This window comes from Puntigrus tetrazona, chromosome 2 (assembly GCF_018831695.1).
Source record: "Puntigrus tetrazona isolate hp1 chromosome 2, ASM1883169v1, whole genome shotgun sequence".
Lineage (NCBI taxonomy): Eukaryota > Metazoa > Chordata > Actinopteri > Cypriniformes > Cyprinidae > Puntigrus > Puntigrus tetrazona.
In genome coordinates, this window is record NC_056700.1 from 11,373,851 (window position 1) to 11,517,621 (window position 143,771).

Below are 143,771 nucleotides of genomic sequence, written 5' to 3' on the forward strand. Positions count from 1 at the left end.
TAATTATGCTTTAGAGAGATGGTGAGCTGCACACCTGTGGTAACTTGAAAAGAGTGAATAAATAATTCAAGAGCTGAAAATCAAGCTAGCAAGCTTTATACAGCCTCACAGGTGCATGTTGATGGGACAGCTATTCAAGAATAAAGAAAAAAAGGTCCCAAAAGGGTGAATATTTATATATATATATATATATATATATATATATATATATATATATATATATATATATATATATATATATAAACACATTTTTATGCATATAATTTTACAACTTTCATCTTTAAAATAAACATATCATCTGAGCATACAGCTGTCACAAAAGCTCATCTGATTTGTGACAGCCACAATCACATAAAAAACATCGCCATCGGTATGATTTGACAACAAGATAAAAAAAAAGTACTGTGACAAGTCTACGTTTCGCAGTTTCACATTGACTGCAATCCATTCTAAAAAGGTCTATCATTTTGTGGTAAATAATTGAAGCTTTATGTAACTTACCGTAACGCAACAGCCACTGGGCTTTTCCTTGTTCGCCTTAGTCCCGCTTTTCTGAGCTTGACAGTTTTCTGTCAAGTGTTGTTTAGTGTTTGAGTTTATCCATTTGATGTGAATACCTGTGACAGCTGCTGCTCATGGTGATTTGTGAGAAAGACCTAGGCCTGAAACTCTAAACCCGATCCAGCCCGTTGCTACTGACACAATCAGTCTTATTGGTTCTTTAGTAGGTCGAAAGTTAAGGTACACAGGAAGCTGAGTTAATGATTGTTAGTGTCCCAAAGTGCTTTAAAGCCATAGTCTTAGTCTGATTTCACTTGTTTTTGTTTCAATTTTAAAGTGACAGTGTAAAATAAAAAATATAATTTGTAAAAGTAAAGTTAGATTTTAGTCAAACTGTTGTCATTTCATAATAATAATAATAATAATAATAATAATAATAATAAAAATATATTTTAATTGCTGTCCTTTGCAGTGAAATTTTGATCAAAATCACTAATTCTCATCTTGATGTGGCTTAGTTTTCCTTTCAGATATTGACACCGTTCCTTCTTCTCCAGAAAGTATGGGTCCTTGAGGAAGCACATAAGAAGTTAAAATAAACAAAATGTTTATTTAAAAAAACAAACATCTCTTGTATAAAGTTGGTTCAAAAGGTGACTTACGTTCTTTTTTTGATTGTATTTTTCAAGTAATCCACGGATTCTCTTACTCTCCTAAATAAAATGACCAAAAACAATTGACACAACTGGTTCGAATAGTCTAATAAAAAGTAATACTGAGGAAATGTAAATGACTCCAATATCACTCCTCACCGCAGGGTTTCTCCTGTTATTCATGAGTTGGCTCATCATGCTGTCTAATTCCTGAAACTTCATTAAAGTGGCTGTGATGTCTCTGTGCAGGTCCTTGTACTCCTGGTATTGGTCATTAAAAACTGCTTTGTATTGCTCTCTGTCCTCTACTGAATGAATTTCAGGATATTTTCTGCAAAAAATAAATAAATAAAACCTTTTAATACTGTCCCATTGAATATTTTTTCTTCAGTATTCACACCTATTCTATTTGTATTAATCCTAACCTAATTTTATTTCTCAAGCCCATATTATGTTCATCCCATTTTGAACTAATTACCATCCATTTTTTGGTATGTCCTATAGATCTACTGTATGGTTCTTTTCTAATTTGTATCTGCTGTTTTCATGAAAAGATGGTCAAGGATTGAGATAATAATGGATTTTTCGCACCAGTGAGATTGTCTACACGTGGAGTCACCTAATAATCATTAAAGATGAAAAAAGAGCCACTCTACATCCTTCAATGGGGTTTAATGGGTTAATACTACATTTGTTAGACCAGGAATAAACCATAAAGTATACTAACAAAATATAATCAGCGATGACTGTGGGAATGTGTTTAGTTTAGGAATGTGTCCTGTTGGAATAGCTCCAGTTAAAATCTTTCGTTCTTCAGTTCTCTCTGAGACATAAGCCAGCCTGCTCTTATTCACAGAGCTTTGATCCATTTCGTCTCTGAATGAAATTTTCTTGGATCTACTCGAGGAGCTGCCCATATTGGATGTGGATTTCAGAGTTTGCTGCTGTACCTGAAAGATAACAGTCATTACAATTAACACAGCTTTTGTGGAAACTAGGAATTTAATTAGTGTTGTTCATAGTTAAAAGTGAAGGAAAAACCGTGTGATCACTATTATAATTTTTTTATGAAGAACCATTCATATTCAAGACATTCATATTCTAATGAATCAAATACACACTGCATTTCAAATATAATATTGTTATTATAACATATTGATATTACGTTATTATAACATCTATTTTAAATGGTTCCTATGATGGTTTCAGTATGTTGATTTGGTGCTCAAGAAATAGTTTGCCTTATCAATGTTGAAAATAGTTACGCTGCATAATATTTTTGTGGAAACTGTGATACTTTTAGTTAAAAAGCATTAATTTCTTAAAAATAGGTAATGTAAAAAGCACATTTACCTGGCTGTTAAGCTGGCTTGTCCTGGCCTCTTTCTCACGACGGGCAGCTTCATGCCTCCACATTTTAAGACACACTAGGAAGCTTATCAAGTACATGACCATGTTAATGAATATAAACGCAGTCCCAGCCATCTGACCGCCCTCGACACGACAGAGACTAGACAGGACTGGGTTGATGCCGACCGTCATAAAGCAAAGCCCACCGCGATTCAGATCATTCAAGTAGACGATACCCGCTGCCATATACAGCAATGAAATGACCAGATTGGTTACAGCCTCAGTAAGAGGCCACCATTTCGAATCCAACAGGATTGTTCTGTAATACATTGTTAATCCCAAAACCAGCAGGATAACGGTCAGTAACCATGAGAGTCCAACAATGACCAACACAAAGGCTGTCAAGGGACCACTGTAACGGTATCCTTGCGCACCAGCCAACCCATAATTTGGCCTGTAATAGTTGGACCACTCACTGTCTCTTTGAATATATGCACATACACAGGCGAAAACCATCCCACCGAAGACCAGTTGAAGGCCAGCAAGCAGTCGTAAAAGGCCAGGCCAAGACTTCAGGTAGGAGTATTTTAACTTGTATACCTCTAACTTCTCAGCGTAGTACTCTGCCGGATGGATACTGGTCAGTTCAGATTCAAGCGTGTCATATTTGTATCCCACTGAACCTGGGGGGAAGTTTGCCTTGAGGTCACCTGTAAGCGCATCCCAATGTTTTCTGTCCAACAATGGAGAAACAGGCGGACTACATCTTGTGCCGTTGGGAAGTATTTTAATTTCTCCCGATGATGTGGAAAGCGTTTCCGAATCAGTTTTCTTCCACTTCTTAAACACACCAGTCCAAGATTTCAGCAAGGCACTTTTTTCCATCTTCTCCGCTTCCTTGTCCGAATGGCTCTGCTCACACGAGGAGTATCTTGAGTCCTCAGGATTGTCACCGATTTCTGAAGAAACCTCGTCTGCATGTGCTCTGTTGAAATCTTCACTTTGTGAGGATGAGATGTCATCCGAATACGGTCTGCCAAGGTCTGTCATTTTGCTGTAGCTGGTGGGAAAATCAAGGTCTTGTACTGTTTTGGAAGCTGGTTATTCAGCAAGATGTCATTAGTTTAGCAGCTAACTAAATCTGGTATGGATTTTCAACGGTATTGTTAAAAGTGGTATTCGTTTTAAAGCTTCATCGTGTACAGTCATTAACATACTCATATACAACGTTTCCGATCATTAACTAAAAGGAAGCTGAACTTTCCGTTTGTAAGCGTTTGTTCTATAAACACATCATAATCATTAGCCCTGAATGTAGCACCGTGACAAACATAAACATACTTACGTTCTTGTCAGAATAGACTGGTTTGCTATTAGTGAGTATGGCTGCGCTAAAATGGCTTCACAAAGTAAAAACAAGACTGTTAAAAGCGAGCGAGAGGGGCTGCAGCAGGAAGCCGGAGCAGAGATTAAACATTAAACCTCCAGAGGCTGGTGAGTCTGGTGACAGGCACGGGCTGGCATTCAACATTTCCCCACAGAAACTGTGCTTGATGACATCCCTGAAACCCTTAAAACGGAAAGGACCCCAAACTGCTCATTTTACTTCACTGCTATCATGTAACGGCTTCAGAATTAATTAACCAAAATCCTTTATTTTTTGTCACTTCCAACAGTGCCTCGTTTTGTTACTCATCACCTAATCGCTAGAGGGCAGTAGAGGAGTATTGCCTAGACTAGCTTCTCGTGAAACGATTACCAATTCAAGTGGACTTTGTTGTATAATAATTTCAATCCTTTCTTATAAAGAAATGTTTAAGCCACAGTTTGATAGTCAGCGGGAAATATAGGACGTATTATAGCACAGTTACATTTTCATGTAAACAGAAGCAGACGCTTTCATTTAGTATTTGCATCTAGTAAAAAAAAAAATTCTATGGAGATCAAATGATTCACCGTTTTTTTTAGCAGAAGAGATCATGAGGACAGTGAACCCAAAGGTCATAATAAAGTGGACAAACACCTCATTTGAATAGAGGAGTTATGATTTATCTAGTTAAAAAAAGGGAGAGAAATGCTTGCGTTAATTAATAATAAAAAGAAGTATGTATACACTGAAAACTATGTAAGTTTTCACATCTCCACACCGACAAAATCTTGTGGAGCACATCTAGTCTAATTTAGGGTCCCTTGGGGTACATAGTAGTTTAGGCCAGTTAATATTAATTGGGACCAATAAAGTGTCTCAAGTCTTCTTGGAACTTACGGACACCTGTCTTTTTTTTTTTGAAAGAGTGTTCTGCCTGTGTAGCAATCTGAGGAACCGCAAATTACCATAATGGTATTTAGCTCTGATTACACAAATCTACGATAAAGCTCAACGGTCATTGTCTGTCTGTGCTCTATCATTTGATTTGTGTCTGAATTCACCTTGGAAAATGTCCTACGGCCTGTTTTTGTCCCAAGATAGCTGCCTGTGGTTTATCTTCATTGCTCTTCAATTAAATGTTTATGAGGTCCGCTCCACTGTTAATGGGCATATGTCTTACTCGCACATGCTATCATTACCATGCAGCTTGATGTGGCCCATTTTCTTCACTCTTCTGGGACTGCCTCAGAGATGTCCCTCTGCAACGTTCTCACTCTTAAGGATCTAGGTCTGCCTCCTTCGACAGCACATCAAACAAATGAAGAATATGTATTTATTTTTTAAAAAGGACTGATGGAAGCATTGTATGTTGACGTGGTTCCTAGAACGAGACGTTCACACATTTGTCCCAGTTAACTATACGTATTGTACTAGAAGTGTTTTAATATCACAGACGGAGACTCGCATGTATTCATCCTCATTTAAACACATGCTTATCCAACATCACAATGCCACAGTGTATTCTCAAGAATTTGATATTTATTATCTGAAACATGGGCAGATTTTGTCCACACCGTAGCTTCTTGGGCTATCTCTATGTAAACAAAATAAGAGGATCTCAACATACGAGACCATGATAACCCATGCCTTTATGTACAGTCAACCTGGGAGGATACAAAATGCAAGTTCATCTCTCTGTTTGATCATTCACAGGTATTTCACAAAGAAAGGCAATTAGGAAAAAAATATGAAAGAAAATAAAATCATGTAGTCCAATAAAATACGTTCTAGTGATTTGGTGTCCCATCTACTCGTGTATGCAGTTTGACATCAGAAGGCATCTGAGTCTTACATTATAATTGGCACATTACAACATTTAGACTGTGTTGACAGTGAAAGCGAGAGAAAGGCATGAACAAGGGTCATGGTCATGTTGTTAAAACCATGCAATTGTACATCCAATTATTTTTAACCAGGATCTAAATTGCACTTGATTTTGGTCATCAACAGCAGCTTGAATAGTAAAGCGGCCTGTCCTTCTATTTTTGTCTACATTAGGATGTTGAATTGAATGTTACGACCGGCTTTCTCAGTTCGTCTTTGATCTGTTTTATCAAAATGTGCTAAAAGTGTCAAGTATATATCAACAATGAAAGCTGTGAGAATTCTCTATTTTTTTAAGTTTAAATGGAGTTGTTGTTTGGCAAGGTTGCTAATTTTAGGCATCGTTTGTACACAAGAACAGAGGACTGGAAATACATAAGACCTAAACACAGTTTTGACAAGACTAAAACAACTTGGATAGGAGTTGTGATCAAGCCCAAATTATGGAAATCTTTTTCTCATTTAATAATAAATTAACAAATGCTTTACTTGCAAATCAGAAAAGCAAACATGCATTATTAAAAGTGTTTTGGGGGGGAATTTGGCTACGATCTCACACGAAATGAGTGCAGTTTAATTTGCTTGATAAGTTGATAAATGTATAGGCTTTGGTTAAGGATCCAATGTCTTGCAAAATAAAAGGCAAAAAAATCAAATCATTTATAAATTTTAAATCAAGCACAAATAACTGCTATCCCATATTTTGCCTGATCTCATCTAGGTTTTTTTTTTAAATCTAAAGTCAAATTAATAAAAATAAAACTATAAATAAAACTTGGGTCGTAGCCATTAGCTTTAAATCTGTGACAATTACACCATCAAACACATAACATTGTCAGTTGCTTTAAAGTTATGTGATTATTAAAAACCATAGATGTCCGAAAAATACAAGTGAACAGGAGAGACAGATTTGAGCTCTAAGCTGCCTTAACGGTATGTTCTGAAAAGTGCAAATGTGAGCCACAATGTCTTCCATAAGCATCTCCATCTCCATCCCCATTAGATATATTCTCTCGGAGAAGGTCTTCTCGTGATTACAGAATGATTTGTTATGTATTACTCCTACTCTTCACTGATTCGTCAATCTCTTGGTCGAGGAATTCATTTATAGGTAGAACAAGGAATGCATTAAACATACATTACCACATTACTGCACCGCTATATTTGCAACTCTAAAAATACTATCCAACGTTTTAAAAAGGAATCTCTGTGTAAAAAATAAATGAAATAAAACAAAAAATAAAGAGCACACACACATACGTTTGAAAAACCATCCATAATCCATTCGTCACAATTGCACTGAAACATGCAAGGTTTAAATCTTAGTCCTGTCATACATTTGTGCCTACCACAGCATTTAGCACTCTGTGCTGTCATTTCAGATTCAAAAACGCAGCCTCTCGGTAATGTGAAGACTTCTGGAAGCTCAGATTTCGTTAAAATGAAAGTGTTACCAGTTTGAGTAGAAACTATGCCTTCTTTTATTTCTTCTTTCCTATATTTTCTTTCTTTCCTACCTTCTTTGCCTAACTGGTGGAAGTATTGAGAGGCTTTGGAAAATAAGAGAAGACTGCGACAGAGTTAATGGTTTTTGTTAAGACAGACGAGTTAAATGTCTTCAAGAGGAATGTATCTGAAAAAGGAATGCAATGCTCGTGTTAACATTGTACAAAAACTCGCTCCAAAATTTTGTAAATGGACAACCCTCCACAATCTATACATTCAGGCACTGAAAAAAATAACATGCCAATATGTAACTAAAAAAGGTTAGTTGCACCCAATTTCCCTTAAAGGAGCAAGGGAACTGAATCCTTAAGGTTGGCATTCCTGCATTATTCTACTCAGTAGTAAGGTCATGTGCTCCTGCGTCTCCAGCCGAATGCTGAAGCGCTCGCAGAGCACCCAGACGCGTTCTCGGTGCTCATCCTGGCACAGATGTCTTACAGGACCAGTGAATCGCTTCTATGTGGGTGCGTCGCTCCTTTATGGTCTGCGTTGGTTCACTCTGGCAGGCATCGCTCGGGCCCACCTTCCCGCGGACCCCGTGATCTCGCAGTTTGACGGACCAGTTTCCTGGACTCACTCCAGCTTCCTGAACTCAGTCTTGTAAATATATGAGGGCTTTACAAAAAAGCTAACTTGAACAGCCATACAATGGCTAAACATAAACCATATATCTACTATTTTGATAACTCTTCTCTACTTATTAACACGAGTCCTCAATCTCGGCTTGATCATCTTACGTGAATAAGTCTGAGACCTTTGGAAGCGGCGAGCAGGTCCGGGCCCACGTTAGCCGCTGTCGGAGGAAGTGTGCGGGGCGGTGGAGGGCGAACGCCGCCGTCTGGATGGGGTCCAGGAGCGTTCTGAGCCCAGCGAAGCAGGGCAGAAGCGGTGCACGAAGCCGTCCAGGAGGTCCTGTTGCTGCTGAGTTATGGCTTGGGAGATCAGACAGGGCAGAGCCTGCAGGCTGCCGGTGACTGCGTCCAGCTTGTCCTCCAACGTGCCAATACGCTTGTCCAGCTCCTCACTGCGTTCCTGCAGCTCTGACACCAGGTCGTACATCACATTCTGAGTCTAGAACAAAGCATAGAAAAACATTCATTTTAATTGAATGAAATCAATAAATCCATCTATACATTAATTCATGCATCATACATTGTTAAAGAACCATATTTTTTCATTTATTTTTAGTTAATCATCATTATCGGTCAAATTGTCAATTAAGCTATTATTGAATGTTTTTTAATTTGAAGGCAACCAGCTTTAGCAGATTTTTTTTTTTCTCTTAACTGAAAAAAAACTACCATAACTGGAAAAAAATGTAACTAAAAAAACACCTTTTCATTACACTAAATAAAAAAAGATTAAACTATTCCAAACATATTTCAATAATTCCAGTTAGCACATATTATTGTATCAAGAATACTAAAACAAAAATGTAAAAAAACTAAAACTCAAAACAAGATTTTTTTTTTTACCTGAAATAGGAACGATTTAAAAATTCAAAACCATACACTGTCAGAAAAAATGATAGTACAACAGTTTGTCACTGGAGCAGTGCCCTCAAAGGGACACCTTTGTACCTTCTTAACCCCTAAAATGTTGCATTATCTTAGAGTAGTGGAACAAAAAGGAAGGAACAAGGGTGTCCATTTGAAAGCACTGCCCAAGTGACAAGTTGTTGTACCCTTAATTACTTATAAAAAAAAATTCTGAGTGGGTAATAACATCCCATCAAATCTAAAATATTTCAACAGCAATTGGTTAATTTCCCAATTCCGCTGAAATGACTCTGTAGTTGGTGTAGATGTTGTACATGCGCAGTATGAAGCCTTTAACGTACCTTCGCCAAGTCCACCAAAGTGTTGGCCTGGTCATTGAGTTTCCTCTGCTCCATTTTCACACTGCGGAGCCTGTGAGGAGGCAGGGTTATGGAGGGATGGGGGGTTGGGAGGAGGGGGACGTTAGGGAAGAGTAACAGATTCCTGTCAGGAAGACTTGATAAGGATGAGGGATAGAGAGAGAGTGGCCTGCATGCAAGCATTCACAGTCCTGTTTGCCATACCAGACATGCAAACCCAATCTATGAAATGTAAAGAAGAGAAAACTCTTAACTTAACGTTCAAACATGACACATCTCCTTTTGCCCCTGCAGGCACGCGTCAACCATTCACAAAAAAAGCCATCCGAGAGCCTCGTTTGTGGATGAGGTCAAAGGAAGTGGCAAACAGCTGAGGTAGAGGTATATGTGACACCGCTGAAAATGCTTGTGAGAATGGCATTGCTTGCTGTGGGCTTGGTTCTGAACAAAATTTTAAAAGAATGTGTTAATGAATTTTTTTTTATTTGTGCCATAGCAACTATGAAAGAGTACAGGGATGACTCTGACCATGAGGAGACATTGTAAGAAAGGCTGCCTTAATATCCTGCCAGTTAAGTGTCGTAATTAAAAGAATGCGAGTCCTTCGCTCCGATTTGTCATTGATTTTTGAAAAATGTAGCATTTTTCTTTTTCTTTTCAAGCTTAACGGATTGATTTTGGAGTACCCAAAAATAAAAATCTGGAGATGCAGGACATGGTCAGCATTCTTTCTAATGCAAAAACTCCATATCATCTTGCATCAAAGCCCTGGATGACCCTAAATGTCGAAGGGAGCACGGCATCCGCTGAATGCATGTTTTAATAGAGGTTAATTGCAAGACTATTTATACTTTAAAGCCGAGTCTGTTTATGAATGTCCTGAACATCTTGTCCAACAGCTTATTTCTCCTCTGGACACACAAGGTGGGGCTATCAATGCAAGTTAATACAGAGATTTACTTTTGAATAATGGATTCGGTGCAAATGAACAAATCAACAGTTCCAAAGATGCTTCTCCTTCAGAAGGTTACATAAAACCATACAGCATTAAGTAGTGTTGCATCTTTTTCATTCTAGACTTAGAATGGAGAGAAGCAATATAGATAACCAAAATCGGCATTCAGCTTCCAACTCCATGCATATGAAACAGAGACAGGGGGATGTGGGGAGAAGAACACAGAGGACAAAACTTACTTCTGAGCTCTGCAGTGATAGAGCAGAACGAAGACAAAACACAGTTCAAGTTTAGAAACCACAACATATACACAACATGTGAGCCATTACACTGCACTAACCATAACCACAAGGTAAGGGTTTGGGAAGGAGAGGGGAGAAGGACAATCATCACATTACAAAGAATAACATGCTGACTGATTCAGAACTCGTTGCTGCTAATTTCTTTGACACTTGATTGACAAGGACTCTGTGATTTTGGGAATTGGATTATCAAATACCTGCCCCTTCTAATTCACAATATAACACAGTTCCTTAAAAAAAGAGACAAAACCAATGCGTTCAGACATGTAACAGGAGTTTCTTGAATTAACGAAAACAAACAAAACACACAGTTGAACACCCACTGAAAATTAGTATTCACAAAATAACCACATTTTAACTGTTAATCATAATCTTTTGATTTTGATGTGTTTACTGATCTGATCGCAACTGCAGTTTATTTCTTTCAATAAATAAGCAAAAGCGCTGAAGTGTGGAAACGTTGTGCTTACTGGTGAATGGCCTGCAAGAACTTGCGCTGATGTTTGCGCACTTTGGCATGATCTATCTTCTTCACTAACTTGGTGTGTTTGTAGATGAGCCATGTTTCCCTGAGTACATTGGCAGCTGTGTTCTTTACCTGGGAGAAAAGCATGAAAATGAAACAATACTTAGAGGTGAAAATAACGAAACATTCAGGTAAAAGAACAACCCAAACACAAAGCTCCTTCCCAAATTTGCAAAAATAATGTTCAGTCACTTACTCGTTTACAAAGTTGGGTGTCCATCATGAAATTGTGGACGTGTTTCTCGGCTTTTGTCAATTCTAACTTTCTGGCTACCACTGCAACTACAAGTGCAGTGCAGCCAGCCCCCTACAAGAAGAGATGGTGAATTTGATCTATTTTCAACATAAATATTAACATCCAAATGTGAAAATCACATTTCACAAATGTAAACTACAGTCTGTTTCAAATAGTACTTCCATTTCAAAAAGACATACCATGATTCCTGTGAGCAGACAGACCCCTTTCCCACAGTATGTATGAGGGACCATATCTCCATAGCCAATTGATAGGAAAGTTATGGAAATTAGCCACATAGCCCCAAGAAAGTTACTAGTGACTTCCTGTTTGTCATGATACCTAGAATACGAAGAACAGAATAGGCAGAGAATCTTGATCAGGCTGTGGAAAACAAAGCTTAAATCGTGAACATTTGGCCCAAATGACAAAACAATTCCAAACATTTCTGGTGAAATATATGTAAAATATATCTAGAAGTAAATCAATGTCTCAACATCAGGTCTTCGAATATAGTCTTTACAAAAAAAAAAAAAAAAAAAAAACAGTGACAGCAAAACTTACCAAATCAGTAAAACAATATTTCGATTTTGTGTTTCTTTTCTATTTACATACTAACGTATTTTGACCATACAAATTATTTTGTACTTTCCCAGACACGAAACAAACTTGAAAATGTATAAAATGGTAAATATATTTGAGATCTTTTAAAATATTTATTACTACGTATTAGTACTAGTACTATGTATAGAAGAAATTTATTAACCATCACAAGCGGTCAAATAAAGTATCTAATATATCTGTTTCACTTTATCAATCTCAATACAATACATGACTGTGAAATCCAGTCCACAAGCTTAAAACTAAAAAAAAAACTCCTTAGAGACAAATGACCTAAAACATGGTCCCCAGACTATAGACTATTGCTAGCAGCTCATTCACATATCTGCAGGAGGTTGACCTTTTCAGCAGCCTGTCAAGGAAGAGCTAAGCACAGGTCAGAAGACATTTATCTGCATTTAATACAATATTGGAACACTTCAGATGAGGAATATCAGAAAAAGACCCAGGCTTTTTAACAGTCATACTGAGCAGCCGGACTGAACGCAAATGATTCACAATGTTAATTCGGTTTCACAACTGAATAGTTTCTAATCAAACATTTATATTGCATTAAATGTTCCTAAAGTCCCTTCTAAGACAGCATACTCAAAACACAAGAGAGGTCATGCTACTATCAATTGCGCCTGTCTATAGCACAATTCAACTCTGCAGTCATGCTCTAAGAGCAGGAGCGTTGGAATTGATTTTTTAGTAATTCTTGTAATGGGAGAGCCCCATTTTCACATGCGAAAAAGCATAGTTACCATGCAGGCATTTTTAAGAAGAAATCCATATCCTGCATGCTGTATAAGCCAGTATATTGAGAGCAAGGATACAAACCCTATAATAAAATTGACCAACATATTGAATGAGGATAAAAATATCAGCTTTTAGTTTACGCTTTATCGTTTTTTAAATTCAAGCATATGAAAGTTTGTTCTAGTGAGGGATGATTCTCTTAAAATTAAGATATTTGCCCATGTGCTACATCACCATTGTGAAACAGCGCACAGTGCTGGCACAAACCATTCTGATATAGGTTCAGTCATTTTCAACTGATCTTTTTTGAAGCTGGTGTCAGATCTCAGAGGCAGAACGAGTCCTCGGTTTACCAGATTTTACTCTTGAAGAACTCTGGTAAAGACCCTTTTACATCAGACTTGAACTCTACAGTTATCCCAACCATACACTCCGTTGCATACAAGCCTGTTAAACTCTAATAATTCACATGACACAATTTATGGAAGAGGTCGCATCCTGCGAGGTCTTTCTGTTTGCACTCATGAACATGAATATGCATTGCAGGTCTGATCATGACTACGCACACTGTCTTCATCATTAGCTTGCCTTTGCTTTGACAGTGCAGAAGTGCATTAACATTTCCCTCAATGCTGGTAATCAAAAGAAAAAACAAAAAAACGACATACTGGCCTTCTAAAGCTCTCAATATACTGTATGCGATACTGGCATAAAATGGAGAAGAGCTGGCACCACCTTCAACTTAGATCAAGAAGTTTATTTGAAAAAATGTATTTCCCCACATACCCCAGTCATATCCCAATTTCCCATAAAATGTCTGCAGATGGTTGTTTAGTAGCAAAACCCAGAACCCAGCAATCTCATTCCTTTAATGACTCAAACCCTGACAGCATGGTTAGAGGATGCAATGATGGAGCAAATATTAGACATTTAACCTCATTTACCCATGTTAAGGGATGCACAAAGTTCTAGCCATTTCAGATAAGCAAAAAATTTGGTTTGTGTTATGGCCAATAAAAACTTTATTTGAAAGAATGAAATACATTTTTTTTACTATTTTTGTTGAAAAAGTAAAATGTAAAATGTTTGTTTGGTTGGATGGATTGATTCCCGTAGGTTGGACAGATTTTGTTCTTACAAAAACAATTAAATGAAATTATTTAAGCATTACATGATAGAAACCTCAAAATTAAAAGAGGGGAAATTAGTGTGCACAATGAAATATTCAATATTCAATCATAAAAGCAAAAAAATTAAGCATTAACATTGGTTGATTAATGATATGGCACTGATACATTGTGCAAAATCTAAAAATATAAATAAAGCAAATGAGTATGAACAACTAAATATTTGATATAATCTTATGCAAATAAATTAAAAAAGCACTAATATCGGCTAATAACGATTTGGTACTAGTATATTGTGCAAAATCTAAAAATACAAATAGGGGAGATGAGCATGTACAATTAAATATTTAATATAGCCTGATACAAATAAATAAATAAAAAAAACACTAATATTGGTTAATAAAACATATGGTACAGATACAAATCTGAACAATTAAATGTTTAAAAAAGCCTGATATCAATCAATTAAAAAAATGATATCAGTTAATAACCTTTATGGTACTGCAAAATCGAAACGTATAAATAAGTGAAGTACGCACAATTAAATAATCAATATAGCCTGATACAAATACAATTTAAAAAGCACTAACATTGGTGGATAGCCAATATAGTAGTGATATATTGTGCATCCCTAATGTTAACTAAAAGTGTCGCACAGTGGCAATGCCTCCACATATATTCCCATATTTTAGCCCCCCAGTCCCTTACATAGTTGACTTTATTTTCAGCTCACACTGCATGCTAGAGGCTTCAGTGTGACAATAAAACCAGACAAGGTTCAGACACAATATTCCAGATCTCTGGAAGAAGGTAACATGCCTTGGGCACAAGTAAAACACAATCATCAGGACATGTTTTATAGAAACAGTCCTTTTAGCAGGTCTTTAACTGAGCATATGCTGTTAGCGAACTGGTGTTTATTCATCTTCTGATATCCATTCTTAAAACACTCCAGTAACTGTGTGCACCAAAGACAGCATAGATGGAGATACTGTAAAGCATCTTGACGAAATGGAAGGTATTGTACCTTAACGTACCTTCTCGAATAGCCTACAAACGCTCTATTCCTATCTAATCATAACTTGCTTTTCTGTTATCAGACGTTCAGCTACATGAAAACGTGTCTGAGAAGGAGATATAAAGATGCAATGATGCATGGAATCATACGTACATTTGGGGAAAGGGCCTAAGAGAAGGAAACTGCCTGAGTCATGCAAAATATTCAGGGAAAAGTGGGCAGGGAGGGGGCCGAAACAGGACCAAGAGATGTGAAGCGATGAACAGGAGGTACATGAACTCAAGTGTGAATGATAAGCCAACGTTGCAAATAGCAGCAATGTTCCTCCAATGTCCCAGCCCTTCCTTCATTTTCCCATCCCTCCCATTCCAGACGGACTCCGTGCTCGTCCAGTCTCACACCGTTCTGCCCTTTGGGCTGGCCAGTGTGCTTAGAGAAAAGAAAATAGTGCAGTAAAAGGCCCAATTTAGCAGCACTTTGAAGAAACGAGCGCCTCTTTTGAATGACGACAAAGCAGTAAACATGAAGACTACCATGCTGTTTCATAGTTTACCAGAAGTGGGCACCCGGTAATCTAGCATCCTAAAACCTTGCTTTCTCTCGTCTCAGAGGAGACTGTGCTAGAATGGGCAGCAACGTTCCACCTTTGTGTTCTCGATTGCCATCTACAACGGGGCCAAGTGTTGTTCAACTGCTTTTTCTGTGGGGCAACCGACAAGTTTAGGTTAAACAAACACACAAACAAACACATGACCGTGACTGCTACGCCAGCCTACATTTGAATACTACAAAGACGCAAAGAAAGCACATGTATCAGGTAAAATATAAAGGTTTGTTTCACAGGTATTTCTGTAGCTCTCTTTTGTGCTGAGGCGTATTACAGTTCAATAACAGCTGCTGAAGGAATAATCGGGAAAAAAAAGAGTTGCCCTCAGGCCTGTTTGTAAAGGTGATTTGAAGGAGCTGCTCCATTTTAACACAAACTCCCTCCTCCTCCTCCTCCCTCCTACTCCTGAGCACTTTAGAAAGAGACGCTTGATTCACAGTGCTGCACAAATCATAGCTTTCGAAACCATTAGTGCATTTGCTATCAACAAACTCCTCTTTTGCGGATGGTGCCACATTCACACATGGTTTTTTTTTTCCCTTGTTTTTACCAATAAATTAATCTATTGGAGTTTTTATTTTTCGCTCAGAGCTGCCAAATCCCACCCCTCCCCCCTCTTAGAGCAGCAGTGGCACCAGCTCAATGAACAATGATAGGTTTTCCACGGCTAGAGAACGAGGACTCACATGGCATCCCTATGGAGCAGCATAGAGGGGAAATAGAAAGTACAACAGTGAATTATAGTCACACACACGCACTCGAAACCTCCTCCCATACATTCATACAGGCACGCATACGCAACGCAAATTACTCACGCAAGAAAAAACCAGAGTGTGGGCAGCATCGTGTCGTGCATTGCAGCCGATGAGACTGGGGTGCAGAGTGCTGGGTAGTGGTATGGTGTAACATCAAAACCTTCACCGCATTTACCACTCCAAACTCCTCATTATTGCCTGTTCAGTCTCTTATAAACCCACAAAAGTGAAGTATTGCCAGAGACTGCTGCTTTTGTCAACAACTTTTCTGAAGTTAACGTCTTTCTGCCACAGAAATGAGAGTTACTGACACCTCTTCTTGTCATATCTTTTCTTTGGCAAAGCATTTCTTTTGTTTGCCTTACACTCTTAAAAACAAAGGTTGTTTACTGGAAATGACTGTTCTATCTAGAACGTTTAACATCCATTGAACCTTTCCATTGCCGGTGGAAAAAGGTCTTCAGATTAGTCAAATATTACTAAACGATGACAGAATTAACATTTTTGAGTGAACTATTCCTTTAAGAACTGTTCACAGAAATGGTTCTTCTATGGCATCACTACCTTTATTTTTAAGAGTATAGGAAAGAGACAAATGTTATATATTAGGGCTAGATGTTAATACATATTTCCCAATTAGATTTAGATTTTGGATTGTTTTTTAATTTTCAGTCTGTTCATATCAATATAATTATAGGTAACACTTTATTTTAAGGTGTTCTCATTATCCAGGACACATTTTCTTACTATTATAATAACAATAAATTATGCCTAATTACATGCGAGTAAGCCTAAGCCAAAAAACATAATCCTAACCATATAGTAAGTTAATTAATATTACTCAGTACTTACATGTATAATTACACTGTAACAATGACACCTTAAAATAAAGTGTAACCTAATTATAAAATGAACATGAATGTATCTGTAAGCTAAGTGTATTATGAAAAAAAGCCATTTGTCCGTAAATCCAATTATACTAGTTATACTGTTTTTGTTTAACCAAAAAAGGTAATTTGTCTGTGAATTGGTTTACACTTTTTGTGCTTTAGATTGCTGCAGTTCAATTCATGGTACACAACTTTTTAACGTATTCTATAAACTTCCTCAAAATATGACTTCCTTTGTTGTAGCATCAATCTATCAAGAATTTTTAAGAATTTGTTCAAATGAGAATCGCAATTAATCTAAAAATAGCTACTCTTTGCTTAGCCCTATTATATATATTTACTAAATTTCTATTCCCCCATTCACACTGACCGCATTTAGGCTACTGTTCGTCACTAATATTCGCCGTGTCATATTATTGGTGGCCTGCAATATTGGCCTTAGCTTTTAAAAATCTCACGACAAATACAGCCAGTAACAATCTCTGTTTTTGTAACTGCAGCAGTTCATAAATGCATCATACAATGAACAAGACAAACAGCTATCAGTGTATGAATCAAACTGCTCATGGTAACATTAACATCTTGCCTACAGTATCTCACAGGAGATGAATCAAGTGAAACTCTGCTAAATGTTGCCGCATTGCATCACCTCCTTCGTGTTTGTATAGATTAACGCTCCTAAATGTGGTCGTATCACTGGAGACTGGCAACTCTCACTGAAAACGATTAACTTGTGGCTGGTTTGTCATTGGGAGTTGCTGACAGCGTGAATGGGGCTTGAAGTTTCCGGATAGCGCTGTTTATGCAGACATGTTTAACTGTGGTTAAATTGATTCTGATATAAGGCATGTGTTGGAGAGGTAAAGGTAAGGAGAAGCAGGTAACGCAGGCAGGAATGGCAAACACAGAGTACAGATAAAAACAGCTAATGATCACTGTCTTTTATATCTAACCCATTCATCACAGTGCTGCTTTAGCCCAACAAGGCTGTGTATGTCCATTTCCTAATGTGCCTTAATATGTCGAAATCTACTCTGCCTCATGGGATGAGATCATGATGATGCAGTTTTTGAAGTGGGAATCCTTGGGGCTCCTCAAGATTACCAAAACAAACCATTCCGAAAACAAACAATTAGGCAGTCATGAATTATTTAACAATTGCTAATACAGCTTACAAAACATGGACTGGGATTTGTGGTGCAATCGCAGAGCTGATGGGAGAAAAGCTCTTCATACAGGCAGCGTGAGGCTGTTGGAGATGCTCCTGGAGGGAATGAGTGAGTGGGAGATGCAGAGAGAAGAAGAGCGAAAGACAGAAGAAGAGAGCGATAGAGAGAGAGAGAACGAGTGGAGGGGAGGGGTATAGCTGTGTAGCTCGGGGTCACAGTCGCTGTGGTGCCATACCTCTCACAGACCCGGACGGTCCAGGCCGCGATGATCCACGAGGAGATGCTGAAGACCAGCAGCACGGTGCCGGGGCAGATGGTCATGAGGGTCTTCATGACGAAGCGCGTGTTGAAGTTGATCTTGTTGAGGGCACCTATACTGCGCGAGGATGCGTCGGTGAAGAGCTTGCTGTGAAGGAGCATGACCCGGCCAATCAGGTAGAGGCGGAGGAACATGGGGATGGAAAGGATGATGTCTACGTCGGCGTCGGCCACGGAGGGCACGTAGGTGAAAGCCAGCCGGGCCGTCCACGTGAACACGTACTGGCCCGGGATTGGGTGAATGGCACACACCAGCAGCTCCAGGACAATGAAGAAGATGCGCTCATACGTCATGGCTATCCTCCAGTCATCCGCCCCATTGTCCACCATGAACAGCTGTGAGAACAGGGTGCATTTAACAGAGCAGTTTATTTTTAAGTATTTTGCAGAAACCATTTAAAACACCTCTACAGAGCGCATGCATACATTGCGTGAAAAGTGTGTTCTTCCACTGCATGATTCAGTCTAATTAAATGCCTTTAAATTAATCACAAACTCAAGACATGGGGACAGAAAATCTAAACATCATGATTACAAATGTAATATTGAATTTTTACAAGTTAATTTGTGCTATTTCGACAACAAAAAATAATTCCAAACACAATGACAGCGTTATTTTGCATCTCTGAGCAACGTGACAGTGATTAATTTCCAAATTAATCAACCATTTAATGATTCGGTTAAGTCACAATGACTCACTTATTTACAGCGACTTACTGTAATTACAGTGACTTACTCTTTTAATTTCATATTCAGAATATCTTGTACTATTTAAATCATTTCAAATACCAGTATTCAAAAAACAATGGACACAATGAACAATGGAAAAAATGTCTTTATAAAGGTAAAAATGTAAAAATCTGTTAAAACTTTTTTTTGGAAAAGATTCATTTTTATCAGTATGAACTGAGTCCACAGCAGTCCTTAGAATAAAATATCGTCTAATTATCATTATCACTAAAATCACAGAAAATTCACCCCTACATGAAATACATTAAACCTTATCTAAAAAAATGTAATGTAAAAACTTGAACATATTTGATTTCTGCTAATTGCTAAAAGTTACTAAAACTAAAATAAACTTATATATACCACTAAACTGAAAACTAAAAATATAGCCTAAAAATACTTATTAATATTCACACCATTTCAGTAATTGTAAAATAACATTCATCAAGACATTTAAGGTTTAACTAAAGTTAAATTAGCAATATAATTAATCTATTCTTACACATAGTTTATATTCATATTTATTATAAATAATTTTCATTGTTCATTTAAGCAAGGATATGTGAGTATAAGTTTTCTATATATTTAGTTTTTTAAAAGTGTTTCTAATGCTCATCAAGGCTGCAGTTGCTGTGAAATATTATTTCAATTTAAAATTATTTATTTTTATTTTATTAATTATATGTAAATATATTTTAAAATGAAGTATATTCATATATAACATTCAAATATAACATTATATTGTAATAACGATTTGCAGATTTTTTGAATGCATTTTGATTAAATAAATGCAGTCTCGATGAGCATTAGATCCTAAAAAAACATTACAAACCTTTGAGCGGTAGTATATTACTTTTATAAATGCATAAGCACACAGATTGCAGCACTTCACATGAACCTCAACAATGACAAAATAATCAACAACAACAGCATAAAAACCATCAGCAAACAGTGAAACGATAATTCCATAAACAGTCATGCTGCATTGCATGCTGGGAATGGGCAAACCCTCAACAAATCAGCAATGTTAATTAAAATGTAACCGTTATAGTGGGAGTGCTTAGAAAAAGGTTTTCTGTTCATTGACATTTATGGCCTGTGTGCTGCACATTTCACTACATTTCATACATATTAATAGATTATTCGAATGCAAAACAATCAACTTTATAATCATGAACTAACCTGTATTTCCCGAGCGTGGTACATTATTATAAGACCAAGCAAAATAACAGTGGAAAGGCTGATAAGGCATTTCAGTGCAAATGAATATGAAGATTCCTGCAACGGGAGAGACGAAACGCACCGTTAGTACGAAAACGCACGCACCACACAGTCTTGCAGCTTCGGCTGAAGTTATAAAATCACGCTTACTAAATGAAACATTTTCGTATGAATAGAGGCTGTCTAAACCATCTGCGTCACAATACACTGCAGTGCTTCACCCTGGAGGAGTTAATCCCCACTGTGTCAGGAAAAAAAAATTCACTTTCCATAATATTCCCCATGGCAACAAATGAACCTCTCATACTGGGGAGCCAAACATCTGATTATGTTTGATATTAGCTTTACTCTGTATAAACTCCCTGTGACATACATGCACAATCACGCTATGTGGGTGTCTTTGATGATGTGAATACTTGAACGTTTTTTCGGCACTGTCCTGTCATCTCAGCTCAAATGTGTTGGTGGGAGTGAGGGACTTGTTGGTTGAAATGTTAGCGTTGTACAAAAGAAAAAGGATTACAGATCAGCATGTTTCATACAGACTTGAGGGAGAGGTACTAAACGATAAGGTAAATGTACTTCAGGGAATTGAATGCCCGTTTAAGCCATCGTTCAATAGTCTGTAACCCTGTATTCAATTAATTTTTTCATTTGGTTTGGTTTTTTTATCCTTGCTTTTTTTTCACTGCGAGCACAAAAAAGCTGTGTTTTTCTGTAAAACATCTGTCGCGTCGAAGTAATTATATTCTAGATATACCAAAATCGTGATTGAAATGGCTTTCTGGAAGAAACAATCCATATGCAAAGATTCCCAAATCAAAATTTCATGTTCTGCCAGTATGAGAAACTGAGCAAAGCGTGCATAATTTATATAACCACAGAAAAGCAATTAAAAGATTTAATTTTAACAGTGAAATTAGACTCCCTTCTCCCTTACCCCTTCTAATTTAACCCCAGGTCCCAATGGTCCCGCTACGAAAAATTAGGTCTGAAATTGTTATAAATTTCCCGTGTGACAAATTACATAGTAAACTAATTAATGTACCTGTTGGTCACCGGGAGGGTTTTTTTAAAGGTCAGATTCCTAACAAACACATCTGGAGCGCCTTTCTTTCCTGCTGACATTCACATGCCATTGTTCCTCGCTTCTCTTTTTTTTCTATTTTCCGTGCAAGATCAAGCCATGTGATAATTCGGTTAATTCAGCTGAATGTGACAGTAGCGGTGTAGCAGTTCTCTCCCACAGGGCTAGAAATAGCACAACCATTACAAAATCCACATCTCAAGGGAACTGAGTGGTCACGGTAACAAACACCTCATTTTGTGGACCCCGCATTAAGAATTGCTCTGGGAGTTTTCTGTAACACGGGCATACCTCAAAGTTTAAGTATTTAAACTCTCCAGGACCACCAGTATTGCTTGCGAAAACAACTACAACACAGTGAGGAGATGAGAGGAGCCAGATCGAGGCAGTTAAAAGGACAAACATGAATGTGATTAAGATTTATTTATTATAAATATAATCAGAAATATAATCGTGAAATTGAGGTTTTTCTGTTTGTCCCTTTTGCTTTTCGACAGATTTTTTGTTTTTCATTTACGCACGTAATACAAATAGTGCAGACAATTAATCGCTTTGGAATGATAAAGTTCTATCTAGTTATCATGCACATATTCTTATTCTATGACAACATTTACACAACAGATCATGTGATGTTTCTTTTGTAAGCTGTGCACATTTTGGACCTTTTTTTCAACAGGGTTCTATCTACAGAAGTCTAAGGAATGCAAAAACCTCGTTACTCAGTATCTCAAAACTAGATAGCAGGTAGAACCTTACAGTTCCAAGGAGAAATAACTTAATTGCTTTTATATTGTAACATTAAATTTTTTTGTTTTTTTAAATTTAAATGTGATTTTTTATTTACAGTGGTATTTTTGCTTCTAGTAATAAGACTAAATAATGCATGATCACACTTAGAGCTGGGTAGGGTAACGCTTATATTTGAAGGTGTCCTAGTTACACATGTTATATGTACTTACTATTATATTAACAATAAATTATGCATAATTACAGTATATGCACGTAACCATAAACCAAACCCTAATCCTAACCTTACACATACAGTAACACGTTAGTTGTTATTACTTGATATAAACTCGACCTTGACCTTCCAGTTTTGTGGACATACCAGTCATTAGTTCAGATGGCAACACATTAAAATGCACAAATTCAGGAATACACAAAATCACAACTCTTTTGTCATCAGATTTTAACTCTGCCTAATACATTTACGTGAATTATTGTACTTTGACATTCTCTATGGACACATGCAGGTAAACTAATTATTGACTTTTTTGGATTGATTTTAAAATGATTTATTTTAATTTCACTTTTTTATTTAATTAATTATTAGCTTTTCATTAAACTCGTATGCTTTCATTAAACCCCCCTCCACCTTGACGCAACATAATGTTCAAGTCGTTAATAACAACAAAAAGAATATATTTTCTTGTATTTTGACTTGTATTTTTATGCCAGTATGGTAAAATGTTATATATATATAAACAGGTTATTTCATTAGTAATCTAAAAGTAGTCTGATTTATATTATATCTAAAATGTGTATTGTATTGGATTACGTTACAATTTTTGTCAAAAACGTAGTGTAATTTGGAATTAGTTTTACAAATGAATTACAAATTGTAATCGTAACTATCACTAAACCTAATATTTAACATATTGTGGTTCATTAATATTATTCAGTACTTAATTGTATAAGTACACTGCAACAAGGACACTTTCAAATAATAAAATAAAAATAATATTAAATTAACAACGCGTAAGGTTAAGAATGGGGCTTGGTTTTCAGTTATTGCATTGAATTATGCATAATGTACTATAACAAGCAGACGTGACGTGTAACAAGGGCACTTTATGAAATAAATTAAATAGATTTTAATCGTGAATATCACTGTGCTTTTAAACTTTTGGATCGCACTTCGTATCTCGAGCCTTTTTTGTGTATTATATGAAAAACGCAAAAAAGTAAGCACCTACCTTAGTGTAAACCCCCCAGGACAGTTCAGTCTCTGTTACCATGACAACGATCCCAAACATACCGAATATGAGGGCATAGTCACTAAGCCGCTTGCGCTTCTCAAAAAGTGCCCTCCTGTGGCCCAACTTGTAGCCAATATCTTTATTTTTTTTCTGTGGTGCGTTGCCACTCTCTCGGACCAGGCTCTCATTGGACGCCTTGCTGGGGTCCTCGCCGCCACCCTTAGAGACGACCACTTCCAGGCCGGAGCTGTGAAGAGTCTGGAGTGGCTGGGTCTCAGAGTCATGCTCTGCTAGGTTGCGTCGTGACGCCGCCAGGCTGCCCAGTGGTCTTACCACTCCTCCATTGTACTTGCAGCTGTTCATGGCTATCTGAGGGAGTGAGTGACTGCTCTCGGAGAGGGAGGGCTTGGATCCAGCATGGCTCAGCTTTGTTCGCTCAGCATGTGCCTGTCAGCAAAAATCAAATACAGACAAACAGGTGTCAGCAGCATATACACAGAAACCCAGCATTAATCTACTCTGTTGGCCCTGCTCCATGACCAGAGTGACCCAAAGGCACATTTCATCAGAAAACCTACTGTGGCCTCTTCACGCCACAGTTTAGCGATGACTGAATCCTGATTGTACAATAAACAATCAACTGAATAAACAAAGCATATATTTATACATATAGTATTATACTAACCATCTACTTTTTTAATGAGCAAAATTCAGCTAAAAAATCATGTGAAAAAAACAAACACTCTAGTAAAAAAAGAATAGGATTTCGGTTTATTTTAAGGTATCCTTGTTACACACTACACTTAATTATGCATAACTACATGCAAGTAACCCTAAGCCAAACCCTAAGTACACACATGTAGTTTATTATTATTAATCAGTACTTTAATGTATAATTACACTGTAACAGGGACACCTTAAAATAAAGTGTAACCAGTTTTTTTTCTTTTTTAGTTCACTACTCTGAAAGAATGCGATGGCAAAAATTACCCACACAAAGCAGATGTGCTGCAATCGTGATGGTTTGGGGCTAATATCCCGATGTGGGGAGGTATAATGAGGTTTTGGATGTTACACTGGTTGCCTGGAGTTAGGAGTGGGCTTTCTGAAAGTTGTGCCACTGGTGTTCTGAATCAGGGTCTCTCAGGTGAGCAATTAGCAGACAATGAAAATCCCAGAGTGAAACTAAAATGTTTGTCTGATAAGATCACAAAAATTATATTTAGGCTACCTGGAATCATATATAAACACCATATACATAGAATCATATAATTAAAAAGGTTGGTAAGAATTACTTGTAATATATATATATATATATATATATATATATATATATATATATATATATATATATATATATATGTTTTATATATATTTTTACCTTTTTTATTTATTATTATTTTTTTATTATATTATTTTTTTTTTTTTGGTTTAATGTTAATCTTCTTAGCCCTCTTTGTATTCAAACTGTAGCCTTTCAAAACTATATAAATAACATTTTTTACAGTCTCCACAGAAATAAAATAAATAACCCATCTCCTCACATTAAAAACTGTACGGACAAAAAAAGGTTTAGCTTTATGCAGATTATTGCATTTCTTTACATGCATAAAAATCCCTGAAAAATGATCACAATCTAAAATAAGTGTGCAGATGATAATAACAGCAAAAGGCCTTTTTAGTAAGCAATATCAAGGTTGCACTGATATAAAACTCTGACCAATACTTTAAATTGTTTTACTATTATGTAATAGTTTTACTGTAATATAAAGCTGAAACTTCTGTGCTATTTCTTATAAATGTAAAAAAATAAAATAAAATACTGAAATGCAATACATAATTGTAGGCATTCAAATATTATTTACAGGAAGTACATTAATATTTTGACATTTTTAAAGCTAAATCTCATTTGAGTGTTAGATAATGGCAAGGTAATCTAAAAGTTAAAATAGAGGAAATGGGTATGTGCAATTAAATATGCAATTTTGGTTGATACTGGTAATCAATAATAAATAACAAATTCAATTTGAAAAGCTTATGTACTGAGTATTAGTGACAGGTAATCATCACAGATATTAGGTGTTACAGAACATAGTACCGTAATCCTTTTATTGCATGATTTTGGATGTGCCTGCATTGTTTAATAAAAGTGTAAAACGGCAAAACCGTCCTTTAGCAGATGTTTTATTACAAATGACTGACTATACGTCAAATGTGCATGTGTTAGCTGTCAGTCACACATCATATTTACATGGGGTAATCACAACCCAATCTATTTCAGCAGAAGCTATTTATTAGCACTAATTTACTTTTGGTTTAAATGGCTTTTGAGAACATTCAATGCTGCACATTCAAAACCCGATCCACACTAAAACCATGTCGTACGAAATTCTGATCAAATAAGCAGAATCCGAACGCACATATTGCGATTAAACCCGATTAAACTGATGAAGAACAGTTACAGTGCCTAGACACAGTGGTTTTCGAGTTTAAAAACTTGGTTTTACATACAACTGCCGCTTCACATCACTTCTTTCCTAAATGTTCTGAACTTAATACAACACCATATTCCAAACAGCCCATCAGCTAATGCAAGTTTGAGTGTGTCAAATTTTTAATGTCAGTACTATTAATAGTAGGCTCTGAACACAGAAGAGGCCACTTTGAAATTGATGGTATTAAAATCACTGCAACCGCCGCAGCGCTGGTGACAGGAGAATATGCCAACAGAATCATCTACCTTCGTATGAAAGATATAATGCAAAAACACATCACTAGTAGACGCGTCTTCAAAAAGGATACATTTTGTACCGCGGGATGAGGAGAGGGTACTTGCGGTGCATTATACAAATTCACACCATTCTCTGTGCTTAGATGTGTTACGCAACCTTTCAGTGTTTCCTTCTGAAGCAACTAGGACTGGCCTGGCAAGGTCACGTTCAAAAATGTTGATGCAAATCTTGATGCAATTTGTGACATTCAGGTTTAATCACTTCTGTATGTGCTTTTCAAGACATCTCCTTATGTTGAGATTTGCATATTTAAGTGGGTGTTTACACCATTTTCAACAAATAACAAAAAAAAATGACCATTCCTTTAAACAACAACGGCATTTTGGGGTATAAGCAGGCGAAGCTTTGAAAACGGGATTCAAAGCGCAAGTTTTTGAAAATAATATTGTTATCATCGCCGTGTTAAAATACAAAAACGCAAATTTCGCAAAAACGGTGACGGCATGCAGATTACGTGTTTAGTCCCAGGCATATGTGACATCGCCACCTACTGGCCTGGCATGCATGATACAGCACTATTCTTTAATCGTTTTCACAGATCAATGCGAACGGGGTCTTTTTTTTGCCAACATTGTCATAATTTTTTTTCTGTTTTCAGTACAATGCTGTCGTTTAACTTAATCTAAAAAAAGCTACTTTCTCACCTAAAACAACTTTTTCATTTTCTCACACATAACCTGTTATCGCACAGTCATTTTGACCATTAGGTATCAGCAGAGAATGAAAAGTAATAACTCTGTTTTCACCAGGCTCGTTCGTATGTTTTTATGCAATCGCCCTGTGGGGTCAGCTGAGATGAAACTACACATTTCCTGACAGGATTCTGTGATGCTGGACATTATTATATCGCACAAAGAAACAAAACGCGGAGAATGTGGCCACTGGCCAAAGACACTGGACTCCTTTGTGATTATTTTCTGTACGATGGGCTGTTGTGGCTGAATGTCCTTCGTGAAACCTTTAGAGCAAACTTATCCCATTTAAATGGACCTTTTAGTCTGGGAGGAAATGAGGTGGCTCGGAAGATAAAGGAAGAAAGAAAGACTTTAAAAGAAGATGGGACCTTTAAAGGGTTAAAGATAGCCCTTTCCTCGTCTTCCTTCTTATAAACGTCTTCCTGAAGCAGTCTTTTCTGACTTTTTGAACAACAACATTAAACCCCCGAGGTGGCATGACCCTTAATAAACAGGAGAACCTCTTCGAGCATTGCTGCAGCTCTCTAATATATCAAAGACACACGCTGCTATAATGAGATTATTCATTAAAATTTGGTTCTAATATCGCTCTCTCTTTTTTTTATACATACACTAAAGATGTCACAAATAACGCAGAGAGCCGCGCGACTGTTTTCTTTTGACAAAGAGAAGCCATGGCAGCAATACAGGTTTAGACATTGGTGCTCAATCATATCAAACGCCGCTTCTAGACTTCAGTTTGATATCAGCAACACTGTGTTAATGCGGAGATAGGGCTGATATGACACTAAATTGCTGGTTGTTTTCTTTCAAGTCTTTAATTTTTCATCATATAATCTATTAATTAATTATATTAGAGAGGTTTATCAGACGTTTCGCATGACATTGCTTCAACACCGGAGCAAGGATCACTGAGCAAGCAAAGAGAGGCCAGCCAAAAGGAAACTCTAAACACTGACTGGAAGGATAAATTAAAAAAAAAAGCATTTACAACCGAAGCGCAAAGGCATATATGCCAAGCCTTTCAGAGCACAACGTCTGCGCTTGTGAAATTGTCGATCACACAGGCCACAGTAGTAAACTACTATTGAGTTTCAGTTTGTGTCACACGATATTGTAACTGATCGGTCCCTTTCATACAAAATAGTTTTTGTTTAAGCCATTAGCCAGAACAGAGTGGTTGAACAAAATGTTACAAATGCACTGGTAAGGAAATCTGCCTCCACGAGCAAAAAGCCTTTCTAAAAAGCACCACGGGACAGCGATCAAAATGCTACGCGCGTTGATTGACAAAGTTGTGTTAAGTCATGAGGAAAACAACTCGAAAAGAACTGTAGGTGATGTCTTCCCTCTTTTTTTCTTTGGGAGAGCTGCCGTTTGCGTCTGCGGAGTACAGCTGGACGCATCTTGAGAGGAGCGATCGTGATCTAAGGATCAAAGCTTCATTTAATGATACGGTTAAACGGAATGGAGCATAAATAAACGACCGCGTGGGACAGATATTGAAGGTTATTTGTTGCAGTTCCTCAGACGAAATGTGATGTATGGTTCATGTATTCCAAAAGCCATATTGTTTGCCTTCCCGGAGCAACATGTCTTCCATTAACAGAGCTTGTGCACAATAGAGCAGTGTTCAGAAGTACTAAAGGTCTCTGACTCCACCCTGACCACTGTATTGTGCCCAACTGATAAGACTCTGTGTCTAAATGAATTTCCTTTGACTGTATACTCTCATTAGTATCCTTACTTTCAATTATCTAGCATCAGATATCAAGAGGGGTTTTTTTTCTTTGAAAAGGTCAGTTTATTTTTCTTCCTTTGTTAGCTTTCTTCCTGCCGTACCGGTGCTGTGCTTGGAAAGTCTGGAAACAACTGTGCGTTCGGGATGATTGGCGGACCATGAAACATTTCAGCGAAAGGTGCAGCGTGCAAACTCGTTTTGACTTTTATTTTCAAGCACTTTTCAGTGTTATTTTTATATTTAAAAAACAAAAATCAATTTGGTGACACCGGTGCACAAATGACACTGTTTAAGGTTAACCGCTACGTAAAAAAGAGAATCTAAACAAGGAACGGTGATTTGCATTAGAGAAAACTGTGATACGGTGTCTTTTACTGAAGGGACGTTGTTTCCTGATAAAGAACAATGATAAAGACTACTGGAGGAAATGGATTTGTGCTGATTTTGATCTGCACATTATTTGTCTATATTTTCTTCACGCATAAAGTCTTACTCTGTGGGACTTGGCTACTACCCCCCGAGGAGATAAGCCACTGTGATCGACTGAATAAAAGGTATTTCAGGACCTGAGAGAGAGCAAGAGAATGGAGACATGAATGGAGCCTCGGTGAGTGGCATCAGATAACAGGGTCAAAAAAATAAATGGAGCCCTGGGAGCTGTTCGAGTCTTTTGAATGATCCGCAGATGAAGGCACTGGCAACAAATAATGAGGGCATCGTTTGGGCACACTGTAAAAGTGGCACAGAGTCATGCAGCACAGTTATCTGCAGCACACTTTAAAAGATTGCTGGAGTACCTTTTATAAGAAAATTCTCTTTCTAAGTAGAAAAGTCTTTCTACTTTAAAATATCATCTTCATTTTCATGTCTTGCTGTGTCTTTAATTAACTTACTAGCAATTTCTGAGTGATTTTCTGTTAGTTTCACTTAAATAAAAAAAGATTCAAGTGTGTTTTTATTTTTTCATACAAATGCAAATATAAAGTAACTTAGTTACGAGTGAAACTGGATCTCATTTCACTCTGTGTTCTGTCCTGTGCCAGACTAACGCTGCGAGGAAAGGAAGAGTGAAATTTGATATGAAATCCATCAAAATTCAATCCAAAACCTTTGAGCCTTTTTCTACAATTTCAGTACTGGATTACCCACAGCATCTTATTGCCTTCGTATGTCTGCGAGGATTCTTTTAAATGATTTCTTTTGAAAGGATTTAATTTAGCTGACGCTCATACACCAAATTGTTGAATTTTCATCCAGCGACAATGATGCCCAACCTCTGAATCTTTCGCTTAAATCTGCGTTGCTTAATGCACATTTGGGCGCTGCAATAAGAATGCAAATATCAAGTTTTCGTATACCCCTACGTTGTCAGATTAACCGTCTGTGTGTTTGTTTGCGCGCGCGTGAGAGAGATGCGAAAAGCACGGTGGCTTTTTATGTCCGCGTGAGCGTATGCATGAGATGCGGTGTGCTTGATGTCATCGTGTTGACGGGCTGCTTTCGAACGCATGTTTTTAGCGAATCAAATTAGCTTGACGTGACGACTAAGCTGTTCGTTTCACAGAAAGAAAAAAAAACGGCAACATACGACAGGCGTGGCCGCGTATAACGCAGAGTGTATTTTTCTATACGAGCGGCGTACCGAAAGCCGCGCTGGTGGCCATACATAAATAACCTACCTTGTGTTTGCCTGCGCGATTTTTCCTGTCCTCCTTGTCGTGGGGCTCTGGCCACAGTTGACTGCTGGAGCCGTACGGGGGGCTGCTGTTTTCACTGCTCGACACGGACGAGTTCCTCTCCAGCGCTCGCTCGCATCGATACGGCTGACAGAGTGCGCTTTTCCCCTCCTGGTATCTGCCGCTGCCGCCGCCGCCGCCGCTGCTGCTGTCTCTGTCACTCCGCGGATGCTGATGCTGCAACAGCGGCGCCTGCTTGTTTCTGCACACCTGCCCCGATCCGCCGATGCAGTAGTTGACGGGCAAGCTGCTGCCCAACAGTAACTGAGCCTGAGGCTCAATTAATTGCCTCTCCTTCTCGGCTTCCTCGCGTGCATTTATCTGTCCTTGACCGGAGTTTGGCAAGAGTGGCTCAAAGGAGGGGTCCCTTTGTTGATTATAAGAGGGTTGCTGCAGCAACTGGTTTTGGTCTCGACGCCCCCCCTCCCCGACGCGACGCTGTACGATGTCTTGTTTGTAATTAGCGATCTTTTGGCGCGTATCCCGCGTATTAGAAATGCGCGAAGGCAGAGGCGGCGGCGGCAGTTCGGATGGGGAGGGCTGCGGGGAAACGGAAGATCCGCGCTGCTGAGGAGAATGGCTGCTCGGCGAGAGCCCCTCCGAACGACACCGAGAGGCAGACGAGGCCCCTGCGAACGGAGGCGGCTGACGGTCACCGTGGCCGGTCAAAGGCGGGCACTCGCCGTTCCTGGCGCCGCGGTCCGGACAGGACTGTGCATTTCGGCTGTGATGCGAGGAGGTGGTTCGCTCCTTTATCGATGGCGGTGGGGGCGGCAGACTAAAGAGCGGGGCGACTGGACGAGGTGCTTCCTTCTGACCGTCACGAGCGTCCGCGTCGTTGCTGTGCTGCAGCTGGTGGACAGCTCCCGCGTGCCGATGCCGCATCCCCTCAATATCCGCGTCTTGTTGTGGTCGCTCCTTTGCCTTGTAAAGCACCGACACCCATTCATTGCGATGTGCCCCAAAAGAACCGAGCCGCCTCGTCTCATTGGTGGGCTCGAGCGAGACCTGCCTCGTGACGTCATCGCCGAGATGAACGCCGCCCTCGTGCGAAAAGCGCTTTATGTTTACAGTTGATAAGATTAAACCCGAGATGCGAATGGGGTATTAGCAAGGTCACGCGCGCGGCGAAAACACGGACGTCTTGGCGGGATCGACTTTTTCATGCCCGCGCCGCCGAACCGCGACGTTAAAAAGAGCGCGCGTCAAACACTCCAGGGGACAGGTGCACCTCTTTGAAAGGTTGCTTTATGTCAGCTGTTGTTATAGCTAGCGTAACGTGCGTCCAGACCTGCGAGTAACCGAGTGTTAAGCGGAGGGCAACGGTTAAGCAATGGGTATATCACACGAGCGTATTTATATGCTTTGCATCATCACGTTTTAACGGACGAGGATGAAAACAAGCGAATCATTCAGGTATCATCTGTGAATCAGGTTGGCCAAGCGTTTACAAAATTACTCACGAAGATCATTAGCAAGAAGGGAAGGCTATTGGCCAACAAAGATATCCGTTTAATGGAATAATAGTAAGCTATAGCCTATTCATTACAGAAACGCTTTTTTCATTACTTGTGGGTTTTTATTAATTTAGCCGATGATTCACAGTCCCTGCATACTTTGATTTTTCCAGGTTTAACATGACCGTGGGAACTTACGGTTCTAACACTTACTTTTTAGACAAAAATTCTACTGCCGCAACACTGAAATCTAGAATGCCATGAAAACAGAAAAGAAGATTGATATACAACGGCGCTATTCAAAATCAATAAAATCCGCAACCGGAACCGACTGTTGTATAATGTGGAATAAATCACAGATGAAAAACACAAGGACGACTAATGAAGAATGGATCTTACATTTAAACACAAGGTGCTCTGTCCTTGACTGACAGAAACACTTCAGTGCTTCATTCTAGAATGCATTTATTATGCTTTCCTCGAGTAGTTAGTTTTGCATAAAACATAAGACAATGCATATTCCAATACCAAAAGTGTACAGTTGGATACCGGAAAGATTATGAAGAGGTTTTTTGTCATATCCCACAGAAACATATTCGGCGAGAATCATTTATGCAGCGTGCGATTGTTAACTATCTCAACAAGTGCAGACAAACAGTGCTTAAAATAAATAAAAATAAAAAAAAAACTCAAATTATTTCTGAATAAATTCTCCACCTACGCAGAACACTCCGGCTTGTGCAACAAGAGGTCTCGGTATCATTTTCAATCTACAATAGAATGCCAATTCAATTTCTGTGTGATAAAAGTACATTTTACATGCTAGAGATGAAAGACTTCGAGCATTTGTGAACGCACAGATATAAATAACTTTCCTCATTAATATCAATGATAGTTTACTGAGGACATCCTATTATGCTGGATGATAATGAGAATGGAGATGAGTGTTGGAAAGAATGAGGATAAAGATGCTCTCTTTGGTCCTGAAATAACCACAACCTCGAGAGCTGCGGATCAGGTATGGCTCGCGTTGTGAAGACTAAATTGCCAGAAGGACAGTGAAACCTGAAATCGCCTACAATCCTGGGACTAACTGTCAGAACTTAAAAAAAACAGCTTAATGAAACAATATAAGGAATAACTTCAAGTTAAATACGGAAGGATTTGTGTGCTTTTTAGATTAATGAAACAGAATTAGCAGTAAAAAAAAAAAACAGATGCCGTAGAAAGGCCAAAAAACAGGTTAAAAAAAGTGCTTTATGCCTTTACAGACCAAATTACTTATTTTACCAGCCTAATTATTATAACTGTGGACAATTAAATTGATGGCTGAATGCATAATAACAGAAAACGAATTTCTGGCATGCAGGTATTTGACCTCATTAAAAACCATTTGTTCCTATACGAGTAGGCTCTTACAAGCTAAACTCGTACAGTCTGCTCATTTATTAATACAATACCGCAACTAAATATTGCTAATATCCAAAAAAAAAAAAAAAAAAACTGAATATTTTAACAGTTGTAATATTTTACTATAATACCCTAATGTCTATAACATTCAAAGATTTTGACTAAAAACTACATTTTCAAAACCCATTGTTCATATTGGTCGAGATACACACAGTAAATGTCAGGGCATTTTGCAATGCTGTGTATAATATTTTAGATTGGCTGTATAACATGCGGTGTTATACACACTGCTATCAGACTCGTCAGTGAAAAACAGCTGTAAAGTATTTTATTTTTTCTCATATATGGATATTTGTCAGCGAGGGTCCATTTACTGTAGTGCATCCCAAAATGAAGCAAGAGAGCCTGCTTGCATGAAAACGTAAACCGAACCTTTCTCACACACACACACACACACGGACGCACACATATGTAATGCTTCAAATGCCTCTAATTTAAATAAGAATCAGGCAGACATTGCTGTCAGAGTTTGCAATGGACGGCATGCACAATTCAATATGCAGCATACAGTCCCTCACGTCTGAGTGACAGCGAGACATTACCTCCGAAACACGCATCACAGGGCAATACAATCTATGGGATGTAATGAGAAAGATACAACAGATCGGCCCTTTCACATACAAGGAACATTTTAGGGGGAAATGAAGGAGCTGAACCGAGCTGACAGCAGTCGTGATCCACAAAGATTATTATAAATGCCTAGTGGGAGAGGACGAGGACCAGACTTAATACGCCACACATGTTTGCTTCTCAAAACAGAAATTACATTGAATTTTGCTCAAGCACGTATTAGAATTGAACAGTGTATGCCAATAAATGTGAAGTTGAAAGATTTGTTTGCTAAAAACAGGCAGCCTCGACATGTTTGCATTGTAGCTTGAATCATGTAAGACCCTTTCGGATCTATCACTCGTACCGGTTAAGGAATTATCTTTTTTTATTTTAATGATCCATTTACCAATTAACTGCTTTCTGCTGCTTTATTAGCGCGGAAGTTGTCGAGAACGAAGAGGAGAGAATATTTTCATACCGAGCAGCTTGTGCATTACTGAGATTTAGTTACTGATGCCACAACAGTTAACGTAAAAAATAAAATAAGGCCACAACTTAAAAGGAGATGAAAGCACAAATGAAATAAATGCGAGGTGTGAGGGGGAAAACCCTCGCAAACAAACGTGCTAAAAGGCACTTGGATGTATGGAGGGGTGGAGGGTGTCACATATTTTTCATCTTCCCTGACAAAGGTTGTCTGTATAAATGAAAGGGCAACATTAAGATAGGTCAGAATAAATCATCACAAAGATATGCTTCAAAGGCCTTGAGAAACCTTCTTTCATCACCTCTGGTCTGCCATTTTAAGGCTAATACTGACAGAGGGAACCACATGAAAATACCAAACGTGAGGCGGCCAGCTGTGGCATTAAAACTTAAATGTTCAGCAAGTTACAGAATCTCCACTTTCTTACCTTACACTTCACACATCTTCATTCAGGTCCCTTTGAACGCTCTTGACAATGGCATGAGCACGGCAAACGAGACAATATAAAACGTGTACGTGTACAAACGGGGATCAAAACATCGCGCGGACGCAGTTTTCCCGAATAAAAAAGGCAGTCCACGCCGACGCAATCCCTCGTTGTCCTGTGTGGAGAGATTCTCGGTCTAGTGACGGGCATGCCCTCCGGCGCGTGAATATGCATGCGACCGATGGCGCGAGCGCTCTCCGTGTCTCCCCTTCACTTTCATCTCCAGAAATTGAACGTTTGCCTCTTGAAAGGTACCGTATCTCGAAACCGAGAATAATAGAAAACACTTCCTCCGCAGTTAATTGGGCTACACACGTCGTGACTAATTGAAGAAAGAAAGAAAAAAGCAGAAATCCCCGCGAACGTGTGTTTCACGTGCTGCGACTAGGACCTTGGTCGCGAGATCCACGCTGGTCCGTCACGCTGTATTGATCGAGGATCGTGAGAGGAGGGTTATATGACCTTGTGACGTGTTGTAAATTGATGGGGGGATCCCTGTTCTATTTTTAGATCTTGGTTGTTGAGAGACTAGCGGGGGTGGATGAATAGGGTGGGGGCTCGGGGGTTCCCGCGCGCGCACGAACCGCAGCAAAATCGATCACAAATGATGCTCGCGCAGCTTTCGGAATAAAAATGATTCTGCATATGGATGCACCATTGATAGAGACACCATTTTGCTGTTCTCCGATAAGGACTATTGTTGCCTTTACGTCCTCGTGGTTTTTATAAATGCATGGAGCTAATTATATAACAAATACATTCTTGTGGCACGTGGACAAACATGTTTCCGCCTGTTTGAATGCTTTTTAACAAAGCAACGGTGTTTGCATTCAACACCGGCTTATCGTGTTAGTTTTATTGCCCACGGTGTGCTTACATTTTAATTCCTGTCACATTCTTGAGAATCACTAGGAGTCATTATAATGTGAATCTTTGCTGATGCATCACATCCTTTGTAGATTTATACACACTGCTGCTGGAGGAGTATGTATGGTGTGCTAGCGCATATGCGCAGTGCAGGAGAGTGTGTTGTGTGTCTCAGAACGACAGACATTTTGCGTTTTGTGCAGTCTGACAGTATATTTAATCTGGCAGACTATTTCAATACATCTGTTCAATGGCATGGGAACTGTTTTACCGGAAACTGTCAAGTCAAGTACAGGCCCAGTCATCACAGTATTTTGTCTGCCGAGTATCTATCAGCCATTTCAGCTGACATGAATTTGTAGGTTTACTAGAATGCATTTCAGCCCAATATTACACAACACGACTGTAGCCTATACAGCTGGGCAAGGTGCATCAGAGTCGAGAGTAAAGCATGACTATTTTTTCAATTATCTTTAAGAGGATTAGGAACGTTTGCGCTTGAGGTTTGCCCAGGGGCCATTTTTTGACGTACGAGCAGCCTGTCACTTAAAACAGAATTCAACGGGATTCAATTGTTTGTGTTAATCAACCTCAAAGTGACTTTATTAACGAAAAGGATGCAAATATTTTGAAGGGGAAACAGCAGGGTGTCACGGTCTGATGAGACTGAGAGTAAAACCGGAGTCAGCCGTTAACATGATTGCATCAAAAGATAGGCAGGAGTGAAAGAGACTGAACTGAATGTTCTGATTTCTTATTTGATAACAATGCCGTATCTGATTAAAAGCCATCTGATTTCACCGTCCCGCAGATGCAGTCTCCTTTTACTGAAGACGTACCGTGGTAAGGATACGGTGACTTATATGTATGTCTAGCCTTGATTATCTGCAGTGCATAGTGAGACAGAGAAAGACCTTATGCATGACTTTGACACAGAGTTGGGCAGGTTATTTCCAGTGTCATGGTCGGTGTTCATTTCTTGTTAGAATTATACTCTCATTCTCCTCACATAAAGCCTCGGCATCAGTAATGCTCTCATTTTTGGAGTGAAATCTGCTTTCACACAAGATTATGTGAATGTACTCTGCAGGAATTTATGATGTCCTAATTAAGCCCTCTCCATGACTTTCACAGCTGCGCACCTGAAGGAGAATGAGAGTCAATCATCTTAAAATTCACGGTGAAAGCCATTCAAGAACATATCTGATATCATTCAATGTCTTTTCATGAGCTATTGACAGACATCCTGGTTTACTTTTGTGTAAAACCAAGGCCGCTTGGCTTCAGGATGTCAAGATATAACCAAGATAGTTAAAAGGACAGTTCAACAAATAATAATTTCAATTCATCTCAGTCTTTAGGACTTATAGGAATATGTACTGTTTTGCATTTTTTCAATACAATGAAAGTTAATGAGGACCAAAAAACAGAGCTGTTGAACTATTTTCAGAGGAAAGAATGAGAACAAGTGCATTTTAACAATAAAATCGATATAATAAAATCTTTTCGCTTTCAATATACACATGTATTCTATAAACCTCTCAGTTCGGCATAATGACTTTACGATACTTGTTCAGTAATTTTGATCCACTAGAAAAGCTGTGTTAAATTCATTGGTCTAATACTGGCTGCGCAAAGATTTATGATAAAGTCAGCTGCGTGAGGTTTATTTTTCCTTTTATTTAACAGAAAAACATGTATCCCTGGCAGCGGTTCGAAGAGTCATAGGTTATAGCCGATGAAACGATATGCAGCACTGTACCGCAGTAGCTTACTGCACTAATCTATAACATATGCATGCAAGACAGCATCCAATTAATATTAATGGATTGTGTTCACTTGATTGCTGAGAGGGACCACACGTGGTGATCAAGTCTCAGTAGTGAAGCGGAGCCTATTAAGAGATCTCCTGTGAGGACATCCCTCACAGTGTGTGCACTATATAATTGCAAGTAGTACTTGTCAGGATGTAAGGCAGCGAGCCCGTTTGTGTATACAATCAAAATCTTTGTTGAATTCGGCGAGCTGCATTTTCTACGTTAAACAGCAACAGGCTCGGCGCAGTTAATCTGAGCACAGCGCTCGCTCGCCGGGCAGGCTGCTGAGGGAATACGCGTGTGAAACGGGGATCTCTGTCGCTCTGGTGTTGAACACGGTCACTCGTGAGGCATGAACGTTGCAGCGGCCTGTAATGGCGTTGCAGCTCAGCACCACTGCAGTACACCTCCACTGCAGCCTTAATTATGCATGGCAGCTGTAGTGAGAACACCCACTCACTCACAGGGGAAGTGCAGGGGCAGGAAAGCAGATAAGAGGAGTGTAGAGTGGGAGTGGGTGAAGTCTGTTTGCGCTGCCGATGGGATGTGAGACTTGGAAAAACAGAGACTGTATGCGCTGATAAGCTCTTTCAAACACAGTCATCAGGTTTTTAACAGGATATATTCTTTCTTTAATAAATGAGGCTAAACAGGGCTCCGTGCTAATATGAGAGAAGTGGATAGGGTGCCGCCAAAGGGGCAGGAGACAAAATATAAATAATCACAGTATTATGATTGCATTTCATACAAAAGCACAGTTGCTTACACTAATGGAAACTAACTTTCGACAGAACGAGTTGGGACGCTTGTAATTTTACTTATTTATAACAGCAACATCTTCACAAATGTAAAAACGAAGGCGAGTAGAGATTGTACAGATTAATTTGTATTTTACTTTCCACCGTGTTTTTTAAAACTGCTTTTAACTATTAAATCTATTTTAAGGAAAAACATAACAACAGAAATCTGCCTATACCTTATTAAAATTACTGTAAACACCATAAACCGCTGTAATATATTTCATATATAGGCTGCATAACTATATTAATGTTATCATTCAACACGAATACCGCATTAAAATAACATGCTTACAGCAGAGGGAGTAATTCAATAGTAAATTTCACATTTTAGTCGCAAATGTGACCATGCTGAAGCATTTAGGTTAATTTAGGGGTAAAAGGAGAAAAATATTTTTGAGAAAGCTGGTTTATCACGAGAAAAAACGAATGTAAACATTCAAGAATTGATTCAGCACCGAATCCCTCACTCTAAAGCCCGCCACTTTGACATAACTTTGGTAGTTTTACCCAGAGCCATTTATCTGTCTTCTTTATCGGGGTCTGTTTTCACAGTCTTTTCGGTCACACCGCTTTTGGGCTTATTTGTGATGTTCCTTTTACGCTTTTAGTGCTTTTTGGCTATAAGCCATTGTTTAAAAAAAAAAAATCTTTACAATCTCTCAGTTTCCGGTTTCCCACATGGACTGCCCCATTGTAAGCATTTTCCTACCTTTAAATCATAATAGTCCCAGCCTAAAACAAAGCGCTCTGATGATGATGATGTGTTTCACAGTGAAATTGTTTATTTCTGATATTAAAGAATTATAGCTAATCATACACTAATCATGGCCAAATTTACCCAATGATTTCAGAAAAAAACGATTCGCAGCATCTGCTATTGATTTATATATCCCTCTCAGGTGCATCATAAGTCCCTCATCTTCATTTGTCCCAGACTCTTGAATAAATGACAGAGACCCAGAGGAGGAAGATGAAGATGTGCTATCAAGAGCAGCTGTGGCACAGCAGCTGGTCTGACAATGTGTATGTGGCCTGAATGCGCATCTACTTATCTAGGGTGCCAGAAGAAGGTCACTGCTCGTCTGCTTTCAAACGTCTCACCATTGATTATATATGAAACTATTTGAGACTTTGTGTCATTTTTAAAAAGCACCCAAGAGTTTTTTTTTGTTTAGTTTTTTTCTGTTGATTTATTTCAAGCAGATGACTTCGATTTAAACGTGCGATTGGAAGTTATTTTGATGCAGCTTTGTCAATATTAATGTAGAAAGTGTTTTTGAAGTAATATTTTACTGCTAGCTGCACCCCCTCTAGCGGTAAATTTGTAATATGGCATGTTGAGCGACTACGTTTATTTTAAGACGCATTACACGAGCATCATGAAAGTGTATTATACAGTGATTAAATAATTAGTTCTTATTTTCCATATACATTTTTTCCAAAAATTTGAATTCAGAGGTTTTATTTTCGTCATCATTGGTATGTTGTCATACTAATATTTTTAAAAAATTACACTGGACATTGTCTTTTGACTCTTTTTGATTTATTGCACAAAATTCCCAGTCAGTTCCATCTGTCCTACTGAAATAATTCACAAATCTCTCTCTCTCTGTGTGTGTCTGAGTGTGTGTGTGTGTGTGTGTGTAGAGAGAGAGAGAGAGAGAGAGAAACAGAGAGAGAAAGAACATCTAATAACTAATACAGTATGAACTATGAAATAACACTTTTTTCATTTAATTACATACATACATCTTCTACCGACAATAATAATAATAATAATGGTAACACTTTTCAGTAATTCCCATTTCTGCATTACTAACAATGACAAATACATTTGTTACAGTACTTATTCATCTTTGTTAACATTAGTTAATATAAAAACTGCTCTTTTTAGTTCATGTTAGCACAGGTCTGTTTCATCATAGGCTATTAACAGTTATAGCTTTTTGATTGTACTAGTGTATTAGTGAATGCTAAAATTAACATTAATTAAGATTAATCAATGCTTTGGACGTATTTTTATTTTTTTAGCTCATGTTAGATATACGTTAACAAATAATGGTAACTTAGATGCGACGTTTAATGAAGCGTATTTGAATGTACCACATGCAGCTTCAGTAGTACTTTAGGGCAGAAGACATCTATATTCGTCCTCAGCAGTATTGAATCAGTTCGCTCATGGTGCATCCTGAAGTACAGCAGACGCCCGCTGGCCCCACATCACGGCGGGACCTGGAGGACATGCTGAGATCCTGCGCGGTGCTGGAGCGTCCCAGAAGCTCTGCTGGTGGGCTTGTGTGCTGATGGGGGGCCGGACGCTCTGTCCCGCTCTCAGGGGAGTCACGCTCCCTCCACTGATCGTCCTCAGCAGTCAGGGTTCCTCTCTGGTGCGCCTCTCTGTCGAGCCAGTTTTGTAGATTCCCTGAAAACACGACAGATGGAGTGTCAACACAGAGAATAAAGTGAATGAAATGGGTAAAGAATCGTCTGAAGGAGGCAAACCTACTGTGCGGGTTTGCGAAGTGAAGGTCTGAACCGGGTGCGTTTCGTCTGAGTCGAGAGCTTCCACATGAGGTGACCACCATCCGAATGAACTCACGACCGCAAAGCTTCACACGTACATCTTGACCCTCAGTCTTGGGAGTCTCGAGAAGAACTAAAAAAGCTAAAGATGCAAACCACTTCACGTTCATGGTGTTTCTTGGGGTGTTCAAATTGGAATGCTAAATATTCAAGTGTGTTCAGGTTCTGCGGGCTACTTATCAAACCAATTTGGGGGTTTTTATACCCCCCATCAGATCTCTGGCATGCAGAGGTCCTACGAGTCCTACGAGCATCTATCTGGCCTTGGATGAAGAAAATCATGTTCTGATCTTTGAGGCCTTCAGATAAAACATGTCAGCTGTGATATATTGTATTGCCTCAAGGAAAGTTCAAGGAAAATTGTGATAGCTGGTCACAATTTTCGTATTTACTTGTAATATCTCTTTTATGAGTTTACAGAAATGCGTCAGTGAAATGCTTTTATTATATATGGGCAAGTTGTCTCCATAGTAACCATACATATCACTAAATCTCTAATAGATTTATTTAATGTTTATGATCATATGCACCTTATATGTGAATATCAATATTTGTGAGGTTTATTATCTATCTGTGGACATATTCATTCCTTTGGATTCCTAGGGTAAATATTTTTATTTAATATTTTTTACATTTATTTATTTATTTTTGTGGGGACAGAAGCCCTCTAGTGGAATGTTGTTGCTAGGGCTTTCTTAGAATGTACTTTTAAAATTATTATAATGTATGTAGTTATTATCAGCGTTGGGAAGTGACTAGTTACATGTAATGGCGTTACGTATTTAATTACAAAATAAATATAGCTGTAATCTGTTACAGTTATTAAGAAAAAAATGTGTAATTAAATTACAGTTACTTATGAAAACGTTAATGATTAAAATGTTAATAAAAAGAAGGGTTCTGAATATTTTCACATTGCAGATGTGATTGATTTCTTTACAAAATTGTATTAACTACTATGAGACATCAATGTTTAGGAAACAGAAGTTTATATATGCTTTTTTTAAAGATGTGTTCTGTGTTCCTTTCCCAAGGTACTTTTAGATGCCAGTGTCATAGCTAAGATTTGTTCTCAAAAAAACAGTATAACTTATGAAACGCTATCTCGTGATTAACCTCAGTAGTTAACCTCAGAACAAACTAAAAGAGTTGCTGATTTTGTACTGGCTGTGCTATAAAATGAAATTATTATAATCTTAATACAACTGATGAATGATTATGAAAGCCCGGCAGTAATCAGTGTTGTTGAGTTCTGTAAGGTTAACCCTGCCTGTTTTAAATGTTTTAAAAGATTAAGACTAGAAATATGAATTCAGAGTAATCAAAAAGTAACGAAATTATATTACATTAATAAAATAACTGAAATAGTTATACACCTTATTGCATTTTAAATAGGGCAATCTGTAACCTATTACATGTCTAAAGTAAACTTCCCAGTGTTATTTAATAATTTGGTGAATTAGACATTTCAAACATTGTGATATTCATACACTTTAGGCCAGTTGAATGGAATCATTTATTATTGCCCTTATTGTGATATACAGTATGCATCTTTAGTCTTTAAGTTGTCTTTAAATGTTTTCATTTAACAAAAAAATCACACCATGGGACATCTTCTCACGTACATCTTCTCACCTTTACGCATCAAGATCATCAAGAAATGGTTATGCAAAACAATATGCACGCTTGACACCTACTTGAATGACCTTTAGCTATTCATTTTAATTCGATATACTGATGATTTATTTGTGTTCGCTGTTGGGGTGGGTTAAACAACAGAGGAGGAACGTACAATAAATAACAAAAAGATGCATTAGTTATTCCAGTATTGTCTGAATTCACCAGATGATCCCATAATTGACCGTTATGCAGTAATTCCCTGCCGTCATTGGCGGAGGATGACCTTTGCTGTTCAACAAAGGCCACTAACGTGCTGCTGTCAAGGGCTCTTGTCTTTACATTCCCTTAATTGAAGTTGAACATTTCACTCAAAACACTGGCATCACGGGTCCTCTTGATCCTTAAATCCTATTAGACATTAAGTCAGATCGCTTGACTTCTCACTGTCGCTAGTTTACGTGCTCACTTAGCGCTTAGATTGTTTTCAGAGAAGACAAAAAAATGAAGATGTTCATGGGAAAACTCCGAAAACAATACGAACAAAGCCTTTTATAGCAAGCCAAAGGAAAGCAACCCCTCTGAGATTCACATTGAGCATGGACTAAATACAGAAAACGTTACTGGTTTCATTTGCATGTGGTTTCATGCAGGTTTTTTTATTAATGATTATATGGTGAATTATTTATGTAGCGACATACATATGGTGAACTAGTTCACTTTTTAACAATTTGCTTATCTTTTATTAGTTTTCCAGTATATGCAAGTTGCAGGAATATGTCGTTATGTAACACAGCAAAAGGGACTTTCTTATTTAAAGTCTGATGATATTATGATAATATTATGTTTTAAAAGAAGGATATAGGATTATATTGCACGGGGTAAAAAGGAAGGGGAACAGAAACAAAGTATTTTTTTGTTATCGTATGGCTCTGGCTTACTGCAGATATAAACAATAATCGTTACAAATAATAAAACAGTTGAGGAAATCACCCTTCAGACCTTCCAGAAACAGTCAAAATATGTGTTGTGCTAATCTGAAGGGGTGATAAAGTGCTTACTGAAGACTAGTCAAATACAATGTTTATATTATTATTATTTTCTCCGTTTTATCAGTCTTTGAAAGCCATGGTATCCAAATGCACTTCGCCTGAAATAGAAACTATGTGAAAGCAACACTCCAAATACACCAAAGGTGCCTGAAGGCCACATAAGTCTCGCTTGATCCTCGGAAATCCTTTTTTGTTTTAATTGAGGAAGAAATATTTTCATAATCTGAGGATTGATGTATCTGTACGGTGCACTTCCACCACCTTATAGAGAGGCGATGATGGATCAAATCGTTCTAATACTTTGTGCAGTTTGCAGTCTGTGCTGTACATCCTTTTCGTTTGAATCCACTTTTTTTGCCTGACAAATGAACAGATGCTGCTGAAATTCAGCAAAGGCTCACCGAAGATCTTTGGCGACATGCCATTTGTAAGCCATCTTAAAGCTAATGGCTTGATTTTCTTTAACCTGGCGTTCACCCATCTTTTAAATCCCGATTTAATTCAAGGCAGGCTGGGAACCTGAGCTCACTGTTCAAGGGCAGCGAGGCAGTCGGGGTGACAAGGACGTTCAGTGATGACACTGGCCAATGTGATGTCTATTGTCCTCATCGGAGTCCTCAGCTGGAGGCCCGAAGCAGTTCTCTAATTTTCGTTGCAGTCTCTTCTTGAGGTTCAAACCCCGCTGGACTTTGGTGTTAGTGCACTCCTGGGCCTTCAACTTGGCGTAATAGTCAGAGAATTTGTTAAACAGGATGGAGATTGGCATTCCATTTAGAATAATACCAAAAGATATGCACCCGAAGGCCACCACCCGACCAGAGTAAGAAATGGGCACCACGTCTCCGTACCCCACCGTAGAGATGCTCACCTGTAACAGTAAAAAAAAGAAAGAGATTAAAACAATGTTTTAAATACTGGTCCAGAACACAGTAAAATAAGAGGGAATTATGTCTCCACATCAGTTTATCATCTTAGAATTTGGCATGCAAGTCAAATTAGTAAGACTTAGTAAGCCCCAGGAAGTTCCAAACTAATCTAACTTTTCCAATCAGCATGGATGCCTCCAATTGAGCGGCATTACAAGGTATTATATAAGATTAAACACAGCTGCCAGAGGATAAGGACTAACAATTTAAAGAGGATAGGAGGATAAAACAGCCACAGCAAATGATGATAATGATAACAATAAAAAACACTCACATGCAAGGGATGCTATTAATAAATGGGTACAATGATGCCCAGTTGTTTTATTTGTATTTTTGTATACTTGCACATTAATAAGATACACGTATGTACGCTTTGATGTTTAAGACCAAATGTATGTGGATACCCTTCTTCAAAAAAACTGCTTTGGCTATATAAACTAAATCTGATGGTAGGTTAAATTAAGATTACAGCTAAACAGTATTCTTAGAGAAACACATTTATTATAAAGGGGCAGAGACAAGAGCTTCTTAAACTAGACAAGCAGTTTATTGAGTCTAATGCGGTGCATGATGTAAACACTATTGCATTATTTATTAATATTTCGAAATTGTTTTTATTTTTATGTTTTCTGATTTAGCGATTTTGTGTGCTTTCTATTACTTTTGGAATACGCTTAGTTTAATTTATTTTTATTGAGTTTTCCATCAAGTATTTATATTTTATTTCACTTTTATTTCAATTACTATCAGTAGCATGGAAGACTGGACTGTACACAGCCCGAACCTGATCACCACTGGTCCCCTGTGAGCCCACTCCATCGCCCCACATCAGTGTCTGACCTCACTGATGCTCTCGTCTCTGAATGGAAGCAAATCCCCACAGCCATGTTCTAACACTGAGCTGAAAGCCTTCCCAGAATAGAGGAGGCTGATACAGCAGCAACGCGCTAATAATAGCCATGGTTTTAAAACTATATGCTCAGGTAGCGCACATAGCTTTGGCCTTGTATAGGAATTACACAAATTATACTGCAGTTCCGCTGCAAAGCGATGAATGATTTGAGACTACTTGAGACATACTCACCGCTGCCCACCACCAGGCATCTGGTATACTGCTAAACGGTGTTCCTGCAACATCCTGCTCCACTGAGTGCATCAGTGCAGAGAATGTGAAGATCCCCATGATAATGAACAGAAACAGGCAGCAGACCTGTTCAAAACACTGGCGAAGAGTGAAGCCAAAAGCCCGCATGCCCGTCGAGTGCCTCGCCAGTTTCAAAATGCGAAAGATTCTCATGAGTTTGACGACTTTGAGCACTTTGCTAACCTTGCTAACCCTCGCCATCGTTTTCAGATCATCCTGAACGCTCAGATCTTCCTGGTCAGCAAAAACCTCAAATACCAGCTGGATAAAGTAAGGCATGACAGCCACTAAGTCTACAAAATTAAGTGCACTCTTCAGAAAATGCTTGACGTTGCAAGTTGTCAGCAAGCGAAGGAAGTACTCGAAGGTGAAGAAGAGGATTGAAGTGATCTCCACACACTCCATGTAGGTTCTTCCATAGATTTTATAGTATTTCAGCTCGCTCACTGTGTTTAGAGTCATTGCTACAATGGAGATGAGCACAAAGAGGCTGGAAAACACAGCGAAGGCCTTAGCAGACATCGAGGAGTATGGGTTCTCCATCAGGTCCCATAGCATCTTGCGAATGCCACCAAAACACATTGTTTTGAAACCCTCCTCGTTATGCTGGGGCTCGATTTCCGCCATAAGCTCTCTGTTCACTTTCAGCTGGTCTCTTATCTCGTCTAGTTTCTCCTCGTAGAGAATGCGACAGCAGCGAGGGGTGTCCCTCAAATGCAGGCCCCAAAACTTCATCTCCTCCTCAAAATTGACGGGGCAAAGACTCTCCATTACCCATAACACATTGCTACAGTAGAAGTGGAAGATGTAGTGGAAGAAAGTAGGATCCCGGTCAAAAAAAAACTCATTAGTGAGCACACAATAGTCATCGCAGAGCGTTAGCTGCTTGACAGGATCTTTGCACAGGGCTAAGCTGCCTATTCTGGTTTTAGGGTATCTGATAGCTAAATGTTTGGGAATGGTGAAGAGTTTTCCACCTACATTAACATTGATGACTGTTGAATGACGGTGTGGCATTTTTGCTGCTTCGGTCTCACTGCTTTTCCTCTTTTCTTGATGTCTTTTGTCACTTGCCTGAGGTGATGGAGTATCGAGGTTGTCCATCGACGTCCAAGGTTTCACAGAGCTGTCTTGTGAAAATGGAAAGGCACTCTCTTCTTCCTCTATACTCTGTGAAAAACTGGCATTAAGTTTGACACTTGCGAAAAGACTCGAACGTCTCTTTTTCAGTTTTTTCAGATGCCTTCTTGGGTGATCCATTATTATGGCTGTTTGCAGAATGGGTAAAGAACTGAAAAGAGACTAATTTCTTGCAAACAAAAGCAGAAAAAGGCAGAATTTACATTCCAAGCGTACACAAGTCCCACTTCCCCTTAAAATGCGTATTGGTTTGCAGCTTCAAGGAAATTTCCAGACAGATTGAGAAAACATATTCCACTGCTTCCAGCTTTTTAGAGTTTGCAATATAGCTAAAAAGAGAGAAAGAAAAAGCAACTGTATTTGTTTCGGCTCAACTGAAGATCAAGAGTTGGGATTTGCCCCACCTCACTGATGCCTTAATCCCATTGCTGTTCTTTCTGTCCTCGGCAGAGTTAAAAATACAGTCATGAGGATTAGTGTTGTGATTTAAGGATTGAGCCCTTGGAGGAGGAAAGGCAAAGGATAAATAGCAGTTGCAGGGATACTGTAAGGTTATTAAATGCTCACAGCAAATTTCTGTTTATTTTGCTTTTAAGCTACATATGAGTCCAGTATTGTGCTCTGATATTTAAACAATTCAGCGCAAATCCAATATGAAAATCCTTTAATCCCATAATTTCCTTATCTTGTTCCATATTCTTTCCTCTTTCGCATCCTCTCCACTTGTGCTTTTATGGAAGTTTTACCGTTAGTGTAATTAGACGAAACCCAAATTAACATAAACAAAACATATAGCTATGATCATAGTTAAAGATATATACATAGCTTGCAGGACTTGAATATGTTGAAACCGGTTGAATTGCCTTCTCATGAACTGATGAAAAATACTACATTACTTTCAGCATGTGATCTGAAAAAACTACAATAATTTAGTATATGTAATACAAGTGTTTGACCAGAAGATCTTTGCACAAGCCATTGCTACATGTCTTTTCTGGGTGTAGGGTGTGTGCTGATTTTTGTGTTTCATGGCTTTATTTATTAATTTTCTGATTGCATACCACATATGAAAAATTCAAAGAAACATGTAATATTTTATTCCTTCGTTTTTTTTTTTTTTTAGCATGATCACACTTTTAATATTTCTTACATACCCTATTAATTCACAGAATCTCATAGACCTGCATTATTATTAAAACCATAGTCTGCAATATTGCATGATCGAATGTTTAAAAATATAGAATGCTTAAAAATATTCATACTGACATAATTAAAGAACACGCTATCTTCAGAAGTGTTCAGATATGTGATCTGTACAGTTATACGTACAGCTGGTCCTAGATCAGTAAGTTAACTCGTGATCCCGGAACCGGAAACAGGTTTGTTGTTACTGTAAAATTATCTTTTTATTAACACAAAGTCCATTTTTTTCTTATATTTGCATTTTTTACAACTATACCAATATATAAATAAAAATAAAACCTGATCAATTGAAAATGCACAGTTTACTGTGTGTATATAAAACCCGCCGAGACCACGTGACTTCCTTTCCCAACTAAGCTGATATCATGGATGCCAGCCGCGTGCAGCCCATCAAACTCGCCAGAGTAAGAAAAAAGCAATTCTGCTAATTTTTCACGTTTAAAGCATGCAGCGTAACGCGCGTAAGATGGCACATGTACTATTTTAAGTCTTAATCGTTTTTAAGAATCTCATAATCCCCTCGCGGTTGGCTCAAAAATATAGCGGCCTTTAGTTAGCATTAGCATAATGCTTTTCAGCGGGTTTTAATGGTGAAAAGCTGCGTATAATGCTGATTATTCCACACGCGGCTTTTTAATTATTTTATCGGTGTTAATCGTATGTTTGTTTGTTTTTTTTTGTTACAGGTTACAAAAGTGCTGGGAAGAACCGGCTCCCAGGGACAGTGTACCCAGGTGAGCTCAAACTGAACTCATGCTCCGTGTCATGTGCGACACGAACAGGGACTTTTTTGCGGATTTAAGAAAAATAGTGTTACATTCTGAAATGGAGTTACTTTGTGTTGGCTATAAATAATTAGTCTGTCATTTATTAAAAAGTGACGATGTATTTCGCAGGAGACTAATATCCTAGCTACACCCACTGCACGTTATAATCTGTATATCTTGTAGATTGTACGGTAAAGGTTGATGCTCAGTATGACGCGTCATGAGAAAATAAGTTTATCTTTTTAATGTAATGTCCTTCCGTAGGTGCGCGTTGAGTTCATGGATGACAGCAACAGATCTATCATCAGGAACGTGAAGGGCCCAGTAAGAGAAGGAGATGTCCTGACACTTCTGGAGTCCGAAAGAGAGGCCAGAAGGCTTCGCTAGGTCAGGAAACGGTTTCGTAAATTTTTAATGCATAATAGGCAACTGTAGAGTTTTAATACTCAATAAATCTGAAAAAGTTATCTTTCCCAGGTTTCAAATTAACTGTTGTGAATTCATCATATGTGAATCAAAGCAATATCAGTAATAAGTAATTTGAAGAGCCTTTTCCGATGAGTGGATGATCTTGATGTATTAACGGTTTGTCTGTTTCTCCCAGCAGTGCACATATGAAGACGTGCGGTGGCCAAAGCGTGAGCATCAACACCCGCTCTACAGTTGGCAGTCAAATGTCATTTGTGCGCAGTTTGAAATAAAGTGTCTTTTGTGATTCATTTTGGTCTTCTGTTTTTAATTGGGGGAGGGTTATTATAAATGTTTAATGTAAAACTCAAGGTAACAATTACAATGAAGTACTAATAGCACGTTTCCCCAGTTCAATGTGAGATTCAATAAGATCCAAACCTGATCTAAGCAATTCAGTTTTGTGTATTCAATGTAGATGTCAAACTATATGTGTATGCATATACTACCAGTCAAAGGTTTGTCAAAGTGTGAAAAACATTCTGCTGTAAAATAACAATTTTCTATTTTAATATACATTAAAATCAAATGTATTCATGTGACGCAAAGCTGAATATTCAGCATTGTTACTCCAGTCTTCAGTGTCACGTGATCCTTCAGAAATCATTCTAATATGCTGATTTATTATCGGTGCTAGAAACTATTGTGCTGCTTAATTTTTTTATGGAACGTTTTTCTTAACTGAATAAAAAGTTAAAATGAAGAGCATTTATTTTAAATGGAAATCTTTTCTAACAATTCAAAGTTTGTGGTCAGTTAATTTAAAAAAAAAAAAAAATTGTGACAGAAATTACAACATTTGTTCAGCTAGGATGTGTTAAATTGACAAAAAGTGAAAAGCAGCACAATAGTTTCTACTGCAATGTTAGCGTCGCTGCCCCTCGACGTCCACTAGAGGACACTGTGTTAAAAGGGGTAACCTTACAGAGTTGGTGTGCAGGATCGATGTGAAACTCTGTCAAACTCTGTGATCCTGCTATAAGCTCTGAACACATTTGCAGATGTTCAGGTCAGAGGCTCATGGTTTATTTTGATTACAGTTCTTGTCCACCCCCTGGTGTCTTATAAAATGAAACACTTGTGTGTGTGGGACTCTGGAGCATCTGTGCGCCCTTATCTTCACCTTTTACACTCAATGCTGCAACATTTGAGTAAAAATCCTAACGGCAAATGTCTTGTAGGTAATTTAACATATTAGTTTAATATTGCTTTGCTAATATTAAAATGAATTAGTAATTGTATTACTTTTTTTTTTTTTTTTTTAATTGCGCGTATTGAGTTCATCCATGTCATGTACAAACTAGGGGTGAATCAAATACAAGCCTTTGCTAATATTTGCACAAAGGCAATAGCTGTTTCAGCTAGACCAAAGTACTAAGCCATTCTATCCTAATTTGGAGATTTAAGACACAATATGATTATTTTGGCCATGCGGGTGTTTGCTGACGTTTATATTTCACATGCTGTTTAAAAAGCCTGTTCACTTGTTACTCTTTAATTCTTCATTGTTTCAAGTCAAATTCATTTCATTATCTACCACGAATAAATCTTGTGACTTATTATAAACTCTGAAACATCTGTGTTCAATAAATAGTGTTTCTGTGTTTTTGAAAACCGTGAAATGCAGCCTGAATGAAAGAAGCTGAAATCTCCGTTGCTCAGCTAAACTAGTTCACTGCCCGATGACTGTTGCCCTAAAGAAGTAAAAGTCAGACCACTTGAACAAAAGACATCAAAGTTCGCATGAAAGTTCCTTAAAAATCTGAAAAGAAGAACAGGGGAAAATAGATAGAGCTAATTTCTTGTAAATTTACATATTGACTGCGATCTGATACGAATATGTCTTCACAGCAAATACGTGCATGGCACAGCATACATGTTTACCCAGAGAAAAATTCCCCCGACTTGATGAGGTCTCATCTTTCTCTCAGGGGAAAAACAGAGGGGTGACTGTCGGACAAACTTAGCACGGTTTGTGATCTGCAGCAAACACCCTTATGGTGCACAATGAAGAAATAATATAGGAGAAAATGCAGTGATCCAGTACGTTTGTCATATTGACAGATGAACACCAAAATTTTTAGCAGTGTGTTACTTTTGACTTCTAAATTGGCTTGTGTTTAATTCCTTTTTTGTACATTTTAAGTACACTGTTAATGTGAGAATCAATCCTGACCTGTTACATCACAGACACGTAACCTTTGTTCAATGTAAGTAGGGCAGCTGTGCCTCCGCATCCGTTAAATAACATCACTGTGCCACTGGAGCATTGAGTTTCCCTTGGGTCAGTGAGCGGAGAGGTTTGACCCTTCTCCGTTTCCTTTGTGCTGACAAGGCGCACATTTTAACGGCGCAGTACTACAGGAAACCGCCGTGATTTACTGCCGCCGGCTCTGTGGCTGACCCTTGTTTATGATGTTCATTTTGAGCAGAGAAGGCCCCAAGGACAGTTTTAATCATTTTCACAGAGCACAGAGGTTACTGCAGGACGAGGATCTTTTGACCTCGGCATGAAAGCACCAATCTTAGACTCTGTATAATTTAATTCGATCTAGTATTAGATATTAGAATGATTCCCGCAGCATTGCGTGATCACTGAAGACTGGAGTAATGATGCTGAAAACTGTTTTACTGTACCTTTAATGAAGCCTGGTTGAGAGAGATGTATTCAAAAACGAGAAAAGAAACAGTAGTGCACATTTAATAAAACAAATATTAGCAGTATCTTATTATTGTAATGTTTTCACTGTAAAAAGGAACCAAATGCACTTCTTTAGTTGTAGTTCTTGTTTTGTCTCAAGACGACACCGGTATGTTTTTCACCAAGCTAAGTCAATAGAAGTGAACCAAGGCAAGGTTCAAGGGCACTTGATGTTATGTTCTGATGTTATGGTGAGCATGCTAAGGTTGAGAACTACACAAACAAGTCTGATTAGACAATACATGGCCTTATAAAAAAGGAAAAAATGTAAATGACAATGCTGGTTTTATCTGTGGAAAACAAGTCTGCTATTTAGATTTTACTGATTGTTTTAGGTCACTCAGAGTTTACAACTTTAGGCACAACCTATTTGCACATAATAATTAAGTGTTGCATAATGTATAATAAGATGCCATATATCTCTCCGTGTCAATCGCATGCTCTTTGGTCATTTGACACATGAACATTCCTGCACTCGTCTTTGTTTACAAGAACAGGTTACTAGACACCAAAAGGAACACGACTGGAAACAATGTCCACAGCTTTTCACATTAGACAAAGCAGACAGCATAAACTCATGCATGAATCAGCTTTTGCTCTCGGCCTAATTCTTTACATTTTCATGGAGTTCCTTGAAAATGGAGTCAATAACCATGATTGTGAAAGAAGTTCTTGCTTACAGTAAAGGAATAGTTGCTGGAATAAACATATGTGCACATCCACACCATACACTTTATTATGTTTTAGTCAACAGTTGCCCTATTTTGTGTATAACTCGGCTGTATTTGTGTTTCAGACATCGGCGGTGGAGATTATCACAGACTCTTTGGAGATTTTTTAATCATTGAATCTTTCATTCAACAGATTTACTGACATTGAAATGAAATAATACCGCAACTGTAGCTTTATTTCAATTTTAAGGGCTGCTTCCTTAGCCGCCGTGAAGGTTGAACTGGAAGGTTTAAATTGGACGATCTTTCTTTTGTAAGCTTGCTCTTGTTGTCTAGCAAGTATGACAGCTTTTTGAGCAACTTTACAGTTTGTATGAGTCTTGGAAATGGGTTTCTTCACATGGTCTTCAGTAATATATATATTACTGAAGACACCTGGTGCCACAATCTAATCAGCTAATTAACTTAAAACACCTGCAAAGGCCTTTAATTGGTCTGATGAAGGTAAATTTAGCATTTACTTTGGAAATCAGGGTCCCAGAGTCTGAAGGAAGAGCAGGAGAGGCACAGAATCCACGTTTGCTTGAGCTCCAGTGTAAAGTTTCCACAGTCAGTGATGGTTTGGGTGTCATGTCATCTGCTGGTGTTGGACTGTGTTTTCAGGACGTTTTAGAGCATTTTATGCTTCCTGCTGCTTTCAGATTTCATTTTCCAACACACAGTGCCAAAGCTACCAGTACCTGCTTTAAGGACCACGGTATCCCTGTTCTTAACTGGCCAGCAAACTCGCCTGACCTTAACACCATAGAAAATCTGGGGTATTGTGAAGAGGAAGATGCAACGTGCCAGACCCAACAAAGCAGAAGAGCTGAAGGCCACCATCAGAGCAACCTTGGCTCTCATAACACCTGAGCAGTGCCACAGACGCATTGCTGCAGTAACTCCAACTAAGTAATGAGTGCCCTACATGCTCATACTTTTTAGTCGGCCAAGATTTCTAAAAATCCTTTTTTTGTATTGGTCTTAAGTAATAGTAAAATTTTCTGAGATACTGAATTTGTGATTTTCAGTAGTTGTCAGTTATAATCAAAATTAAAAGAAATAAACATTTTGAAATAATATAAGTGGAATGAATGAATATAATATGCAAGTTTCACTTTTTGAATGGAATTTGTGAAATGAATAAATTTTTTGATGATATTCTAATTATATGACCAGCATTAGATGCCACATTGGACTAAAAGGATTTTCTGTACATCCCATCCAGTTCCCACAGAGTTAAACATTTTCTGCTTCTGGAATATGTATAGACATGTGGCATATCATCTTTGCAGATCATGGAAAAATGTACTGTCTGCACGCTCCCAGTTTTCCGTTTGTTTTGCCTCTTGTCTAGGACTCCTTAGGGGATGAAAGGTTAACAATTCTTTAATGTTGCTTATTTTTAAAAGTCACAGGGGGTTGCCTATAGCAGATGTCGTGAAAGTTAAATAAGTCCCGGCTATAAAGTGTTTTATAACATGTTGAACTCCAGTCAAACTTCTCAGACAGGAATGTGCAACATAATTGTAGAGCTGACAGAGAATCCAGGGCTGAACATGTAAGAAATATTATATTATTCACAGATATACAAAACATATATTCATTATTCTGGCAGGTTCAACCTGCTTGCTCTACACTGACTCACTGCTGATGAAGAAACACAAACAATTTATGACAATTAACACGATATGTGTGTCCCTTTACTCAGAAGAGTTTAATGTTGCAGGAGTCATTTCTCTAGATACGACTGGTTGAAACTGGTTCTGTTAACACCCAACACCAAAATCCTCTATGTGTCACAGGAAATTAAAAAGGCCTATGGTTTATTATTTTATAAAAGGATAGAGAAGTGAAACTCGTGTTTAAAAAGCATCTTGCATATAGACTAAATATCTGGGGTGAGCGAATGAACATCAGCTACAATAAAACCTAACTGTGCATTACATTTAATAGAAAAAAGATTAAATGCATATTAATATTTTTTAGTGATGATACACTCAGCATATAGCAATTTTCCCCAAAATACCGGTATATACTGTTGTTTAAGACAAAGTCATAAATATACAAATGAAAAAAGATGATTTGTATTGTCTGAAATCAGTAATATGATCTTGTGCCTAAACTTGAATCAGTGTCAGTGAACACAGCTGAAAACTGTTAAGACATCTATGCATGCGAAGTATGCGTGTCCTGTGTTTTCCCGGTCTCAAGAGTTTAACAGATTCAGCTATGCACCATGCATATTTAAGTGTGAATGAGAATACAAGACTCATCTTCGCAGGATCTGAGTGAATGCTTCACCAAAATAACGGTATAACTGAAAGGGCACAGGGAATATCAGATGCCCACAAGAGTTCATAACGTGAATATGCAACAGCTGCTGCATCTTGTCATATCAAACTAACCTGATGGTGCCAAGCTGCTGATTAATCAGAATCTGTAGCTGTTGATTAAGACGGATTTTTACAGTTACTCCGAGCTATTTGAAACAACAAATTTACTGATATTCCACAATCCAAAATCATCTGAAATATCCAAAATATCCCGTTTAGATGGTTTAATAGATTACATTAATAGAGGTATGTAAACCTATGCATTGTTTTTTTTTCCATTTATTTAACTAATGATATTACACATTTCATAGGGTTTTATTAAATTATATTTTGTCTTATGGAATCTTATGAATTATATTACTTTATTTTCAAGATACCGGCTTCTGGATGGCTATATTTTTCCACGGCTGTGTTGTAAAAGATTTTTACACTTTCTTTTTTTTTCGGCTGCAACATGCGTGTGGATAAATATTAAGTTATGGGCCTAAAAATGACACTCTATACAACTATATATATATATATATATATATATATATATATATATATATGTTTTAGGATTTTAAAAATAAATTAATTAATTAATAAAAAGATCTATGATATTCTAGAAATTCAAATTATTCAAATTAAGAAATAGTTAAAATTTAAAATATGACCATCCGGGTTTAACACAATCTTGTTATTGCAACTTGTTCTGCTGTCATAAAAAAATTATATTCAACTTTTTATTCTTTCTAAATAATTACAGTTAAAAAATATATATAATTCAATTGTCTCAGACCTTTGGACTCCACTTACAAGTGCATATATCCGACTGTGTATCTGAGTGTGTTACATAAGCAAACTGAGGAGAAAAAAACCTTCTAACCAGAGTTCTAACCAGACAGCAAATGTGTTACTTCCAGTGGTTCTCGACTGATGAAGGCCATCTGCAGGATTTGGACTGAGGGACGGTCACCTCTATATTTAACCACAAGGAGGCAGAAGAACATTCTCTGGACGTCCCAAAACGCTGTCCTTTCAAGCACGTACGCTGCTGAATACATGCCCAGATGTGGTTTAGTGTCCACCCAGAACAAACTGTTCTGGAGTACTTGAGCTCTGCGCGAAGAAGTCTTATTTTCAGTATATTTCGGTTTATCTTTTCATTGTTTCCTAATTATTCATCAAGCATGCAACACGTGGTCATCTATGCGGTATAAAAAACATTAATAGGGCTACTTTAAAACATGTAAAAAGATACTTTCACTTACATCAACATCACAAAACCTATATGCAGAAGAGAAGCATACTACGACGATACAAACTTTATGAAAGTCATAAGGTCTGGCTGACATTTTCTGCTAAATTTTTAGTAAAGACAAAATCATACACTATATTGTTCAAAAGTTTTTGTTCAAAAGATATTTAAAGTTACATTTAACATGCAACAGTATGGTCCCAGTATACCCCTTATTTTTGTCTTATTTAATGTGACAAAAGTCAAAGGTCATGTTTTCCAAAAAATATATTAAGCAACTGTTTTTAACAAGGATGATATTAAGAAATGTTTCTTGAGCAGCAAATCAGCATATTAAAAACATTTTAAAGGATCGTGTGACACTGAAAACTGGAGTAATGATGTTTACAATTTGGCTTTGCCATCACAGGAATAAATAAACTTTTAAATATATTCAGTTATACTAAATATATTTATAACATTTCACAATATTGCCTCGGTGAGCAAAGATTACGTGCTCATATGCCAGTGTTCACTGTAAATGAGCTGTGAATAACACACAGAAGAATTTCCTGTAATACGGTCCTGAATAAAAATACAAAACAGGTTGTGTTAAAGTCACAGATAGAGTTTATAAATGGGCGGCCACTTTTATGAAGCAATCGCCCAGAGATATCTGAAGCTGGAATCTAGAGGTAAAAATACTGTACTTTACAGTCCAGCATCACTTCTAGGAAATCAAACTGTTTCCGATATATATATATATATATATATATATATATATATATATATATATATATATATATATATATATATACATATATATATATATATATATATATATATATATATATATATATATATATATATATATATATATATATATATATATATATATATATATATATACGTATAAATGAAAATGAAGGCAAATAACGTTTGACATCAAATGTCCATCATGTGACAACAAGAGCACGATTTATGCGTTGTCTACTAAACCAACTTCTCAGTAATGCACTTCTGTTAACCACTGGCTACGAAAATATGTCTCGTTTTATAACTTCCTCAAGAGAAGTTTTCTTCTATTTCGACAGCGGCTCTGTTAAAATTACCTCACGCACCTATAGCGCCTCTTTCGCATAAACCTTCTGTGATGCAGATGTTGCACGTTTAGAATGTGGGTAAAAGGTCGTCCCTCTGGGAGTGACACCCTGTTAGAGTCAAAAAATGCAGCTGTTCCTTTTGGTTCCGGCAGCGTGATTCGGGCGGATGACTAACTGCTGCCTTCAGTGTTTCTGGGAAACTCGTAGACAGGGCAGATACTGAATATCCCCGTCATTCAAATGCTAATGATCCTCTTCGGGGCTACTCAGCATCTGAAAAGACTTGGGTTGTAGGAGGGATGCACATAAGCGATGCGCCTCGCAGATGATGCTTACATTAAAGTCCCGCGCCTAACGTTCTGACCTGTGATTTGTTCAACGGACATCATTCCCTGTCTCTTTGTTAAGCAGCTTGGCGAGTACTAACCGAAGATGCACCCACGATATCAGTGTCAAAACAATGACATGTTTTGCGAATCTATTAAAGCGATCCACCAAGAGGCGTTCGTGCTATTGTGGGACCAGCTGAAACAACTGAATAAGTGTTTGTTTTATTGTTTGCTGCACGTCACTGGCATTAAGAAGCAAACACACCCTTAGAGGCTGGAACCAGAAAATGCTTTGTCAATCCAGCATTAATCACGAAACACCCTTTAGGCTTGAAATTCAAGTGAACTGTTGTTTTAGCTGCATCCCATTACAGACCGTACAAGCATTTATAAAGTATTAAATACTTACAATGACATTTTCTGCACAGTTTTAAGTAAAGCCAAAGTCATGCACCATATTGTTCAAACATTTGGGGTCAGTAAAAGTCTCAAGATAACAGTATCTAACCTCTTCTTTCATTAAAAGTATTCATTAGTTTTAAAAGACAGCTTTCTGACCCCAAATATTTGAAGGATCGTGTACATAGTCATTCATATACGTCAGCTCCATCAAACATATTATTCCAGACGTGACTAACGTCACAAACAATCAAGTCCTGGCTTCTGCTCCACTTCTGATTACCCTTTCAAATCCTGTTTTGACCACGTCTGCAAAATGCGCTGTAAAACCAAGCAAATCTCTCTCTGAAAACCTGAAAAGCTCTGGAAAGCTGAAAGGCAAACTCTGTAGCACTTGTACTTTGATATCACTCCACTGGAATTAACACCAACTCCTTTGTATCACGAGACAAAAACAGCTAAAAACACATGAGTGTTGCTTTTCCATAGAGCAGACAAACTCTCTGGCATGACCTAAAGAGATATCTGAGTGTAGTCTTCAGAAACCTCGGGTGAATGCTGGCTTTCTGTGAGCGTGAACTTTCCCCTAATTCTCACACTGCTCTGTGGAACAGACCACCTCAGACCACAGCACTCAGCTGCAGCACGTTCACCTCGTCTCCACACAAAGCCTCTGGGACTTCACACTGGGAAAACCCCGGTGTCCATTCACACCAATTCCACTACATTCTCTCTCTAAGCTAACAGAATTTATTATGTATGTGGTTTTCTATGTAAAGCATTTTTTAGAAACGCCCGCTATTCGGACATTAAACAAGGCAGGGTGCACCAAAATCATTCACAGTTGATTCGTAAGATTTGATGTTCTTTACATCTCAATAGGCTCAGTAGGATTGTTTGTCGAAATTAGTGTAATTAAAACGTTATTATAAATGAAATCAATCAGCGAAACCACTTACTAAAAGTCAATATAAGTCTAAATACAAACATAAGAGTTGCTCAATATTAATCATTATTGTGAACCTACACTCAATTTTCATTAAAACATGAATTTTTTTTTTAAATGAACAGGCTTTCTGGTTGCAACCGGGTCCGTTCTTACATCATGGTCCACATTTGAAGCAAATATATGGTTAAGGGGGAGGAGGGTGAAACCTGAGCAGACTCACACACTCCCTCCAGATGGCCAACCAATCACAACAGGCTAGACGGCTCAGAAAGGGTATAAAAACAAGTTAGCCTTTCAGCCGCATGAGCCTGTGCTCTTGAGAATACTGCGACAGCTAACCGCTCTCTACTACAAGTTAGAATCAGCAGTCAACCACAGACACACAACAAGCAAGATGAAGGTACCACTGGCAAATCTGCTGTGCATCACAGTCTTGGCGAGCTCCGGGACGAGTTTCCCGCTGGAAAGGAGAGGAGCTGCCTCTGGAAAAGAGAAGAGAGTTCAGTATGCAGCGTGGGATGATGTTAATGTGCTAGCACATGGGTTGCTGCAGCTAGGTCAGGGTCTTAAAGAGCATGTGGACAAGACCAAAGGCCAGGTGAGAGACATCACCATCAAGATGAAGGTCTTCAACGTCACCATATCAGAGCTGAGCAAGCTGACACAGCGGCTTCAAGAAGACAGCGAGGCGTTGAAAGCAAAAGCCCAAAGTCTGGAGGAACGTGAGAACCTGGTCCTAAACGTGTCCATCGATCTGCGGGAGAAGACAGAAGAGCTGCTCCGAGACAGGAAGAAGGATCACGAGAGGATGAATAAGCTGGAAGAAAAAGTAGACGGCTTGATGCAAGGAGAAGGTTTGGAAGCTGCCAACGGCAACTACAGCGATGCCCGAACCATTCAGGTAAGAGTAAAACCTCATTGTATATGAAGAACACTGTCTAGGATTTTCACCGTAGGCTAACAACATATCTGTCTGACATGCACTGTAATGTTTAGTTATGCGTTTGCATATATTCGTCAAAATCATATTCTAAATACTTTAATTAACTAATCAAGATTTACTTAGATAGGTTTATGTGTTTTTTCCAATAGAAGAAGGGCACGCGAGCCACTCACGTGGGCGTGAACGCCGCTTCATAGCATGAACTCAGAGCCGTGTAGTACGTGCAAAGATAGCAGCTGTTCAGACAAAGAAAGTGACATAGCCTGCTGACCTCCAGGAAAGTTTGAAGTGTGTTGACATTGGCCCCTTGATAGACGTTTCAGAAAGAAGCCTTAAGCGTTTCGTGCGCACGCGGACGCAGCGGTTTGGTTTTTCGTTGTCTGCAACTTTGCGAGTTCGTGTTACTGTTACATAACGACGTAGATTAAAAAAAAAGCGCCGTGTGAAAGACCGGTTATACTGGAAAATAAAAACTTAATTGTCAACAACACCACGATTATCGTTGCGGTTCGCCGAGGTTTGGAAAAGGCCACGTTTTTAAGTGCGGATAAAGATTGACCGCAAATTATTTGTGATTTCAGTGGATGCTGGAGGCGCAAAATAAGCGCATCGATGAACTAGTCGAGCGCATCAAGCAACAGCAAGAAAAACTGGATAAACAAAATGTTCGCATTCGGACCCTCCAAAACCAGGTGAGAAAATACTCTATGAAATATAATGTAACTATGGATTAGTGTGGTAATAATACATTAAGTCTGCGACTGCAAACTTACCGATAATGTTCATGTAGATTCACATGAAGAGCGAGCGGTCTTCTCTGAAAAGGAAGGAGGATGATGTTCACCTGAACGCGAGCTCCTCTGAACAGCGAGATTCACCTGTTGGTGAGTCAGTTCATCATTCTGTTATATATATATATATATATATATATATATATATATATATATATATATATATATATATATATATATATATATATATATATATATAAATGTGTTGAAAATGTGTTTAGATTTGAGAAAAAATTAAAAAGTACAAAGAGACACAGAATGCTGGCTAGTCGTTCTATTCACATAATCAATCTGCCTTATTACAGTCTCAGATAACAACATCACGCGCACAAATATATAATCGCAAAAAAAAAAAAACTTTTGTACTTTTGTACTTTACCAAAAACATGCTGAGACTTGTGCCGCTTGTTTTGCTCCTTGTTATGTGCTGCGTAACGTTGATAAACATGTCCAGTTAGAAGAAGTATCATGAAAACATGTGGGAGATGTCCTATGGAAATAAGACCTTAACTTTTCAAACGTTTAACTATAAGGTGTTTACAAGTATTTTAATACAGAGGATTGGAAATTGAAACTCTATTTCAAAGCAGTGACTACCTCTAAGTAGGTGAAAGGTGAACCTAGCAGAAACACATGGGCCAGAACAGTCATCCAAAGCAACACAATAAAGCCTCTCATGGCGAGTTCTGACATCAGAGGGATCCAAAGAATGCTTAAAAAAAACAGTTTCACTGGATGCCTTCCAATTGTGTGAGAGTTCATCAGTCTTGGACCGTGTTAACTCAGGGTCACAAGCATGCAGAGATTTGTTTCAAATCTGGCCAAGAGCAAAGGGAGGGCTTATTTTTTCACATATAGTATATCCTGTACCTTAGATTAGATTTCCTGGCTCTAATCCAGTGAAAACCATGTACAGAGTGCATATTTTTGGACCATGAACTTTATACAGATTTTCTCTGTCGCGTGGAGATCGCTCCAAAAAATGCGTCATTTCTCTCAGAAACGTGCAACCTTTACCCTAGATCTGTCAGAGCCAGACTACCCCCCCTACCCCTACTCATCCACAAAGACCACCACTTTTATTGTAGTCAATGAGGAGTGTGCCAGACTAAAGACCACTTCACTTAAACCATATGCTTTGAGTCTTTTAAATCTGCTGCATTATTTGTAAGTGTATGTACGCATATACATACATACATACATACACACATACATACATACATACATATATATATATATATATATATATATATATATATATATATATGTATATATATACATACATACACAAGCACACACATATTTAAATGTTAATTTTTATATTTTATTGTCCGTTTATGTAGGGCATCCAATTTTTAATAGGATAGATAGTGCCAATTATTTATTTTGTTTTTGGCATCTGACTCACATCTCACATAGTCCCTTGAGGGCCTGTGCAGTTGCTCCTCAAATAGCAGCAGCCTCGGCATTCCCGGATCACTCGCTGCCCATGCATTGTGATGTCAGCAGAGGGGTGCTGTGCACGTGAAGCAGGCGTGGAGAGTTAGACTGGAGGGGGGCAGGGGGAAGGAATGCTTGTAGCTCTACTGAGGGAAGTCTCTGCTTGGGAACTAGGGGAAAGGTCATGTTTACACCCTCAATTGTTTCAGCCGGGTCAGAATTCACATGTGAAACTGCCTTTTGTTTGGCAGATGTTTGCCGCGCTTGTCTGAGAAATATATGTCAGTGTGTGTAGCATTACACCGAATGCTCTTTTGGACCAGTGTGACATTTGTTTAATAACAACACATCAGATGACTTGGACTATTGCCCCGGTGTTCAAAACAAACTCCATGTTGGCATTTGGGTTCTTGGGTGGCACGTTCAAGGTTCTGCGTTTGAGATAAGGTTTAGTTCACTATTAAACAATGTGTTAAACTTTTACCCTAGGCGTGTGAGCGATTTCCATTTTAGTGCCAACTTTAAAGTGTTTGTATACAAACTTGGGTGAAGGTCATTTGCAGACGTGTGAACATTTTTGTGGTGTTTTGGTGTCTTTCAGCTATGGCTTCTGACTGTCATGAGTTGTTCCTGAGGGGTGAGACCACAAGCGGGCTGTACACCATCCAGCCAAATGACTCAGAGTCCTTTGAGGTCTTCTGCGAAATGACACCCGGTAAGTGGCACAAACTTTCTGCCATTTTATCTCTCCATTTATCTCACATGTCCTCTTAAAAGAGCATCTTATCTTTGTTCATAACCCACACTGGAATTTGCCTTCCCATCCCCCAAAAAGTCACTCAGGACAGCTGTTAATCCTCTTGTTTTGTGCGTGTATCCACAGAAGGAGGATGGACTGTCATCCAGAGACGCCAAGATGGATCTGTAGACTTCGATCAACTTTGGCAGGCATACCAGACTGGCTTTGGGAGCCTAAATGGTAAGAATCCAATGTGAACTGATTTCGTTTTGCATGTGACCAACAATCTGCCAGTACACTTTGATTAAGGTGTAGAGATTTACCCACTAATAAGGGTTGTAGAGTGGCAGATTAAGGATAAGGGATCAGATCAATCCTGGCTAGAGAGGAAACATTTTCAAATCCTGAATCCCTAATACCCTTAAATGATTTAATTGCAGAGTGACTAAATCTCTTGACCTATTCCTAGACCAGAGTACACAGAGTCTCTTAAATGTCCCTCTTAAATGCTGCTTTCAGGTGAGTTCTGGCTTGGCCTGGAGAAGATCCATTCTGTGTCCAAGGGCGGCAACTACATCCTCAAGGTGCAGTTCTCCGACTGGCGGGATGAAGTTCAAACCATCAACTACCCTTTCCACCTGAACGGCGAGGAGAGCAACTATTCCTTGCGCATTCTTGGGGGTCCCGCCGGGAACCTGGAAAGCTCTCTGTCCACCGAAACATCTGGAGTGCCCTTCTCCACCCGCGACAAAGACAACGACCAGAAGAATGACCTCAACTGTGCCAAACAGCTATCAGGTAACATCATGATGCCATGGGCTATAAAAGAGATTTTTTTTTTTCATATGGGTGATTCTGTGGTTCTAATTGGTTTGTAAATTTGACTTTCCAGGTGGTTGGTGGTTTAGCAATTGCGGTCGCTCAAACCTGAACGGCAAGTATTTTGTTACTCCTGCACCAAAGCAAAGGCACCAGAGAAAGCAAGGAGTCTTCTGGAAGACCTGGCGTGGCCGCTACTACCCGCTGAAAACCACCACCATGATGATTGCACCCGCCGAGATCGAGAACAAGTCATAGAGGACCTTTGCTGAGATCTTAACCAATGATATTAGTGGAGAAACCACCATTCGTAACCTGCCAAAATAACGTGTCGGTGCTGAAAAGGTCTAAAGCTCTTTTAGGAGTGTCTTTGTTAGAACAGACAAAGTCTGAATCATGAATGTGGTGGACACTCAAATCCCAGTCTGCACAAAAATAGGCTCTTTTATTTAGAACTAAATGTGCCTGGAGCTCTGCAAGCAGCAGCATGTTTTATATGGTGCAGGCCACTGTAAGGATCTGCTACATGTTTAGACAAATCTGGCACGGTGACGTCAAAAGACCTTATGGTTAAGCGCCATCGCAAGCACTTTCCGAAGCTAAAAAGCTTGGGGAAGAAATGAACCTTGCCACTAAAATATGGACCAAATAAGCTATGTAAGCTTGAGCCAGTACTTTTGAGAATGCTTATTGTAAAGGCACTGTTTATCTTAAGGCATTATTCACAGACATGCATTAGTAGATCTGCAGAAGTTCATTGACTGTCAATTCATTTCAGATTCATCTAAATGTGGAAGTTTTTTTTTCTGGTACGCACATGCTGTTTTCCAAAGGCTTAAACGATCTGAGACTACTTGTGTATTTTCCTGTTTTGAAATCAAACGAGGAGTTCCTGTGGAGATTTATTTTCTCAGTCACATTGACTGCCTTTATATGTCTGTAGCTGTCACTTATATGTAAATAACAGAAATATACACTTTCTTTGTAGCGTTACAGCTGTATCCTGCCAACTTTAAAAGGTCATGTTCTGATTTCCATATTATTTAAATGTTGTACAAAAAAAATCATTATGTATTTCTTTATCTTTTTGCTTATAATTTATGTTTTCCAAAAAGTAAAGCGTTTTGCTATTGTTTTTATAAAAGATGTTTGGTCTTGAAGTGACCAATAAAGATTTTATTTAAAAAAAATGTCAAGTGTCAGTGAAGTTCTTGCATTAAACACAAACACAATGCAAAGGAAATGACCTTGTTTAGATCAGTATGGAGTGTCAAGCAGACATTTGCAGCTCTTTTCAGACCTGAGGGTTTAGTGCATCTACATGCCTGAGAGACGGCAGGTGATGCTGGAATGTCCTGACGGTGCTCGAGCTTGCTCAGTGCCCTAGAGACAAGAAACATGATAACTAATACAATCGAGCAGATGGCTGCAAATACACGTATCAGTCATGCATACAGCGGACCTGCTGTTACTTTTTAATATTAACAGTGAAAAGTTTTTTAGTTTGAATTAAAGTAAAATGGCTCTGTCCTTGAATGTTCCCGTAGGAGTGGTGCCATATGGTCTTAACCACACGTGAACCTTACTTAACGGAAATCAGCTTATTCTTCTGACTTGACTTTAAGTACAGTTGTATTGGCTTCCGAGTGTCACACTCAATGTTTCACACCTGAGAGAAGTTCTTAACTTGCCAAATCGTCACTAATGTGCTTTCAGTTACTTACTTCCAGATGAGTTTAGTGTATTTAACAGTCAAACGCTTTTACGGTTTAAGAGAAGAACACCTGTCTAATCAGACTTGTGTGCAGATAAAGAGAAGCAAACTGAAATTTGCTCAGGGTCCACACGTGAAATCCTGCTTTATAATAATGGCGGATGCTTTTGGTCTGACTTAAAGGCAACAAGATAGTACACTTTATTTGGACAAAGGCTCAAATGTCAAGTGGTTCTGACATTATGAAACAAGCTCACTGCATGTAGTTCCTTCATGTATAGCAAAGTTATTAAGTACAGTACAGTCAACTGAAAACTAGGCCACTGCACAAACATAAAGACATGTTTCATTATATAACAGCCATTATGGTTCTTAAAGCTTCATTCAACATTGAGTCATTCTTCCTATTAATGTATTGTTGCTATATTAAAAACCACTGGAGCAGAATATTACAAAAAAAAAAAAAAAGAAACAACCATAAAAAATATTATTCAGTTATAGGACACCTTTAATTATCGTTAATCCTGATGACCACTAACCCTTTGCTGTTTTGTATTTCACTGAAAGCCATTGTACAATGGGCTACCAACATCCGATTTAGAAGCATTTGGGGTTAAATAATACAAACATTTTGCCATACGGCTTGCTTTCTTTTGTGGAACACAAAACACATTTTGAGAAATGGCTGAGGGTTTTAACCAATGCCATGGACGTCCACGATAACCAAACCTGTTTGGTTCTAAACATTCTTCAAAATACTTATTTTTCGTTCCACAGAAGTGTAAGAAAGTCTACATGCTACACGTGTGGTATAATGTTTGCGTTTATATCGTCTGTATGACAGGTTGAGCTTCTACCTGCCTTAACAGGAGTCGTGAAGATAAATCATTGGGGAGCTTCAGAAGGCGAGCGTCGTGACAACACGGAATGCAGCATTTCATTAACAAGAAGACATTCGTTTAGACGAACTCACTGCAGACCTGTTTGAGAAGAGACGCAAGCGAGGCGTTAAAAGTACAAATCTGTACACGTGACGGCAAAGTGAAGCTGTAAAAACAAATTGCAACCTCAAGCAGCAAAAACTGGACCGAACTGGAGAAGCCGGAGAGATCTTGTCAAGCAGCGCCACCTGGTGGAAGCGAAGAACGCAACATCGTAATATTGACAGGAGTTTGCGGTAAAATATATTTAATATATTGATAACACGTATAATTTTTAGCCTTAGAACCATTTTACAAGCCCTCTATTACAAGGTAACCCCTGCTCTCTTTGGACACCTTTCACAGAGGCGTTGTTAAACAGAAAAGTGAAGAAGTGAAATATTAAATTATTCACATATGTAATATTGTTTATCAAATAAAATATGAACTTTATAGGTACTTTATAATAGCTTACCTAGTAAGGGGTATTTTCTCGCACTCATTACCAGATGATGGCAGAATTTCACAGGTACTTTTAGACGAGTCCCCTCTTACTCAAATCCAAAGATTATGCTATACCACTAGAAAAAAAAAGTCCCTTCTCCAGTGTCCCAGTATGCACTAATCCAGAAATACTCAGCTGACTCAGCACTGCTTGATCATTTGACTGTCTGGAGAGTTGATTACGGATCCAGGATTGAGAAATTTGGTTTTTGGTTTCAGAGATTGCAAATGTTCCTCTTGCACAGGACTGAAATCAGCGTGCTTGCTTGGTTTCGTTTTCAGAGAACAAAAGCTTGTAAATTGAATGAATCATGACGACAGTAATGTTGTTCAACATCTTTTATTCTGAACCCAGTCTTTACTACATCCATTTAACCATCTTATTCTAAAAAGAGAAGTAAAAAACACAAAACAAGTGTAAAAGCATATACAGAAATCAATTTAAGTGATTTTTCTGAGCAGACGTAAAATTTCCAACGTCTAGTACAAAGGGTCATTTGGAATGAGAACAAATACTGTGGAAAAAAAGTAGTGAATCCAGTTCCTAATTTGGAATGTTCAAGGCTCACAATGTTATACTTCAATTTCCTTTCACAATACTATAATCCAAAGAAAACAAGACAAGCTCCAGTTGTTCTGGCTAGGCGGACTGTAAAGTATTTGATGAGAATATGGAACACAAACACAAAGATGAACTCTTTAAAACACATTACAGATTGCCTGTGCGACAGTAAAGTGTATTATAAAAAAAACCACATTCATCTCCTCTAATCAAGTGAGGAAGTATAATATTTATCAAAAGAAATTACAAAAAAGCTGCTGAAATGATAGATGAACCCTTCCTTTTTGTGCATGTCAAGAATGTGCTCTCAACCTTCCAGCCTAAAAACACAGTAACAATATCACTGGGGGGAAAAAAAAGCTCTTGAATTAACACAAATGCACCACATAACTGCAGTAACTCCTCATTACTCTAACTTTGTATCTTTCAACTGTAACAGCAAATATTCACCTTCACATGCTCAACTGACAAGAAAAAGTGATTTTAAACCCCTGAGCATGTTCAAATATTCAAACAATGAATCAGGCTCACAAAACGCTCATTCTCGTATATACTTAATATCAAATTTCTTCACAACAGCTTGATTAAAAAGGAAAAAAAAAATAAAATTTGGGATTATGTGAATAACTTTACAATAACCCCCGTCACACTTATTTAACATCTAAGAAGAGATCAGCATTTTCACCGAAAATTAAAAACAAAACGATAATAAAAACTACATTAAACTAAACAACTAAAGCAAATACTAAATATTATTATAGTGGTTGTGCAATTACATGACTGTCACTTTAACCATATAAAAATACAAGTATCATCAATACACATAACACTTAACTGATATGTTCTGTAGGGCTCTCGCTTCAAATGAATAAAACAAATGTTTATAAAAAGAAGACGTTTACATTTAAAAACATGAGTGATATGTTTCACGTTGGTCACTTTCACCACTATCCGACAGATGGCACGCTTACTGTGGTGCAATGGAATGTTTTGGGTCTTTTGTTTACAAGGAAGTATTAACTTCCTTTAGCTTCTTTTTGAGACCTGCGATTGGTTGATTCAGTAATCTTGCCCGTCATCCTGATAACCCTGGTAGCCCTCGTCCTGGTAATCCGTGTAGCCGGTGTCAGCTTCTCCGCTTGCGCCGGGTGCACCTTTGGGGGCAGTATTTGGCGTCATAGATCTGACGGCCAAGCCCGAAATTCTGCCCGCTCTGGTTGGCGCCTTGAGCGTAGCCCATTTGCAGAGACATTGTAGAGTTGTCACACTTGTCAGTGCCTAACTTCTGGTCATAGATGGCACGACGGGTTCCTGGAGCGGTCATACCAGACTACACCAAACAGAGGAGAATTATTCAATATTACTCATACCACCAAATATTAATTTCAGCTTTATTTCAATTAGATAAAACTTAGTGTTTAATTAAATGATAAATGAAAACACTGATACAAATGAGATCGGAAGAAAAAGTGCAATATAATAGTGTATTTTTATTTTTATTTTTTTAAATACTCTATTTAGCTTTGAATTTCCATTACTTCAGAATCAAATTTTAGCAATGTTAATACTTCAGCTTAAATAAGTGTATTTTGGTTTAGTTCAGTAATGGTTCAAATAATTTTTTTTTTTTTGTATGCCAGTCTAATAGTCTGTTTTAAAAAGTTTTTTTTCTCACTTATTAGCTTTAGTACTTCAAACATGTTTAAACAATGTTTTTCCCATATATATATATATATATATATATTTATTTATTTATTTTTGAGCACAACTTGGTTTTAGTTTCAGTTACCAATAACCCCACTAATCAGAATGAGTAAGCCGTATCACAGGAGGAGGGTGGTACTTACTTGGCTAGCCCCCTTGTTAGTGCCCATCTGCAGACTGATGGTTGAATGGTCCATTGGTGGCAAAATGTGTGACTTGGGATCATACAGGTGTCTTCTGGTGCCATAGGCATTCATTCCAGCTTGACTTGCACATTTATTCGTTCCCATCTATTAAAAGACATGCAAGTGAGCTACAAACACTTCAGGTTGAACCAAATCAGTTCTGCATTACAAATTGGAAATAACCGTGACCCATATTCAGAGAGTTTAAAATAATTACAGATACTCGGTCAAAGTTTTCTTAGACCTGTAATCCAATGACACATTGTCCGGCTTTCATTTTCTCCTCGTCAAACGCCCTCTCCTGTCTTTCTGCATACTTCACTCCAATGTCTACATTTGAGTGGATGCCCTTGGTTTTAGCCTGTAAACACAGAGAGAATCTATAATTACAGACTGAAATGTCACAGTTAGGCTGTCCTCCTTTGAAATTACACGATTCAAAGGAGCTTACCATGCCAGCAAGAGCCAGGAGGGTAGTCTGAACCTGTGTCATGTTTCCATTCTCAAAGAGATCATTGGCTTCAAAAATATCATGAGGCTTGAGTCCGTAGGTGGTGATCGCTTTAATGAAGTTGGTCAGGTTCTCCAACTGCAACAGAATGAAACAGACAAAGCATAACCTTCTAGACAATCTTATCAGCAGTTTATGTGAACACAAACAACCGTGCAAAAAAAAAAAAAAAAAAAAAAAAGAAAAAAAGAAAAGTTCAATGCCTCTAGCTTTTCTAAAACGCTCAAAAATAAACATTTAAGAGAAGTGGAAACGGTCGAAACACCTGATGCCAGTTTTGCGATGATTGGTTGATCTTTTTCACAGACCCAGGCTGAAGTTTGTTTACCAGCCTTTAAGCAAACAAATCAAGACCTCAAGGTTACGCAAGGTCATGTTGTGAAATTACCTTTGAAAAGACAATGGGGGGGCATCACTGAAACACAAACTTACTCGCAGAGAATGACGCCGTTTTTTAACCCTTTCTGAAAGTCATCTCCAATTGAGCGCCCGGTGATGCCCTCAATCCAAATCCGTAACTCTTCCTCCTTCTGGGGTCATATTTCTGTGCAATCTTGTGAAACAATAAAGACGGCACTGATTAATAAAAATCACACTGCAGTCAGACAATACAGCTCCATGCTCATCACTTCAAGAAACACACAAGATCTGCTCGATCGTTTCTTCAATGCCCCACGATACATAAAGAAGACACATAAGTGAGTGATATAAATTACATTTACGACTTGAAATATAGTCAAACAGCCAAATAAGGAAATCAAAGGCCTATCTGAGGCTATAAATCTGTCCGTCTAGTTAACGTCAATACTGCTAACTGATACTAGAGTGCTAAAATCACAACCACTATCAGGAAGAGGAATGTGAGCCAACAGCAGCTTTATTGTGAGCGCAAGCCGTGTGTTTTTCAGGCCAGATCACAATGACATGTTTGAGCACTGGAGGCAACGCCCCAAGAGTTCTTAGAACTTTCTTTGCCGTTTCCGCGACTTCTGTTGCGTTTTGCTAGCTTTGCCTTGACAGCTAGTTGCGTCAAATGAGACACAGCAATATGCGTTACATGAAGCACGAATGATATTAAATCTTGTATCGCAACACGTGTGTTACATGTTAACACTACGGGAAGTTTAAGAAACATTTGTTGATACAATGTTGTTGTTTTTTTGTTTTTTTTAACTTTCACCAGAACTAGAAGAAACCATTTCTATTGCATAAGAGCCAAACACGGCAAACCACGACCGTTTTAAAACTAGTTTGTTAATTATTCCACGTACCTTGCTTTTGACTTCCGCTGAAAAGCCGTAGGCTGGACCTCTGTTGAACTGCGAAGACATTGTGTCAGCTACAAGAGCAGCCAAAGTTGCAAAATAGATGGTCGGGAACCGAAAGAAAGGCGTCGGATAAAGTTTGATAGTTTTGTCTGCTTTACTAATTTAGCCTAAGTAGATCCAGAACTTCCCTTCTGTTACCTCGACACCAATGAGGAGGCGCGCTCGCTGCAGACTCCGCCCCCTTTTTTCCTTCTTGGCCCTGATTGATATCAAAAACTCCATATATGGCACTAAAGTACCAAATTCCTTTACAATGGGAGTATCCCTGTGTCCATCCTGGTATTCCAGACTCACGCGGTAGCTGAGGAATGAGTCACCTCTGGGAATAAGGCAGGCTACTGAATGATGTCACTAGCATTCATAAAATATTTCTCTGAAATGCTGAGGAAGCAACGCAGGACTGGAATACAGGGCTTGGCCATTCAGATGTCAATGAGTTTATCTTCATCAGAGTTTTGCGTTACACCACTTGCTCGCCAGTGAACCCTTTTGAGTCCAAACAGCTGATAAAAACATCACAGTAAGCCACAAGTCTTATCAATCCTTCAGTAAATGTTCTGCGAAGTGACAACTGTTTGTAAAAAGGCCATTCCCCGTTGCAATCTCACATCCAAATGTACCCGATATATTTGTTTAGGACTTTACTGGACAGGTTCTTGCTAAGTTGTGCTTGATCTGTGCATATTTCTCTCCCGATTCAAAGGAACTTTTCCAAAACAGAAAGCAAAATTAGGATTGGTGAAAGTGGCTAGTTAAAAACATCTATAAACACGTAGCTTTGGATTTCACAAGACTGTATTTTAACGGATTACTTATGGATTACCGTGACGCTTCATTGATGTGATGTAATGCTGAATTACAAATTTACATTAGAAACTCATCCACATTTTAACGTGTTAACGATTCTTTAAAATGTTGACTGTTCGTGCAAGACAGATAAAACTAATGATCATCTTTGGTATGAAACTTGGTGTAAGGAGCTATTCAAACAACGCATTTTTACAATGTTACTTCAAGTGCAAGATGCTGCAAAATGCTCAAGCAAACAGTTTTTACAGTAAAAATGTGTTCTGCTAAATGAGGTCCAGTGTTGTTTTGAAGCACACTGATTTAAGAAAAAAACAACAACATCTAAACATTCCTCAAATTTCGGTAGGGTGCAGCAGAAGAAGGTCAACCATTCAGGTTAGGAATGACATGAGTAAACAACATAATTTTCATTCTGGGTGAACTTTCCCTTTAAGACTAGGTTAAGTATGCACGTACACTACAACCATTTTTGGTTAGCTTCAGTTAAAGGGGGTTTCCACGACACACCATGCTAGCAACCTGACTGCAACACTTAGACACAAATAGCATAAGTAACAACACTACAAAAAAAACAAAAAAAAACCCACACACACACAATATACATATATATATATTTTTCCTCTCATGAACAAAGCATTTTTAGGACAAGTAACCTTAACGGAAGAAAGGGTACCATGATGCAAAGAGTTTATCATTTTATTTTTTCGAACAAACAAGTGATGTTAAACACTGAACAAATATACTGATCAAAAATGATCAAAGAAGTCTCTCCTCTAGTTTTAAATTGCAAATTATATTTGCAATACCCTAACCAAGTGTTGAGCTCTTAGATGGCCTTTGCTTCAAAAACAATGCATATCCCTGGAATATCTGACATGGTTTTAAGAAAAACATATGCTGTACTTTTGAAACCAAGTGAAGCTAGCGGAAGCCTTTCCAAACTTTTTACATCAAAGGCACATTGGTAGGACGAAGGTAGCAGAGCACACAGTGTTTGCAAGTCGGCAGCAAATTGGTTTCACCCCCTTCACAAGACGTTTGTCTTCAAAACAATGGCAAGGCATTTAAAATAATTTTGAATGAAGAAAAAAAAAAAAAAAACACGATCAATGTCAAAACTGAAAACACTGAATGAATAATAGGACCACAACCTATAAATCTAGGTCTAGAGATGCCTGCGAACAGCAACACAAATGATTGGGTCTTTCATTCAAAATGCTTTGTTTCCTCCCAAATTAATTACATTCATAAAAAAAGAAAAAAAAAAGAAAGAAAAACTTTAGAAAGGTTTTACATGGATTGCAAGAACTATGTACAGACAAGCAGGATAACGCGCATATTTATTGACACATTTATAGCACAATGCGTCCATATGAGAAATAAAAAGACCATATGGCAGATGCCAAGAAGTGTTTCCTTCTGTACCACCTAAACAAAAGTCTAAATGCCATACATTCACTAAGGCTCTTCAAATAAGAAAGTCATTGTTGAATGGTTTCAGTAAGGCAAACAATATCTAAAAGGAATGGTAACAAGTATATTTCCAGCATATTAACATTTTCCTGCTTTCCTGTCCTCACAGTATGAAGATGAAAAGTAGCACCCTCTGTGGCCATTCACCGCTTTTTCTTCTAGCACACGAATACTTTCTCTTTTTCGACATATTTATCCGTATTTTTCTTTTTACAATTATCTAGGCAAACAGATTTGTTTAAAATATCGTTTTATTTAACACATCTAAAAATAGATTGCTTTTCTCTCATATGAAAATCACGTATATTGAAATCGAGAAAGAAATGTTAAGCGAGAAATGGCGAAATGGAATGTCGGTATCTACTGCAATTAGCACACATAAGTGAGAGCCGCTGTGGGGGAAAAAAAAATGTATTTATATATATATATATGCCTCAAGTACATCATAAACAAGGGGACAAATGTGTGATGCGAACAGAAAAGCCTCAAACATATCTGCACATCTTAGTGGATAACCTTCTGCTATGAGAAAAAAAAATGGAAAACAAAAATGGTCAAATAAATAGATGCATACATGATAAGAAACTTTTATAATTTATTCTTTGTCACATAAAGCTTTTTTGTAACTGCCAAAAAATGTTCTCGACTTGCTTTTAAACATATCTGTACTGCTCAATGCTTGCTCAGACCCTCCTATTCACACGTTGTGCAAGAACTGGCCCAGTGAAATCCCTGCGAGCCATTATATACAACCCTTGTTTGCAAATTCTTGTTGGTAGCAGCACATTACAAACAGGACGCCACTTCAGCTCCTTCTTGTGGAAAACCAAACTCGGAACAACCGCCGTTGGTTCGTTCTTTACACCTGTAAGATGAACCTATTACAGAGTGACGAGGAGAGTCGCTCTGATCTCCTTCGACTCACAGTGGGAACATTGAAAACTCTTCCAAGCCCTGTTCTCTCAGTCTAGGCAAACATATGGCAGGATGTTCAATTTAGTTTCATCGCCGTGAGGATCCAACGATATACACTCTGTCCAATCGAACCAGGCTCCCTTGGTGTCAAAACAACCGTTCACGCCCGGCCAGTGTTCGTTGTGTATTCTGAGAAGGTCCTCGTTCGTTACCTCCCGGGTCACCCCGGGTAGTTCTGTCGGGGAGCTGCTCGCTACTAACGCATGCGTTTTCCGGGACTCTTTGACGTCGTGTTCTTCTCGCTTAAAATATTTAGTCATGAAAATGTGCGCCCCGTGGCTCTGTGCTCCAGAGGATGTGAGAACGTTGCTCTGAAGGTTAAGGTACGATTGAATGATTTCGTTTCTGGGCAGATCTTCCCAGTTCGTCTGTTGAAAGGGGTTGGGAACCGGCGTAGGGTCTCTTTGCGGCGGCATCTCAGTCCTCGCCAAGGCTCTGCGATTAGCGGGCCTTGGCACTCTATGTCGTGGTGGGATTCTTTTCGGAGTGAGGGCTTAATCTGTCCGGTCACCGGGTCGTGAGGTCAACCTACGATCTTTTAACCGCACTGGTTTGGTCATGTCCTCCGAGGACTGCCCCTGAAGATTTACTGTGTAGTCTCTGGGTCTGTATTTCTTCCGCTTTTTGCCTTCCGAGTTGGAGGTGGCTCCCTCCCTCTCGCCCTTGGTCTCCGCTCCCTCCAAGCTGTGTGTGGCGAGCGGGGAGTCGGAGAGCGGCTCCAGTGTTGCAGTGCTGTTTGGGGGCTGGGAGAGTCTATCCGTCGATCTGTGCAAGTGCATCGAGCCTTCCAGCCCCACAGATGACGGGCCGTCGCTGATGCACTCCTGGGCCGGCGACGTTAAAGGCTGCAGCGTGGGCAAAGGAGAGGGCACTTGGGCTGAATTCTGAGCCGGGCTCGAGAGAGTCCCTTTTGGTGCATATGTCGAAGACCTCTTGGCCATCGTCTCGTGCGTTACGCTGCGCGGACTCGAGGAGTAGCGGGGGCTTTTGGGCTGATGCTGCCCGCCTCCATCCATTCTCGCATGCTGCTGTAACACTGATGTTTTGAGTAAGGAGGAAGTGCTAGGTAGTTTGGTAAGCCCCGGAGAGCTCGGATGAGGCTTCACAGCGTTGACAGGAATTTTGTTGTGCCTGTCATTCTCAAGATGTTCCATGCGGATTCTGTCAGATGGTACGTCATCATCTTTATCCAGGAGTGGCTCAGGGCTCCCCCTAATTCCATTGGATGGTGGGAAGAGGAATACATTGGCTCGTAAAGGGTCTTTGTCATTTTGGCGGCAGATGTGGACTATCCCTTTGCTCCCCCCGCCGTTTTCGGCCGCTGGATTTTTCAGACTTTGGCGAGTATGTGTTATGGATGTCATTTCTAGTTTTGAGCTCGGGAGCGACCTTGCTTGGAGGGGGCACCGCTGGAGGAGTGTCTGTCCGGCAGGGGTGAGCACCGCCATTGGCAGAACCCGGGACATTTGGCGCTCCTCTCGCCGGGGGGTCACTTTGGCCGGGCTCGATCAGCTTCTGCCAGTTCCGCAGGAGTTTCTTGGCACGTTTGGCAAGGTCCTCATCCTTTGTTTTCTTTCTCACATCATTAATCAGCTTTCCCAAGCGGGTTTCCTGCATTGAAACGAAAACACCAGAGAAAAGTTTAAAATTTGCTCATTACAAGTCTTTAAAAAAAAAAAAAAAAGTCAAATTAATGATGAGTAATGATGGACAAGATATTATCTGACTGATAAGTCTGACATTTCCGGGTCCGAACGCTCTCAGATCCCAAGAGTAAACAAAAAACAGTCTCTTTTATACTACAACAACCATTATTCTAACCTTTGTCTCCGTAACAAAATCTTTGTTAGCCAGACAATGATTTGTCTTTTCTGAATCATTAAAAATGTTATCTGGGAAACAATGAGCCCAGAAATAAGTGTACAAATTTTTGTTTAAAAAGACTTGAAAAATAGTAGCGACTTGGACCCAGAAAGAGTTTTTGACACGTTCTATGTTAAGCAGACAGATATTATATTATTCATGATGTGTATGTCTTAACAAACCTCAAGTGCTTCTTTGGTGATAGGGTATTTCTCCAAATTGGTGATAACATCAAGAACTGCAACCATGTTACAGATCTGTTCAGGAAGACAAGACAATTTAACATACATGCCAAATACAATGAAATGTTGAGTAAGATAAGTCCTGAGGAATGCTGGAATCGTGTTTTAAAGGCCGGAAGTGTTCAAACTTACGATTGTAATACACTAAATAACATTCAATAGAAAGTTTCTCTAATCTGCTGTCGGGAGATGTCAATGCTAGTTGCAAGTGAGTCTGCCTCCAGATTGTGACAGACTTCACAAAATCAGTTTATGATTAGTGCAGCCTCCAGTTTTTTGGTTTCAGACTATAATTCATAGACTATGATTGACATTTTAAAAAGATTTTGGAAGACACTTTAATAAGTTATCTTGCGATGATGTGTGAATTTCTGCATTAAAGATTCTGCATTTTCCTCCAATGTGACCCATGAACATAAAAAAAAAAATCAGTTTTAGGCCTCATTTATGTGTGGAAATAAATCTGAATTGTTAGGTAAATATGAATTAGACACTTGCATCTACCATGTAAGTGGGCAGATCGGACATTCAATTTCAACTCCAGTGAAGGTTTTTTCGAGGTCGCTACGCAGTGGCTTTCCAGCAAAATCGGGCTCCTTTTAAGGGGCGGTCACAATGCATTTTCATTCCATTGTCATCACACACACGTCAATGTGCCAGACCGGAAACGTAAGCTTGTGCAAAAAGTTTCGCTGCGTTCTAACGTTCACGCTTGCTGAACTCTGACCTGCGAAATTCACATCACGTGAAACCGTGTGACCAACAGCAGATTGATTCGTCACAGCAAGGCCTCATAACTGAATTAAAAGAAAACTTAAAGTACTATACCCAAATTATTATTTAATGACCAGCAAACATGATACCTAGGGGTTTAAAATCCGCAGCAATTTTGGAAAGTTAAAGTCGACTTTATAAAATATTTATTCAAATATTGCAAATATTGGTGCTCTAATATAAATCATTTTAAAAAACACTGACACTTGGCACACAACCAAAATTATGTTTCTACACTTGTCAAACATAATTTTAAAACAGAAGTATTAAAAGTAAACAGTAGTGTATTTGTTTATTAAATTACAATATGGTGTCACATCCCATCTTTCATTTACAGCAAGTGCGGAAAAAGTCAGTGGAATCAGAAACTGTTCATAAACACTTCAATCAGCAGACAACAGGTCCATTTACTCCAGGGCAGCAGTCTGATTCTCCTGATCTTAACCTACCAACTTAACCCCAAGAGACTAGCCACAGTGGAAATAAAAAAACAACAATAGCGTATAGATAACCATAGCTAAACTACACTCAAGAGAATAACATACAAATAAAATAGGAAATGCATTTATTCCGAGCGCAAACATTTTAACCGACCAGTGTTTACTTACCATAAAATCTCCAGTGAGGGCAAACTCACTAAAACCCTAAAGTTGGGAATATTTATGGTGACTGCAATTACACGGATTGTTTATTTCCTAAACCCTTTAAACTGATTAGTCCCCTCAAGCTCCTCGTTTTTATGGCGAGCTGTTAGCCTAGTAAAACATTCAATGTGGCTGTCACATTTTCCAGTCAGCCAGCAGGTTAGCCTAGTTAGGTCTGCGTGCCCAGTTAGCGCAGCAAGGTAGCCGGAACAGCTACCAGCTGTGTGCTCAGGTTAGTTCACACACGTTCACAAACACCCAGCACAGCCAAGACCACAAACGCATGATTGTTTGACAGAGGTTTAATCTCTCTTGGCGATTCGGAAGCAAGCTAACTCGCTGCTCCCAGCATGAATTCAAATGCTAGCGCTTTGCTAATGCCACTGTGTCAGCTAACCACATATACCGACCTCACATTAGCCGAGGTACGCCGTGCATTAGCACCAAACAACAGATTATGTTCACTGGCGGCATTAAAGATAACGTTAAACTTATAAAACGCGATAAACGCGCCGGAACTCTTTAAATCTGCTCCAAAGCCTAGTAGCTGATAGCTTGACATGAACAAGCTAGCGAACAACAGGCTTCCCACAACCTGTCATCCGCGTCTGATCGCAACACGCACCTTAAATCGAGGCGGCTGCTTTTATAAACGCTCTTAAAGTACGCTAGGGTTTGAAAAGCAGGGCTCTCTCGCGCCTGTCCGGTTGTTCCGTTAGCGTGGCGCGGGGCAAATGCGGCTCCCGTCAGTTAGCGGGCTGCTAACGGGAGCTTCACATCTGCTCTGCCACACACTCAAGACGCTCGACGCGGCGCGAAATAAAGGCTCTAGCTGTGTCGTGTCGGGGAAAGTCGACTTTGGTCGGCGGGAGAGTGAGCGGGTTACTCACATTGCTCTGGCTATCGATGGCCTGCAGCAGCCGGTCTCTCATCTGCTGCGGGGTTGCGGAGGCCGTTGTCATTGCCTGCTCGGTGCGAATCGGCCGACGGGGGAAAAATCCTCCGGATTCAAGGGCTTAATGGATTGCAGGAACTCACAGACCTCTCGGGAGGATCGAGAAGTGGCGGAACCACATGTTTCTGATGTGATTGTTGGCTTGAGAAATGGTGTATGTGTGTGTTCAGTTGGGAGATGAAGGTTCGACGGTTGTCGTGTCTCTCCGCCTCATTGCGTCGAGCGCTCTCACCGATCTCATGAACTCCACTGGATCAAAACCTCGGGCCCGTTGCATTATGGGAGAGCGCGACGCCGCGTGACGCCATCACGCAGGTTCAAATCAATCCAGCAGCCAGACAAACAACGCCGCAGAACTCAGACGGTTACTAAAACACGACAGCCGTCGCGGTAATTAGTGCTTTATATAATACATATATGCACGTGATGTAAACAGCACAGGGATAAACATCCATAATAGGCAACGTTACAAATTATACACACAGGAGATAAACATTTTGGGTTTTAACGTTAGACGACAACTAAAAATGTACAGGCTACATAACAAAAGTAAAAGAGGAAAAGGATGTCGCTTCACTAATCTATCAACATATTTAAAAATATTAATATTTAGTATTTTAATCCTTCTAATATCTAGGAAACACTAGTATTGCTTTGTCAATAAAAAAAATGCAAATTAATAACATTTTATGTATATGTAACTTTTAATACACTACTAATAGACAAAGAAACCATCACTTATTAGTTAGCAAATATATTTGCTTTTCTCTTTATGAATGTATTTTCTAACACGCAATTCTTTTGCAATATTGCTCCACTATGTACAGAGTCTATAATTGTAAAATAGTTATAAGCACAGAGGGTAATCATACAAACAAATATGCTTTTTAACATTTTTATTCAATTCAATAAACAAATATTAATGCAAAGGTACAAAGACTTAAGCTTCCACACAGAAAAATACAGTAAGGACAATGGAATTTAAGCTTGATAACATTTTGTTTTAAATAAGTAGCACACTTACAAAGCCCACAATGTTTTATATTCTCTCTTTTTTTAGTTTAGTTTTCTATTTTTCATAGAAAACATATAGTAATAGGAACATATTTTCCTTTTGTTTTAAAGGGTCAGATAAACCAAACCACAAAGCTGCAAAGCTATGTTCCTGAAAGCTAGGTTTGCATATTTGGTGAGTAATGTCTTGTTGCAAAAAATTGGTTTAACGTCTGAACTTTGCAGTCAAATGTATGTGCAACATCTGAATTATCATACATTGAAAAAATAGAAATTAGCTGCCTTTGTATAGATATGAACCACAGAGAGTCCACATTCATTAAATGCACATACTGTAGAGTATTTTAACGTTTTGTCATGTACGTGTTTCAGTTCCACTGGGTTGCATTAATCAAGTTGTCTCTTTTAGCACTATAACAATGTTTTTGTTTTTTTTTTTACGTAAGAAAAAAATAATAATACAAAACCACTTCAATCAAAAATGATATTTCCAGTTGCAAAACTTTCAGTAATGCACTAGCAGAGAATTCAGATATACTGATAACCGCGAAAAGCAGGACATCACATCGAGACTTGCGGGTATTTTAATATTCAGTACCATGCAGCAAAAGTTCACCCAATATAAAGCAGGTTTTCAGTGTTAAAGGCTGAAGACATATAGAGTCTCGTGTAAATGTTTGGCCCTGGGAGAGATTATATATCAAGGTACATAACCGCTTCATTTTTAAATACGGCTGTCCTAAAATACCAAAGAAAATTCTTACCGTTGGTCAACAAAAGACACTAGGTAGTCGCTGTGGCAAACTTACAATTGCACAAGAGCATCTTTGTATTGAAGACATAACAGTAACAGACCAAGCATTACTTCAATAAAAAAAATACAAACAACAAACTTTGGCTTTTTTTTCAATGGCTTGTCAATTATAGAGAATGCGTGTAAAGTATACAAGCAAACTTTCCGCGCTATTATTTTTCTGGCCCTGTGAAATGCTCATTTTGGCAAATGAATGATATGGAAATTAATTTTTAAAAAGGAACTATGAATAGACCATCTTAAAAAAAAAAAATTTGAATAGGTTAAAGATGGTTAAAAATCTATTGGCACACAAAATATTTTTTGCTCAGTTAAAAACCAATTCTTGATTGGGACAAAAAGAAACCGTTTTTAAATGTAAAGTATAGTCACTGGTGCGAATTACAGAACACTCAGCATATTTAATATTCCAGTTCAAATCAGGATATTTTCAGGTTTCGGATCAAAATAATATTCTTGTTTTTTTTTTGCATTATTAGGACACTTGTGGAAAATATATTTGAATGCGAAAGAAAACTGGCCGAGTCACATATTTGGAAATCTAGAAACTGATTGGATAAAGCAACCACCGCAAAGAAATCACAGAACTACAACACACTGCAGCAAACGTACCTTGAGCACGTGAAGACGACTTTTACAGTACTTAAACATCAAATTCCCAAATGCACACGAAACACAAAATAAAAGATTTATCATCCAGAAACGAATAGTTCTACTGCAAATACTACAAAACAAAGACGTAAGAGGATATTATTTCACAAAGCTTCAACAAGATTCAGTGTATAGAGGCTGAAAAGCAAAACTGCATGTACATTTGCAGAAGGGATTCTTTTATGATTTGGCTAGAAGTGTGAGCGCACTCGATAATGAACACAGATCTGTGTGTTTAAACCGTGAGTTTGAGGAAAGTGGGAAACCCCTGAACGGAGGGACAGTATAGTGTCCACTTCAAGCATTTTAAAATGTAAAACATACAGTTCCATATTGTTCATTTAATGTTTTATATATAGTTTTTAAATTTTTATATATATATTTTTTTACATACTCCTGATATTTTATGATCTACTTATACTTTTTAAAATATAGAAATGTATAAGTGTAGCATTTATGTACATGTAGACTGTGCATACGTTAGATACTAAATAAGTTATGAGTTACAATGACGATTTTGTCTTGTATGCATGCTCTCCTTTCTGGACCAGAAATGTTCTGGATTGGTTCGGTTCATGGTAATGATGCACTATGATCCACAGATGAAGCTTTATAAAAGGTAAAATGGTCTACTACGGTGAACTGAGATGCAGAAAGGTAACCTGCCTTCTTTAATGCATTTCATTAATATCGGGAACTTTCATACTTTTTCTAACACTACATAAAAAGTTAGTTACTTTTTTTTTTTTTTTTTTTTATGACCAAGTATAAAATCATAAATAGACAACAGATACTTTTTTTCCTCTTCAAAAATACTTGTCTTAGATTAGAAGGCAAAGTCGGCCAAACAGAGGGGGAAATAGACCCAGTGCACTTAACAGTCACTCAGAGGGGAAAAAAAAAAAAAAAAATTGATCGATTAAAGTGCCAAGTAAATGTAGGAAGTGATTTCATGTAGCAAGTTCACAAATGCAAAACACATATATAGAGATGTAAAATAAAATATCAAAGAGTTAAAAGTGCACAGCTTATCAATCACCAATACTCGTGATGGTCTGACATGCAAAAAAAACAACAAAAAAACACTGATAGCTATGAGTTTCTGTATGCAGCCTCTTGCAAATGAAATGGAGATGCCACAACAAAGAGGGCAGCTATTAAACGCGTGGAAAGGTACACAAATGTCACAGTAACAAAAATAATGCTAGTTTCAGTAATATGTTTGGTCCTACATAAAAATGATGAAATACATTCTGGTTTCAGCAACGCTGTTCTTTTCAATGAGGCAGTCAAGTAAAAGAATATAACAGTAACTGATTACCTGACACATCCTTCCCGTCAATTATTTTACATATTGAACACATGAAGCATGATCCTCATGAAAACAGTTTGTCAAAGACAAAGCACATGTAGGTCATGCTTTTTTTTATACAGGAAATTTACACGTTGCAAACAGATCCCTTCCAAAAAAAAGAACGATTTTCGTGCATTAACTGCTTCTGTTTTTTTTTCTTTTCCTTTTTGCTGACAACAGACAAAGCACTCCATGTAACAAGTAAAATTCAGCTGCACGGACTCAGAACCCACAGATGCTGTAAAAGCCGTACGTCTGTTTGAGCCTTTTCTTTAGTATTTTTGTGATCTAGTGTGTTTGATTATGCTTTGCATAGATATGAATCCAAATCCGATTATCCTTATGCGTAGAGAAAATTTTACATAACAAAATTTCTTATTTTTATATATATATATATATATATATATATATATATATATATATATATATATATATATATATATATATATATATATATATATATATATATATATATTCAGCATTTCAACAATTTAAACATTAAGATCGTATTAATGTTTTCAAATTGTAAACAAAATTCTCACACTTACAAAAGTGGTAAGAGTATAAAAGTCTGAGAAATATGAGAAAAAGATGAAAATGACAGGTTTTAAAAAGAGTAGTAAACCTCCCCATTTGGGCATATGATATCACAAAGCCACCAGTAGACAAATGAGTACTGTGTGTCAGGACAACCTTGTGAGTTACAGCAACTTTTACAGTACCAGAAAACACCTTCAGCTACAGAGAACAAAACGGACGAACTGCATCTTCAGTGTAAGGCAGAATCTGGTTATCACAGTGAATATTTCTGATACATATATGCAAACGATCATCGTGATCACATGCTGTCTTCGTGTTTCTTTCAGAGTAAACAGAGGAACTAATAAAATACTAAAGTTTGTAGCATCGTTTTGACTGTACCGGTTACCATGGATGAGATTATAGGCCATATTGTAACACTACATACTGTACAAATATATATATATATATATGCACAAATCTGTTGATTTCAAACATTACTGGCACGGAAAAGCTTTCCTGATGCATAACAAATTGAACAAAGGCAGTTATTTACCAGCTAATGCCTTTTACATTGTTTTTGTGCACATATTGCACATCTTAAAGGGATAGTTCACCCAAAAATAAAAGTTCTTTCATCATTTGCTCAATGTCATTTCAAACCTGTATGGAGTTTCTATACAAAAAAAGCGTTTTCCAAAGCAATGAAAGTCAATGGGGTCCAAACGGTTTGCTTTGGACTCCGCTGATTTCAATGTATAGACAAAAATATTTGTTTCCTCAAATAAAAGCCACACGGGCTTTAAACAACACGAGGGTGAGCAAATGATGACAGAACTTCCATTTTTGCTTGAATAACCCCATTAAATGTGTAAATGTATCTTTTGATATTAAGATTTTCCAGTTGTACACTTTTCGGCCAGATGAATTTGATGATCTTGAGCCACATGAGCACTGTACTACTATCTGAGAACAAAACTAGACATCTATAAAACATTACAATCATATGTTCAGACTGCACTGAAGTACATTAGTGTTGACGTGTTGCATGAAAGCTGCCCTTAAAATGGGGAGGATTAACACTCCTTTTTAACCATTAATGTTCTTACAAGCAAGAAATATTTGTATAGGAAAATAAATTAAAAACGGACGTTTTTGGTGGCATATGCATGTATAAAAGTGCATAACTAAATATTAGTATTTAAAGAAAAAGGAAAGTAACGGGCATGTATGGCAGGCATCAGGAGAAGGAAATGAAATGGAAGAACACATGTTTGAACGTTTAGGGATCTTATGTAGCGTCACATTCTCTCTATAGAGCTAAAGGAACCACATTTGCTGAGGTGCGAGTGTATTATCCTAAGAAACGATGGGCTGCTTGCTCAAAAGGTTGATTAAATTCGTGTGGCAGCGCTGCTTTCCCATTTTTTCCCCCTAGCATGCCGTGGCAGCATTCGCAGCAATCTCTTCCCAGAGGATGGGCTTTGAGAAACAGGGTCTAAGTGTCCTCCAGACATGCTGCTCCTCTCCCATTTAAACACACCCATCTCAAAGAAGGACAAATGAACATGGTATACTTAAAGATTACAGCCTGTCCATCCGGAAAGCATCCTCTGTCGCGGGGTCGGCCAGAACCATGTCCGGATCGTTGAGCATGTGCAGGCCGTCCAGCGTCAGCGGATCGATTTTCAGCTCATCCAGAGGGAACTGGGAATCTGCGTCAAAGCTCACGTCACCTGTCAGAGAGTTGGACAACTCTTTGTATAGGCTCAGTGGAGACTCTCCTGCAACTAAAAGATGGGTAATATAATACGCTAAGCTTCTGGAGGGACCTCTGATGCCTGGCTTCACGGCAGCATTGTCAGCACACGTGCAGAAAAGGTACATGCAATATTATGCAAGATGTAACCAGGCAGGTGCAATACCTGTGAGAATGATGTTAGGGATATTCCCGTGGCTGCTGTAGCCTAGCTGCTGCGCGTCCTGCAGGCTGCCGTGGCTCCCGGTGAGGTTTAGCATCGCAGCTTGAGAGTAGTTCAGAGTGGATCCCTCGGTGTACAGACTGTTTGAGCTGATGGGATTCTCTATCATGTTAAACTGCTCCAGCTAAAGAATCAAAACAAATCGGTCGGCAGAAACAATCGACGTTAAAAATGTAAATATTGTTCTTGTCATCGGATACTCCTATCAAAAAAATGATTTCGGAAACAAATCGTACATGTAGTAGAATTTATTTATATTCAGTAAGGATGCACTGAATTGATCGAAAGTGACATTTGAAATTAAATTAGATTACGATTTTGAATAAACACTGTTCTTTTCAACTTCCTATTCATTAAAGAATTGTCAAAAAATTATTAGTTTCTAAAAGAAATATTAAGCAGCACAACATTGACAATATAATAATTAATGTGTCTTAAGCAGCAAATCAGCATGTTAGAACGATTTCTGAAGAATCATGACACTATAGACATTATATAGTTTTGCCATCACAGAAATAAATCACGATTTTCAAATAGAACAGTTAGAACATTTTAAATTGTAATAATATTTTTACAATCAGGTTTCCCCTTTTTTTCATAAAATAAGTTGCATTCTTTCTGAGCATAAGAAACCACTTTAAAAAAAATCTTACCCACCCCAGCCTTTTGAAATGGAAGTATGTGTGTATATATATATATATATATATATATATATATATATATATATATATATATATATATATATATATATATTAATACACATACCTTTACTATACATTCATCTTACCAGAACATGTTTGGCCTTTTGGCCTAAGTTTAAGTTTGGGACAGAGACTGACTTTGAAGACATAACCTTTTCTATTTGTTGGCATTAATGGGTACTTATGTACAATAATAGGTATTACAATATTTTATAATCACTATGAATGTATTAAGTTACTGTCTGAGGATAGACAGTTTAAGGGGGAATGAGTGATGATGTCTTAATTTAAATAAAATGAAAATAGCATTGCCCTTTCAAAAAAAAAAAAAAAAAAACGCGAATGGCAGGTAAAGCATGTCTTTGTTGTTTTAAACAGAAGAGTAGACAGAAATGCGAAGGGGAAAAGTGGGGATTTGGGACCAGGGGCACGATGCAGGGCGGACTCAAATCTATGGCCCTGTGAGGCTCTTTTGTGTTGCAAACACTTTCTTTTCCCACTGTGACACTATTGAAAATAGTTGACGAAACACTTTAGCTGGTCACGCTAAAGCTTTCAGCTGCCCTCTAGTGGCTCTTACATGTAAAGAGCAAGGTATGAATTCATAGACTGGTTCATTTCATTCTTATATATGGACAGAATTGCACTAAAATGTTATATTTATTTACGTCACCAGCAACTTGAAACCTTTCAGATGGGCTAAAGCCGTTAAGGTACAATTCTAGTAATTTATACCTCAGACATAATGAGCTCACCTGCTGAGACAAAGCGCTGGTCTGCCGAGGGGACAGCTGCTGGTCGTAAAAGGCATCACCAAAGACACTTCCGAGAATGGATGAGTGCTAAAACAAGAACACATTACAAATAACCATCCACGAAGAGGCTCAAGATAATCACTACAAATCACTCACCAAGGCCCTAAAACAATGTATTTAGCCGAGGACAGGATCTAAATCCATGAAAGATTCTCCACACAATTCATGATGCAAGATGACAGCACTAATTCCGCATCACCACGTTTGACATGAAGACATTTTGGTTCATTTTAAACACAAAAATATGTTGTACTCTACAGAAATGCAACACCTTGTTGAAGCAACAGATGAACAAAAAACCTAAGCCTAATGTATCTCACGAAATGGCTTTTAGAGACCAAGAGTTGCACACCATTATTCCCTATTCTAAAACCTTCCATACGGATCTTAACTGAATCAATGCAAAGCAAAAATCAATGATTTTCTCATTTAAAAGAAAAAGTCCCACACGCATCCATAGCAGCAGTCAGCGAGCTCTGCCCAAAGTCAGGAGTGTCTAAACCTGTTCCTGGAGGGCCACTGTCCTGCAAAATTTAGTTCCAAACCTAATGAAACGCATCTGAATCAGCCAATCAATGTCTTCAGGTCCATTAGAAACGTACATCCAAGTGTGTTGGAGCTAAACTCTGCAAAACACTGACCTTCTATGAGCAGGACCGGACACTTCTGGCTAAAACAAAGAGACTAATAAGACTGTAATTCTGTCCGACATCTAACCTTTACATAATTTTAGTTTTTAGATCACAGAGCTATTATTGATTTATATTTTATTTTTACGTGTACATTTTAAAGAAATAGTTTTCCAAAGTTTTTTTTGGTCTGCATTCAGAAGAATGTCTCTTCTATGAATCGTTAGGAAGGCTTTTGGTTGAAGAAGCATTCATATTTTGGTGCAGGAATATATATCATTTTACTTCTCAAATGTGTAATTATTTCACGGTTCACACCATTTACAATACTATAATTAACCGCTTTCGAATGCAAATTATTTTCGTCATATTGATGCAGCCATCAATTTTGCTAAAAATGCACAATACGCACAAGGTCCGGTGAAAAGATGCATTAACAGCAATGACACTTTGAGTATAGGCGTACATTAAAGTGGCCTATATTGCTATTCAGCATGATACACAGAACGAGTAAGTGGTGCTCAGACACACAGCGAAGCAGCTGGGATCAGAGAGACTGGGAGACACGACTGGACTTGGACACACAGAGCGGCTAAAGGGACAGGCTCCAGATCGGCTCCAAACAAAACAAACTACAGGAGGAAGCAGCGGCTGCTGGATTCGCCTTACTTGAGGCGAGCCCCCGGAGAGAAGCCTTGATTGGAGACCGGAGAAGTTGGAGACTGATTGTTGGCGAAGACCCCACCCTACAGCGGTACTGCTGGAGGGAAGCAGCCTATATGGGACAACACCAAGTTAGACCAGCAGAGCCCTGTAGGGGACCTCTGACTCAGGATGTGGCCTGCGGCTTTCAACAATTTACAATGTCTCTTGTCATGTAAACTCTGGACATTGTTTTTATAAGACCACTGATTCTTTAGAAATACATGTAATTTTCTCTCTTTTACTTGGTAGTATGATATTCAGACTTCAAGACTGAGGAGTTGTTAAAAACAAAACAAGCCGAACTGAGGAACAAAAAGAACACTGCTTGTTAAAATTCATTACTTACTCGACTATATAAATGTCTGGATGTGTCTGAAACAAATGTTTTTATCATTTTACATTTGTTTGATCTAATTGCCTGTACATTTATGCTTGAAGTAAATTTTACAGATTTTTGGGGTCAGTAAGAATTTTCCAGTATTTCAAGGTCAGTGTTTCTGAAATAAGTTATTGCATTTATTTGGTAAATAAAAATATATTTTAAAAAGTTTTATTTTATATATAAATAATATTACAAATAGACGTTTTTAATTTTAAAATATTTTAAAATCACCATTTATTTCTGGGTTTCGATAGCCATCATTTCAGTCTTTACATGACGCTTTAGAAAATCACTGTAAAATGCTGATTTACTGGTCAAAGGAAACAAAGTTGAAATCTTTTGTAACTTTCAGTATCCTTGCTGAATAAATTACTGACCCCAAACATCTGAATGGTAATGTTATTTTTCTTTTCTTTTTCTTTTAATGGCTGAAGGTAGATCAGAAAATATTAAAGCCAAATCCATGAGTTGTGACTTTTTAATCGCAAAAACGGAAAAAGCGGAAAGTGCAGAGAGAAAAAAAAAAAAAATTTAAAATAATTTTGATTTACCTTCTTTCCCACTACATACATATTGCTATGGTCTACATTTGTGTATAATGAGCAGGTATGCTCACATATCTAACTGGTACAATATTTGTTAGCATTTTAAATTAAACCAAACCTTTTAATGCACCGATGAAGCGGAGCGTATTACATGGAGGTAAGTGTTAAGGCACGGATCTCTTGCAGTGGTTAATATCAATGCCCACAGAGGTTTGCGTCTGGCTGCCAGAGACAGGTGGCAGCTGGGTGTTCTGCTGGAGCTGAGGAAGCCCCACGACCCCTGTGTCTGGACGGCTGACTGAAGAACGCATACTGAGCCAACTGCTGCTCCAGCGTCATGGCGTCTACTATCGTCACCGCCTATTCAACACAGACCCATGCCTTTATTAGCATCCGAGTGATTAGATTAGCCTCTTGATGTCCTCTCTGCTAACACTTGGAGGAATGAGAGCAGCTTTACCTGTGCGAGAGAGAGCGAGGTGAGAGGTGAGGGGCGACAGCTGCTGAAGACTCGGGTGCTGCTGGGAGTCTGTGTTGAGGATCAGGGGAACTACATTCTCATGCGCGGCGCTGAACGCTCATCGTCGCTGTGGGCTGGGCTGATGTCACACCTGATCAGAGTAACAACAGACTTCACTCCTTCAGACATTTATTATAACGTGGACATTTACTTTATTATATCGATGGCCAAAGCATTTCACTACATGTCGTACTACGTATGTCTGTGTATAGCCAGAATAAAATTTGAAATTTTAATTTGAATTTTTGGAATTTGATTTACACAAACACTCATTAAATTCAACTAAAACCAGAAGATACTTAAAAATTTAAATAGAATTAAGGTCTAAAAAAACGTGCATCTATAAGGTAGCCTAATTTGAAAGTGTGATTTCTATATAACATGTAAAGTAATAACATCTTAAAACACTGGGAATTTTATATAGAGAGTATAATTTTTCTAGCTATGCCAAGTACAGATTATTTTACTGTGCAGAAAAGTAATATACATTTTTTTTTTCAGTATACTTAAAACACTTTATTTTAAAAATGGCAGCAAATGGGATGCTGTTGTTGTCTCAAGCTCTTATCACCCCTCATCCCTAGCCTAAGTAAAACCTTTCTCATGGAGAAAAGGCTTGAAATTATTATCCAAGCTTTTATCTCTTCATGCCATGATTTTTATATAATTCATTGTTTTACCATGGGTTGCCCGTCTCATCCATTTCCCATCTTCAAATGAATCTAAAATGTCGTTTGCTTTTACAAATCAAATTGTTCTGAAACAGAAAATAAAAACAGAAATAAAAGCACATATTAGGAAGCGAAAGACAAAAGCGATCAGGAGCACCTCATGACGTGAATTCGAAGTCTGTTGTCAAGTGAATTTCACACGTGAATAAAGCGAGCGACACGCATACCGAGATGAAGCGGAAGTAAACTCGAAATGTTCAAGCACCCAACTACGTCACGAAAAGCAGCGGCGTCTGGTGTGAACGCGCACTGTAATGCACATAAGCTTGCCGAGTCTGTACCTCGCTGACAGACGTGAGGCCCATGAGTGTTGGCCAGGGTTGCCAGTGCTGTTGGAGGCACTGAGAGAGGATGAGGAGTCATCAGGATCCAGGGTGTGGGGAGAGGGAGGGGAATCTGGATGTTGGTCCAGGTCTGGCAGAGAGCCGCCGCGTGTTGTGCGCCGCTGGGATTAGAGATGCAGTCATTTTCTGATCTGGAGATGGAAATATGCTGGGAAATGTAACATGAGGGGACGTTAGAAGGAACTGGAATAAATTGGTATGTCAGCAGAAAGAGAGGTCATTAGTACCCAATTACTTGATGCTTGATAATACAAAGGCTGTTATAGAGAGATAGAATGTGGCTAGATGGCTGTTGGAGTTTGGGATAATAAATTTATAATTGTTTGCTCCAAATGACCTTGAGTCCTCTCCTTACTGATAAGTGTCCTTCCATTCCACCCCTGCCCCACTACTTTTGCACTATCAGTGTATTATGTGAAAATCAATGAAACCACGCCCACTTGAAGTCCAGGTGCTGTGTTTGGCTTGGGCCTTGAGTGAAAGTCTACTTGAAAAAGCGATAAATACATAATCGATAGACGGTATTACGAAATTCATTAAAAAAATTCACGTAAAAAATCTAAATCTACCTTTTTGTGATCCCATATGCTTTTGGCGTCTCTTTTATTTCATCACCTTTCAAGATCTCGCATATTTCCTGGCATGAGTGAGAAGAAGAACTGAGTACACAGAGGATAGAGAATGTGTAAACAAATTAGGAAAAAATAGACAGTTCACATAACATATATACACTAGCGGGCAGATGTTAAGATCACAAAGCGATGGAATAAACATTTCATTAACCTTGTATTTGGCTGCAAATCTTGGGACTCTCCTGCAAATGCACTCTTGCTTGAGTTTGGGTTCAAAGTGCTCCTGATCAGAGGCGGAGTACTGATTGGTCCTACAAAAAAAAAAAAAAAAAAAAGCACAAAGAAATGAAAAAGAATCGCTTATAGGCTCACCAAAGATGCTTTCCGGAATTTGAACGAAACGTGCATGGTGCAGAACAATAACTGCCATGCGTTTCATACCAGCTACTCTGTTACTGCTATGCCCAACAGTCTTAGCGCATGCAATCAGACTGTGAGTACGCTCACCTCCTCATTTCAATTGTCAGTGGGGTAATGGATACGACACCTGGACAGCTCTCAATGTGAGTTCGCATTAAGGACTTTACCTGTGTGCAGACTGCTGAGCGATGCTCTTCCGTAGGATACGGCAGACCAGAACATCAGTCAGCTTCATGGGTATTTCGTCAGGATATCTGGCGTGGCTGTCACAGAGGCTCTGGTGGTAGGCGTGATCGATTCCTGTCGATGGGCCCCTCTCCACGCGGCACTGGTGGCGGAGTACCGTTCTGCTCGTGTCAGTCCCGGGATTCTGAAAAGAGTCTAGTGGGAAGCCAACAAATGTGAAGAAGCAGCAAATGGCTTGGCGCTATTCACGGTCGCGCGCATCTCGTCAGTAAAGCGGATTCTTTGGTTAGCGGTAAATCTAGCTCTCAGTGCTGATTTTGATGCAGATCGCGTGATATATATATATAGTGCATCCCTTAACTGGGTGCAAGCCAAAATCACAATCGTCAGTTTATTCCTAGAGAATTGTAATTGCGATTAATTACGATCATACATGTTCACACAAGAATAAGTTTTATACAGGGTTGTCAAACTCAGTTCCTGGAGGGCAGGCCCTGCAGGGATTTAAGATACAACCCTAATTCTTACCTGATGCAGCTAATCAAATTACTTCAGACCTTACATAGTATATAGCAGTTGTAGGAGTTGAATCTAAACTCTGCGGGCTCGGTCCTCAGTTTTGACGCCCACAGTTCCTTTGTGCTTGGAAGCAACCGCATGCCATGTTTTCAGATGGCTCGTGGCTAAAAGCAACTGAAAATGTGCTTTTCTAGGAATTGAACTCAAATGCATAGATTAACCTGGCAGTTGGTTTCTTCTTCATCAAAATATTTAAAAGTAAAACTATGCATAGTATCACAATGATACATAAAACTAATTTTGGGGATTCCTAGCCGGTTGTGGCATCTGTAATTGCATTTCCAGTAAATTGATTAATTGTACAGCCTGTGTACTCTTAATGTAGCCTCACTGAGAAGGTCAATGGTAGTGTTCCAATCAGTGTATTTGGCAGAGCACATGAAGTACTGTCCTCGAAGTTCTGACAGGCTGTAATCTAGTCTTCTATAATTGTAACTGCAAGACAGAAAACAACCTTAAAAACTGTGAGACCCAGTATATATGTACAATTACCCAGAATCACCAAAACACCATGTATCATCAAGTGAGACAAGTCATATAAATAAAACAATAAATTACTTCAACGTTATAATCCTTTTTCTCTGAACAGAAAGAAATAGCGTAAACCAAAGCCCAACTGCCCAATGTATTTTGCTGCTGTACAGCTCTCTCTCCCAGTACATACCAACGCTGCAAGTTGCTGTACCAATCAGTAAAAAAAAGATCTAAACAGTGTTGCAGTTTTACATCCCCGTGCAGCCTATATCACAGATGTAATTAATAAACAATACTAGGCAGGCATATGTTATCTTTTTTGAATATCACTGATTTTGTATTAGTTGAAATGTAAAAGGTGCAACATGCCACAAAGCCTACAATTATTAAGAAGTTACAACTGGCGCAGCAAACATTTTTGGCCAATACGTTAAAAAATGAGATAGTGAAACCTTTAGCATAAAGGGCCACTGAAAAATTAACTGAAAACAAAAGAAAATCCTTGGCTCTGAAATAAGCTGCATTTTGGCCTGGATCTTGATTTAAATTATTAGTGGAGCACCACTATAAACCTTAGCCTATCATGCAGTTTTCAGAATTCGCTATTTTGGCTCAAATACTGAATAAAAGCTGGACACCAAACTAAATGCGTTTATGCTTGTGGCAATTACGAAAGCTTGCCTCAATCGTTCAATGGCGCCCAAAATGAACGTTTAGATGCTCAGCTGATTGCGTGCTTCTGTGGCGAGAGACTACTGTGGCTGTCAAGCCACGTGCCCGTCGCCTATCCTCCGCACTGCGGCTGTGATGCGCAGCGCCGGCCTCGTCGGCGGCCGTCGCGCCTGTCCGATCTCTCGGCGGCGTCCATTAGAAGGCGGCCTATAAACCAAGAGCGAATGAGGCTCCGGAGGCGTTTGTTGTATTTACGTCCAGATGGGTGAGTTCAGTGCGTGTCATTATCAACGCAAACGCTGCCCCGCGGCTCCGCCGATCAACACTGAAGAGAAGTGACCAGGCTGCACGCGCCGGCACGCGATGATATGAATCTTTCATCATATAGTGTTATCTCTTGCTTGCTTCTGTAGTTTGTATGGCGCGGTCTTTCAGCTGGTTGCGGATTATTCCAGGGTCGCCATGTTTCGCTCTCTCGGGCTCTACTCTGGATTTCCGTGAGACGCTGCTGCGTATCCGTGCGCATGGGCGTAGTGCAAAGCACATCTGGGGCATGCTTTTGAGGATTCGCGGATAGAATGAAGATTCCGAAATGAGGAGGAATGATTCTTTCGTTTCATCGACTAACTGAAATTAATAACAGTTGTGATATTGCTCGGCAGCAGACTAATTTCTCCATTGTCAAATAATTAAGATTATTTGCAGTAACCAAATAATCAAACATCAGGGCAATCAGCTCTTATATAATATAATTACTTTGATCTTCCTATTCTGAAAATGTGATAAAAATAAAACATATATTTTAAAAAAGTGTAATTTTTATCCTTTGACATTACAGTTGTTCTTTTTAAAATCAGATTTCCGTGTATTTTATTTTATAGTTAAATTTCTAAATGTTTGCACAAAATGAGTATATGATCCGCATAATTCCTTTACCTATTCATATACTAGTCGCTATTGTTCAATCGTAAAAATCAGTTCATAAGATGTTTGTTTTCAGGATTCAGGACAGACTGGCTGTGGTTTAATGATCATTCACTGATTTCTTGCTTATTTTAACAGATAATAAACAACAAGTTAACCAAATAATAAACAGATCAGAACTATGTTGCCCATATACTAAAATGTCTTACATTCGATATATGCTGGCGCGAGTGTGAATTATAATAGAAAATTATTAAACATAGACACATTTCTAGATATTTTATGACTTTTTTATTAACAGTATATATCTTATAACCACATTCTTTATGCGGAGCTGAAACTAATGATTTTTATTCCCTTTTTAAATGCATTCCAGTAATCACATTTCCCTGAAATAAACTAAATCCTTCCATTCACAACACTAGAAATGAAATTACACTCATTCTATAAAATTATTTAATTTTTAGATAAATTTTATATATATTTGATTTTTATTATTGTGTGTGTGTGTGGCCAAAGCACTGCTTTTACTCTTTTTACTAATATAAATTTGAATAAATTTTAATTCATTATTTATTCTTGTATGTAAAATGAGGAATAAAGCTAGATTGCTCATTATTACTTTCTTATTCAGTCTATAAAAATTAGGTAGTGCTAGCTATCTGCCAAACACTTGTGTAAATATTCATTTCAAGATTCAAGATAAAGAAACGTACTGTATATACATTTTTTTATTTTATTTTTGGTGCCACTAACTGTTTTGATCAAGGTTTATATTTGTATGACTGCTGGTGGGCTTCAGTACATTACTTGTGTAATTGAGAAAAACTGTAAAATAATGACCTGAAAAAGTGATTCATTAATCAGCATTGAGCTACAGTGGTCATACTGAATCTATATGCATTTACGCTGTGGAGATGCAATTCGCGTTGATATGAAGAGTGACTACAAAATGGAATTGCAACTTCAAGATTCTACACTCTTGAGAATGGTTCTTAAAGGTTCTTTCGTTCCAAGCAATTCTATGTGGAACCATCAACATACCAAAGCCCTTTGCTATGCTAAAATGGTTCTTTGTATTTATAAAAAAAAAAAAAACACATTTTTATAACTTTTGTTCTCTTAACAGTGTAAGATGGCTCACATACTAACTCTGCCTTCATAAAATGTAACTTCTTTATCTTAACAAAAAAAAGTTTGCCCAAAGGTGAAGAATTCTGTCATGATTTACTCCACCCCTATTCCAAGACCTGTATGACTTTTATTTGTTAGACTCAGAAGAAGATATTTTGAAAGAATGGTTGCAAACAGTTGGATTTCTTCTTTTTGTATCCGTGAAGAAATAAAGCCTATATGAGTTGATTGACAGGATTTCCTTTTTTGGATGAACCAGACTACACACTGTAACTCTAAGCTGCATTTCCATCCTTGAAAGTTCTATTACTTTTACAATTTCAGTCTCTTTTGATGGATTTATTCATGGTTAGTGTTGGTTATCATTTATAAATGCGTTCGAAATGAGTAGTTTTTGGCTATAAGTGCCTAAATGACATGGCTTTAAACAACAATAGCACCAAACAAGTTGAAAACTGGTGAAACTGTTTTTTTTTTTTTTCTTTTGATCAATTTAAATAAATAAAATTAAACTTGTTAAACAGAGACCACAGCTTCAGCATGTTGCATGCAAAGGAAATTTTACAGCATATGGGAAATTTTTAATAGAAAGTTGTATATAGTGAGATAAAAACCTCCTGAGATATTGCTGAGATGTTTGTACCAATAAGTGCAGTGGATGTCAGTGTCATTTTATGTCAGTCGCAGTGTTCCACCTCAGACAGTCTATACTGATAAATATTTTTATAAGCAATCTTTATGCATCCTGATCCTGAAAATTAAGAAAACAGATACAAAGCGGAATCCTTGCCACCTGAAGATGGGTGTTGTTTTTCTCAGACTAATAGGATACAGTTAAGAAGCCATTAGCTTCTGTTTATCTGTCCTAGAGCAAAGCTTTTTTGGAAAATCCTGTTTTCAAAGTTTTGTCTACTAGTTTGGGGCAAAGCAGTCAAACAAAGCTGCCTGTTTTGTTTGACCTGCATTCGCCTCTTCTAAAGCTATTTCAGTGAAAGCGGAATTATTTTCCCAGATCATGGATGTAGGTGGATTGAGTTAGGTTTCCCAGCTGTTGATGCTAGTCAGCATTGGGAAGAATGGTATTGGCCGCGACCAGCATTTCGCTGGTGTGTCTTTTCAATCGAAATGATGTAGCTGTTTCCCAGCGTGATGGCCCTATTTCATCTACCGTTGGCCCACTAACCAAAAATGAAAGATCATACAAACATATCACGAGTTTAGGGCAGATGCACTATTTTTTAACACCAGGGTGACATAAGCAACGATAGGACGTTGACCATAACTTCATCTCTCTCTCTCTCTTTTTTTTTTTTTGACATTATTTTGCCCTCTTTCAAAATTACAAGATACACATTGTATATCAGTCTCAATAAAACCTGTGAAAACAAACCTTATTGTGTTTACTGGTCTTATGTTAGCATAATCTAAATTCCTTTTTTTCACAGGATGTTCAAATGTCTGTCAGCCCCTTACCCACAACATCTGAGCTTACTGTTTTTCTTTCTTTGTGGTACTTGCTGAGCTTCAGTTTGAAACCTTGGTCTAGTAAATCTGCTTTCATTTCTCTGTAGGTCCAAAACTGTCACATTAGTGGGTTCCTGACAGTGCACTTGTGAGCCAGAGTAGCTTGCATTGTTCATGTGTTTGCTTTGACACGACTTAAACTTTCCATTTTGAAGGCTTTGTAAACCTATACCATAAGTTTATGAATCGCCGGTAAGCTTGGCGGTTATGATCAGCGTTATTTGCACATCATTTACGCTCTATTAACGCGAACCCACAAATCCTAGTTTATACAAAGCAGATGTATAACTGTTTATAGGAAGACAACAGGAAGAATGATTGAGTGGGGTGTGAATTTCCAGGATTGCATGACTACTGCAATGAAAAGAAGGGAACTGAGCTCTTTCTGCAAGAAAGCGGCAACAGCCATTTCTTGTCACCGTGATACAGACATAGGTGTTACAGCTTCACCTACACCGTACGGTAAGGTTATTTCCATTATGAGCGATTCATTTTAGTTACAAATGCTTGTTTCAGTGTTTAAAATGTTTCAGCGTACTAAAAATATATCGCTTGCACTTAGCAGAAATACATATATGTAGTTTTCATCATAGATGCATTAAATATTTTTCTATCTTTCAGACCATGGATGTGAATATACGTCTGCTCATAGTCATTCTACAGCGGTTTACTTGATGACAGCAGCTCCTCAGTTGGACTTGCTGTCGGTTTGACTATTCTTTGTGGCTGTGCTGCTGGCGGGGATAGGCGTTTTTCTGGTTACGACACCGAAAATCAGTGGATATTGAGTTATCTAACAAACTTAGAGCCAAGATAAGAGCCACGATGAGCATTCAGGAATCCCCGTACAGCGGATACGCCGGAGAGTTCAGCCCGCCCAGGGCAATCTCGAGAACTTTCAGCGGACAGTCCAATCTCCACGAGTTTCAGAGGAAGCTGTACAGAGCAGGACATGAACAGGTAAACACAGTGTTGCTTCGCTACTGTCGGACCACCAGAAGGCTTGTGAATGGTCTTTACAGTAAATGGAATTTCCAGCAAAGTTTTGTTTGCTATCTGTTTTACAGCTACAGTGACACTGAATGTGGCAATAACAGTCCAGAAAGTTGCGTGAAAAGGAGTTTTTGTTTTAGCAGTAATATATAATAAGGTTAAATATTGGTCGCGAATTTTGTCCTTTAACAGGATTTGATTGAGTTTTCCAAGAACTGAATTTCACTTTTGCCTACATTTAGGACCATCAAGCATACCTGCAGTGCGATCCACATGATGCAATCTACAGCAATGATCCTGCCCTCTTCCATCCAGATCAGGCTGAAATCTCTGAGGATGTTTACATCATGCCAGGCAACGAAAGTCTGAAATGTTTGCTGTCAGCGTTAATGCCCAACATGTTCAGTAGAATCGATGCGTACTGGCGTGGCCTTGAGAAATAATAAGTCTTTATTTCGAAGGGGTGAAATCAGGGCGATTCAAATGCCCTCTAAACATTACATGAGCCAGTGTAGCTTATTGACTGAACACACTGTGAGACAGCCTTAAAACATAATCATGACCTCATTGATCACAGTTTAACAGGTGTTTTCTGCCGATGCGCAAATAATCCCGCTGAAAAGACTAGTTTGAATTAGAGTGAACTCTCCCATGCTGTACAGACTAGTTTGTACTGGTTTGGTGAATAATTGTTGAGATGCTGATATTTTACAAGAACATTAGCATAATAATAAATAATAATTTCTGTAGCATCCAGAAGCACAGGGTATTGTTAATTTATTTTAAAATATATTTAAATTGAAAAACATTACTTAAAAATTCATTATGTTTTATAATATCGCCCGTTTATTCAAATAAATGCGGGCTTGTTGAACATACAGACTTTTAAAGATCTTTCCGATCCCAAACTTTTGAACAGTAATTTATCACCGATTAATATAGTCACCACGCCTCTTATTTCATAACGATTACGCTCATGTTTTCCACATGCAAAGCTTGTTCTTCGAGCTTTCTTATTAATTAGAAATTGTAGTGACAAGTATCCACTTGACCGTCTTGCTGATCTTTTTGTCACTTTGACTCACTTAAAACATCTACTGAAAGATCTCTCTCTCAGCGTTGGTTACAAAATTAGCCAAAGTGTCTCCACTTTACAACTAAATGAAACCAGGAACATTAGACATTAAAGCGCTTTGATGGCACGTGAAATCGCTTGCAGAAATGTCAAAAAGTCAAAGGCATCTAATTTCAATCTTTGTTGTCTAGGTGTTAATCATACACATCTCTCGAAAATGTGTAAACGATGGTTTTAACAGCTGCGGGTCTCCGAATGAGATCATGTGAAATTGCAAATACTTTCGTATATAGTCGGTTGAAACCATTTACCAGGGTGAAACGTACATTGACCCAGTCCTGTTAACCTTCCTACTTTGGATGCTTTACTGCCTTCACAAGGCTTAAAAGCAGAGCTTAAGCATTGAGTGCTATATCTTACTGTCGCGCATGCATTTTATTTTTAAACCTAAACCGTTGGTTTGTAAATTCTGCTGTCGACTTTTCAGCTTGTCAGCTAGATAAGATCATTTCATTTGTTGACATGAACAAGTGAGAATGACTGGGCCTGGTACACTCTCAGAAAAAATGCCTTTATCTTATTTACCTCTAACCAAATTTTATAGTGCCTTGAGGTACATATTAGTAGTTTAAAGAAATACATATTAGTAAAAGCATGTAGTATATATATATATATACTGTATATATCTATATAACTACATACTGTATTAGTACCTTTTTCTGAGAGTGTAACTTTAGAAAGAACAGCCTTGAAAGCACAAACTAATCATTAATGTAATGTATGTCATCATTTTCAGTAAAGTTGTCATGAATTATGACTTGTCTTGAGTTTTCTGTGTAAGCTATTATTGAAAAATGTCTTTGTAAAAAATATGAATAATGAATAATAATTAAAACATTAAAATTCAATGAAAACACATCGTACAAAATACATTTAAAGTATAATTAAACATATATTTTAAAATAAAATAAATTTGACATTTATTTTAGGAAGTGGGAAAAAAAGACACAATGTCCACAGGCCTATATTGGTGGTGATAAATTAATAGTAAGTATTAAATAGTAAAAAAGTATTATTAAAATTTACACTGACAAAAATATTAATTGAATTTAGTAGTTTTATTTTAGCAAATTATTTTAGCAAAATTTTCATTGTATTCTTTGTAAATGTTAGATACAAAACTGCAAATCCATCTTCAAAGATCTTTCCAATAAAACTTATTTACGCTAAATAAATAAATATATATTTCTTTGAAAGTTAGTCAGCTTAATCTTAGCCATAACTTTCTTCCAATGTATATATTAATAATCACACACAACATAGATACCCTACCAAAATAGTTTTGTTTAGTGAAATTCTTTTAAGTGTTTGTTTAAATCTTTTTAATCACATTTAATCTTATCTGTATTAGCTATTGACCTAGATATACTGTATTGTGTTTCCTTACTGTAATCGCTATACCCTCGTATGTAAGACCCAGAGAAAATGCTTGTTTATATCACTACATTGTTACAACAAACATGATTCGTAACATTTAAACCTATTTAAAGTTTTATATGATGCGTTAGTTCATCTTTGAATGAAATGATACCAGAGGTGGTTCAAAAATGGTTTATTGCTTTATGCTTCTTTGAGTGATGATAGCAGTTATTATATATTATATCGTTAATTGAATTATTACATTATCTCCAAACAGTACATTGTATAAAGCATGTGAAAAATATTAACAGTCAGCAAAATCCTGCAGGTCACTAGACAACAAGTATGTATGGACTACAGTGATGCATTGACAGTGTTAACATATAAATGCCAGAGCCACAAATGAACTCCACTGTCTCTGTGGTTGCTTCAGAGGACATTCACTCTCTGGTCAAGACCAGTGACACTATCATGTGTTTCAAGGCTACAGTTATTAGATCTGGCCTATCTTTATGAACAGGATAAATATGGATGATTAACACGGATAAATAGCTTTTATGTCATTTATGGCATGACCTGCGCCTTGAAATATTATCTAGGACTAAAAGCGGTTATTGGAAAATATTATGGTAAGACCGTGAATTTATAAGTTTTCACTTCACGTATATATGAACGTAAGTGTGAGTTCGATATAGCTCATTGTTATATGAGTCATCACATGAATGATTCATTCTAAGGCCTGTTTTCCATATTTCCATAGCATTTTAAACATGGATTTTAAAAGCTTTTTAACAACATCGGAGTTCTTACAACAGCTCAACCTCAGCTCAACATAAAATACCGTGTGTGAGGATTTGATCTTAAACTCAAAGGCGTTGGAGTTGAAATCGCGATTCAACCATTAATCGAATATAAAGCAATATACTTTATTAACATTGTTTAAGGAAATATAAAGGTTTCTTGATTCATTATAACACGGCGACAAGCGAGTACAAAAAACATCTCAAATAAATTACAATAAAATAACGATAGTCAGTAGTCAATCGCTGATAGGTACACATTTAACGTTTCAGTGTTACGCCAAAAAGCAGGCATCCGGTTCTTTCGTAGCCAAACTATTTTATAAACGAAGGAATGCAACCAGGCAGCGTGAGAACATTCGGCGTTTTATCAGCCCAGATATTCTGCCTCCTTCTCATCTTCTCTTTGGAGAGCATAACACAGCGCAGCGAGGAGCGAAACCCGTGCCTTTCACGCACAGTGGCATTTACTAACTATCCGTCGTTGAAGGCGTGAGCTTTGGCTTTCCACGGCTGTCGTGGTGCGCCAAAGAACCATTGGCTCATACGGCTGATGCGCCCAGCAAGGCCGGTGATCATTCTTGGACAAGAGATGCAGGCGAGACTTCACCTGCGTATGCATACTGGCAGGTTTATAATTATGCAGGCAGGAGCCATCGCAGTAGTGCATAGTGTAACCCGAGGGTCAATAGCAGTCCACCAGCCGATGTCTTTGAAGGGAAACATTGTAACTTTCGCGACCTTCATCCTCGCGCTTTCCTCTCTGATGGTGGGGCTCTCTTGTTTCTTCTCCTCACCGCTTGATCAGTTGTAAAACAAGCTGAGGCGTGGATTGTGTGCTCACTTCTTGTTTTTAAGAATAAATTTCAACAACTAAAAGCTCAGCACTGGCGTCCTTAAGCCACTTCCTGACCGCCAACTGTCAAATCAGCGTTACATCCCGAGAGCTCAAGTCCCCAGAGTGAATTAAACGTCTGTATAGAAACCGGGAGGCTTACGCATTTCTAACCACGACGTCTTTTGAGAGCCACGGCTGGCAGTGCGATTTTGTGATGTGGTCTCTTAATTTCAACCCCGCGTGTTCAGGTTTACTCAGTTTTAATGCGTGAGCTTTTGTAGAAAGCAGCTTCGAGGAACCACTGCGAGATCACGGAAGAATTCAGGAGCTGAACTGTTGAAAAAATAGTTACAAAAATGTTAGACATTGTAAACCAGATAAATAACAATACATAATATTATTACAAAATAATAATATACTACACATACTACACATACAATACATACATATATATATATATATATATATATATATATATATATATATATATATATATACTCTCTCTATATATGACAAGTTCATCTGCAAAACAGATAACTCTGAAATTGTTTTTTCAAAAAAATTTGAAATTGTGTATTCCTAATATCCTATCACACATAGGCAAATGTTTTTAATAAGATGAAAATAACAAAGAGCTAACACAATAAACAAAATAACAGAATAAAAAACATGATTTTATTTTTAAATTAGTAGTTTTTAAGAATTTTGAAAATACTTTTACAAAATTATCTAAGGAAAAACATGAAAATGAATCTGAATCTGAATGCCTCTAGATCTATCTAATATCTATCTATCTATCTATCTATCTATCCTATCTATCTATCTATCTATCCCTATCTATCTATCTATCTATCTATCTATCTATCTATCTGTTTTATCTGTCTATCTCTCTATCTAGCCACATGTGAGCATTTTTATTAATTTATTTTTCTGTGTATCAGTCTATCGTCTTTTTATCTAACAATGAGGGGTGACAAGTAAAACCTAAACCATATGTATAGATATTTTACTTATTTGTTTTTACACAAACAGCAGGTCAAAGAATATGACCAAAGTTAAATATATAACTACAATGTCATTATACTTTTACATAACAACTGTATTTATAGCTAACCTGCTTAGTGGGAAAAGCACAGTGAGGCTCTTCTTGCAGGCTGGGGCTCCTGTTCCTCTGGAATTGCCTTAAGCAAGTATCCCATTCTCCCGATACTGGCGGTGTCTGACCAGGTCTGATGAAGCTCTTCCGCCCAGGCCGGAGGCGCATCCATCCAGGGTACTCAGGATAATGCTCTTCGAACCTCAGAAGCTGCAGGCCAGCAGACGTTTCCTCACGCTCCCGTTGAAGCCGTAGACTCTCATGAACAGAGCTAAAAATAACAACCCAACAGAAAGGAGAAAGCGCTGTGCTACTGGGTTCGGCATAGCAGAGTTCGTTTGTTTGTGCTGTCTTTGTGTTGGTCAGTGGGTCGAATGACATTTCAGACATGCTTTCATTTATACAGGTACAGGCCGCCCCACCAGAGACAGTGGCTCATCTACACACACTGAAACTTCACATTTCAGTAGCCTCCTGTGCAATGACATCATGTCAATATGACACGTAATACTGTCACAAGCTAAAATTTGTCTTGGACTTGGGACTTTGGAACGTACACACACACACACACACACACACCTTACATGAATGCATTTGTTAGGCATCAGTCTTATTTACTATAACGTTTTCAAACAAAACTGGAATATATAGATAAATATAGATATACAGGGTGAAGACAGCATTTAAATTCCGTCATGCATTTCACTTGAGTGCCTAGCACAAGACCCATGCTGCGTGCATAACAGCAAGAATAATCTCTATTATTGGACCCCTTGGTGTGCCTGAGCTTCGCATTGTCAATGAAAATGCCACTCATCACGATCCATATAAACATTCCTTTCTGTTTTCGTATACGTCACAGCGCATCTATTTAGATAATGGGCGACAGTGACTTCAGAACAGGAGCCACCACGCTGTAGTAAAATAAAGCAAGACATATCTAAACAAAAAAAAAAAAAAAAGGTGAATAATTTGCATAAATTGCCAAAGCTTCTGCGTCACGTGTTGCGTATCACATGCTCGAATGACTCTTCAACGAGGTACAAAGAATTAATGTGAAGGTTTTTAAGATGTTTCAAACAAATTACTGCGGCATTCATGTCGAAAGCCAAGAGTGCGCATTGAGTAATTGGTGGTTTGAAGCCAAACAAAAAAAACGGCTCTGTTTGAAACACGCTTTTCGGCCTTTACCACAATCAACTTTTTTGGCTGCTTGGCATCATATATTTACACCAGACAAATTATGACCTAAATACATCATTTTAAGTCGTCCTCCTCGCCCCATCTGAAAAATACACCAAACACTGCAACAGGTTGAGAGCACGTTTGAGTGTTTAGAACATGCCACTGTAATGGGCTCGTCCAGTTAATTTACAGCAAATTACAATACACTTAAACTGGAATTCCATAATTCTGTAAATAAACCCCGCGCATTTGATCACAGGCGACATTCTCTGTAATTTGCAGTTCTGATGAATTATAACAGGAGATTTAAGTCGAAATGAACTTTAAGGGCAATATTAGTACTCTGGAAGAGTGATATCTTGGGTAATTTTATAAATGTATCTTTTATGTCCAGATATTTACATTTTGTCGATTGATTGGTTTAGTCAATCAGAATACTGTATTCTTGAAATCATAAAAATTTGATCAACATCAACAAATCATACTACACATTGTGCGACCAACTGAAGCCTGGCATTTGTCACACATCACGGACTAATAAATGCTGCTTAGCCAAAATAAATTGGTGATTTGCAATATTATCACAAATTATTGTAGTAATTACTGTAACACATCACATTAATCAGTAGATTTAAAAACAAGAACAAAGCAAACAAGAGAAGTTTATCCCATTGCAACAGTTCATGCACTTCGCCTTAACTCCTTGTAATCAATAAAGCTGTCTACATTGTCGGGGAAAATATTGTCGTGGGAAAAGGATTCTTCTTCACTGAAGACTAATCTAAATGTCTCTGATTGTCGGTTGAACTCAGCAAACACATGTTCCGATTGGTTACAAACCTCCAGCGCTGCAAAAAAGGAAAACTTTAACAAATATAAAGCGCAACTGGCAGCGTGTTTAGGACTTAATTATTTCTGCCCGTTATCTTGAATTTGTAAGCATTTTCACCTCAACCCACCCATTCATTTCAGTCCCTGAAACACAGACATTACTTTGTACTGTAGTAGAAAATGTTTGTCCATCTGTTTCTCAAGTGTATATATTAGTAAGTATGCATAAGCTTCACGATACAGAAAGGGGATGATAAAAGAAAGAGAGCATCTCCATTTTTTTTTTTTTTTTTTTTTTTTTCTCTGACACTAGTTTTAGTGGTCAGACTTTGGCCTTTATATATGTACATAGAAGTGGTCCTCTGGTGGTTTTCATGCAAAATAGCAAGAAACGGAATCAAGCTAGAAACATTGCTTTTAAAAAAAGGGTCAAAATATTAAAATAGGTGGAAGATTTTGTGAGAGACAATAAAGACAGAAAGTGATGGCAATAAATAAACCACACAAAAGCCCCATAATCCTGCAGAAAAGTCCACTAATTTTCACAAAAAAATGTGTACTAAAATCTTAAAATACTAGACCTTATCTTCATAAACCATTTCGTAACATTAGTACACTTCTTGAATTATGGTGGATGAGAAGCATGAAAACCTCAACCTCAAAAGCCAGACATAATATAATAATTGTCATGCTCAAACAACTCTGAAACCAGCACAACGACCCTTTCTTTGCTCAGTGCATCAGACACACACAGTAATTGGAAGGACAATAAGCAGTGGACTGTAAAGACTACACTCCCATATGATTTACCACAACAAACAACTCCACAGAAAATAAATAAATAACGTGCAAACATTACTTGTCACCAAACCAGCAGAGGAGCTCTTACCTCTGTTGATCTGTGATCCTCCTCTCTAACCTACTTCCTGTCAGAAGGACTATAAATACTGCAGCAAAGCCACTCAACTGCAGGTTGCATTGTTTGCTGTTCGCTGTTAGATCGCTGATGGATTATTGTCTCTGGTTTATCTGGTTTGACCCTGCCTGTCTTCTGATTCCGTGATTGTTTTGCTGCCTGACCTGACCACCGCCTGTCTCTGGATTTGCTATTGTCTTGCCTCTGATATTCTGTTAGCCCTGTTTGGCCTTGCCTGTTTGACCTTCATTTAATAGAAGCCTGCACATGGATCCATAGCACGCCTCAGACCTTATGCGTGACAGAATGCAACCTCACACCAGGATCAACTGCTTTTCACCGAACCATGGCCAGAGTATGCACCTTGCAATGTCTTTGCTAACCCTCAAGCAGGGCACCCGATCACTTGAGGTTACTCTCAGGAATTTCTGGACACAAAGCACTTCTCTGATTTACCGGACTGTTTGCTAATTGAATTTTCAGAGAATTAATCCAGCCCTCAAAAAACACAACTTGTTGAGAGGGTCCACATTGAATCACTGCTTTGCTTATTGAGTTTGGTTTAGTGACTGTGGGGTCAGCTCTCACGTTGGGTATTATGGAGAAGACCTGCATTTATTCCCAAGATAGCCGCCTTCCCGAGCCGCTGCCCAGATGGCCGCCTTCCCCAAGCTGCCCAGATGGCCGCCTTCCCGAGCACTGCCCAGATGGCCGCCTTCCAGAACCAGCTTCCCAAGATGGATGCCACCTGCCCAGAGCACTTCCCAAGATGACACGCCTGCTGACCGCTTCCCAAGATGGCTGCACGCCTGCCCAGGCCGCTTCCCAGATGGCTGCGCCTGCCCGAGAGCAACTGAGATGGCTGCCTGCCAGACCGCTTCCCAAGATGGCTGCCGCCTGCCCAGAGCAACCCAAGATGGCTGCCGCCTGCCCCAGGCCCCCTTCCGATGGCTGCCTGCACCCAGAACCGCTTCCCAAGATGGCTGCGCCTGCCAGAACCCTTCCCAAGATGGTTGCATGCGACGCCCAGATGGCTCGCCTGCCCAGAGCCGCTTCCCAGATGGCTGCATGCCCAGGCCGCTTCCCAGATGGCTGCCTGCCCAGAGCCGCTTCCCAAGATGGCTGCCTGCCCAGAGCCGCTTCCCAAGATGGTGCCGCCTGCCAGAGCCGCTTCCCAAGATGGTGCGCCGCCTGCCCAGGCAGCGCTTCCCAGTGGTGCGCCTGCCCAGACCGCTTCCCAGATGGTCGCCATGCCAGAGCCTTCCCAAGATGGTCGCCATCTGCCCAGAGCCGCTTCCCAAGATGGTCTTACGCCACCCAAGGCACTTCCCAAGATAATTGCGCACATGCAGAGCAGCTTCCCAAGATGGTGCCAGCCTGCCCAGGCCGCTTCCCAGATGGTGCGCCGCCTGCCCAGGCCGCTTCCCAAGATGGTCGCCTGCCTGCCCAGGCCGCCCCCAAGATGATGCCGCCTGCCCAGAGCGCTTCCCAAGATGGTGCCATGCCCAGGCAGCTTCCCAAGATGATCGCCGCCTGCCCAGAACGCTTCCCAAGATGGTGCGCCTGCCCAGAGCCGCTTCCCAAGATGGTGGCGCCGCGGGCGCTTTCCAACATGGCGCCTGCCCTGCGCCGCTTTCCAACATGGCGCCTGCCGGTGGAAGCCTCCAGTGCCCGGCGCCTGCGTGCCAAGCCTCCAGTGCCAGCACGCCTCGTGCCAAGCCTCCAGTGCCCGCGCCTCGTGCAAACCTCCAGTGCCGCGCCTCGTGCCAAGCCTCAGTGCCAGCGCCTGTGCCAAACTGCACTCAGTGCCCGCCTGCGTGCCAAGCCTCCAGTGCCCGGCGCCTCGTGCAAGCCTCAGTGCCGCGTCGTGCCAAGCCTCCAGTGCCAGCGTCCTCGTGCCAAGCCTCCAGTGCCCGTCGTGCCAAGCCTCCAGTGCCGCGCCTGCGTGCCCAAGCCTCGGTGCGCCTCGGTACTTAGCCTCCGGTGCCGGCGCACCCTACGTACCAAGCCTCAAATACCAGCACCACCGCTCAACCTCAATCCACCAGCGCCTACGTACCAACCTCAAATGCCTGCCGTGCCCAAGCCTCCAGTGCCAGCGCCTCGTGCTCAGCCCCGTCAGTGCCCGCCTGCGTCGCCCGTCCAGTGCCGCCTGCGATGCGCCCGTCAGTGCCCCGGCGCCTCGTCGCCCCGTCAATGCCAGCGCCTCGTGCGCCCGTCCAATGCCAGCGCCTCGATGTACGTCCAGTGCCAGCCTGCGTGCGCCCGTCAGATGCCAGCGCCTCGTGCGCTTCCGTCGATGCCGGCGCCTCGTCCGCCTCCTCAAGATAACCCACCCCCTCCCACCTTACCACCCGTCGGCGATGGATCAGCAGCCCCCTGCTCATCCTCTGCCCTCCACCTGGAGGCTTTCGTACCCAGGTCTGTTGGTCTCCATTGCCGCCGTGGAGTGAAGAATCCTCAGCTTCATCGTCCGCCTCCGGGCCCGGACTCAGCTCGGCTTGTGGGCGTCTCGGCTTCCCTTGGGCTCCTAGCTCCTCCCTCTCCACCGTTGCTCCGTCAATCCACCAGCTTCACCAGGCTCCATCGTCTCGACTACGCGCCCTGGTGCGGTCGTCGACCAATCCGTCGCCTCAAGTTCCTCTCCTCCAGCGCCGCCTCGTCCCTCCGTCCCTCCGGCTCTGTCAGGCTCCCGGCTCACCTCAGTCCTCTGTCGCTCCTGGCTCGCCGCGTCCTTCGTCCCCGTCTGCATCGGTCGCCAAAGCCTGCGGTGTCGCCTGGGACCTCCAAGCGCCTCTGCATCACCCTGGCTCTTCTGCTCTCCGCCTTCGCCTCAGTCTCCTCGACCACCTGCTCCACATGTTCGGTCCGGCTCCATGGGATTGATGACCGTTCCTCTCTATGGCTCCTCCCTCCGTCGGCTCCACCACTGACCATCATGGCTGGGCTCGGTATCGCCTCCGGCTCCCGCCACTCCTCCACGTCTTCTCCTGGCTCCTCCACCGTCTCTTCTCCTGGTCTCAGCTTGCTGACGCTCCTCCAGACCCCTCCCAAGCTCCCAGTTATGTTTTGTTTGTTTGTTTGTGGGCGTAGGAGTCGCTCCTAGGAGGGCTATGTCACCAAACCAGCAGAGAGGAATCTTACCTCTGGGTGATCTGCGATCCACTCCCTCTGCTATACTTCCTGTCAGAGGACTATAAATGCAGCAAGCCACTCAACTGCAGGGCTGCATTATTTCGCCTGTTTCGCTGTTAGATCGCCGTGGATTATTGTCTCTGGTTTATCTGGTTTGACCCCTGCCTGTCTTACCTGCAGTTCAGTGATTGTTTGCTGCCTGACCTGACCACGCCTGTCTCTGGATTTTGCTGTTGTCTTACCTCTGATATTCCTGTTAGCCTGTTTGGCGCCTGCCTGTTTGACCATGCCTTCCATTTAATAAGCCTGCACATGGATCCATACGCCTCAGACCCTTCATGCATTGACATTACTATTTTGTTCACCAAAAATATAACTTTAAAATAAAAATAAGAATATGCACTCAATCATCGACATTAAAAACAACCAAGAATTCCACATCGTAATGGTCATTGAAAACCTTTAAAGACTGCGTTCTGTGCATAAAGGAGAGCAGACAAGGGCGGCTTATGCGCAATGTTGTGATATTTGTTTCAACCAATGTTGCATTGTTACATCAAAGCATTGTGGTGCCACTCGGTGACAGACAATATCCATGACTGACAGTGCCAGTCAACTGCGAATTAATCAGTATTATAAAAACTTATTTTATTATAAAAAAAAGTCATGAAGATGAAATGCAACAATGGCGCTGTATGCACGATGACACTAAAAGGGACAACATTTGTATTACCATTTGCATATGAAAATGAATTGTGGAAATGTCATTTCCACAAAACAATTGCATTGAAAAACGGATATGAAGAGACGGAGTGTTTCTTACACCAGTTTAAAAACCGCTACCAGACATGAAAACTGTAAATGACCTCTACTGATATTTAGAGACCGCACTTTGCAGATAGAGTTAACCCTAACAAATAATAAACAATAAACACACACTCTAAACTCCCCCGGTTAAGAACTACAGTCGACATACCCTACATTAATATGAAAGACGGCACGCCAAAAGCTCCTCAGCACAACGGCCTGATTCACGGCTCAATACCATATGGTGCCAAAGCTGCGCGTTTTGATTGGATTCCTCGCGGACATCTCGGCATCCGCCAGTCAGGTGACAGCGTGCTCGCTGTTTCGGGATACGCTGGTGACCAGAAACGGGTTGAAGTCTCGTGAGTGAAGAAGGAAAGACATTCATCCCTACAGTATGGGTTAAATTAATATAGAAATATATTCACCAATGGATGAGCCAAATGTACTGAGGCGGCGTGGTCTACAGGTAAGCGTGCATGCGTGATAAGACAGCTTAGTACTTTCGTTTTGAATTAATAGAATGCATCTCTGTTCATTTTAACAACACGAGTTTAGTGTTTCATCAGAATCAGCATGTTTTTTGTTTTTTTACAAAGCGATTGTTTCGTTGCAACCCATCACACTTCTCGCATCAGTTTGTTTGTACACGTTACACCGAATCGCATATGGCTTGTTTGGCGCGTGTGGTGTTGGGAAAAAAGGTTTTAGTTACATACTTTGTATATATATAAATGTTTTTATACTGACGACGTTTGAAACAACGGCTGATAAATGCGCGTTTCGAGTGGAAGTCGAGCCCGCGTTTCATCAGCAGTTGCCATGGTGATCACGGCATTTGTTATGCTCCGATCTGTTTATGATGGAAGACTTGCCTTTGCTTGTTTGCACAACCCTCCCCGACAGAAATACTTTTATAATCTATCATTTAAATGTATTCCTCTGAAGGTGTGCTAGATTGGTCTAGCCAGTGACAGTAAAAATGTAGAGGAGGCCGAAAGTGAACGAATCAAAACATATTTTAAGTATTTAGAAATTGATTCTGTTTATGCATCTAAATTCTGATAACAATTCGAACACTTCGTTTGTATTTGTGGGCCAAGTGTTAAATGTGTGTGTCAATGTGTGTCTGTGTGTGTGTGTGTGAACCATATTTTGAGCAAAACTTGACAAAATCTCTCATCATCTTTTAAGGGATTCCTCATTTGTTAAAACTATACATAAATTATTTAAAAGATTATTTTGCAGAAAGTGTAGAAAGATTTCTGGGTTATAAGACTATGTGGTTTGGGTTAAGTATTTAGAACTAGCTCAACATAAACAAGATGTCTTTGCAATGTCCCATTATAGCTATAAAGTAAATGTGTGTGTGTGTGTGTGTGTGTGTGTGTGTGTGTAGAAGTAAATCTGAGTCTAATTTTGTGTTTTTATGGTGCAGCTGCAACCTTCTGTTCAGTACTGTATTTTGTTTATTTTCATGAATGAATGAAAATGACATCCGTTATCATTAAAGAATGAAGATAACATTAGAAACCAGACGGGAAGAATTCTTTCTTTCCTCGTGTATTACAGCGTGGCATCTTACTGTCACATTTTACCGCATCGCGCCGGGCGTTGGTCATGCTCTGGTCGTGGATTCATTTCTTTGTTGTGGGCCAGGTTGTCTGATGTTCTGTCCACACATGTCCAGGACTTCAACCTGTGCACAGAGGTAAACCTGAATTTCTGTTTTGCTGTTTCATCACCCACAACTGCATCAGCGTAAGCGTGTGATTGTGCAAAGCGAACTACAGTGACACAAGGTTCGTGTTTTGACCCTATGTCGAACTGACAGAGCAGAGTTTTATTAACTTCACACCCAGCGCTGTGCAACATATGGCCTGTTGGTTTACTATGAAACTGGATGAGTCAATTTTTTTGTAGAGCCTAACTTTAATTGCACTTCTGGTCTTCACAAAAAGTGCTCTGAAGTATGAAGAAATATATAACTTTTAAGCACATCTTTCAGAATAAGTAGTTTCTTTCTTAATAAAGAAACATCCTTGAGGAAAAGTTAGGCGCATAAAGGGCAGAGACTAAACAAGGCAACCTTTGTAATTGGTCATCTACAAGACATTCATTGACGACAAAGTGCACTGCATTGACAGTGGCCCTTGGAACTCTGACGGCTAGCAAAGAAAGCCAAGCTGGCCCTGTTAAAACAAAATTAGCTAGCACAAACATCTCTCCATATTCTAAGGGCTGGCAAATTTATATATCCAAAAGCTGAAGAGGGTACTGTGGCGATCCACAAGGCTGAGCTTTGGATCTTAGTTTATGTATTGTAATGTGATTAATGTCATTCTCCATCACAAATGGTTGTTTATGGAAGGGTTTGCTTTTGGCTGAGCGATGGCTGAAGAAGAGATAGCGAGGGGATGGCGTGTGTGCGTCGCGCATAAGCACTTAAACATGCGTGGGATTTTTGTAGAGTTCGATTATTCACTCCAGCCTACATCTAACGAAGCGTTAATTTGGCCTCATATTTCCGATTAATTTTCTGATGTCCATCAAATGTTCGGCGGCTGAGCCACTTCTCCAGCCAAAAGGGACAATGAGGCGTTGGCTTCGGCTTTCAGGACTGACTGGGGAGCTTGGCCAGCGCACAGGAATTTTATGAGGTTATAACGCATAATTTGATTATAGTGAGTATGAATTAGGACAGCAAAACTTAATATAAGCATTAAATCAGTCTGGATCAAGAAATACAAACCAAAAGCGTGCTCTGTTTTGTTAGATGTGTAATGCTATGTGGACTGCAGTTTGAGTTTGAGTGTGAGTGATTGCCTTTATAAGACAAACCTTGCATCTCCTCAGTATTGAACTCTTGAGTGGAATTGGATCATATGTTTTCTGGGTTATAACTTTCATTGTAGGTTTTAAAAAGAGTTTAAAACAGCGATCTTAAAATGTATTGTGTTGACTCTTGTTGTGTGATTGATCATGATCATCTTATTTTATTCTCTTGAAATCTAAGACCCTCTTACTCATGCAATATTAAATGCATAATCTGTGTTTCCATTAAAACACATTGATACATATGACTTGTTGTTTAAATTAACTCAGTCTTTATTACTTCCCAGGAAGGAACTGAGCCTTCCACATAGAGAGGAAACATGTGAGTGACTTCATTCTCTAATATAATGTTTAGTCACTGTCATTTCAGCTTGCATTTACTTTTTCCATTATATGCTAATGCATTATTTTCTTTTTACATTTTATTAATTCTAGTGTTTGTGTTGTATTAATATATATATATATATATATATATATATATATATATTACACACATTTTATAGAAATCTGCATTGAAAAATTCAAATTCATTTAAAGTGCATCAAAAGCAAATGACATTCTGGTTGCATAAAAAGTAAAAAACAGTTCTATAAAAAATTACATTTTAGTATTTATATTTAAATATTAACATTCTATTGCTACATATTTGTTTAAAATACATAAGCAAGCATTTTTAAATTTTAAGCATAATAAGAAATTATGTATCGAAAAAATAACAGAACGTGAGTTAGGCTAATTATTTATAAGTTTGCAATATGTTCATTTTACTGGTAATAATGTATCTGTCTTTATTCGATTATGTAAGAATGTATATAGAATAACGTGCAATATGTTTAATATTAATCATTTCATGCATTCAGTGTTCATTGGAACTGTGTTCATGAATTAATTTATAATGTAACAGTGACGCTCACACATGAAAATGAGGGTTTTTGAAAGTTTTTGAAAAAGTTTAGTTTGTCTTTGGGTTTGACATTATCCTCTCCACAATAATCTATTACGCTTGCAACAGGACACTCTTTGCATGCTAAGTTAAAGGAGGCGGGTTTAGTTGCCCGGCTTTGACGTTCAAACCCCGCCACGACCCTTCTTTCAGTCAGACTCTTATGACAACTTCCTCCTCCATGCACCCGCTTTCTTTTTGTGTTGCCCCAAAACTTGCCATCGCGTACGGTCGTGCTGCTATACCTTGCTAAACCAGGGCAGCGTCCGTTGTGGTGACAGGGCTCGGTAGCAGACGATGGCATTTTCAAACCAATGTGGCAATGTGTCGCGGCGAAAATAACGCGATGATGGCATCGCGCCGCCGTGCAAGGCGCTTTCTGTCTACTCCCATGTGGCGTTACCGGGCGCGATGAGTCTGTGTCGACATGGGTTCGCCTGGGAATTGCGTTGAACTTCGGTGCTTTTACTCGTCGCAATGCTGCGGTGTATCTTCGATGAGTTGCTAACCGCGGGACGACGAAGACAGGCACACCGACATCATGTCTGATCGAGATTACTGGACGGTGTGTCCGAGTTATAAAGTCAGTTCGTTTCCGGAGTTTTAGTCAAACGGCCCAAAGGTAACGACGAGCTCAGGCGTGTTGCTGCTCATTTTTTTGTTGTTGTGATTGATTGCTGGTCGTCAAGGTTGGTCCGCCAAACGTAACTGGAAAAAACCCACGGACGCAACCGCGAGAAATGCGCTTGATAAACTGGGCTCGTTCTTTTTACTAAAATCCCGTGTAACTGTCGCGGTTTGAACGTATCTTCTGGCGGCGTCCCTGGGTTTGGTCGTGGGCCGCATGCACGCTTTCATTTTCCACCCCTGCCCGTTTTTGTTTCCTATAGTAAGCGTGGCCGCGCACTGCCGAGCGTCCTCTGCTCCTCATTGTCCTGTCGGCGGTGGACGGTCATATTCTGTCGCCTAGTCTTTTCGTAACGTTTATATACGTTTAACCGTACGTACGGGGGCCTGCGACGGACGTGTCGTTATCTTTCGTTTTGAAATCCCTGCCAACAAGTATAGTCATTAACCGATTGTAGTAGTACAGTGGTTATAAGGTCGTCAGGTCATAAGGAGGGTTGTTTATTTTTTTAATAGAAGCCAGACAAATTAGTTTAAGAAAAGGTAATAAAAAGCATGTAAATGTAAGAGCAGCGCAAATATTAGCTAGCTAGAAAGATTTTGGGTATTAGGAAATAAACTGCTTTAATGTGTGTGTATATTTTCATTAAAGTGGTGAATGCTCACGGAGATGAGGAAAAAAACGTTTTTACTCTGCATGGAAAGTCGCCCCTTCATTGGGTGCTGCCATGTTGATGTCACATGACCAGACTTGTTGTGTATGAGTGGGCAGCTGCTTGTCACTGATAGCATGTTTACTACTTAAGCCGTCTTTGGCGACCTGCTTCATCTCCCATTAAGCTGACCAAGAATATAGAAAAAGCATTGTGAGTCTTTGCATGGTCGAAGCATGCTCCGTTCAACGCGCTCCCATTGAAGAAAAAGATAGAAGCAATAGAATGAAACCTTAAAGGAAAAAAATCTGTCATTAGTCACCTTCATCCCATTCAGATCGGTGACACTTTTTATTTTTAGAGCAGAAATTAAGATATACCGTGACTGCCACGCTTCTAGGCCGGGAAAGGTAGTAAAGGCATCATTAAACTTCAAAAACAGTTCATGTGACACTTTGAATGTGGTAGTTGCTATTGGTGCTCGCGCAGGGTCAGAAAGTTCTCAGATTTCATCAAAATGACTTAATTTGTGTTCTAAAGAGGCTGAAATGTGTTAACATAAAGCCCAAATTCATAATTTCTACTATGTAATAAATGTCCACAGGCCCGCTCAAAGAAACCGAAGACACTATTGATTGATTCAGTTATACCACATCTAATGTTTTTTTGTAATCTCAAATTGTGTTCCACTTCTAAAGACGTTAACAGACCATCCTCACAGACGGCTCTCATAACGCAGGAGTATTTGTAGAAAACTATGTATTTTTGCCTTTCCACAGTAACCGGAACAAGAGGAAGAGTTTGGCTCCTCACCTACTCTATCAAGACCGCCTCTCACCCCTTCCTTGCAAACTGGTAGCTATAATTACTACTTTTTGCTTCTCTCCAATTATGATAATGATGTTTGATTTACACCATGCATGATGATAAATACAGGCTAGCATAACATGCTGCACAGCCAGCCCCACTGCTGGAATATGCCAATGCTAGTAACACTTTATCAACAAAGCCTTGCAAATGAGTGCCAGGCAATACAGGAACCACTTCGGCATCCATTAACTCAAAAACAACCGTAATGTGCATTATTGATCATAGAGATGTGTTTCCTACAGGCAGCAGTCCTCTCTGGACAGTCCCAGAAATGTCTCCGCAGTCCTTCGGTCAATTTTCCATTCATACGGAGGTAAGAGCTGAGCAGAATGAGACGGCAAACATGTCCGAGTGTATTTGCATTTAGTCATTTGTCATGCATCATCTTATATCTGCCTTTTCATAATGGCTGTATAAAAGAAGCAAGGAATGAGTGGAAAGGTTTCTAGCCGGCCAATGAGATTCTGCGTTCGCTGCAGCTGCCCTCAAGGCTGTACCGTGGATGGGAAGCTTGGCATTTGTCACAGCAATTATAGTGAAGTCAGTGTGTAGCCTCATTACTTTACGCTGCCGTGATTATGTACTGAGGCTCCATCCGCTTTTATTAATGCTTGCTTGAAATGATGGGACCCTACCAGCCTCCTTGTAGAGCTAGATGAAGATTCAACGAGTTGTTTTTTTTTTTTTTTTTTTTTTGGTTGTGTATTTATTTGTGCCTAAAAGCAAGCAAGCATGCATGTAGCTATTTGTGGATGAATGATATGACTGTGTAGAGGTCCTATAAGTTCTTAAAGTAAGTTAGGTTTAAGTTTTGATATTGATATATATTCTATAGCATTTTTAATGTTGCTGACAAACTTGTAAATCTGGTGTATAGGCTAAAATTTTGGGGTCGGTAAGCCTTTTTTATTTTTTTTTTGTTTGAAAGAAATGCTGTTCTTGAGAATAATCCTTCATCAAATAATCCTTAAAAATATTAAGCTGCACAATTGTTAACATTGATAAGACAAGAAATGTTTCTCGAGCAGACACTGAAGACTGGATTAATGGTTACTGTATTAATACTGAAAATTTCGGCTTTACACAGGAAATAAAACATTTAACAAATATTACAGTTTTTTTAGATCAAATGAATGCCTCCTTGTAGAGCATAAGACCCCAAACGTTTTATGTATATGAGGAAATTTGTGTAAGTATATGATTTTGATGTGACTGATTGAAGTACTTGTTGTTGTTGTTGTTGTTCAGTTATTAAAACAACCAGCACTTTTAATAATTTTTTAACCATCTGAAGATTCCTTACGTTATGTTTTGTTGTGTCTCTCTGTATTTTAGACCAGACACACGAAGGTGGTCCGTGGCATCTGTCTCTCTGGATATGGAACCAATCCACCCAGTTCTGCTGTTTCAGTGAGTGGGCCCTCTCAACTCTCCTCAAAAGACCTCTTTGTTTTCCTTTTTCTTTCAGCCATCAGTCCAGTTTATCTGCAGTGTTTTCCTTTTATGTAATCAGACAATGCACAGAGCAGATGTGTTCAAACCAACGTATATATTATATCTGCTATCTGCAGATCATTTGATTTCGCTTTTGGAGTGCGCTTTAACTGCAGTACTAGTGCCGCTAGTTGAAAAAGAGTAACAAGTACACAGCATTCTAGATCCTCCTTCTTCTTATTATTATCATTGCACTATTACTATTATTGCACTTTACAGTGTTAATGTTGAAGCAGTCAGAGTCTATTGAAAGTGATTTCCATTCCTGACAAAAATGACGTTTAAAAGATTAATGGAAAATTATGGGCAACTTTAATCATGAATATACCTTTTTCCATCATAGGTTCTCTTCTAAAATCTAATTGGCTAGAAATCGCTTATAAATGGTGATCAGTGACCTTCACACTATATATAATTTTATTTATATAATTTGAACTGATCATCCTGCTACAAAAATAGCATTTGGTCGTTACATGTCTACAGGGTTGACCATTGTGGGTAATTCTCAGTGGTGAAAATCCATTAATTTCATGGATTTATTTTCAATGAGATTGTACAAAAAAAAAAATAGCCCCTTTCTGTTTTGAAATGATATATGGCCATTCATGGCTCATGCGATGAGGTCAGCCTGGTCTAACAATGTGCTATTGAGCTAGTGTCAGTGAAGACTTTATTCAGAGGGAAGCTGTGAAGCTCTGGTTTCCTCCTTCCAGCGCTGCTCCCGTCATGTGCTCTCCGTCTCCTTTCCCGAGATTTCCAGCCTTAAATTACCATCTATGCCACAGACAACTGCAAGCCAGAATGGAAAGCGTCCTGGTCCTGTAGTTGTCTTGCATAATTGCACACACTGATAAGCAGCTTTAGAGTGTCAGATGCTCGCCACTTGAAGCTTCGCGGCAATCTGAGCGTACTCGCCCGCCCCGCTATGCAGATCTCTGTGTATTCGTTGCCGAGAACAACTGCTGTTACGTTTTACACATCTATAAATTGGGGTGACACAACAGGCATATGCAAATGTGATTTGTTGTCTGAATCTAGCTGTGTTTCTGTCTCTCGCTCTTTCTTCTGCGTTAGTCTTCCTCCTCCTCACAGGAGCTCCTGCACCAGCTGCCCTCCCAGCCCACCCCAGATGACCTCCATCGCCTCTTCAAGCATTTCAGGAGCTCAGAGAGTGTGGCAGATGAGGATGGACAGCCTCGCCTTTCCGTCCTCGGCCGAGGAGCCTTAGGTCTCTATGTGTTAGAAAAGAAAAGAAACACGAACATCAATGCTGTATTTTCTTCTTTTTTTGTTTCATCTGGTGCAAAATGTGTGCTGGCATAGAAAATATAAAATCTTGTAACTTTTGTGATACAAGTGAATAAGGATGAAAGATTAGTTTGGCTTGTACGTGCTAGGTAATACTCACTCTACATGCTCTTATACAGTCAGGGAAAAGGTCTGCCAACACCGTAGTTTAATTAGCTAATGCTTAATCCGCGCTCTGCTTTGGATTTAATTTGGCATGGCTAATCTATATACAGATTTAATGTTTCAAAGAATAATTGGTTTTTTCTGGCAAATTGGTAAAAGTTAAAAATTTTACCTAACAAAATTATTCTACTTTATTAAGTTTATTTAGTAGATAATTGTCCTCATTTTATGATTTTTAAAACCTGCATCACTTATAAACTTGTAGGATAAATTTTGTTATTATTTTTATGTAATTGTGGGATTTGAAGTTTCAAAATAGGGAAAGTGTGCAATTGTGTGAAAATCTATAGAAAATATAATACATCTATCTATATTTAAATATAAAGACAGCATTTATCACTTTTTTTTGTTTTTTTTTTTTTTATCACGGAACCCATTTTTCAGAAATATATGCATATTAAAAATATAATTGTTATTGTAACTAACCGCAACCAAGTTTTTGGTTACATAATTTTTGTGTGTACGGTGTATATTTAGTATGTAAATACATAAAAATAAACACACGTATAGTATGTATTTTGAAAATATTTACATATGTTTATATGTATATATTTATATTAGTATAATATAAAAACGATATACATAACGATTTCCTTATTCCTTTCTTATACGTGCATGTATGTGTAGTTGCTTATACATAATAAATATACACACATTATGTAAACCAACTTAGTTATTGTTTGACTTTATTGTTTTATTGTAAAAGTGTATGTGATCAATTTAATGTAACCTGAAGTATTGTTTTGTTTTGTAGCCCTGGGAGGACATGTGGCTCTTTTGATAACGAGATTGTGATGATGAATCACGTCTACAAAGAACGGTTTCCAAAGGTAATTGAGCTCTGACATTTAAATTTGAGTTTTTCTTCATGGACGTGGACGCCACGTCAGGTCATCACATGTTGTTTACTTTGCTTAAATTGTGGCTGTGGGAAAATTGATGGCCTGGTTGGTCCAAACAAAGCAAACGACAATTGTCAGCTACGCAGTCTCACCGTGTTTTATCACTCTTGCAGGCTACGGCTCAGATGGAGGGGCGTTTGCTGGCAGTGATTGCAGACTACTCCCCAGACAGAGCTCCTCCTCTTGCCGGATGGAGTGCTGGGCTTCATTCAACACCAGCTGGTCGAGCTCGTCCGAGACTGTCTGGAGAAGTCCAGAAAGGGGCTCATCACATCCTGCTACTTTGTGGAACTTCAGGAAAAATTAGACAATTTCCTGCACGAGGTAGAAACGCATACCTGTAATGAAGTAAAAAATGTGGAAAGTATCGCCTTGACATTTGGATCTGTTAAAAATGGATTGGTTTTGCGTCAATCTAGTTTGCAATGTCGCTAAGGACTAGTATTTCACTGAAAAAAAAAAAAGACAGTTGTGAAAACTGCCGTTTAAATCTTTGTTGATAGTTATATAAAAATAGATATTTTTCACAACGGTTGTAAAGCAACAACAACATTTTTCAAAATTTGAAAATAATAATAAATGTTTCTTGAGCACCAAATACAATCATACATAATACAACATGAAATTTACACACACACTACTGAACAAGAAGTTTTGCAAGAACATCAAAAATATCTGTCAAATAATTCTGGAACAATAGAAAATGATCCAGATAAAGTGAACCACGCTTAAGGTTTTTATAATGTCTAATGGCAGTATTAGTTTTGTAATAAAACTACTTAAATTACTTTAAATCATACTAAATCGATGCCGTTGGAGTTTGTTAATTGTGTGTAAATATTTGATTTTATGAGTTTATTATAGCTACTTTAGTAACCCAGGCCAGAAGTAGTGAAAGATTTTGTTTTCTTTTGTTTGGTCTGTGTTTTTGTTTGAATAATATTAGCTACGTAATACACCGTGGCATGTGTGTTGGAGTGCATTTAAAGCTCAAGGCACAACTCTTCAGCCATACTGACTGTACATAAGTATCTTGCCAGGACATGCATTTGACCACTTACATGTGCAACTTTCTTTCAGTGCTAGTTTTTCAACATGGTACGTTTGACAGCCCTAGTTTGCTGTAGTTCATACTGGGTGGTTTAATGGTCTCTTTCCAGCTCTCAGCTGAATCACTGATACTGCCACAGCCTGTCGTCTTTATAAAAGCATTTTTACTGAATGATCACTGACTGAGAGCCTTGTGGCTCCAGACGCGAGACCCCTGAAGTCCTGAGTGATTCTTTTAATAAGCACTGTTCCTGTCACATTTAATCAGAAAATGACATTCAGCAAACTGCTGCACTGAAGCACTGCGGTATCTTCGGAATTATGTTGCATCTATACAGGCACATGTGTTCGTTTTAAAATAAACCGGCAGCTTTCATTCCTCATACCAAGCCGCTGTTGTCACGTAAAGTTTTTCTGGAAAGAGGCACACTAGTCATCTGCAGTGTTTGTGTGCCCGGGCAGTCATGTCGACACTGGAGGGAAGGATGGTTAATTAGGGCAAGTGAGAGACTGTTTTGTCTCCCTGAGGAGCTTTTGCTTCATGCTTCTGAAGTCATGAATAGCAAATGAAGAGAAGAGGCTGATCAAATTAAGCAAAAGGAAACAGGTCGTGGTGCAACAAATTCCGTTTACCTTTCCAAGTTGCTTGCGTGGCAGGGTTTGGTGTTGTGTTTTTTTTTTTTTTGTTAGTGATATTTTAAATGAATGACATTCTCAGGATAAATTGTTTGATGAAAAAGAGCTCCAAAATTCTTCTTTTTTTAAATGCTGCCATACAAGTTTAAAGTGACACGAGGGGGAATTGAAAATGACAAATATTTAATTTTGGGTTGAACTATTTCTTGAAGTGACTTGTTTGTCTTAAATGTCATAGGGAGCTTGAAGGGGTTTTATGGTCTTGTTCCATGATTACTTCTCTCTGTCCTTTCACAGTAAATTGGGTCACTTATTTCTTTAACTTTTACCATTTGAGATCTGACTCATGGTAATGTCTACCAAACTTTATGCAAAAATGTAGGTTGTTTTGTTTTGTGCTCATAAAGTTTATTTGCATTGACCCTGAGTGTTTTTTTTCAGGCATATGAGCGCTCTGAGAGCGAGGAAGTGACTGTGATTGCCAAACTCGTGAAGAAGATTCTCATCATTATTTCCAGACCAGCAAGACTACTGGAGTGTCTGGTAAAAAGATGGTTCTGTACTAAGAAGAATGTATTTTTATCGCATTAAAACCTTATTTTCTGTTTTGGGTCTAAGAGACCACAATACCAATTTTAATTTATGGTTAAGTGTATATATAGAGAGAGAGAGCTTGTCTGATTACTGAGATTTTATGTGGGTTATTTAGCCTATTAATCTACCTTTTTGTAATTTATTATTACAAAATCTAATGCCTCAATCTAATGCCATTCATATAATCCTGACATGCCATGTTTCTGTTAACCATCAGGAGTTTGACCCTGAGGAGTTTTATCAGCGTCCGAAGTTGCAGAAGACCAAGCAAAAATAGGCCAGGGCATCAAGACTGATATCCCCGATATATCATCAGTCAACTGGGTCTCACCCGAGACCCTGGAGGGTATAATTATGATTTATCTAGCACCTCACCCTTAAATTATACGTTTTGTCTATGTTGTAAAGGGTAATTAAATGTTAGCCTCAGGCAAACAAGTGATTGAGTTTTCTCTTTTTTTTTTTTTTTGGTTCAGACATGGTGCAGCTTGAGCACAACAACTCAGGCAGCCCAAGCAGAGATCTGGATGACACTGCAGAGGTAAGGCAATAAATCAAAGCTTGACAAAATTCTTAAAGTTGCTCGCTGTTTCTCTACACTGCTGGAGGTCTCATACTTTTCTTTCCAGCCGAGGAGCAAGCTATTTCAGAAGTCTTTGCTTCAAACGCACAATTTTGTATAGCTGTGAAAAGAAATGGAAAATGTGGATTGCAGTAGTATTGGTGCAAATACAGCGTGTAGTGAACCTTTAATTTATCATTGAAAAGTAAAATAAAAAAAAATGTAACTTTAAAATAGGGTGACCATAAGGTCCATTTTTTTAGGACTCATCCTTACCAGGATTTCTGTATTACTTTGATTCATAGAGCCCAGAGAGAGTTTTGATAACATAAGGAAGTGATGCCATACACCGGTCGCTCAAATAAAGCCAAAAACTAGATATTTTAGGCAAAATGGCTCTTATGGTCACCCTAATTAAAACAACTTTAGATTCTCAAACTGTCTCAGAATAGTAGTACATTATAATTGAGATTGGATGGGAAGCACTAACAGAAGTTGTAAAATCTGAATATGCTACTATTGTTTTTGTAAGATGCTTATCAAGACTGCATCAGTTTGATTTAGAATGCAGTAAAATGGCAATGTTTAGAAATTTAAAGTGCAATTTATTGCTGTGATGCAAAGCTCAATTTTCAGCTTTTGTTACTTAAGTCTTTATGATGCTTTATAAATCATTCTGATATGCTGATTTGTTGATCAAGAAACATTTCTTATATTGAAAAACTTTTTGGTGCCTAATATTTTGGCTGAAATTGCGAAGCATTTTTCAGTTCAAAAGAACAGTATTTAACAGAAATATTTGTAAAGGCATGCTTGTATTACAGATTTACGTTTGAATGGAAGTGGGAAAATATATACGTTAAGTTGAGTTTTGGGGGAAAAAATTTTTTTTTGTCAAATAGATGTGGTATTGTTCCATTCTTGAGAGTTTTCAGAATCATATTTTGTGTCCCAGAATCGTCAGGGAACCACAACGCCTCAAGAAAACCTCTGGAAAGAGACTTTGAGACTATAAAGCTCATCAGCAATGGGGCTTATGGGTGAGCTTACATTTATTCCTTTTTTTTTCATTAAAGAGGAAATTTCATTGTTTTTAGAATCGCATGAATTTAGGTTGCCAGTTTATAAAAAGACTGGAATACACTTTATAACTTTTGTCTAGAGCTTTCCCTCAGTTTGCATTCTGGAGAGATCAACTCTAGTGGTGGAAAATCAGAATAAATCTCCAGATTTTGGCCAGTCAGAGATGACAGATTTCACAGAAAACAACATGAATTACGACAGGCAAAGACGCACAGTTTTTAGCTTTAGACTAGGATCCCATCCGTTCAGAAGATATTAAAAACACGTTTTTGTAAGTTGAGTCTGTTTTAGAGCGCACATTGTTTTCATTTATCTTGTCTTCTCGTAACGAGGCACATGTTTCTGTGTTAGTTTGTTGTGTTGGTAATGAGTTTTATTGATGCCCAGATTCTTTCTCCGTTTATAAGCATTTATAAAGTCAACAAGTGTCAGTTTTTTTTTTTTTAACTGTTGAGAGTTTTATAAAGTTTAGCTCTTTAGAATATCAAACAGCTTTGATCCTGATCTAAATGTGTTGACTTGCAGGGCTGTGTACCTGGTAAGGCATCGCGGGACACGGCAGCGCTTTGCCATGAAGAAGATCAACCGGCAGAACTTGATCCTGAGGAACCAGATCCAGCAGGTGTTTGTGGAGCGAGACATCCTGACGTTTGCAGAGAACCCTTTTGTTGTCAGCATGTTCTGCTCCTTTGAGACACGAAGGCACCTCTGCATGGTCATGGAGTATGTGGAGGGTGAGTCAGAAAAGTGATGTGTTGCTGCAAATATGTTTCTTGATCTAATCTTATGACACACACACACATGCGCCATTCCTTGTGTATACTGTCATGTGTCTGCAGCTGTAGTGTTTTAATATGAAATTGTCTTTACAGGTGGAGACTGTGCAAATTTGCTGAAGAATATGGGTCCCTTGCCGGTGGACATGGCCAGAATGTACTTTGCAGAGACTGTTCTGGCACTAGAGTATCTTCATAATTATGGTATCGTGCACAGGGATCTCAAACCTGACAAGTAAGAGCTGCTCGATGATGTAATCCTGCCATTATGCCTGACTCCACTTCCTGCAGATATTGCAATCACTGTGTTTGTTTCCTGACTTCAGCTTGCTCATTACGTCGATGGGGCACATTAAACTCACTGACTTCGGTCTGTCTAAAATCGGTTTAATGAACATGACCACAAACCTGTATGAAGAACACATGGAGAAAGACACAAGAGAGTTCATTGATAAACAGGTCAGTCTACCCGTTCATTCAGCACACCAAATAACATACTAATTTTGAGCGTTCGATTTAAATTACTTCTTTTCTTTTCTTATTTTATCCACATAATTTCTTCTTTTCTTGCATGAAACAAAAAATGCAATGGCTGTTGCCTAATGCATAAAACAACAATATAAAATCAGATTTAAGTGTTACATGGAAGAAAATATTTTAAGTAAATTAGGTATTTATTTCTGCTTTTTTTCGCCAGACTCCATGACGGAAAAAACTGTTAAACATGAGACTTAAAAAGTAATGTAAATGGAAAGCTTAGAGCAAATAATGATTTAAATTTTGTATATTATTTTACTTGATTTCATTCCTGCAAAGGTAGCCTTTTTTTTGTTGTTGTTGTCGTTTATTCATTAATTCAGTAACATGCTATACTGTAATGCTGAACATTACATAATGAGTTAATTTAGTTATGTTTAACTAATTTAACTCACACAGGCTATACTATGGTTTCAGAGAAGTTCAAACTTGAACTTATATGTATTTTTCTAATATATTAGAAAATTAATATTAAAGATTTTGTATGGTATGGTTGATCTGACAACTTTTTCTTTCTTGTTTTCTAGGTTTGTGGCACGCCAGAGTACATCGCGCCAGAGGTCATCCTCAGGCAAGGTTATGGGAAACCTGTGGATTGGTGGGCCATGGGTATTATTCTTTATGAGTTCCTGGTGGGCTGTGTGCCTTTCTTTGGAGACACACCAGAAGAGCTCTTTGGCCAGGTGGTCAGTGGTAAGAATCACGATATCTTAAACCCTAAGAGCGATTGAACGAATGATCGTGATTGAAATGATTTCTGTCTGCTGGATGATAAAACGAGTTGAAAAGGTTCCCATTGCCCTATTTCGCGGAACAAATCTGAGCTGTATCGAAGCATCAGAATAGACTTGGAAGTTGTCTCTCTTGATATGAGCCCTAATTTTTCAAAAGCTTTCAGTGCTTGGCAACAGTGTAAAATTCTACTTTATACGATTAATGTTGTGTGCATTTGTCTGTGTCCTTGTCACTTCATAGATGAAATTGAGTGGCCAGAGGGTGATGATGCATTGCCTCTTGAGTCTCAAGACCTCATCACAAAACTGCTAAGACAGAGTCCCAAAGAGCGCTTGGGAGCTGGTGGGTGTTTTGCCAGTTTAGTCCTAATGAATGCCTATTTATCTGTTTGATTTGAGCATTATGTAAATTGTTAGTTTTCAGTCATTTCTATACATTTTGTTTTTATCCTTTGTTTCTTTCAGTTTTAGTAATGACTCTGCTTAAAAGCTTAAATGCAAAAGCTTAAACAGAAATGTAGCCATGACACTTAAAGTACCAACACAACTGTTTAGGAATTTGGTCGTGGTCATAAAGTAGCCAGCTACCATTCATGTGTGGTATGACCTACAGGAGAGGGCAGCAGAGAGGTCAAACATCACTTTTCTTTCATGGTCTGGACTGGAGTGGACTGTTAAGACAGAAAGCGGAGTTCATTCCACAGCTTGAAACTGAAGACGACACAAGTTACTTTGACAGTAGGTGGCTCCCTTGCTCTTTTATGATTTTTATGAAATATAAATATAATGTAGATGCAGCTTAACTTCTGTTCATCTGCTGCCCAGCACGTTCTGACCGTTACCATCACTCTGAGGAGGACGATGAGACCAACGATGATGAGTCTTATCAGGAGATCAAGTTTTCTTCCTGCTCGCATCGCTTCAGCAAGGTGAAATAGCTGTGTGCACAATGTTATATCATAGTGACGCCTGTCATTTAACATGCTAAGACTTATTTTTGTCATGCGAATCAGGTGTACAGTAGCACCGAGCAGCTGGCTTCTCCGTCCAACTTGAGCCTGTCCTCCTCTGAGCGGAGCTGCAGTGAGGAGAAGGAGGACCGGTGGGACGGTCATTCAATGCTGTCTCCAGTTGAAAACCCAAGACAGCTACCAAGCAGCGACAGGAAGCAGGATTCCCACAGGGGCAGGTAAAGATTGCTGTGTACAGAAGAGCAGACTAACACACTACATAATATTTCGTGTGTATATACCTAGATAAAGCTGGAATACGCCACGATTTTTAAAATCTGAATCATTTTAAAACATGGGACATCATACGCCAAACAATCATACTCTGGAAGACTTTAAAGGTGTTCCTATAGCAACAAACCCATGCGGAAATGTGCCTTGTTGCTGGGAAAATAAGTGAAAACGATACTCGTCCTAGAATTGACTGAAAATGTAATTGAGATCAAATAAACGTTAAAATAAAATGAAACTTTATTTAAAATGTTTTCAAAATCAAATAGAAACGACTAAATGTAGAACTAAAACTGAAGTCATAACTAAAAAATACAAAAATAAAATTATAATGGTGTGCATGAATAACCGCTTTTGAAAAGTGATATAATGCAAGCATTAAGTTTTACAAGCAAAAAATTGCGTCCGAAGGGTATATTAAAAAAAACAATGTTTGCTTTGGTTCTAGTATTTTTCTTTCTTATGATTGCTTCAAAGTGTTGTTTATTTGTTGTATGTCATTTCTTTTCTATCAGTCCAAGTCCGAGGCCGAGAGCATCGCCCAGTTCCTCTCAGCCTGAGAGGGGCACTAGTCCCCTAATTTTGAACAGCACTCAGAGTCTTGAGGCCATGCCACACTTTGCCTTTCCTGAGGATGAGGGTAACCATTTTTAATGCATATTTTAATCTAGTATTTGTTCAAATTAAAGGGCAACTTGTGAATTGGTCAGTCTGTAAATGCTTATTCTCAATTTGAGTTTTTGTTATGTATTTGTTTTTCTCAGAAGGTCTTGTGTCAAATCTCCGCGAATCGTCTGTCAAGCAGCAACTCCACTGGAACAAGACCTACTAACCGCAGGGACCACAAGGGTCCGCGTCGCCTCGGGCTCCAGCAGGAGACCCCAGAGAAACCACGCTCACCATTTACATGCAAAGTCCCCAAGTCTGCATCCGTGTCTGGCCTTTCTCTCATCGTCACAGCAGGTACAGTGAGCTCAGATGTGTTCATGTAGCGTTGTACCATCATGTGATAGCATCACACCGAAGGCAACTGAAATTCATGTGACTACAACAATAAACAAGTGAAGCAGGTGGTTTCAAGAGAACAATGAACAGCTGAGAAGAACAGAGAGTCTATTGACGTAGATGAAAGCGAAACATGACACGACAAACTTTGTGTTAGATATTTATTAACAATGTGTGAATATTGCAGCTATTATGAGGCATTTATCATATGTATGATCATGTATTTTTGCTGTAGATGATATCCCTGGTGGGCTCCAGACAAGCCCCATGTCTTCACACTCCCCTCTCATCCAATCCCCTTCATCTCGGGATTCTTCCCCTAACCGAGACCTCTCTCTTAGCATGAACAGTCTTCGTCCTCCTGTGGTCATTCACAGCTCTGGGAGGAAGTGCGGCTTTGCACTCGTGCGTGCCATTCGGGTCTACATGGGCGACACTGATGTCTACACAGTGCACCACATGGTCTGGGTAAGTAATAAGGATGCAGTGTGCATTGCTCCACTCTGTATAGTGGTTAACTTTCATTATAATATTTTTAAATACATTTTAAATTTATGGTTTTGACCAAAGAGATTTGGTGGGCTGAAACTCATTGCCTCGGTTTAAGCAGCATGTGAACTGAACATCTATTCTTTTTCCTTATTATAGCTCGAAATAAACAAAAACAAGCATCAGAAGTTATATGGAAAGAAACAGTACAACTGTGAAATGTTTTATGTAGTCATATGTTTCAACTCCGATCACCGCAAATATCAGAACTGACCGCCATAAGTAGACCGTCATGTTTATTCAACGAATAATTGTGAGCTCAGCTCAGCTTCTTTGTGTACAGCTGTTACCAGGAAAACCGCTATTTCTGCTGAAAGCACCTCCTGCTGGCAGAGAAGGAGGCCCTGTTTACACTAGTGCGTTTTTCATTTTAAAAAATGTTCAATTTGAAAAATAATCCTCATCTACAGTGTCGTTTCTTCTGCGTTTCAGAAACAATCTCCACTACAAAACCTACAACTCATGTCATGTGACCGCTAACTGAGAGTTAGTTAACGGTTAATCTACCTGAGACTTGTTATATCACGCATCACTGCTATTTCGATTTTGATTGTTTCCATTGTCTTCATTTGTAAGTCACTTTGGATAAAAGCATCTGCTCAATTGAATGTAATGTAATCATAGATATGTATAGATAGATGGCCTATTATTTAGATGGCAGACACGTCTGTGTGCTTAGAGTGGTCGAATGAGAAATCTACCAATATATATCTATGGGTACAATAATGAGCATGATGTTATTGTTTATACCAGGGGTACCCAACCCTGCTTCTGCCGATTGATTGTCCTGCATAGTTTCTAAACTAAAACGGGTGTGCAGCGTTTTCCAAAGTCTCGGTTTTCAACCTTGAAACACACTAGTGTAAACGGGGCCTAAATTTGTATTTTTCCATCAGATTTACGCAGCAAGCGTATTTTTCTTAAGCGCTGATAGACTTCCACAAAGAATCGATAACAATAGCATAGTTAGAGTAGATTACACTTGAGCCACAAAAACTTGCGTGTGCAATAATGATTTTGTTGTTACCTTTGAAATGTTCTATAAACAATTTTGTGAATTGTTACACACATCAAAGTTTTTTTTTTTTTTTTTTTTAAGCTAAATGAAAAATTACATTTTGTTCATAAAAAAAAAAAAAATCAAATTTAACTTCATCACTATGGTTATTCATGCTCAGAACCCAGTGTACTAACATTTTTATTGGTTTGACCCATTTAAATGTGCTTTTCTGTGTCACTGTTGATCTAGAGCGTTGAAGACGGCAGTCCTGCTCACGAGGCCGGGCTGAGGGCTGGTAACCTCATCACTCATGTGAATGGAGAGTGTATCCAGGGTCTGGTGCACACCGATGTGGTGGAGCTTTTGCTGAAGGTACGATTATCAAATAGATCTGGAGTTAAAGGCAGTCCATGTGCTTTTTCAATAGGGAGTTGAATAGATGCTTGATTTCTTTATATTTAATTTTTTTTTGTAGAGTGGCAGTAAAGTGACTCTACAGACGACTCCTCTTGAGAATACGTCCATTAAAATTGGGCCTGCGAGAAAGACCAGCTCCAAGGGGAAAATGGCACGACGCAGTAAAAAGAGCAAAAGGAAAGAGGGTCAAGACAGGTTGGAAAGATGTGGTGTCTTGTGGAACATTTTAAACTAGTTAAACTCTTTGAAACCCAAAATCTAATTTAAGCCTAACTTTTCTAGCAAACGGCGAAACCTTTTGAAGAAGCTGCCCAAACACAGTCCAGGGATTCAGAACAGTCGCAGTTTCTCGGCGGGTTTTCAGCACTCACCTAACGACAGCCTGTCTGACTCCCCGACGCCGAGCCTGTCTCCTGGGCCCAACACGCCGTGCAGAAGCCCAGCTCCAGACCTGTCATGTGGTATGACTCACACTCTCTCCTTTTCTGCTTCGGTCTGTAATCAGATATGCCTCAAAAAATAATTCCTAATTCAAGGAATCAGATTCTTTAATAGAAAGTATTTATTAAAAATAATTATTTCTCGGTATTTAAGTATTTACTTTTTTTCCATTCAAAAGACCCTCATGATTCAACAAATCATCCATAAAAGTAGCTTTAAATCAGATAATCAGATAATGGTAAGGCATGGTTCAAGTTATAAAATATTAGTTCAAGTTATAAAATATTTATACGTTAATTAAGGGATAATCAACGGCTAGTTGTGCGTTAAAGGATTGTACATGCATGATGTGGAGGCAAAGAACCAGCCAACGTGAAGCGGAATTTGGTTGCCTCCTCGAAGTCCTGCTTATTTCATGGTCATTTGCCAAGTTATAGACGAGTTAAAACTAGTATTACTCTTCACAGTGCAATATATGACCAGAAGGGTAAAAACAACAGTTATTTTTGTCAGTTATGGCTTGTGTGCTCTAGCATTCTACCCACTTCAAATCAGACAGAGATAAAATGGTGTGGTAATATCACATTTATATTAATTATAGCATTTATTTGAATTAATTATCAAGAGAGAGGGAGAGATGCAGCTCTCTACAAACAATACAGGTTGTTTAGTTCAAAAATAACACGTTTTCCACCACTATATTTTTGATCAAATAAATGCAGCCTAGATGAGCATTTAATAATTTAAAAACCTCTCTAAATTGGGGGGTGTGTGTGTGTGTGTGTGTGTGTGTGTGTGAAAATTTATATATTTTTTCAGTTTGAAAGCTTATTTGAGAAGCATTATGGTGTGTGCACATTAAAAGCTAAGCAAATATTTGCATTGTGTTATTTGCTGGATGGTTTTCAGTCTGAGGAGTGTGACGCACATCATCATCAACAACATTTTGTTTTGCCTTTTCTTTACCGCTATTGCTGCTCTGTACCGGTTGTTAAAGTACAATTTAAACGAAACGCTGATGTTGTCAAACCAGACGTGTCAAGCTCTTTGCTGATTGGCTTGCGCAACAACACGTCGTGCAAATTCGCAGTTGAGGTGAAATATCATGCATTGCGCGACTGCTTCGCCCAATGTGCGTCAGTCACGTGTGCATGCAAACACAATTAAATCTCAATCCGTTTTTAATGAATTGTTTTTAAATAAAGTAACTTTTGCTTTTGTTGAGTAGTACGTCAGTGATTAGCATTGTTTGCACTCTTTCAACAGATTCAAACTCTCCTCAGAGTTCCTCCCCCTGCTCGAGCTCTCCGAATTCTCCCATCCTCAAAGTCGACTCAAGTTCCCTTCACGTTTTGGGATCCAAGATTGGTCTCCGTTACAGCAAGGGAGGCCGCTGCAAGTCCACCAACAGTATTCCCCCCCCCCTCGCCTGCAATCCCTCCTCACAGCCTCTGTCTCCACAGTGTTCTCCATCGTCCCTCGCCGGAGCTCCTAAAAGCCTCCACTCGTTTCATAATAAGATGATGTCCCCTCCGACCATCGTGAGACAGACCGTGTGTCCTCGCAGCGCAGAATCACCTCGTTCGCCACTGCTGAGCAGGGTTCATTCATCCGAGAGGCCCTCCGGTGCTCAACATGGAGACAAAAAGGCCTTCTCCACTCGAAGACACACTGTGGAAGTTCCCCAGAGCGAAGCAGAGGGACTCGAGTCACAAACTAGTGACATTGCCTCAGGTTTTGTGTGTGTCGCGACCACGCTAGACAAGGGTTGTACCTGGCTGGCCAGCAGGCGAGGACTCTGGCGGTGTGGTTATGAGGAAGCTAAACTTGTCTGAGAGACGAGATTCGTTTAAGAAGCAGGAAGCTGTTCAGGAGGTCAGCTTTGATGACTCTGATGACAAGGAGGTCACGACATCTACACCAGTGCCATCTCATCCGCTTTTCAAAGCTGCGTGGATCAGCACAATGCAGGCGGAGGGAAGCTCTGAGACTTCGGCGAGTAAACCCGACGAGCTTGGATCCAAGCTAAGAGAACAGAGGAAACCAGAGGATGGCTGTTAGCCTTAGATAAGTCCAGAAAACTGTGAGACGGGTGCTTCCATTATCATTCAAATCAGAATCGTAGAGAAAACAGGAGTAGGGAGTCTTAGTTTAGTATCATTTATTTGTAGGTTAGAAGTCATTGACCTGCCAAACTGTCTTATTAAAAGGATAGTTTTCTAATAAATGAAAATTCTGTCATTTTTTCCCACCTCATAAACCTGAATAACTTACTTTCTGCTGTAGAACATTCACGAAAAAATGTCTGTTGTTTTTGAGCCCATTTAACTTTCATTGTGTAGACAAAAGCAGTCTTAAATGGATAGTTCACACTAAAATTCTCATTTACTAACTTCCATGCAGGTCCAAAAGTCTTTTTGTTTTTTTGTTTTTTGTATGAAAATATCTTAAAGAATGCAGGTAATCAAATAGTTAATGGTCCTCATTGACTTTCATACCATTTATTTCCCTACTATGGAAGTCAAATGGGAAACCAACAAGAAATGACGCTAAAATGTTAATCTTTTGGGTGAACTATTCCTTTAAAACATTGTTGGCATTGTTTGTGTTCCACCAAAGTAAATGATATGACAGAATTTTCCTTTTTGGGCAGATTATCCCTTTTATGAATTTGTTTTACCAGATAGCACAATAAACTTTTGTAGATTTTGAAAGATTTTATTTATTACATTTGTTTTATACAAGATGGGAATGGAAAGGTCATACAGTAGGATCGCTTTCTGAGAATTTGCACACATGTGGTCCTGCTGAGGTTCAATTACTGTTGTCTCTTCATTCTCATATCTCATTTATATCAGTAATATTGGCATATAACGTCATGTAACGTCTGAGTTGTCAACAAAAAGTAGTTATTATGTTGACTAATATTATTTTTTTGCCATTTTGCAAACTTGGATGCAGTCTTGTGTTGGTTCGGTCATACCCAATAATATCCCAGCACCTAAACAACGACTTGTGAGAAGCCATTTGGCCAATGTTGGTATTGTAGAGTATCATGTTTACCGGAGCATTGTTGTTCTCGTTACTTAGAAAGAACAAAGTGGATTATGAATACTAATTTGGTCACAACTTTTTATTTATGTTTTGGAATTGGTATGTGTTATAGCAGTGTTGTACAACTGAAATCATTTGACGTACGTAATCTTTAACAAATGGTTGCTCTGTCTTTTAGTGTTTTGTAGTCGGACTTGTGGAAATGTCTGTTCTCTTGAATTCACTCAACAGCCATGTGGGATGTTTTTGTGAGTACCTATATAAATGCCATAGTTCAAATCTGCACTGTAGCCTTCTGAAGTGTTGACATCTGCTTGTTTGGTTACACAAAAATTCAGTTACGAGTAACCTGAGCTTTCTATGTAATGGTTTGCTTAAACTGGACCACTTCCTCATTCATTTATCAGATTTAAAGAGACAGAAGACGAAGTTTAGATACTTGCACTCCCAGTCTGACTTGTCTTTCTCTTCTTCTTCTGTACTTCAGATTTGTGTGGCACTGTTTCCTTATTCACATACAACTTTCATTTACTTTTGTATGGTACTGTGGTGTTTTAAGTTGATTTTGTGTAGTTGATCCAGTTCTTTCCACAGCCGTGGACTCAGAAAGATCCTAGACTCTTAACTAAATCCACTCACTCACAGTGTATTTGTAAAGTTTATTTAACCATGATTAAATGTGTACATAATTGCTGATAATCATATTTCAGTGGTTTCTGTGCTTTTTCTGTTGTGACCATGAATGTTTTTCATATTTAAGCACTAGTGGCCTGTGGTATATTAACTACCTCCAGAAATTATTACAATACACTACAAAAAAAACAGTCTGTCTATCCACACACACACGACCTAAGGCTGCATTTATTTGATCAAAAATATAGTAAAACTAATTTTGTGAAATATTATTGCTATATATATATAGATATATATATATAGATATATATATATATAGATATAATATTACAATATTATTTCTGACAGATTTTCAGCAGCCATTACACCAGTCTTCAGTAACATGATCCTTCAGAAATCATTCTAATACACTAATATTGAAAGAAATATTCTTATCAGTGTTTTTTTTTTTTTTTTTTTTGTGGACTTTTTTGGTCACTTTTAATCAGCTTAATCCTTAAGGGAAAAAATATAATTATAATACTTGTATAGATTACACACACACACATATATATATATATATATATATATATATATATAAAGAACATGCATCAGATTTGTAATGGCCTGTTGATAGAGCATAACATAATGCTGTTTAAAACCGTTCAGTTACTTAAATGTCCCAGTAATGTTTCCTAATGGACTACTGGAAGAATAGCGTAATTTGAGATTTAGGTCTACATTTTTTATGAACGGGTTTCTACACTACCTCGCCTAACCACAGCGGGATGGCGCAATAGGGAGCGCAGGAATGATGAACGCTTCACGTGTTCACCGAGATTTACTCTTTCGGTCGTTTTCGGCTCATTCCGCTATTCTCCGTCCCGCTTTCTCCAGCTCGCTCGTGCAGTCCTGTCCTGCTCCGTGCTTTGCTGGAAAATGGCAGTTCGGCAAGTTGAAAAGATTCGTGCGGAATGAAAAGGAAAAAGAAATCAACCCCGTACTCTGCTGAGGGCGTAGATGGGAGTTGAACCCCCGAGTCCGGCCGAGTGTTGGGATCGCACATTTATTCGCACGCGCGAAAGAAAACCGTCAACGCGTTTGCAGCGACTCGCCACGGGTAAGTTTCCCCAAGTTTTGCACATTGCGTTACTGTACTCTACTAAACGGGACGGCTAGCTAGCAGCCTCCAAATGTGGGAAAATGGTGGAAAAGACGCGAAGAAGTGTGCCGCTACGACATATAAAACGCGGACTTGTTTGCTTCTAACGATACGCCGACGTTGCGTTTCCTTGCAAAATTTCGAAGGAGCCGTTCGCTAAGATCTCGGGTTTAGTGGGCGACAGAAATGTGCGGACCGATGCGCGTTTGGTCTTGCATGATGCAGAAGCGTGTTTGCCTGCCTGAATCAAGGCAAGCAGATGCACAGTTAACGGCCTGCGAGAGCTTCGGCGCGTGACAATGACTCGCGCACGTACTGAAGTATTTATGCCACAAACATAACTTTTTAAAAATCAGATTTAGACCCTTCTGAATTCGAAGCGTTCTTTTGCGCGTCGCTGCACACATTCGACGTCGCAGTTAGGTCTAGATTAGTTTGGTCGCGGCGGTGTTTGTTATTTGAGTATAAGAGCGCAAGGATTTTTTTCACTGTTTGTTTGAGAGTTTTTCCTCAGCGTGGAGAATGTAGAACCCGGACTGGAGCCGGAGCCGGAGGTCGCTCCGGTCGTTAAGGTTGCTGAAGCTAAGCGAAGAAGTGATATAATAACTGGCGCATTTCTTCTCGAAGTCAGCATGGAATGGAAATGAAAATTCACCCTAGCTATTTTGTGAATGCAAGTCATTATCTACCTTTTATACGGCAAAACGCAGTCATTAAAATGATGGTAAATTATGGTAAAACTTTGAACATGCAAATTACTGAGATAACGTTAGGTGGGGATTTGCTAACGGAATTTGCTTAAATTTTGTGAAGGAGACTTGTGGGTTAACTTTTTTTTTTTTTTTTAAATTCTACTTCACCCCCCAAATCGATAAAACCCAGTTATTTTTCAATAATGTTGATTCATCTCAAATATGAAATATTTGTTGCTGCTTTTTGTTTGATCTTGGCTTTACTCTTCTAAATAATTTATAATAATAATAAAAAAATTATAGTTGCAATCAACGTTATGCAATTAAAATGTAAAAAAAAAAAAAAAAAATGTAAGCGAGCAATATTTTTTCTCTCCTCTGCCAGGCCCCCAGAGTCACAGCATTGGTTAAGCCAGTGTTGCTGTGTTGGGCCCTTCAGGATGTTCAAACAAACAGAGCAATGTTTTGAAAGCACTACAGTGTTTATATCTTTCATGGGAATGAACATGCTTAATGGCTTACTTATAGTCGGCCGCGCACATATATAACAGTATTATAAAATAAAAAGACACACATTAACTTTAATTGGCAACGTTGTCCTTATCTGAACCGTTGCGTGCTATATTATATCCAGAGGGTATGTTCTGTATGCCGTTCCTCCCGTCCTGCACACTCCAGGCTTTAAAAGGACATATTGTTTGGAGAACACTGTCTGTCACCAGATTCATGGGCATTAGTCAAGGTACTTCGGCCAATGAAACGAGAGAGGGAAAAATATTGCATAAGCTTTCCCTACCTAGACAGGCTTGTCTTTTTCCTTCTCAACAAATACTGTCGCTGTCTTAATTTCTTAAAACTAAGACGAGTCTCGTGGCTGGATTAAAACTCCTACCTCGGTAGCCCGGGGGCTGAAGACGCACGCACAACACGACAGAGAATCCTGATCCACTTTCCTCAGCAGAAGCCCAAGTCCTTTTTCCCTGCGTTTGAATGATCCCAATAATAATATACCACAGTCCTGATTAGACGTGCTTCGTCCGACAAACATTTAGATTTTGCTCTGCTCGTCCCTCACTCAGAATTCTCGAAACGGGCATAAACGTATTCCTGCGACGAGCGCAAAAAGTCATCCACCGCAGAAAAGCGGTATAGTTTAAATGTTTAGGGTTTGATCGCTGCCTAGATACATTTTCTAATATTAGAACGTTTGCTTGATTTGCCCCAGCTTCTCTGGTGATTCTCGAGCACATGGCCATATGCTGCCCAATAGGAATCCAGGATTACCTTTTCCCTTCTGTAGCAACAGTGAGTTTCCTGCCTCGATTCATTAATTATTTTGTGCTCTGCCTTGGTCACAGTGTTTTGCAAACTGCTCTGCTCAGACTGAATAAAGGGGAGGGGGGGGAAAGGATGCGTACGAATCCGTCGGCCGCCGTCCTGCACTTTAAGCCGTGTTCTTGACCGTAAAGATGAGGATTTCTCTCAGCGCAACTTTTACTTTTAGCACTCTGAATGGACTTTTTCCTTTTTCCTGAATGAGCTCCGTCGTACAGTTCAGCAGCGTTACATGAAATACTCGAGTTATAATGATGAAAAGGCGGAAAGGGGGATGACGTGTTTCGGAGGGGGTGTTTCGGTGGTGTGAGGATTGCGGGCTGTGGTTGGGTATGTCAGTGCCACGTGTCTGCGCTTGCACCTCTCTTCTCCACACTGAGGATGTCGGACCGAGACCCTAGTGCGCCTGGTCAAAGTGGGGTGAGTGTTGCCCTGTGATGCTCGCGGACACTTTGACGCTGTTTATTAGATTGCGATCTTTCCACAGGGTCAGCAGTCCTTTAAAATGCCACTTTATTGGTGCATGTGCATAAGCCCCTGGTTCGAAGGTGCGCATGCGCATGAAAAAAATTATACGTTTTGCCATTCCGTCATATAAGTGATGCATATTGCAAATATGCTTAATATCAACTGCGTACTGTAATAATTGGAATAATACAGACTTCCTACTGGATTATTTTCAAACTTAAGTGACCTGTGCTCAGTCAGGAATGCTATTCGAAAACAGTTGTGAACATCTTTTTTTTTTTTCTTCTTCTTTTTTTTTAAGGCAGTTAGCTTTTTGATTATGTGCTGAAATTGAAATGTTTGGTCACTAACTGTGACATAAACGGATTTGATATTTCTGGCTTTAATTGTTTCGAGGTAAGTACAGTAGCTTGTTCCTAACTGGGTTTCATTTGCTTTAAGATTATGATGTTTAAAAATTGACCCGGTCTCATTTAATGTCCGTCATATGACGCATGTATGAGGCGATCGTGTTTAGTGCAATTTATGAATGTTTGATTTGTAAAAATGTGTATTTTTAAAAGTAAATACTTCTGTCCGACTTCAATTCCACCTGTTTTTTGTGAAGCTGGATTAACAGATCTAGCCTTTGTCCAGCATGTTTAAACAGACTACGGTTGGCCTCTGCGTTGTGAATTTTTTCTGAAAGGCAGAGGTGACGCACAACATTTTATTTAATGATTTGAATATTTTATTACGCATTCAGTCATGTATTCTTGGACCGAGATGATGAACAAAGCCTTGCCGAAGCTCGACTCTAAAGTTGTTGTGATTTTATTTTCTTATTATTCTTTTAGAAAGACTTTTTTACACTCTTAACATGCTTGTCTTTTTTTCCACAGAATCATCACGTTACACTGGGAGGATCGCATCTTAAGAGGGAATGTTGAGCAACCTGCTATAAGACGACACCGGCTGATGAAGGACTTCATTCTTTATTTCTTTTCCGGAGCCTCAATGAGCATGCTGCATTCCCTCTGTTCGATCATTTGGTTGAACCGCGGGTTCAAGTTGAGAAAAGTGGCCTGCTCGGCCAACACCGGTCAGGTCTAAACCGTTGCAGCCGCACATGCCCGTATACAAGCTCCGGTCAGAAGCGCTTAGCTTTTAACCAAACGTCCCACGGTACGACATCATTCGAACCCGCACAAAGTTTCATCCCCAGTCCGACGCTCTTCTCCCTGGGGTGATTGTTAGTGCGAACCCTGAAAATGGCTGCCGATGGCTTCCAGTACAGATCTCTGTACTCCTACTCTAAGGACTGGGAGGATGACATTGACCTTGAGCCTGGTGATATCCTGACGGTCGACAAAGCATCTCTGCTGTCACTCGGCATCCAAGAGGGAGAGGAGGATCGCCCAGAATGCATCGGCTGGATCTTGGGCTTTAACGAGCGAACCAAACAGAGGGGAGACTTTCCAGGGACGTACGTGCAGTATGTGGGACCTGTGAAAATGTCAGTGCCGTCCTGCCAGCCTCGTTCTCAGAGACCGCTTCCTGCTGTTCCCAGACCTGAGCCAACAGCCTCCTCCTCGCAGGGTAAGACTGGCTGCTTTTTACTGTGGTGACCAATGACTAACCTGCTTAATTTGTGCTAAAGAGCTGTCATAACCCGTTTTGTTTTGGGGACTGACTGCTAGCTTGTTGAATCAGGCCTCAGATCTTCATATTTTCTTATTTTTACTCTTAAAAAGGTATTTTGCTGCAATCCAATTCTGGACTGAATCATCAGAGGTTTTGCTAATGTAACAATTTGTTTGCAATTTTTTAAATTGCCATTAATGCACAAAACTGTCTTTTATAATGGAAAAAAATATATTGTAGGTTAAAATCTAGAAAAAAAATAGAACTGAAGAATTGTTCACTTGTGTTATTTGGGGAAGCTAAAACAGATTTCCTATGTAAACCTCATCTGGTATCTTTTAGTATGGTCAACTACATGGATGTTGCCTTGTGCCCTTTTAGTTATCTAGTGTGTCCTTTCCCAGACTGTCTTTGCTCCCGTGTTTCTCTGGCACTTTCCCCGAGCTCTTTCTCCTCCTTCTTTTATACCCTCAGGAAGCAGTAAATTATAGTATGTTTGGAGGCCTGGCAGTTCACCAGGCCAATCTGGAGAGTTATATGTATCAGGTAGGGCTTTCAGCTTCATCCGCACATTCCCACTCCATCAGGTGATTTTTTTTTTTTTTTTTTTTTTTTTTTTTGCTTCAATGTCTCCTTTGTGCCCCTTTTTTTGGACAGTTAAAAGTCTCCAGCACTGCAGTACACATTAAAACGAAGTTGTCATGTTCAATCTGTGATGCTTGCCGACTAAAAAAAAAAGGAACGCAAGAGAAGTTTTGGTGTACTCTAAAGTGTTGAATTACAAGACCGGATACACGCAATTTGGATTTTTCTTTCGCGTTACATCTACATCAAGGAAAATTTATGGAGTTCTGTGAATTTTAAAATCCAAGAGGCAAGAAATGTGTAGGATGGTGAATGATTGGTACTCCCATTCTGTGGAAATCTGGATTTTTGCGGCCACAGGTTAGGCCTAGAAATATGAACAGCGTCACAATTTTCATGCATGCGTATATGAATATGTATTTGAGTAGTTGACAAATCAAAATTGGACTCTGTCCTATGGTGTGACAGCAAAAATGTAAAAAAAAAAAAAAATTAACCCACAAATAACATGAGAAAAATATCTTCACTCTTAGTTACAAATGGCATGAGAGAGGTATCTTCAATGTTAGTTTTTCTGTCACAGCATAGGACACTTGAGATACACACACACACACACAAAAAACACACTTTTAAGCTTTTTGGCTACAAATCTGTAAAATAATTGCTTATCAGTGTTGCGTTAGTGCATTCTTCCCAAAAGCAAGTTGCTGCTAGCTTAAATCGACTAACTTACATATTTCTCTCTGCTTTTCTTATGTAGATGTAGAGAATTGACCTACATGCCTGAGACATTTGCCTGCTGCTTAAATGGATTTGCATTGAGAGTGTAGCATTGAAAAGACGACGAAGATAAAGTTTATTCTCTATTATTAAGACTCCATCTAGACGTGTCATGTTAGATTAATACAGCTAATTACATTTTCAAGTCTACCGTTCTTCCTCTTCAGTTAATAAGAAATGCTTTAAAGAGGTTTATTAGTCTTTCGTCTATTGAGATGCGTAATTGGTTATTTTAAATAATGTAATAATGAATAATCAATATTAAAATATTACATATATTCTTGTGCATTTAAAACTCATTATTTGGTTGTTTAGTTAAGCTCAACTGCTTATATAATATTTGTGCTCAATAACGTGTAATAAATAATTTTCTGCTCATAGTTTCATGTTGTTATAAATGGGTTGTGAGGAAAACTCTTCTGTACCAGAAACTTATGAATGTTGGAATTATGGTTACATTATTTTATGCATGAATCATTTATATACTACCGTTTACGTATTCTTTAAAGTAAATCAATATTAGCAAAACAATAGGGATAAATGAAGTTTCATTTGGAGTCGCTATGTAACAGAATGATTCATAACTAGTTTATTCACCTTAGAATAGCTAAAATTTCTCTAAATGCAAACCTCTAATCTGTGTGAAAGGTCATTGACAGGCAGCAGTTGACATTTGGTATGTAGATGGTATGAAGATAGAGTGCCTAGCTGCATGTTTTAATGTTAAAATGGTAGCAGAACCATTTTTTTTTCTTGAAGTATTACTGTAGGTATTGATTTCAGGATTAATTTCAATTCCATATCAAAAGCTCTTGACTCTCTTTTCGATTCCGATTCATTATTAGTTCTTTTATATATATCCGGGACATAACATGTAGCCAAATTCTTTCTTTATGACAAATTCTAAAGCTGTGAACTCTGTGTGCCTGTTGGAGAACAGCAGAGACCAGTCTTTTAAAGTCTAATGATGTTTAGATATAATAAACCCTAGAAAAGAAACGTAATCAAACATGCATTAAATAAAACACAATTAACTGGATCAATATATGTATGTGTAATATACTGCATGTATGCATATATTTAGCAGAATGCTCTTATAAAATAAGTGTTTTTTTAGGTGACTAAAAAGCTATTGAAATGATTTGGATTTCCTGAGATGTATGTACAGATAAATGGCATTTTGTTTGCAAGCTGTGCATTTGATGTGTGTATAAGGTTGTTTTTTTTATGAATCTTTGCAATGGCCTTTGCTAATTATGTGCTATTTAGCAAGTTTAGCCTCTCAAAACTCACTATATTTATTTTGTTAGCTCACATTGCTGTTTTTGTGGTGAACAATTCATTCAATTCAATTTTTTTTCCAAATCTGACAATGCTCCTCCTCTCTAAAATATGGGGCCTTCTCTGGTGACATCATTTTGACGGCTTGGGCATGAGCTTAACATCCTTAACCACACCCCTCCAACTGTTAGTGTTCATTTCTGAACGAAACGCCCACTTTACTACATCCAATCAATTGAAATCAATAGAATACACAAGCCACGCCCTCTGTTTTCCTCGTTCACTATTCTGTTTCTCTTAGAAGTATGTCATAATACAAAATCACAAACTTCCGATTCACACGGACACTGACTAAAATGTTACTTTAGCATTTAAATTATATTATAGACTTTTCATTAATACCCAAAAAAAACATATCAACTTTGAAAATGTACATCTGATGAACCTGTTAAATTCTGCTAAAATGGTAGTTATTGTTTGAATCTGAACGATAAAACTGACCAGCTGACCAGTTCTTCATATCAAAAGAAAGAAAACTTATTGTGGTTATTGCATGCGAGTTGCTACAAATACAGTTTATTAAAGTTATTGCTTCAACTGAAAACAGCATAGACCTAAAAGATATATTGCGCTTTCATTGCAGCCTCAAAAGGCTCGGTGATGATCGAGCATGATCCTGGCAGAGGAATAAGAGTCTCTAGTGAAACGACTGAAAAACAACAATATTCTTTTTCATGCACGTCTTTAAACATTTCTAAAAATGCACATTCATTAAACTGGTTGAGCAAAATAAAAGTCATGATAAAATCTGTCAGGCGACTATAGATGCCTACTAATAAACCATACACCAGCATTTATACTGAAAGCTCACTGCTTGGATCTAGTCCTTGTTTTTTTTCTCCAACTGGAGTAATTGACAGCACACTCTTTGTGTTAGCTAACATGTTAATACGACAAAAAAGCATCTGTAAATAAAATGTGAAAATGATCGTAGCTTTGGAAATATCAGCCCATGTAATTACGAACAGAGCTGTTACTTTTTTATGTGGCGTTTTCTCATATCCATGTGCTTTCATTCAGCGAGAGAGAGATTTCATGTGATTTATTCGAAATCCACCAACACTATCCTCACAGAAACGCTGCAGAGAGTCGAACTCGGTTGTGTTTTGTAGCCTGTGGCAGAAGTTCTCCCTCTTTCTTTTTTTCCTTTTCTTTTCCTGGCCTCAGTTTTACTGCTTGCTGAAGTGAACCATGGTTTGGCATTTCTACAGTCTCCGCCTGTTCCTCCTCCCCTGTTTCACAGACTCTTCTGATACTGTCTCCAGGCAGCTATAAACCATCCACTCACTACAATTCTCAGAAAGAGAAGGCCCCTTGAATTTTCCCCAGGCTCCTTACCCTGAACTTCCTTTCAAAGAATTAGTCGAGGACTAGTTTAGGCCTCCGAAACCGAGGCTGTATTAATGTTTGAATCTTTCTCATGATGCTTTGGCCTCGCATATTGTTACTTAGAGTATACTTTATCAGAACATTATGCATTTTATTGACAAAATTCAAGAAAGATTAGAGGTATAAAACGCTCATGTTAGATTAATTGCGCTGCACTAACTGGGAGTAGAAATTTGGGAAT

General features: G+C 38.8%; 12 protein-coding genes and 1 long non-coding RNA gene across 20 annotated transcripts in view; 4 read left to right on the plus strand and 9 right to left on the minus strand.

Moving 5' to 3' along the window:
• Positions 1 to 4,029, minus strand: part of zgc:154006 (uncharacterized protein LOC563016 homolog) — a 10,310-nt gene extending 6,281 nt beyond the window's left edge. The window contains 7 exon segments of the mRNA XM_043262679.1: positions 957 to 1,070; positions 1,164 to 1,214; positions 1,314 to 1,485; positions 1,882 to 1,907; positions 1,910 to 2,104; positions 2,508 to 3,601; positions 3,850 to 4,029. Coding sequence (XP_043118614.1) covers positions 957 to 1,070; positions 1,164 to 1,214; positions 1,314 to 1,485; positions 1,882 to 1,907; positions 1,910 to 2,104; positions 2,508 to 3,554 — 1,605 coding nt within the window. The 5' untranslated portion in view covers positions 3,555 to 3,601; positions 3,850 to 4,029.
• Positions 4,030 to 5,392: 1,363 nt separating this feature from the next.
• Positions 5,393 to 31,850, minus strand: kcnn1a (potassium intermediate/small conductance calcium-activated channel, subfamily N, member 1a). Of its 6 annotated transcripts, none has more exons than XM_043264350.1 (11): positions 30,309 to 31,829; positions 23,399 to 23,848; positions 20,297 to 20,392; positions 18,303 to 18,721; positions 15,940 to 15,948; positions 11,340 to 11,481; positions 11,101 to 11,211; positions 10,849 to 10,976; positions 10,316 to 10,324; positions 9,104 to 9,173; positions 5,393 to 8,334 (listed from the first exon to the last, which is right to left on the minus strand). In XM_043264350.1, exons 1-11 carry the CDS (start codon positions 31,248 to 31,250, stop codon positions 8,050 to 8,052), a joined length of 2,661 nt encoding a protein of 886 aa, XP_043120285.1. In that variant the 5' UTR covers positions 31,251 to 31,829; the 3' UTR covers positions 5,393 to 8,049. The 6 variants fall into 6 exon arrangements, 4 of the variants coding, with proteins under 4 accessions (XP_043120285.1, XP_043120305.1, XP_043120295.1 ...); XR_006253161.1 differs by having other exon boundaries at positions 8,256 to 8,334; positions 9,104 to 9,562; positions 30,309 to 31,847; XM_043264370.1 differs by lacking the exon at positions 10,316 to 10,324 and having other exon boundaries at positions 30,309 to 31,830.
• An 8,605-nt stretch (positions 31,851 to 40,455) lies between these two features.
• On the minus strand, positions 40,456 to 40,995 carry insl3 (insulin-like 3 (Leydig cell)). Its single transcript, XM_043253728.1, has 2 exons — positions 40,809 to 40,995; positions 40,456 to 40,724 (listed from the first exon to the last, which is right to left on the minus strand). The coding sequence occupies exons 1-2, from the start codon at positions 40,993 to 40,995 to the stop codon at positions 40,456 to 40,458; spliced, it is 456 nt and encodes a 151-aa protein (XP_043109663.1).
• Positions 40,996 to 44,091: 3,096 nt separating this feature from the next.
• On the minus strand, positions 44,092 to 46,884 carry si:rp71-39b20.4 (potassium voltage-gated channel subfamily V member 2). The gene is made up of 2 exons (XM_043222048.1): positions 45,565 to 46,884; positions 44,092 to 44,422 (listed from the first exon to the last, which is right to left on the minus strand). Exons 1-2 carry the CDS (start codon positions 46,882 to 46,884, stop codon positions 44,123 to 44,125), a joined length of 1,620 nt encoding a protein of 539 aa, XP_043077983.1. The 3' UTR covers positions 44,092 to 44,122.
• A 1,355-nt stretch (positions 46,885 to 48,239) lies between these two features.
• On the plus strand, positions 48,240 to 49,453 carry rps28 (ribosomal protein S28). 2 transcript variants are annotated; one of them, XM_043256208.1, is made up of 4 exons: positions 48,240 to 48,371; positions 48,654 to 48,701; positions 48,999 to 49,121; positions 49,339 to 49,453. In XM_043256208.1, exons 1-3 carry the CDS (start codon positions 48,333 to 48,335, stop codon positions 49,119 to 49,121), a joined length of 210 nt encoding a protein of 69 aa, XP_043112143.1. In that variant the 5' UTR covers positions 48,240 to 48,332; the 3' UTR covers positions 49,339 to 49,453. The 2 variants fall into 2 exon arrangements, with proteins under 2 accessions (XP_043112143.1, XP_043112135.1); XM_043256200.1 differs by having other exon boundaries at positions 49,342 to 49,453.
• Positions 49,454 to 59,238: 9,785 nt separating this feature from the next.
• On the plus strand, positions 59,239 to 64,867 carry angptl4 (angiopoietin-like 4). The gene is made up of 7 exons (XM_043217489.1): positions 59,239 to 59,846; positions 60,470 to 60,580; positions 60,679 to 60,772; positions 62,721 to 62,834; positions 63,003 to 63,098; positions 63,378 to 63,656; positions 63,751 to 64,867. The coding sequence occupies exons 1-7, from the start codon at positions 59,340 to 59,342 to the stop codon at positions 63,933 to 63,935; spliced, it is 1,386 nt and encodes a 461-aa protein (XP_043073424.1). The 5' UTR covers positions 59,239 to 59,339; the 3' UTR covers positions 63,936 to 64,867.
• Positions 64,868 to 66,151: 1,284 nt separating this feature from the next.
• LOC122328878 lies at positions 66,152 to 67,049 on the minus strand. The gene is made up of 3 exons (XR_006247844.1): positions 66,787 to 67,049; positions 66,459 to 66,520; positions 66,152 to 66,371 (listed from the first exon to the last, which is right to left on the minus strand). It is a non-coding gene; the product is annotated as an uncharacterized LOC122328878 (long non-coding RNA).
• Positions 67,050 to 67,139: 90 nt separating this feature from the next.
• On the minus strand, positions 67,140 to 71,260 carry cnn2 (calponin 2). Its single transcript, XM_043220314.1, is given in 9 exon segments — positions 67,140 to 68,538; positions 68,540 to 68,707; positions 69,225 to 69,371; positions 69,511 to 69,627; positions 69,718 to 69,855; positions 70,043 to 70,109; positions 70,210 to 70,309; positions 70,312 to 70,330; positions 71,049 to 71,260. Coding segments are annotated over 9 exon segments (918 nt in total). The 5' UTR covers positions 71,109 to 71,260; the 3' UTR covers positions 67,140 to 68,436.
• Positions 71,261 to 73,238: 1,978 nt separating this feature from the next.
• Positions 73,239 to 79,353, minus strand: crsp7 (cofactor required for Sp1 transcriptional activation, subunit 7). The gene is given in 7 exon segments (XM_043223724.1): positions 73,239 to 74,793; positions 74,796 to 74,883; positions 74,885 to 75,597; positions 75,600 to 75,638; positions 75,641 to 75,974; positions 76,409 to 76,483; positions 78,777 to 79,353. Coding segments are annotated over 7 exon segments (1,764 nt in total). The 5' UTR covers positions 78,849 to 79,353; the 3' UTR covers positions 73,239 to 74,350.
• A 5,247-nt stretch (positions 79,354 to 84,600) lies between these two features.
• Positions 84,601 to 93,646, minus strand: crtc1a (CREB regulated transcription coactivator 1a). The gene is given in 17 exon segments (XM_043262689.1): positions 84,601 to 84,929; positions 85,119 to 85,299; positions 86,632 to 86,718; positions 87,990 to 88,003; positions 88,006 to 88,048; positions 88,051 to 88,095; positions 89,126 to 89,194; positions 89,196 to 89,299; positions 89,413 to 89,515; positions 89,517 to 89,563; positions 90,498 to 90,633; positions 90,635 to 90,695; positions 91,163 to 91,206; positions 91,331 to 91,430; positions 91,707 to 91,920; positions 92,636 to 92,739; positions 93,576 to 93,646. Coding segments are annotated over 17 exon segments (1,575 nt in total). The 3' UTR covers positions 84,601 to 84,777.
• An 8,124-nt stretch (positions 93,647 to 101,770) lies between these two features.
• LOC122361755 (growth/differentiation factor 15) lies at positions 101,771 to 102,321 on the minus strand. Its single transcript, XM_043262700.1, is given in 4 exon segments — positions 101,771 to 101,798; positions 101,800 to 101,849; positions 101,852 to 102,291; positions 102,294 to 102,321. Coding segments are annotated over 4 exon segments (546 nt in total).
• Positions 102,322 to 108,253: 5,932 nt separating this feature from the next.
• mast3a (microtubule associated serine/threonine kinase 3a) lies at positions 108,254 to 133,854 on the plus strand. The gene is given in 33 exon segments (XM_043262715.1): positions 108,254 to 108,792; positions 116,298 to 116,332; positions 116,335 to 116,368; positions 117,391 to 117,422; positions 117,425 to 117,465; positions 118,624 to 118,750; positions 118,753 to 118,777; positions 119,777 to 119,852; positions 120,038 to 120,112; positions 120,114 to 120,248; positions 122,052 to 122,153; positions 122,422 to 122,449; positions 122,681 to 122,745; positions 123,722 to 123,743; positions 123,746 to 123,806; positions 124,375 to 124,583; positions 124,722 to 124,860; positions 124,952 to 125,084; positions 125,690 to 125,855; positions 126,138 to 126,254; positions 126,527 to 126,634; positions 126,722 to 126,825; positions 126,910 to 127,085; positions 127,653 to 127,777; positions 127,902 to 127,939; positions 127,941 to 128,100; positions 128,378 to 128,610; positions 129,941 to 130,063; positions 130,167 to 130,303; positions 130,391 to 130,569; positions 131,816 to 132,283; positions 132,286 to 132,336; positions 132,339 to 133,854. Coding segments are annotated over 33 exon segments (4,335 nt in total). The 3' UTR covers positions 132,611 to 133,854.
• A 1,007-nt stretch (positions 133,855 to 134,861) lies between these two features.
• pik3r2 (phosphoinositide-3-kinase, regulatory subunit 2 (beta)) overlaps positions 134,862 to 143,771 on the plus strand; it is a 27,185-nt gene continuing 18,275 nt past the window's right edge. Inside the window, exons 1-2 of one of the 2 annotated variants that reach the window (XM_043264008.1) lie at positions 134,862 to 135,335; positions 138,754 to 139,450. In XM_043264008.1, coding sequence (XP_043119943.1) covers positions 139,123 to 139,450 — 328 coding nt within the window. In that variant the 5' untranslated portion in view covers positions 134,862 to 135,335; positions 138,754 to 139,122. Of the gene's footprint in view, positions 135,336 to 137,449; positions 137,825 to 138,753; positions 139,451 to 143,771 lie in introns of those variants that run through there. The other variant, XM_043264015.1, reaches the window with a different exon arrangement.

What these genes read in the sequence shown, in the direction of transcription:
- angptl4 (XM_043217489.1), top strand. Translation starts at nt 59,340, where the DNA reads ATGAAGGTACCACTGGCAAATCTGCTGTGCATCACAGTCTTGGCGAGC. An exon ending in GCGATGCCCGAACCATTCAG is followed by an intron (nt 59,847 to 60,469) that starts GTAAGAGTAAAA and finishes TTGTGATTTCAG; the next exon opens with TGGATGCTGGAGGCGCAAAA. An exon ending in CTGTGCCAAACAGCTATCAG is followed by an intron (nt 63,657 to 63,750) that starts GTAACATCATGA and finishes TTGACTTTCCAG; the next exon opens with GTGGTTGGTGGTTTAGCAAT.
- insl3 (XM_043253728.1), bottom strand. Translation starts at nt 40,995, where the DNA reads ATGAACGTGAAGTGGTTTGCATCTTTAGCTTTTTTAGTTCTTCTCGAG. An exon ending in TCACTTCGCAAACCCGCACA is followed by an intron (nt 40,725 to 40,808) that starts GTAGGTTTGCCT and finishes TCGTGTTTTCAG; the next exon opens with GGAATCTACAAAACTGGCTC.
- rps28 (XM_043256208.1), top strand. Translation starts at nt 48,333, where the DNA reads ATGGATGCCAGCCGCGTGCAGCCCATCAAACTCGCCAGA. An exon ending in AGCCCATCAAACTCGCCAGA is followed by an intron (nt 48,372 to 48,653) that starts GTAAGAAAAAAG and finishes TTTTTGTTACAG; the next exon opens with GTTACAAAAGTGCTGGGAAG. An exon ending in CCCAGGGACAGTGTACCCAG is followed by an intron (nt 48,702 to 48,998) that starts GTGAGCTCAAAC and finishes GTCCTTCCGTAG; the next exon opens with GTGCGCGTTGAGTTCATGGA.
- kcnn1a (XM_043264350.1), bottom strand. Translation starts at nt 31,250, where the DNA reads ATGCGGCATCGGCACGCGGGAGCTGTCCACCAGCTGCAGCACAGCAAC. An exon ending in GTCTGCTCACAGGAATCATG is followed by an intron (nt 11,212 to 11,339) that starts GTATGTCTTTTT and finishes CTCTTCTTGTAG; the next exon opens with GGGGCTGGCTGCACTGCACT. An exon ending in ACACCCAACTTTGTAAACGA is followed by an intron (nt 10,977 to 11,100) that starts GTAAGTGACTGA and finishes CTTTTCTCCCAG; the next exon opens with GTAAAGAACACAGCTGCCAA.
- si:rp71-39b20.4 (XM_043222048.1), bottom strand. Translation starts at nt 46,884, where the DNA reads ATGGATCACCCAAGAAGGCATCTGAAAAAACTGAAAAAGAGACGTTCG. An exon ending in ATGCCTGGTGGTGGGCAGCG is followed by an intron (nt 44,423 to 45,564) that starts GTGAGTATGTCT and finishes TTACTGTTACAG; the next exon opens with GTGAGCATCTCTACGGTGGG.